This window comes from Bufo gargarizans, chromosome 8 (assembly GCF_014858855.1).
Source record: "Bufo gargarizans isolate SCDJY-AF-19 chromosome 8, ASM1485885v1, whole genome shotgun sequence".
Lineage (NCBI taxonomy): Eukaryota > Metazoa > Chordata > Amphibia > Anura > Bufonidae > Bufo > Bufo gargarizans.
Window position 1 is genome coordinate 131310222 of NC_058087.1, and position 144179 is coordinate 131454400.

General features: G+C 42.8%; 1 protein-coding gene across 1 annotated transcript; it reads right to left on the bottom strand.

Annotated features, from left to right (window-relative positions):
• Positions 1–9881: 9881 nt before the first annotated feature.
• Positions 9882–120347, bottom strand: CARD11 (caspase recruitment domain family member 11). The gene is made up of 24 exons (XM_044303368.1): positions 120199–120347; positions 77174–77383; positions 76067–76204; positions 73897–74222; positions 71826–72005; positions 69806–69958; positions 68895–69020; positions 67305–67502; positions 64767–64931; positions 64046–64094; positions 63216–63328; positions 44357–44460; positions 44222–44259; positions 42297–42429; positions 40543–40744; positions 38753–38879; positions 37722–37962; positions 30405–30498; positions 17796–17888; positions 15069–15186; positions 13264–13443; positions 12643–12767; positions 11003–11118; positions 9882–10409 (listed from the first exon to the last, which is right to left on the bottom strand). The coding sequence occupies exons 2-24, from the start codon at positions 77370–77372 to the stop codon at positions 10208–10210; spliced, it is 3420 nt and encodes a 1139-aa protein (XP_044159303.1). The 5' UTR covers positions 77373–77383; positions 120199–120347; the 3' UTR covers positions 9882–10207.
• Positions 120348–144179: the final 23832 nt, after the last annotated feature.

Below are 144179 nucleotides of genomic sequence, written 5' to 3' on the forward strand. Positions count from 1 at the left end.
AGGGAATGATTTAGGATTGGGACCATTAGCAGGGGTGGTGGGAACGTGGTGTAAAGGTAGCTGTTACTGAAGGGGGAAGATGAAGAGGGAGAACACTCAGAGGGGATCAGAAGCACTAGCTTTCTAGACTTTTGTTTAGTCCGTCTGGTTCCAGGGTTTGTAATTTGAAGATCCAGAACATTTCCCTTTTTTGTAGTGTTCTGAATCTATCCGAGGCGGTTTCAGTGATGTATTCAATTGGTAAAATTGTGAATTTGGATGGGTCCTTATAATGGGTGGAAAGAAAATGTTGGGAGACGCTTTGCTTGATATCCCCGCATAATGTTCCAGTGGTGCTTGTTCAATCTCTCCCTCAAAGACTGTATCGTACGACCCACATATTGCAATCCACATTCACATTCCATCAGATACACTCTATAGGAATATGAACAGTTCAAAAAACTTTTTATGGTAAATTCTTCTGTCACATTGCTCCTGAACTTTTGCACGCTATTTGTAATATTGATGCAACATTTGCATAGCTTGTGGTTGCATTTATAGCTGCCAGCGTGCGTGTTTGGGAAGACCCATCATATCGGTTGGGGCTATAGCAGTATTCTTCCTTTTTAGTTTGCTTGGTGCAAGTATGTGCTCTCTTTAGGTGGTATGATGTCTTTGAGGTGTGGATCATGTTTGAGTATATGCCAGTGTTTTATTAAAATGGTTCTTAGAGCCTTGTGGTTGTGATTATAAGTGGTGATGAATAAAGTTTTGTATTTTTTGTACTTGTTTTAGCGTTTTTTTTCTTCTGTCACCAAGTTTTGGGCTATAGAGCTGCGGACATGCACAGCTAGATTGCCGCTAGCATGTCCACAATATATCTGTCCTATAGGGCTGTGTGGTTTTAATTTCTTTAAAATAGGATTTTATAGATATGTAAATTAGTCTTGTATGTGTCCAAGGGGCTGTACTACCAGCCACGCCCACCTGTGAAGGAGTCCAGCACCGCCTATGTCCTCCGAATCTCCTCCTTTCATCAACTATAGATTTCCGTAATCTCGCTATGCGCGAGCTTGCTCATGCCCATGGGATTAAGAACTGGGGAGTTTCCAGGCCATGGACCCAAAATGTCAATGTTTTGGTCCCCGAGCCACTTAGTTATCACTTTTGCCTTATGCCACGGTGCTCCATCATGCTGGAAAATGCATTGTTCTTCACCAAACTGTTGTTGGATTGTTGGAAGAAGTTGCTGTTGGAGGGTGTTTTGGTACCATTCTTTATTCATGGCTGTTTTTTTGGGCAAAATTGTGAGTGAGCCCACTCCCTTGGATGAGAAGCAACCCCACACATGAATGGTCTCAGGATGCTTTACTGTTGGCATGACACAGGATTGTTTCCTGATGCCCCAAACAATTGGAAAGAGGCTTCATCGAAGAATATGACTTTGCCCCAGTCCTCGGCAGTCCATTCACCATACTTTCTGCAGAAGATCAATCTGTCCCTGATGTTTTTTTTGAGAGAAGTGGCTTCTTTGCTGCCCTTCTTGACACCAGGCCATCTTCCAAAAGTCTTCGTCTCACTAGGCATGCAGATGCGCTCACACCTGCCTGCTGCCATTCCTGAGCAAGCTCTGCACTGGTGGTACTCCGATCCCGCAGCAGATGGCTCTTTAGGAGACCATCCTGGCGCTTCCTGGACTTTCTTGGACGCCCTGAAGCCTTCTTAGCAAGAATTGAACCTCTTTCCTTGAAGTTCTTGATGATCCTATAAATTGTTGATTCAGGTGCAATCTTAGTAGCCACAATATCCTTGCCTGTGAAGCCATTTTTATGCAACGCAATGATGGCTGCACGCTTTTCTTTGCAGGTCACCATGGTTAACAATGGAAGAACCATGATTTCAAGCATCACCCTCCTTTTAACAGGTCAAGTCTGCCATTTTAATCCCAATCAGCCTGACATAATGATCTCCAGCCTTGTGCTCGTCAACATTCTCACCTGAGTTAACAAGCAGATCTCAGCATGTCCTTTAATGACAGCAATGAAATGCAGTGGAAAGTTTTTTTGGGGATTAAGTAAATTTTTATGGCAAAGAAGGACTATGCAATTCATCTGATCACTCTTCATAACATTCTGGAGTATATGCACATTGCTATTTTAAAAACTTAAGCAGCAACTTTTCCAATTTCCAATATTTATGTAATTCTCAAAACTTTTGGCCACGACTGTAGATGTTCTCTTTCCTTATCTTTTCCTTTCAGACCAGACCACCATTTTTCAGCCATTTGTCATCTCTGCAGTTTGACAAGCAAAATCTTAGTTTACTACTTTTCCATCATCCTCCCATCTTCTGGACAAATCATCCTACCACCCCTAAAACTGTGCCGCTGTGCTCCCCAATACTATACTGCAGAAACAGATAAACCCCCTGATAATAGTAGTACCATGCAGGTAGTGCCCGTCAATACTTATTGGCACACAGTGCCCTAAAATAACTGTGCCCAGCAAATAGTGCCCCTGACACTAATAGTGTAAACATAATGTCCCCCAAAAATTCTCTGCTAGAGCACACATGGTAGTAATAGTGCTCCTACAGTGCCCCCAACATGTCCGCACTGTGCCCCAGAAGTAATAATGCTCCCATAGTGCCCATACTAGTAATCATGTTCCCCATAGACCCCCAGTAGTAATAAAGCCCATCATAATGCCCCCAGTAGTAATAAGTCTCCTTATAATGTGCCATTGCAAACAATACACCCATTTAATGCCCCCAGTTGAGCTAATGTTCCCATAGTACCCCCATAATGTGCCAGTATAAAATACCCCTATATAGTGCCCCCAGTAAATGCCCCATAGTGTTCTTCTCCCCCTTCTTCCTAGTGCCCCATAATGTACCAGTATAAAATGCCTCATATGTAGTGCCCCAGTAGATGCCCTCAGTGTCATCCATAATTTTCAAGTATAAAATACCCCTTCTTAGTGCCCCGATAGATGAGCCAATAGTACTCCTCTCCCCTTCCCCATAGTAGTACCCACCATCATTTGCCCCAGTATAAAATACCCCAATACAGAGCCCCCCATATAAAATACCCCTTCTTTGTGGCCTCAGTAGAAGCCCCCTTAGTGTTCCTCTCTCCTCTTCTCCCATATAAAATACCCCTTTGTGGCCTCAGTAGATGCCCCCATAGTCCCCCCAATAACGTGCCAGTAAGATGTGTCCCCATAGTGCCACCCAATAATGTGCCAGTAAGAAGTGCCTGCACAGTGCCCCCAATAATGTGCCACTAAGATGTGCCCTCATAGATGCCCCCCAATAATGTGCCAGTAACAGGTGCCGCCATAGATGCCCCCAATCATTTGCCAGTAGTAGTACCATATAAAAAAATAAACACTTATACTTAGGCTGGCATCCTGAGGACGGCGAAACAGATGACTATGGAGATGAGCGCTTCCACAATGGAAACGATTATCTCCCTGTGCCCTGTCGCCGCCCCCATGTCACCAGTGGCCAGCAGGGCTCAAGAGGCAGCTGCCTTGGGGCCCCCCCCCCCGGAGCAACTGGGCCTGGGGCAGCTGCCCCTTTTGCCCCGCGTTAAAGATAGCCCTGCCCCCTGCTCTCACCGCCACAAGCAGCAGGAGCCGCGGCAGCAGCCAATTTAGTCTCCTCTACATAATGAAGCAGTTTTTCCATGTGCCACACCAGGCTGAGGCTAGTCAGCAAGCCAACAGCTCCCCCATCTATGACCAGGTTCAGGCATACCTACACTCTGGTCAATTTCTGGCACATGCCCTATTCCCTGACCCCATGGTTTTCTGGGCAGGCAGACTGGAATAGTGGTCCAAATTGACTCTCTCTTTTATTTTGCCCAGCCTCCAGTCTCATCTTGGAGAGGGTTTTCAGCGCCGCAGGGGTGGGGAGCGTGGTGACACCCAAATAGACCAAAATATCCTTCACCAGTGTTCAAAACATCACTTTTGCGAAAATGAACCAAGCCTAGACTGAGCAGGATTTCCACACTCCTCTGGCTGAAGCCAATAAAGACATCTGGCCTTGATGGCGGTGCCCCATCTTGCCCCTGTTGCTGCCTGCCTGTCTGCCTCCATGATGTCACAGCCGCTATCATGCCACTGCTGCAACATATCAACCATCATGTTCTATATGGCATCTGCTGCTGTTTCCATAATGCCACCACGCCATCATGCCGTTGCGGTAACCTGCCAACTATCATCTTCCATGAGGCTTCTGCCTCTATCGTGCTGCTGACTGCCAACATGTACCATATGCTTGCTTCTGCAGCGGCTTCTGCCTCAGCTGCTAATCAATACTACCACCACTATTAATGCAAAACAACTGCCACTGCTACAACTACCACCACTACTACTACTACTACTCATAGACAGCCCTCTACTGCCTTGTATGTTCCATGCTATGCTGCTTCTGCCGATGCTACTATTTTGGCCGCATCCCACTATATCTATACCCTTTCCACATCCACACTGCAGTGCTGGTGCTTCCAGTTAAAAAGGAGAATTTTTTTTGTCTTGTTCACAATGAGCCACTTTTTCTTCTGACAATCAACTGACCCTGTCAAGACGTAATTTTTGGACACTTGGTCCGCCAAGCCACGATTTTTTTTTTTTTCCATGAAACTATGTGTGTTTAAACATCAGGTTTTCCTAAAAATTCTAATTCCTATGAGTCTAGAAGGTGTTATATATATTTTCTGGTCAACTTCGGCTCAGTCCAAACCGAACTTTTTAAAAAATTTGGCAAACCTGAACCAAACTGAATCTTGAGTGGTTTTATCATCTCTAATGCCACGCCTTAGGGTGGGGTTTTTCCAACAGAGCTTCAAGCAGGCTTGGATCTGTGATGTTCAAGCTGGAAGGGGACGGAAAGGCAGAGACCTGATACTACAGACACTCCTTAGGATGTGAACATAGGGTGAGGGTTGCAGATTGTAATTATGCTGGAGGATTCAAAATATACTCAGAACTTCAACTGACTTGTTTAATGCAGTTGACTGCTGAAAACCCCTTTAATATGCCCTACTATGTAAGGGCAGCATATTGAAACTACAGGTCTAATCTACTGATAAAATACACCACTCTCTTAATATGAGTCCAGCTGTGTTCACGGGGCAGAGAATCCTGTGGAGCAAAGAATACCGGTAGTTACCTACTCCCTGCTGGCCCCATCCATTCACTGTGCTCCGTGAACTTCCAGCATAGACGAGGGTCACGTGTGCCACTGCAGCACATCTCTGGTGGTAGGGGACATCAGCTGGAACCAAGCAGCAGGTAAGTATGCTTCTCTCCACAAGTTAGGATGGGGGGAGGGGGCAAATTTGTTCAAAAGGTGGAAAATCTCTAAGACAAAGGACAATGTCATGTTTTTATATACATAGACATATGTCTACAGTATACGCTCTGTGACTGGATGCCCAAAGTGCAATATAAGTATGAAGAACAGCTCTGCATCACAAACTGACAAGTGAGATATCCCTAGTGCTTAGTGTGCCTAATAGCGGTGTGCCCTGTACATCCATATCCTACTTTTGATATACTTTTTGATCCAAGACAGAAATTATATATACTGACTCCAAGCAAAAGAATATTATTTATTGTTGTTATTTTTGCAAGTGTGTAACTACAGTATTTTACATATTATTATTGTATTCCACTTAGTAGTATCAAATATGCTGAAAATGTATGGAATAAATCCTGGATGGTCATACATGGCCATTGGGCCTTATAAAATATAAAAACTCTCACACCAACTCTTTGGTTACTGTGGGGGAAAATGCCATCCTTTTTCCCCTGTCATTTTTGGTAGACGAGGCCCATTGCTTTCTAACTAAACTAACTAAAGACAACCATTGCACATAAAATATGTAGAAATATTATAGCTCTTGTGATGTTCACCCAAGAACAGCCTCTCTCTATGACCAGAGATAGAACAATTAGAAGTATATCAAAGTGTATAGCTACAAACACAAATGAGCTCTACCTGCTGGAAATTGAGAATTATATTTAAGTCATTTATGAAAATATATATGCCACTTTTGTGGTGTATATCTGGTACATATTCTATCATACATTATGTTGAGAATCTGTGACTTCTTCGACTTTGACTCGAAACGTCGCGTTGCTTGATGCTTGTTGGTGAATAAAATAATGCTTGCTTGAAGTGGATGAGTTCTGCAGATCTTCTATGGAAGCCTGTGTGCTTCCGGGTCTGTGCCTCCACACAGCAAAAGATAGAACATGTTCTTTTGCTGCATCTGGTGGATCGTGGACCAATTGAAGTCAGTGGATCCACACCACGATGCGTGGGGGGTACACATGGCTGGTGTCTGTGTTTTGCAGACTCGCAGTATGCGGTCCACAACAAAGGCACGGCTGTCCCACTGTCATGCGAATGGGGCCTTATTGAGTGTGCTGTCGTGCGAAAAACCACAATATTTTAATATTCATAATAAATATGTATAAATATGATTACAAGAAAAAACACTTTTGCAACCAATTTTTTGTTGTTGCTCCAAAGTATCCAAATTAAAGCAGCTTAATGTTAGAAAACACTTGTTTTATGTATACAGCCCCCATCTAGACCTTTGTGTCTCAATGGATATCTTGTATGTGGTCTGATTTTGCAATATTCTGCACAATCTTCTGTAAGTTAGGAAGAGTGGCCTGAGAGCTTACATCCATTTTTTTGTAAAAATAAATAAATGCATGATATATTCACATATAGGCCGTATATATATATATATATATATATATATACATACAGTCAGGTCCGTAAATATTGGGACATCGACACAATTCTAACATTTTTGGCTCTGTACACCACCACAATGGATTTGAAATGAATCGCACAAGATGTGCTTTAACTGCAGACTGTCAGCTTTAATTTGAGGGTATTTACATTTCAAATCCATTGTGGTGGTGCATAGAGCCAAAAATGTTAGAATTGTGTCGATGTCCCAATATTTACGGACCTGACTGTGTATATATATATAGAGAGAGAGAGAGATATACACACAGATTTTTTTAAATTGTAGTACATCTTTAAAATTTGGTTCCAAATGTGTATATATCCTGTAAGTTCCCACACCCTTTCATTTGTGTAAAGAAAAAAGAAACGTGGCAGAGAAAGGAAAGAACCTAGCAAGTTTTTCTGCACTCTTTAGGCTACTTTCACACTTGCGAGAGTGTGATCCGGCGGGCAGTTCCGTCGTCGGAACTGGCCGCCGGATCTGCCGATCTGCCGCTGACTGAAAGCATTTGTGAGACGGATCGGGATCCGTCTCACAAATGCATTGCAAGGACGGATCCGTCTCTCCGCTTGTCATGCGGACCGACGGATCAGTCTTGTACATTTTTTCACATATTTACCGGTCTGCGCATGCGCAGGCCGGAAGGACGGATCCGGCATTCCAGTATTCTGAATGCCGGATCCGGAGCTAATACATTCCTATGGGAAAAAATTGCGGATCCGGCGTTCAGGCAAGTCTTCAGTTTTTTTTCGCCGGAGAGAAAACCGTAGTATGCTGTGGATCCTGATGCAAACTGAACGGATTACTCTCCATTCAGAATGCATGGGGATAAAACTGATCAGTTCTTTTCCGGTATAGAGCCCCTGTGACGGAACTCTATGCCGGAAAATAAAAACGCAAGTGTGAAAGTAGCCTAAGATATATTTTTTTAAACAAAATTTGTAATTCAAAATGTAACAGAGATCAACATTTGTATTAGACTGGAGAGGCTAGCAACCTGTCCCCCCATTGCTAAATTACCACAAGACTTTGAGACTACGCTGCCTCTAAGAGCTTATTCAGATGATGTATATTTGTGTCCGCATCTGTTCCGCAGTTTTGCGGAACAGGTGCAGACCCATTCATTTCAATGTGGCCTCAAAAGATGTGGACAGCACACCGCGTGCAGTCCTCATCTGTACTTCTGTTCTGTGGCCCCTCAAAAAATATAGAACATGTCCTCGGCATTTCTGTCATAGGACTGGCCGTTCCGTTCCACAAAATGCGGTACGCACATGGCCGGTATCCCTGTTTTGCAGATACGCAAATTGTGTACCACAAAAAACGGATATGGTCGTCTGAATAAACCCTAAGGCAGTATTACCGAATGTTGTGCAGAATGTTAAAGAAGTCTTCTAGAATCAGCATATTTATGGCATATATTTAGGACACCTCTATCACCTCTCAGCACCCCCACCAACCAGTTGTTAAAGGGGCATCTGGATATAAAACATACTAGGCCTCTGTAAGCAATATATTAAGATACATTGAATGTGACAGGCTCCCCTTGAAAGGAATACATGAAAAAGGAGCATAACATCACTAGTGTCAAAGATCTGTAATGTTAAAGGGGACCTATCACAGACACTGAAACAACAGTCAGTTATCTGGCTTATTCCGGAGCTCCCTCTCTACCCACCGATGGTTGACAGTTTTCGCCTAGGGAGAAAACTAAAGAGAGACCTGGCATGTACACAGTGTGAAGGCCTTCTGGTGGCTCAGGGGTTCCTGTAGACTGGAGAGGCTAGCAACCTGTCCCCCATTCCTAAATGACCACAAGACTTTGAGACTACGTGGCCTCTAATGGCTCTAAAGGCCTGTATAGCTTCATCCTGCAGAGTAGTACGAATTCTGTGTGCTGCCATACAATGTTCTGTCGTGCAATAAAGTATGGCAGAACAATGCAGTGTGTGTAGCATACAATACAATATATCATTTTTTTTCTTTTGCAAAACTCAGCATGTCTTCATGTAAAATCCATAAAGTGGTACAGAAATGGACAAATTCACCACTATGGGTTGACAACAACTTCTCTCCGCAAAACTCTAGATTAATGACCTCTTATAATTATTTGTGCCAAATGAGACTCAAAACTATGGAGACAAGATGCCACTTCAGTCACTGGCATACATTAAAAAAGTGTTGCCGATTGGATATAATTTTAACTTAAAAGAATAATAAAATCTTGATTTTCTACTATTGTACACAATGAGGTAAACTATGCACCCTGTCTGCAGCAGACCACCAGCACCCCTTGTCACAGCCTGCTGTAATGCAGTAATGTACGTATAGCCAGAACATCCATTTTCAGGTCCACTAAACTCCATAGTAGTTACTCATGCACTTTATATGGTTTCTTTACTCACATTTCAAAATAATATGTATGCAACATTCATCTCTTGACTATATATATTAATGCATATTATTTCCAGGATACATTCTGTGGCCATATGGATGTAAAAATGTGCAAATGTACAAAATATTTTTGAGACCCCTAAACCCTCCCTTTATTGTGATGCAGACAAAGGCAACCTCAGCCTCTATAATGGATCCGATGGGCTGTCCAGTAATGACACCTATTAGTGCATACCCTATGTATGCCTCAGCAGATGCTAGTGCATGTTATAAATTAAACAATAACTTATATTTACCCCAGAATGGAACCTAATATCTAACAACTATTCACACTAAAACATATCCTCAAATAGCTACACAGACATAAAAATAAGGGTGACAGTAGGTCATTAGGCAAAAATGATAAAAGTTCCCTCTGTCCTTATGGGTTTAATAAGCCATTCCAAGAGTCCCCCATAGATTGCAGCCTTCTGGGCTCCATTACTTACTAATAATATTCATGTTGTATGTAAATATATATACAGGTGAAACTCCAAAAATTAGAATATCGTGCAAAGTTAATTTATTTCAGTAATCCAACTTAAAAGATGAAACTAACATGAGATAGACTCATTACATGCAAAGCGAGATATTTCAAGCCTTTATCTGTTATAATTTGGATGATTATGGCTTTCAGCTTATGAAACCTCAAAGTCACAATTTTGAGGTACCCTTTGCTCAGGGGTATGGATTAATTAGCTGACTAGAGTGTGACACTTTGAGCCTAGAATATTGAACCTTTTCACAAAATTCAAATTTTAAGCCGCTTTACTGCAATTCCTTTTAATTTGCATTACTGAAATAAATGGACTTTTTCACGATATTCTAATGTTTCTTTTGCTATTCAGTGACACTATTGTAGCTGGTATTAGTGGTTGTCACCTCTGGTAATCCAGCATCTTCTACCCAGGTAGTAGAGCAACAAAGGTCAGGCACTATAGACAGTTAAAAACCATCATGTAAAGAGGTCGACTTATGGATTTACACCCTCAGCTAATTATGTTAGACAATGTTTCATTAAAAAAGTTCATCTATCCAAATGGTCTTCCTTTGTTCCTCAGCAATTCTTTCCTTGATAACACGAATCAGGTCATCGATGGTGTTCCAGGCATCTGACTCTATTGTTGCATAGAGACAAGGAAGGGCCTCTAACTCCTTCTCTTTCTGGCGACAAATACGTAAAAACTCCTCTTCATTCTCCTGCTTTGACAACAGCCTTCTGCAATAAAACATAATGCATAATGTTCAGTTTTTAAAGCTTGCCAATAGCAGTTGTCATGTTTTCTAATTGCCGACACTAATAGAATATGCCTATTCTTGTCAGCAATTACGGACAAGAATAGGCCATGTTCTATTTTTTTCAGGAACGGAAATGCGGACCCGGAAGTGCGGGTCCGCATTTCCGGACCGAGGCAGCACATCATGCAGCCCCATAGAAATGAATGGGTCCGCAATTCCGTTCCGCAAAATGTGGAACGGAATTGCGGATGTGTGAATAGAGCTGTGTCACAAATCCTGGAGAAAAATTGCACGGCACGTTGAGCTGATTTATCTGGTAAAATGACAGACATCATGAGGGAACTTGATGGAACCCATTATTTTCAACAGGATCCACCTGCTTCATTGGTATCCATCTTTTTTGTTGTTCTGCTCCTATAATGGAGCAGAAAAACTGAAATAAAAACCACTGATGTGGACGCAGCCCAAAACATAAAACACTGGATATTTAGGACATATTGTAGGTGCAGTATAAAAACATCACAGCTAGGAATGACACCAAGTTCAGCTAGGAAAGACACCAAATAATAATACCTGAACTTTTTCATGTTCTTCTCAGGCATTTTGAGGAAAAGGATGATGGGGAAGATATTTGCTTTGATTAAGTTTTTTGTACATTGCAATCCAACATCAAGCAAACAGTGTGAATTCTAAAAACAAAAACAAAAAAAAACAACATAATGATAATAATGAATTAAGTTACATGTACCGGTGGATATAATTGCTTAAAGACAACGGTTAACTGTCACAGATCATGTCATAGATCAGCAATCCGTCTCTATTTCATGCTGCACGTGGCTAAGGCACTGTGAACCTGCATCCATTTCATCTCTGCCTAATGCATTGGGATTTTAATACCTAACACGTTCACATGGTTGTCTGCTTTAGGGTACTTTCACACTAGCGTTTTTCTTTTCCGGCATAGAGTTCCGTCACAGGGGCTCTATACCGGAAAAGAACTGATCAGGCATATCCCCATGCATTCTGAATGGAGAGTAATCCGTTCAGTTTGCATCAGGATGTCTTCAGTTCAGTCGTTTTGACTGATCAGGCAAAAGAGAAAACCGCAGCATGCTACGGTTTTCTCTCCGGCCAAAAAAACTGAAGACATGCCTGAACGCCGGATCCGGCATTTTTCCCCATAGGAATGTATTAGCGCCGGATCCGGCATTCAGAATACCGGAATGCCGGATCCGGCGTTCCGGCATGCGCATGCGCAGATCGGTAAAAATGAGAAAAATGTACAAGACGGATCCGTCGGTCCGCATGACAAGCGGAGAGACGGATCCGTCCTTGCAATGCATTTGTGAGACGGATCCGCATCCGGATCCGTCTCACAAATGCTTTCAGGCAGCAGCAGATTGGCGGATCCGGCGGCCAGTTCCGACGACGGAACTGCCCGCCGGATCACACTGCCGCAAGTGTGAAAGTAGCCTTAGCCAGTGAAGTAACAGTGGATGGAGGTGTATTCCTTGGACCCGTTCTCTATTAGCATGTGAATAGCATACAGGAGTAGAACTATAGGGCCAATCTCAGCATTGACCTCTGTAGACACACTTCTACCGGACTGTTCTGATCTAAGCAGATCTTTCATTCTATACCCTATCTAAGGTCATCATTGAAGGGCATGGAGGCAATTAGCTCACAGATGGATAAATAGGTCCGATAGATAGATGTCACCTGGGCTAATCATCAGTATAGAGCTGGGTACTCGTTGGCACCTCATCCAGCCAACCTATATCCTGCAACAACCTCAAAACAGCTGTGTATGGATGGACCACCCTGCCTTTTGAAAGAGTCTGCAATTTGGCTGACATAAGCTACTTTGACATATTTGTTTTAAAGCAAAATGAAGCAGGCAGCAAGGAGGGACTTCTTTCTGCACGCGACCCAGCATTCATGCCTGATGTAGAGGGGAGAAGTTGGGGTGGGATTTGGTTCCATGTTGTTCAAGTATAGTAAGCATTTGATGTGTTATGTGTATGAGCAATAAGTGCACTGTGAAGTTGTATACACACATGCCACAGAAGGCCAGCCCAAAACCATTTTCTGGAGACAAGCAATATATGGTATACTAAATATTCTTTTAGAGACAGATCTGTATGGCACGTGATCTGTATGGCAAGTTTCAGCAGAATGGCAATTTTACCAGTCTCTATTTTATGTTAGCATACCTTAGAAATAACAGACTCAATATTAGATGGAGTAATCCACTCATATGAGTTCAGCTTCTTTTCTCTTGAATCAATAATTATTTCTGTTTTCTGTTTCTTCTGAAACACTTCCTTTGCTCCACTTTCTAGGAATAATAGGTATGTGTAGATATGTCAAAATCCTTTGATAAATATTTTCAAGCATGTTAAATATAATGAAATCTCTGAGATGGTCAGATGCATTGAAAAGTGGTCTTCTTAACGAAGATAGCCAACATGTGTAATACTGTATATAGAGGAAATGAAAATCTCTCATGGGAAATCCAGTTTGGATAAGGGGTGGTTTTCTCAAAAGGGTGGTTTTCTCAAAGAGGTTTCACTGTATAATGCCAACTATCAAAATACATCTGCCCAGGAGAAGTCATGCCTATGCACAGAAGTGTGCCCAGCCAAGTTTTTCTTTTACACAATTACATGGCAGGCCATTCAAGAGGTTGAAGACCCACATGTTGGCAACCACGGCTTCACGCAACCCACACACCTCAGTTAAAACTATTCAACTTTTTCACATTACCACAAACAAATTTGATACATGTGTCATGCAGTGAAATATTTGCATTTCGGTATTTACAAGACACTTACCTGGCTTGCAAATATTGAACTCTAGAGCACCAGAAGAGTTAAGCAGTTTTTGAATAATGGTTTTGGCCAGCATGCTAGGAGCAAAGAGGACAGGTCTCCTCCTCTCTACATGGATTGGGTGAACCAAACTGTAAGGTACCAGGTTCAGGCTGTTTTTAATGTCATTATCTTGTTCCAAGTCTAGTGGAGATCACATATAAATGGTTAGTGACATATAAATGTATTTTATGCATTAAGGTTTTCTCCCCTTTGATTGGTCTTAGATATTTAAATGGGAAAATGACACTAAAGTCATAGATAGAAAACCTACAATTATATACAGCAACTATATACAAATGGTAACCTATAGGATGAAGAATAAGTGAGATGTTCATGGACCCATACAGCTTGCTAGTATCTCCTCCGCATGCAACTTAGCCCCCCTGTAACTTTCATTTATGCCGCTGGCAATGTTCCCTTTAAGCCTCTGTACTCTTGGTGGTTTAGGTCAGTAAGGGTGTTAGTGTTAGAATCCCAGAAGTGAAAGGTTACTGAAATGCCAGAATCCCTGGCGGTCTAGGGCAGTAAATGGGTTAATACTAATACCTGGTGGTTTAGGACAGTGATAGGGTTACTTCCAATATACATGGTAATCAGAGGAAGTGATGGGGCTAATGTAAGAATCCCAGGTGGTCTAGGATAGTGAAGAAATTAATGTGAGGATCCCTTGTTGTCTAGGGTATTGAAAGGGTTAATGCCAGTATAACTGATGGTTTAGGTCAGTGAGAGGCTTAATATCAGTATACCCGGCAGACTTTGTGTCTGCACAGTTTTCTCTAAGATCAGAGGGATCTATGAGCACTCTTCCAGATAATTATAGGAAACCTGTCACGTTGAACATGGTGTTTGAGCTGCAGGCAGCATGTTATAGAGCAGGATAAGCTGAGCAGATTGATGTATAGGGAAATAGTTCAGTAAAACGTTCATTCATGTAAATTCATGCTTATTCTGGGCTATGAAGTCCAGGAGGTGGTCCTATCAGTGATTGACAGCTATCTCTGGATACACTGTCATAGAGGGAAGGCTGTCAATCACTGATAGGACCTCCTCCTGGACCTCATAGCCCAGAATAAGCATGAATGTACATGAATGAAATATACGTTTTACTGAACTATTTCCCTATACATCAATCTGCTCAGCTTATCCTGCTCTATAACATGCTGCCTGCAGCTCAAACACCATGTTCAACGTGACAGGTTTCCTATAATTATCTGGAAGAGTGCTCATAGATCCCTCTGATCTTAGAGAAAACTGTGCAGACACAAAGTCTGCCAAGTATACTATAACATGCTGCCTGCAGCTCAAACACCATGTGAAATTAAAATGTATAAATGAATTTTACTGAATCTTTTCCCATAGACTATATATCAGTCTGCTCAGCTCCTCCTGCTCTATATACTGCTGCCTGTAGCTTACATTGCATTTTCATGGTGGCAGGTTCCCTGAGAGTTAGCCTGTGGTGATGGAAGTCCTGGTGCCCTCTTAGCTTAGGGGCCAGGTCGCATAAGTAACCTCTATAGATACACTACTGCTGGCTCCTGTCCCAGAGACACTGGGATTATACATGGTAGGTGTGGGGCTCTTACAGACATCATATTACTCCTCTGGCATAGAATATGGCAAATTATGAGATTAGTTTTGTTTTCTTTCCATGACTTGTTTATAACCCTGAATTGCCCTACATACTTAAGCAGCAATGGTTAGCAGTCAATCTATTCGTCAAGTGAATATAATTCATGTTATAATATATTTTGAAAAGATCATACCATCTTGCTTTTCTAATAACTGTTTTACACTTTCAATGGAGGTTGAAATAGTTGACACCACGCGCACTCGTTCATTGCTGTTCATCCTTTTGTATTTATTCTCATATCCTTTGACAAACTGAAAATAGAAATGTACTTTCTAAGTAATGGAGACTGTCATATAGAGGAACATATTAGTGATCTCCATATTACTGAACCCTTCCACTGCTAAGACTATTTTTGCACTTTTGAAAAACGCAAAAAAAAAACCTTAAAGAAAACTTGCACAATATGCACCACACCCTAACATCTTCTGAAAGTAGAAACCTGCCACCCAGCACGTTACACTCACAGGCGCCTTTATACGATTTGTTTTTATTAATGTGTAATGTCTTATAAAATAAAAATTATGCTTGTGACAAAATATATTTTCCCAGCATTGCCTGAGGCAGAGCACCTCCAATAAATAATATGCACAAATAATCCAACATTCACCGCAACTCAATAGGTCAAAAATTATATTCTGTGATCCAGATACATTTTTGGTACGTGTCCAATTCGCATGCATTGCAGTTCGAACGTTCCATTCAATTCTATGGGACTGCAAGAAATGCAGACAGCACACAGAAATGATAGAACATGCCCTATTCTTCACCATTTTGCGAACAAAAATAGACATTTCTAGTATTGGTCCTAAGAAAAATGTGGCATGCACACAGTCGGTATCTATATGCTGCGGACCACATAATACATATGGTGGCATTCATGAGGTCTTAGAGCAGGAGTTGTATAGATATCTAGCCTCTGATACCTCCATTAGTAAAAAAGGAGTCACTGGAGGCTGTAGTGGAGGCTGGGACCATGAGAGTGCGTATAAGCTGGCGCTTTTTTCTATAGTGAGCAAACGCGACCACCACTGTTGGATTACAGGGTGGTCCTAACTAGGGATGAGCGAATCGACTTCAGATGAAACATCCAAAGTCGATTTGCAGAAAACTTAGTTTCAATACTGTACGGTGAGAGCGATCCGTACTGTATTAGAATGTATTGGCTCCGATGAGCCGAAGTGATTACTTTGCGAAGTCTCGCGAGACTTAGCAAAATAACTTCATAAATTGATTTCTACTGTAAAAAAAATAATTTCCCGAACTTGGGTTTCGTTCCAAGGTACCACTTGGAACCGAACCCAAGTTCAGGAAATGTTTTTTTACAGTAGAAATCAATTTATGAAGTTATTATTCTAAGTCTCGCGAGTAAGTAATCACTTAGGCTCATCGGAGCCACTATATTCTAACACCGTATGGAACGCTTGCTTCGTACAGTATTGAAACCAAGTTTTATGCAAATTGACTTTGGATGTTTCATCTAAAGTCGATTTGCTCTTCCCTAGTCCTAATCCCTGTAAACAAGCAGTGTATAATGTGATGGAAAAATCAATCCAGCAATGGAGGCAATATGGACAATCACAATATATTAGTAAGTGGCTTGTATTAAAGAGGACCTTTCATGGGTCCAAAGAATATGAACTAAGTAGCAGGCTGCGTAAAGCGGCGCCCAGGGATCTTACTATTATTCCTGGGGGCCGCTCCGTTCGCCCGCTATGTCCTCCGGTATCTTCGCTGAATTGGTTCTACTAGGCGGAGTCTGCCCTGTTTCACCCTGAATGTTCCTTCTCCAAGGCTGTAGCGCTGTCCAATCGCAGCGCAGAGCTCACAGGTTGGGAGAAAAAAAACCTCCCTGGCTCTGAGCTCTGCGCTGTGATTGGACAGAGCTGCGGTCAGGGAGAAGGAGAGACACTGGCGTCTCCTCCTACTTGGACCGAATGCTGAGAAATTACCGGGGGCTACAGCAGGCAAACGGAGCGGCACCCAGGAATAATAATAAGTGCACTTAGATCCCTGGGCGCCACTCTATGTAGCCTGCTACTTAGTTCATATTCTTTGGACCCATGAAAGGTCCTGTTTAACTTTCTCTACATGATAAATGCCATTTACTGAAGTGAGACAACCTCTTTAAGGTGGCCACACACATTAGACCAACGTTTATGCAAACTGTCATAGTCTGAAAGACGTCAGCTGTGAAATTTCCATCAAGTAGTCATCAGTAATCAATACTGTATGGATCAATTAGCTGATACACAAACAATTGCCTGTAATAAAACTTCATTGTTCTATAACAAAATTCACTACCAGTGATTTCCAGTACATAGGCTGTGTAGAACTGTGTCAGCAAATGCTTGTAGAGCCAGCTTCTATCTAATGCGTATGACCACCTTTAGGTGTCCAGGGGAACCAGATAGGAGCCTCACTACTAGATATGGTTTGTACAGGATACATTTCCTCTTCAGCATATTGCTCTCTCCAGGGCAGGAAGCTGAAGTGCATTAAAGCTGTGGATAATATGTGCATAATTCCTAGCACGTGGCTTTCTGTTTCTAGGGGACTGCATGGCTGAGCATATATTATGTGCATTCTGTGCAGCCAATTTCTTGTTGTTTTCTGTGGCAGTCATTTGCCCAGGAGATATTACTAGGCTTATAGTGTTATTCACCATATACTGTATAAGACATATAAAATCTAACATTTTACTGCTGATAGGTCCACTTGTTTTAATGTCTTCTTCACCTTACAAATGTATGAATTGTACAGTTTACTTATATCCCTTGTACTCCAGGATCCCAATACAATGTAATTCAGGAGTACAAACATGTACAACATAAAATAATGATAAAATAACCAAAGAGAGTACCTGAAAAATTTGTCCAAAAAGAAAGCTTGCTCTTGAAAGCCGAGGACTGCTCTTGGGATCACTCTGTGCATATTCTTCAGGTTGAAGGGCATTCTAGGATCATTGAGATCAGAGATCAGAGATGAAAGCATATTTTTATTTTGCAGTCATTGTACATGCAGGCTTGTAAGTACAGTGCGGTGTGTGTGGCTGCACATGGTCCCTGACCGACTGGATGTTGTTTCAGGGCTTGGGGGAATTGTTTTTACATGTATATTAATATTAGAATATGTAGACTTTTTAAAAAAAATGATACTTGTTACTTTGGTCGCACATGCATATTCCCTCCAATAATTACTGCCAATTGTTATACATGTGTCACCACTTCTGCACCTAGCTACTATCTCTAATGGTCTAAATTCATGTCATCTTATGTATTTATTCCAGGATCACCACAAAGTGCATTCCTAATAATGTTTGTAACCGGTATGTTCATGTAATGTGCCAGGTTCACCAGCAGGTGGCAGCAAACACGGCAGAGCTACAGTTAGATAAAATGGAACCATACATTCCATTCTAACCCCCCCTCTGTGGAGAGGTGGAATAGTCCCACTTCCTGCAGGAAGGGTGGGGACCAGTTCTAGTTAGTCTAGCTTACTCCATGCTTGGGGAAAGTGTGCAGGGCATGTCTCTGCTGGACGTGCCCAAGCCAGCCAGAGCACCTTAAGCTCTGCTGGCCATGGATGCTGAACCCTTAAAGCCTCAGAAGCCAGGAGCATAGTTCCCTGGCCTAATTTAGAGACATAAAATAAAGAAATAAAGTGCACCATACAGCAGAAGCAGAGTTATACAGCCAGCCTATCAGTACTGCAAAGTCAGAGAGAAATAGATAGCAGAGTGGAGTTTGTCTGCCGTTGCAATTTTGGCGTCACGAAACAGGATCTACTTTTGCGCCTGGAAGGCCCCCTCTATCTGCAAAACCCCCTACAAGAGACTTTATTGCATTTGCTTACTGCTGGAGAGTGTGAATCTACATCAATTGCAGCACTGTGGTAGAACAGGGGTTAATCGGCCATCTTGAATTTGGGCATCCTGGGTTGCGAGGAAGACATCCACCCAGCAGAGGGGAGGGAACCAAACAGCCCGACTCCACAAAGAAACCATTCTTGCAGCAGAAGGAACTAAAGTGCTCAGTACAAGTTCCCAGGAGGACAAAGAAACCAATTGTACCCCATTACAGGAAGTGGAAGCGGTGGCCATCTTGGAAAAGGGAAAATACAGTTCCTTCTTCCCTCGATCCTGAGAAGCAATGTCCAGAAGTCTCAGTGAGTACTGCTGGTGAAAATAACCTTGCTAGAGACTGTTAGGAGCTATAATCTGCTTGCCAGAGCATCATACTACCCAAAATTGCGCAGTTGCAGCCACTCTTAAAAGAGCCACGCACCAATTCTACTGCCATCACCCATAGCAATGTGCACTTAAATAGCATTTTAGCTGACACTGACCCCTCTAGACTGGTACAGGGTACTAAGAGCTATGTCTGACTGCGACGTCCGGCCCTAGAGAAAGAAGAAACTGACTCATCTAGAATTCTGGACTCTACCACTGGTTAAGATGGGCGGAAGTCTGAGTGGCATGTTACTTTGGCCGCCTAATGTGTACCACCCTGCTGAAGATTTAATCCAGTGTGGATACCTTGGAGGATGGGAGACCGCAGAATTGTCTCCTATATTAAATACACAACAGTGCCTTCCCCAGCCACGAATCAAGTCTGGGTGCCGGTCATTTACACTCCTACCCCCCTGGAGACTCAATTCGGCAAGGGTGATAACCCTGCACCACTAGTACCGCTGCAAAGTCTACAGGTGCTCAGTGGCACCATAGTTACTCCTGTTGCCCCTGAGCGTCCAAATATAGTTGAAGCACCACCTGAGCCTGCCAAATGTGATCACTGCCCTAATGTGTGCGGGGAAAAAAAGGAGTCCACTGATACTGCTCCATGCACTTTGAAACCACCACCAAATCCAGAGCTCCTGGCTAGGAAAGACCAAGAGTCTATCCTTTCTTGCTGTCTGGAGAATCTGTAACCTACCAGGAAAAAGCCAAGGCTTGCAGAGGATCCTCCAGAAGAGGGTGATCCGGCAATTAAACGTCCTACCACAGACTGCCACCAGGAGATCGCAGATGAAGTTTTTGCCAGAGTTATGAAGTGTCCCACTCAGTGATGGTCGTGGGCACTTCAAATTTTTGATATGTGTATCTAATGTATTTCTGTATATCCATGTAATTCCTATTAACAGGCCGTTAGAGGTCATTACATCTATTCGCCCCTGGGTGGTGCTGGCACTACATATACACATACAAACCGGATTCCAAAAACTTTGGGACACTAAACAAATTGTGAATAAAATCTGAATGCAATGATGTGGAGATGGCAAATGTCAATATTTTATTTGTAATAGAACGTAGATGACAGATCAAACGTTTAATCCGAGTAAATGTATCATTTTAAAGGAAAAATACGTTGATTCAAATTTTCACGGTGTCAACAAATCCCCCAAAAGTTGGGACAAGTAGCAATAAGAGGCTGGAAAAAGTACATTTGAGCATAACGAAGAGCTGGAAGACCAATTAACACTAATTAGGTCAATTGGCAACATGATTGGGTATAAAAAGAGCTTCTCAGAGTGGCAGTGTCTCTCAGAAGCCAAGATGGGTAGAGGATCACCAATTCCCACAATGTTGCGCAGAAAGATAGTGGAGCAATATCAGAAAGGTGTTACCCAGCGAAAAATTGCAAAGACTTTGCATCTATCATCATCAACTGTGCATAACATCATCCGAAGATTCAGATAATCTGGAATAATCTCTGTGCGTAAGGGTCAAGGCCGTAAAACCATACTGGATGCCCGTGATCTCTGGGCCCTTAAACGACACTGCACCAAAAACAGGAATGCTACTGTGAAGGAAATCACAGAATGGGCTCAGGAATACTTCCAGAAACCATTGTCAGTGAACACAATCCACCGTGCCATCCGCCGTTGCCAGCTGAAACTCTACAGTGCAAAGAAGAAGCCATTTCTAAGCAAGATCCACAAGCTCAGGTGTTTTCACTGGGCCAGGGATCATTTAAAATGGAGTGTGGCAAAATGGAAGACTGTTCTGTGGTCAGACGAGTCACGGTTCGAAGTTCTTTTTGGAAATCTGGGACGCCATGTCATCCGGACCAAAGAGGACAAGGACAACCCAAGTTGTTATCAACGCTCAGTTCAGAAGCCTGCATCTCTGATGGTATGGGGTTGCATGAGTGCGTGTGGCATGGACAGCTTGCATGTCTGGAAAGGCACCATCAATGCAGAAAAATATATTCAGGTTCTAGAACAACATATGCTCCCATCCAGACGTAATCTGTTTCAGGGAAGACCCTGCATTTTTTAACAAGATAATGCAAGACCACATTCTGCATCAATCACAACATCATGGCTGCGTAGGAGAAGGATCCAGGTACTGAAATGGCCAGTCTGCAGTCCAGATCTTTCACCTATAGAGAACAATTGGCGCATCATAAAGAGGAAGGTACAACAAAGAAGGCCCAAGACGATTGAACAGTTAGAGGCCTGTATTAGACAAGAATGGGAGAGCATTCCTATTTCTAAACTTGAGAAACTGGTCTCCTCGGTCCCCAGACGTCTATTGAGTGTTGTAAGAAGAAGGGGAGATGCCACACAGTGGTGAAAATGGCCTTGTCCCAACTTTTTGGGGATTTGTTGACAGCATGAAATTCTGATTCAACATATTTTTCCCTTAAAATGGTATATTTTCTCAGTTTAAACTTTTGTTCCGTGATTTATGTTCTATTCTGAATAAAATATTAGAAGTTGGTACCTCTAAATCATTGCATTCAGTTTTTATTCACGATTTGTATAGTGTCTCAACTTTTTTGGAATCTGGTTTGTATATATATACAGGGAGTGCAGAATTATTAGGCAAATTTGTATTTTGACCACATCATCCTCTTTATGCATGTTGTCTTACTCCAAGCTGTATAGGCTCGAAAGCCTACTACCAATTAAGCATATTAGGTGATGTGCATCTCTGTAATGAGAAGGGGTGTGGTCTAATGACATCAACACCCTATATCAGGTGTGCATAATTATTAGGCAACTTCCTTTCCTTTGGCAAAATGGGTCAAAAGAAGGACTTGACAGGCTCAGAAAAGTCAAAAATAGTGAGATATCTTGCAGAGGGATGCAGCACTCTTAAAATTGCAAAGCTTCTGAAGTGTGATCATCGAACAATCAAGCGTTTCATTCAAAATAGTCAACAGGGTCGCAAGAAGCGTGTGGAAAAACCAAGGTGCAAAATAACTGCCCATGAACTGAGAAAAGTCAAGCGTGCAGCTGCCAAGATGCCACTTGCCACCAGTTTGGCCATATTTCAGAGCTGCAACATCACTGGAGTGCCCAAAAGCACAAGGTGTGCAATACTCAGAGACATGGCCAAGGTAAGAAAGGCTGAAAGACGACCACCACTGAACAAGACACACAAGCTGAAACGTCAAGACTGGGCCAAGAAATATCTCAAGACTGATTTTTCTAAGGTTTTATGGACTGATGAAATGAGAGTGAGTCTTGATGGGCCAGATGGATGGGCCCGTGGCTGGATTGGTAAAGGGCAGAGAGCTCCAGTCCGACTCAGACGCCAGCAAGGTGGAGGTGGAGTACTGGTTTGGGCTGGTATCATCAAAGATGAGCTTGTGGGGCCTTTTCGGGTTGAGGATGGAGTCAAGCTCAACTCCCAGTCCTACTGCCAGTTTCTGGAAGACACCTTCTTCAAGCAGTGGTACAGGAAGAAGTCTGCATCCTTCAAGAAAAACATGATTTTCATGCAGGACAATGCTCTATCACACGCGTCCAAGTACTCCACAGCGTGGCTGGCAAGAAAGGGTATAAAAGAAGAAAATCTAATGACATGGCCACCTTGTTCACCTGATCTGAACCCCATTGAGAACCTGTGGTCCATCATAAAATGTGAGATTTACAAGGAGGGAAAACAGTACACCTCTCTGAACAGTGTCTGGGAGGCTGTGGTTGCTGCTGCACGCAATGTTGATGGTGAACAGATCAAAACACTGACAGAATCCATGGATGGCAGGCTTTTGAGTGTCCTGAGTGTTTTGAATGTCAGAAATTTATATTTGTGAATGTTGAGATGTTATATTGGTTTCACTGGTAAAAATAAATAATTGAAATGGGTATATATTTTTTTTTGTTAAGTTGCCTAATAATTATGCACAGTAATAGTCACCTGCACACACAGATATCCCCCTAAAATAGCTAAAACTAAAAACAAACTAAAAACTACTTCCAAAAATATTCAGCTTTGATATTAATGAGTTTTTTGGGTTCATTGAGAACATGGTTGTTGTTCAATAATAAAATTAATCCTCAAAAATACAACTTGCCTAATAATTCTGCACTCCCTGTATATATATATATATATATATATATATATATAAGAGAAGAAATAGGACTGCACTCCGGATATTCATGAAAAAAATCAAGTGGTTTTATTCACCCATATTTGACAAATCTTGCGACGTTTCAGCTCTTGCGAGCCTTTCTCAAGCTTGAGAAAGGCTCGCAAGAGCTGAAACGTCGCAAGATTTGTCAAATATGGGTGAATAAAACCACTTGATTTTTTTCATGAATATCCGGAGTGCAGTCCTATTTCTTCTCTTACATATTGGGGACTGCCGTCATCCCCCTTGGATTTTGCACCCACCCTTCAGGCTGGTGCTCCCGCTGGACTTTCTTTTTCCATATATATATATATATATATATATATATATATATATATATTAATATATATAAAAGAAGGAAGAAGTCAGCAGCACACCATTAAGATCAAAAACACATGTGGTTTATTCACCCAGTGTCATGTAGCAGCGACGTTTCAACCGCTTGTTGCGGTCTTTCCCAAGCTATGACCGCAACAAGCGGTTGAAACGTCGCTGCTACATGACACTGGGTGAATAAACCACACGTGTTTTTGATCTTAATGGTGTGCTGCTGGCTTCTTCCTTCTTATTGAATATATATATATATATATATATATATATATATATATATATATGGGGTATGCTAATAGGAAGAAAAATTCAGTAGGAAGAGAGAGGAAGTTGGTGGTGGTAGAGAAGAGTTGAGAGGAGCAGGACAAGTCTATTCCACCATGTAGCTGCCTGATTAGCCTCTTGGCTCTGGCCAAGCCAAGGGAGCAAATAGAACTAGAACTACATTTCAGCAGCATAGCACAGACCAGTGAGTCTGCGTCTGGTATAGAGAAAGTCTAGTGGAGATTAGAGCTAAACTAGCCAAGGACTTCACAAGCAACAGTGACCAGGAGGAACCTAAAAGTACCTGGACACAGCCGGATGAATAATGCACAAAATTATCTTTTATCACATGTCTCTATGGACATAGTGGACCGTAATTCTTCAGTGAGCATCCTTTCCAAAGAATAGAGCAGAAGACTGATGCCTGCCATTAGGGAGCTGCCCTGTGGATTTCTACTGACTAGTAAGAACTACAAAGTATAGACAGATATAGAGACAAGGACAACTGCTCAAATTACAATCCTCAAGCCTGTTACTAGGAATGCAGCTGAACCCTTATTTATATTATTGCTTCACCATATCAATGGACTGTATTGACTACTTGAAGATAACTAATTGATCAAGTAAAGTTATAATGACTCCTCATCCTTTCCCACCATCCATCTTTGCACCTAACAGTGCTGGCTTCACGAACAACTTGGGGTCCCAGCCTCGAAAGCACCCTAAACACCTATACCATCTGGCTGGTGATCCCTGTACCAGACAGTGCCCTGGAGGATTTAGTGCAGTCTTCCCCTCCACTGCAGACCTGCCCAGGGAGGCTCTGCTAACTGTGAGTAAACAATTACTACCCCCATCGGCCCACTGTGCCTCACGTGTTGCCCCTGCAGACCTGGTCGCTCTAGTTACAGCTGCAGAGAGTACAAGAGCTAGCAGTCACAGTAATGAGGATGTTGTGCAGCTTAATGAAGGACTTTTGCACCCTCAACTATGGGACCCAGGAGGGAGACTTCCAGCCCCTCTTGTAAGTGACCTCGTGCTGTGAGGAGAACCATCCATTGGACAATTGGAGCCACATCTTGGACTGGACTTGACGGGTGAGGACGTGTTGGCTTGTTTTATGTTTTGTTGCCACCGTTTATTCCTCACCCAGATAGCCATGTTTGTCAGGATTCTCCTAGTTCTAGTTAGTCTAACTGACCACCTGCTGCGGAAGGTGTGCAGGGCACGTCTCTGCTGGACATGCCCAAGCCAGCCAGAGCACCTTAAGCTCTACTGGCCATGGAGGCAGAACCTTTAAAGTCTCAGAAGCCAGGAGAATAGTTCCCTGGCCTAATCTAGAGACTAAAGAAAGAAAGTGCAGCATACAGCAGAAGAGTCAGAGAGAAACAGATATAGCATAGTGGAGTTTGCCTGCCAGTTTCATGCTAAAGCCTGCTTGGACCAAGACAAAGTTTGAAGACTGTTTCTGATGAACATTTATTCAAGTAAAGCTACTGTTCAACTACATACAAAGTCTGGACTCAATCTTTCTTTCAAATTCCTCCATTATTCTGCCTATTTATTGCTTCTGAGCCAAAGCCTAGGGTCCAGCCATATCCAGGTAGGAGCACCGTGACACACATAAAGGGACATTTTAGGCCGCACTATACCACTCGGCATTCCTACACCTGGGGCGCATTATATAGCGGGCACTAGGGGGACGCACCCTTGTACATGTCCAGGGGCGGATTGGAAATTTAAAGTGGCCCTGGAAAAAATACCTAAAAGTGGCCCCATATTGTAGAAGGGTCTAAATTGACAGGAGGCTGGGCATACAAAAGTAACAAAAATACCATAGCGCGAAATACCACAATGCCACACAATATTTTGCCCCAAAAGATGTCCTTCTGAGTTGGCCATCAATAGAGGCCATTTTCTCTCCTCCTCTTCCAGTTGTCTCAGATTAAGATATGGAGCAGGGTGCTTTGGAGGGAAGGTGCGGGACATTGTTTAATTCAGAAGGGCATGTCATTGGCTAGGTACATGAGTACCGGAATCTCTCAGAGTTAACTTCCACTGATAGCTTATTATTAGAGATGAATGAATCGAATCCCATGAAGTGGAATTCAACCTAGTCTAGAAGCCGAATTTCCTTGTGCTTCGTGTCAGTGAATCAATTAACCTGAAATAGTATAAAAAACTTAAAAATGTAAACTTACCTCCTCCATTTGCTCGTGACGTGCTGCAAGCCTTCATCTTGCTTGAAGATCTCACCACGCCAGTTGGCGTTAGGATGTAATCTCGAGCCGCACAGAATTTTGTCCGAGATCTTCAAGCAAGATGGCACCGACCGGCCCGTCACGAGTAAATGGAGGCGGTAAGTTTGATTAAAAAAAAAATGTTATTGTTCATTTTATACTCAGATGCCGCGATCATGTATAAACGCGGCATCGCTGCTCCCTGTCATTGGACCCGCTGCTTACAAAAAAATTAACAAAGTAATTAGTCACAATGCTAATTTTTTCGTGAAATTCGGCGAATCAGCCAAATCAAACTTTTAAGAAATTCGCTCATCTCTACTTATTATGAACCCATCCAGCTGCAGAGATAGGGGTTTGGGCGCACCCCAGGCACTGGCCCAGTGAGAAATTTCCCTGTAAGGTCTATGGCCAATCCACCCCTGTACATGTCTGACTATAATCACCATCATATCTAACAGCAGTGATGCAGCACAAAGTTATGGTGGGTTTAGATGGGACAAGGAGCAGCTGATTATTGAGAAGAAAGCGTTCCTTCCTTGGCTGCTCATTCAGAGGTGAAGTGATGCATTTACAGGTGAAACTCGAAAAATTTGAATATCGTGCAAAAGTCCATTTATTTCAGTAATGCAAATTAAAAGTAATTGCATTAATGAAGCTTAAAATTTGAATTTTGTGAAAAGGTTCAATATTCTAGGCTCAAAGTGTCACACACTAGTCAGCTAACTAGTCCATATCTCCTAAAGACAATATCGTTTCAGCCCACAGAAGTCCAGGTTTCTCGTTCACGATACCACTACACATTTTTGGAAGTGCCCGAAAATTGTCTACGCAGAAACGGGTGTCTAATGAAGATGCCACCTGTGTTTGGATGGTAGACAACAAACCTGTATGAGCTGCTGATTATTGTCGGTGGATAAAATTATCTTCTGTACTGGAGGTCTGTCTGGGCCATCCAGAATCTGTTTGACGTTTGTGCATGCCCGCACATACCCATTGCTCCCAACAACTCCTAACAGCTAGGTCAGAACAGCCTAGACGATGGTCAGTTAGTCAAAATGGCCATCCTGCTTCTCTCAGTCAAATGATGCCCCCCCTCTCAAAGTCTGTCAAGTGGGAAAAATGTTTTCTAGTGCATCGTTGAGGCATGTCTGGCAATCAACAATCTCTCACCAAGAAGAACAGTACCCAAAAGTAGTCTCAGAGTCTTTTTAAGGGGAGAAGGGGAAGAACTTTTACACCTGTGGCAAGACCCAGTGTCTAATCAGACCACATCTGTGATCATTTACATATCTGCCTGAGACATACTGCATGTTGAGTTTTACAGCAATCCAACATTTCTCTCTGGGAGCATTATTTTTTCTCAATGAGTGTATATCGTTATGGGTAAACGGATGTTAGCCAGCAGTAACAAACAGCATGTGGAAATACACACCGCACTGTGGTATTTTTTTAATGAAAAAAACACTCCAAAATGATCCATTTCGATAGAAGATACCTTCTTCTCTGTTTTCTGAACTGTGAATTAACAGCTGTCATTTTGTGCAATTCATTTGGGACAAATCACCAAATAATTGGATTTATTGAACTTTATGGGAAATTTGTAATGAATTTGATTCGCTCATCCCTAATTGTAATTTCTGCATATCAGACATATTTGCTCTGGAGAATATATTTTTCAAAAACAGATGAAAGAACTATCCAGGAGGTTCCAGGATAGGGGTTACCGTAATAGGACTATTAAAAAGGCCCAGGGTCATGCAATATCAGCCAATCGTGGTGACCTGCTGCATAAAAGAAAATCTCAAAAAAGTTCAGAAGTCGTAAGATTTATCTCTACTTTTAATTCTAGATCCGAACATGTTCGTGAAATATTGAGGAAGTACTGGCCGATTCTGCTAACTGATAAGGTTTTAAGTAAAAATCTACTATCAGAAGCATCTATTGCCTTCAGAAGATCCAAGAGTCTGAGGAACATATTGGTCCATAGCTATCACAAAGGTGAGCAACTTGGGAAAGCCTTTGGTTCAGGGGACCAAGATGGGGCTGTTCTCCATGTGGGAGGTGTAAAGCATGTCCTAATGTAGTGAGGTGTGATTCTTTTCAGAATCCGACTGGAAAAACATCATATAAGATTACCCATAGGATTGACTGCACCTCAATTGGAGTGATATATCATGCAACATGTCCGTGTGGAAAGATATCTATTGGGATGACTACTAAAGAATTCAAGAGACGGGTACGTGCGCACGTCCTGGATATCATCTCATCAACAGACATAGAGTTTATTTCAAATCTCAAACCAATACCAAGACATTTCAAGTTGAAACATAACAGTGATCCGAGCCTTCTGAGAGTGAGGGCCATAGACTGGGTGCACCCAACCATCCGGCGTGGAAATTGGAAGAAAGCATTGGCACAGAGAGAAATAATGTGCATTTATAACTTAGGTACATGTCCCCTCGGGGATTAAATAAATGCAATACTTTTGCCCCATTTTTGCAATTGAACACTCAGATATATAGTTGGAAAATATTAGTTGTTTTTAATCATGTTGGTTTTATCTCTTTTTTTCTTGTCTTTTTAGTTTGCATAGCTCCTTCTAGACTATATCCAAGTTAGGATGCAGTATCATGCGGACTGATAGGAAGTTTTCTGAAGGACTGTTGCCTCTACTGTCAAGATATAGCCTATCATCTTACTACCTCCTTATTATATCCTTGGGAGGGAAATTAAATTTATTTAGTGTATAAGTGCATCATATAGACTCTTACTCTTGAATATCCTTATTATTTACATGATTATTGATTGTGGTATACAATGTGAATAATTCTTACATTACACCGTTCTATATATAAGATATTGTAATCTTTTTATGAATTATCTTTTTTTTTTTTATGTATGAAATGCGCACATCAATTTTCACTTTTTATTTTTCCCTTTTTCTTTTTTTGACTTTTTGTCACCATACTCACCTTCTAGTATTTGCACAGATTTTTCACTCACTATTGATGTGCACATGGATATATTTATATACATACACTTATATACATATGTATATATGCAAGGTCCAGTCTTTGGCATTTGATTCACAACACATTATAATCATGTAATTGTAGTTTTGATTTTGAGTTTTTGCAATTATGTGTTTTATCAATCACTTTATTATGTTTTATCTATCACGTAATTTTTTTTTAATTTGTGTTTATCTTGGTGTTATAATCTCATATAAATATGTATTCTATTGAATGATAATCAAGTATATATAAGGGTTCAGGGTTTTTAGGTTATGAGATAGGAACCACTGAGTAACGGTGTAGATGGAGATTGGTAGTAGGCTAAACTTTCTTTCTAGTTGGGGTGTATAGAATTTTAATTATATGTGGGAGTCTGTGTCTCTGTATTCCTTTTGGGTTCACCATGGTGTGTCCAAGCGGAGTTGGTTGCAAAATGTTGGTTTTTATAGTTATACTTTTACCTGTTCTGACAATCACATGATGATGTGACTTCATATGCTGATGCAAAATTAGGGACGTTGCTCTGATCTGACTTGCATCCAGCGGATCTGACAGTGCTGCCCATAATTATTCATACCCCTCTCACTGTCCCTCACTTTCCCTGATGAAGCCGTCTGGCAAAATGCGTTGGGTAACTGAGGGACAATGGTATGGCAGGAATATTTTTGGGCGGTACATGGTTCATAATTTATTTTCATTAGTATATTTAGATCTTCATTCATAGATATTAATTTGCTAACAAAACCATTGTTTTTTATGATGTACTAATGCACTACTATGGCACTGATTTGCCTTGATATAGAGCCCTATAGCTAGCCTCCTCCAGCGTTCCCTCATTTATGTAACTTAACCTTGTAATGCGGACTCTTATGTATGTTTTAAGTCTGGTATTTAATAAAGTATTTGATAATTCATGATTGTTTGGACTCCAAATGGTCTGGGTACACATGTGTTTATTGTAGGAGTTATATGAATATATATGTGGCCCTGGTAGGTCAGGTTTTATAGGTTTTCTGTATTTAAAAAAGTTGACTTTCAATGCATAGGAATCCAGTAAATATATTACTAAATAATTATTTTTTATGGAAGCTTATGGAAACGTACTACATGTACCTATATGGCATAGATAGCTTACCAAGATGTTTTATATTTACCATATAAGTAGGGAGATATACTTGGGATATATGTGCTGAACACAAAGGATAAATATGACAAGAACAGAGCATTGTGATGGCAAACAGAATAGAAATTACTTTACCTTCATAGCTCGCAATGTGTTGCTGGAACCTTCACTTTCTTCCTTACTTCTTTGTATTACTCTTTGAAGCCTAACCAGAAATAACTGCTGGGCCCTGTTAAATAGAAAAAAGGAAACCACCAAACCAGTGAGTTTGCAAAAATGTAGAAAATCTGTGGCCGTAAGATCATTTTAAGCAATGCCAATATTGTAAGACTTGTATTGGTATTAACAAATAGGTTTTCAAGCGGCAATTTGAGTTTTCTCAAATTATATTAACCCAAAAGAATCAACCAAAGTCCCAAAATATCAATAATAATAACCTAGAATAAACCTACAAAATATTAACATGTACAGTGGATATAAAAAGTTACACACACCTTTAATGTGACCTATAAACTGTACAACTCAATTGAAAAACAAACTGAAATATGGTTGCATAAGTGTGCACACCCTTAACCCGTAGAGGACCCGTGACTTAAGGACCAGCGCCGTACATGTATGGCGCTGTGATTGGGCGGGTGCAGGGGTCCGGCAGTCACTGATAGCCAAACCCTTGCTGCATGCACCGGCATCGGTGAAAATGGCAGCTTAAAATTATCCCAGTAAATTCTGCTTTTCAAAAACCATATGGCATTCCTTTCCTTCTGCGCAATACCGTGTGCCCGTACAGCAGTTTACGACCACATAGGGGGTGTTGTTTACAACCACATAGGGGGCGTTGTAAACTACAGAATCAGGGCCATAAATATTGAGTTTTGTGTGGCTGTTAATCCTTGCTTTGTTAGCTGAAAAAAATGGATTAAAATGGAAAATCTGCCAAAAAGTGAAATTCTGAAATCTAATCTCTATTTTCCATCAATTCTTGTGGAACACCTAAAGGGTTAACAAAGTTTGTAGAATCAGTTTTGTATAGCTTGAGGGGTGTAGTTTCTAAAATAGGGTAACTTTTTGGAGTTTCTACTCTAGGGGTGCATCAGGGAGTCTTCAAATGTGACATGGCAACTTAAAATTATCCCACTGAAATCTGCTTTCCAAAAACCATATGGCGTTCCTTTCCTTCTGCGCAATACCGTGTGCCCGTACAGCAGTTTACGACCACATAGGGGGTGTTGTAAACTACAGAATCAGGGCCATAAATATTGAGTTTTGTGTGGCTGTTAATCCTTGCTTTGTTAGCGGAAAAAAATTGATTAACCACCTCAGCCCCCCTAGCTGAAACACCCTTAATGACCAGGACACTTTTTACACTTCTGCACTACACTACTTTCACCGTTTATTGCTCGGTCATGCAACTTACCACCCAAATGAATTTTACCTCCTTTTCTTCTCACTAATAGAGCTTTTATTTAGTGGTATTTCATTGCTGCTGACATTTTTACTTTTTTTGTTATTAATCGAAATTTAACGATTTTTTTGCAAAAAAATGACATTTTTCACTTTCAGTTGTAAAAAAAAGTTTGGGTAAAAAAAAAAAATGGTTTGGGTAAAAGTTATAGCGTTTACAAACTATGGTACAAAAATGTGAATTTCCGCTTTTTGAAGCAGCTCTGACTTTCTGAGCACCTGTCATGTTTCCTGAGGTTCTACAATGCCCAGACAGTACAAACATCCCACAAATGACCCCATTTCGGAAAGTAGACACCCTAAGGTATTTACTGATGGGCATAGTGAGTTCATAGAACTTTTTATTTTTTGTCACAAGTTAGCGGAAAATGATTATTTCTTTTTTCTTTTTTTTTTCTTATAAAGTCTCATATTCCACTAACTTGTGACAAAAAATAAAAACTTCCATGAACTCACTATGCCCATCACAAAATACCTTGGGGTGTCTTCTTTCCAAAATGGGGTCACTTGTGGGGTAGTTATACTGCCCTGGCATTTTAGGGGCCCTAATGTGTGGTAAGTAGTTTGAAATCAAAATATGTAAAAAATGACCTGTGAAATCCTAAAGGTGCTCTTTGGAATCTGTGCCCCTTTGCCCACCTAGGCAGCAAAAAAGTGTCACACATCTGGTATCGCCGTACTCAGGAGAAGTTGGGGAATGTGTTTTGGGGTGTCATTTTACATATACCCATGCTGGATGAGAGAAATATCTTGGCAAAAGACAACTTTTCCCATTTTTTTATACAAAGTTGGCATTTGACTAAGATATTTATCTCACCCAGCATGGGTATATGTAAAATGACACCCCAAAACACATTCCCCAACTTCTCCTGAGTACGGCGATACCACATGTGTGACACTTTTTTGCAGCCTAGATGCGCAAAGCGGCCCAAATTCCTTTTAGGAGGGCATTTTTAGACATTTGGATCCCAGACTTCTTCTCATGCTTTCGGGCCCCTAAAATGCCAGGGCAGTATAAATACCCCACATGTGACCCCATTTTGGAAAGAAGACACCCCAAGGTATTCAATGAGGAGCATGGCAAGTTCATAGAATTTTTTTTTTTTTGGCACAAGTTAGCGGAAATTGATTTTTATTGTATTTTCTCACAAAGTCTCCCTTTCCGCTAACTTGGGACAAAAATTTCAATCTTTCATGGACTCAATATGTCCCTCAGCAAATACCTTGGGGTGTCTTCTTTCCGAAATGGGGTCACATGTGGGGTATTTATACTGCCCTGGCATTTTAGGGGCCCTAAAGCATGAGAAGAAGTCTGGAATATAAATGTCTAAAAAATTTTACGCATTTGGATTCCGTGAGGGGTATGGTGAGTTCATGTGAGATTTTATTTTTTGATCAATGACAGGGGATGATCAGGGAGTGTATATGAGGTGATCACCCCCCTGTCATTGATCACCCCCCTGTAAGGCTCCATTCAGACGTCCGTATGTGTTTTGCGGATCCGATCCATGTATCTGTGGATCCGTAAAAAACATACGGACGTCTGAATGGAGCCTTACAGGGGGGTGATCAATGACAGGGGGGTGATCAGGGAGTCTATATGGGTGATCACCCCCCTGTAAGGCTCCATTCAGACATCCGTATGTGTTTTGCGGATCCGATCCATGTCTCCATGGATCCGTAAAAATCATACAGACGTCTGAATGGAGCCTTACAGGGGGGTGATCAATGACAGGGGGGGTGATCAATGACAGGGGGGTGATCAATGACAGGGGGTGATTAGGGAGTCTATATGGGGTGATCAGGGGTGAATAAGGGGTTAATAAGTGACAGGGGGGGGTGTAGTGTAGTGGTGGTTGGTGCTACTTTACACAGCTGCCTGTGTCCTCTGGTGGTCGATCCAAACAAAAGGGACCACCAGAGGACCAGGTAGCAGGTATATTAGACGCTGTTATCAAAACAGCGTCTAATATACCTGTTAAGGGTTAAAAAAATCGCATCTCCAGCCTGCCAGCGAACGATCGCCGCTGGCAGGCTGGAGATCCACTCGCTTACCTTCCGATCCTGTGAACGCGCGCGCCTGTGTGCGCGTTCACAGGAAATCTCGCCTCTCGCGAGAGGACGCGTATATGCGTCCACCCAGAATAGCAGGGCCGCCGCCAGGACGCAATCCTGCGTACGGCGGTCCTGAGGAGGTTAAAATGGAAAATTTGCCAAAAAGTGAAATTCTGAAATCTAATCTCTATTTTCCATCAATTCTTGTGGAACACCTAAAGGGTTAGCAAAGTTTGTAAAATCTGTTTTGTATACCTTGAGGGGTGTAGTTTCTAAAATAGGGTAACTTTTTGGAATTTCTACTTTAGGGGTGCATCAGGGGGTCTTTCAAATGTGACATGGCAACTTAAAATTATCCCACTGAAATCTGCTTTCCTAAAACCATATGGCGTTCCTTTCCTTCTGCGCAATACCGTGTGCCTGTACAGCAGTTTACGACCACATATGGAGTGTTTCTGTAAACTACAGAATAAGGGCCATAAATATTGAGTTTTGTTTGGCTGTTAACCCTTGCTTTGTAACTGGAAAAAATGGATTTAAATGGAAAATCTGCCCAAAAAGTTAAATATTGAATTGTTATCTCTATTTTCCACTAATTCTTGTGGAAGACCTAAAGAGTTAACAAAGTTTGTAAAATCTGTTTTGAATACCTTGAGGGGTGTAGTTTCTAAAATTGGGTCATTTTTGGGTGTTTTCTATTATGTAAGGCTCACAAAGTGACTTCAGACTTGAACTGATCCTTAAAAAGTGGGTTTTGGAAAGATTTACTGCTAAACTTCTAAGCCTTCTAACGTCCCCAAAAAATAAAATGGCATTCACAAAATGATCCAAACATGAAGTAGACAAATGGGGAATGTAAAGTAATAACTATTTTTGGAGTTATTACTATCTATTATAAAAGTAGAGAAATTGAAATTAGGAAATTTGCTAATTTTTCCAAATTGTTGGTAAATTTGGAATTTTTTATAAATAAAAATAAAAATTTTCAATCAATTTTACCACTGTCATGAAGTACAATATGTGACGAGAAAACAGTCTCAGAATGGCCTAGATAAGTATAAGTGCTTTAAAGTTATCACCACATAAAGTGACACATGTCAGATTTGCAAAAAATGGTCTGGTCCTTAAGTTGAAGAACGGCAGGGTCCTGAAGGGGTTAAACTAATACTTTGTTTAAGCACCTTTTGATTTTATTACAGCATTCAGTCTTTTGGGGTATTAGTCTATTAGCTTGGCACATTTTAACTTGGCAAGACTTGCCCACTCTTCTTTGCAAAAACACTAAAAATCTGTCAGATTGCGAGGGCATCTCCTGTTCATAGCCCTCTTCAGATCACCCCGCAGATATTCAATTGGATTCAGGTCTGGCCTCTGGCTGGGCCATTCTAAAACTTTAATCTTCTTCTGGTGAAGCCATTCCTTTGTTGATTTGGATGTATGCTTTGGGTCGTTGTCATGCTGAAAGATGAAGTTCCTCTTCATGTTCTGCTTTCTAGCAGAAGCCTGAAGGTTTTGTGCCAATATTGACTGGTATTTGGAACTGTTCATAATTCCTTCTAGCTTAACTAAGGCACCAGTTCCAGCTGAAGACAAACAGCCCCAAAGCATGATGCTGCCACCACCATGCTTCACTGTGGGTATGGTGTTCTTTTAATGATGTGCAGTGTTGTTTTTGCGGCAAACATATCTTTTGGAATTATGGCCAAAAAGTTAAACCTTGGTTTCATCAGACCAGAACACCTTTTCCCACATGCTTTTGGGAGACTTCAGATGTGTTTTTGAAAAATTTAGCCTGACTTGTATGTTTTTCTTCGTAAGAAAAGGATTTTGTCTTGCCACTCTACCCCATAGCCCAGACATATGAAGAATACGGGAGATTGTTGTCACATGTACCACACAGCCAGTACTTGCCATATATTCGTGCAGCTCCTTAAATGTTGCTGTAGGTCTCTTGGTAGCCTCTCAGACCAGGAGGGATGTCCAGTTCTTGGTAATGTTACTGTTGTGCCATATTTTCTCCACTTCACTGTGTTGCATGGTATATCTAATGCCTTGGAAATTCTTTTGTACCCTTCTCCTGACTGATACCTTTTAACAATGAGATCCCTCTGATGCTTTGAAAGCTCTCTGTGGACCATGGCTTTTGCTGTGGGATGCAACTAAGAATATTTTAGGAAAGACCAACTAGAGCAGCTGAACTTTATTTGGGGTTAATCAGAAGTACTTTAAATGATGGCAGGTGTATGCTGACTCCTATTTAACATGATTTTGAATGTGATTGCTTAATTCTGAACACAGCTACATTCCCAGTTATAAGAAGGTGTGTACACTTATGCAACCAATATGCAACTTATGCAATTTTTTTTTTTACTTTTTTTGTTTTCTTCCCTCCACCTAAAAGATTTCAGTTTGTTTTTCACTTGAGTGGTCACATTAAAGGTGGAAAAAGTTCTGAAATTATTTATCTTTGTCTAATTTTTGTACATCACAGAAACCTGACATTTTAACAGGGGTGTGTAGACTTTTTATATCCACTGTATTATGTGCTATGCAATTATTTTAACTATCTAGAGGCTTTCTTATGAATCATGTTTCTTATTAATAAAAAAAATATGTTTCAAGTTACAAATATTAACATGTCATCAGCATATAGGCTGATTGTCTCTTCTTTGTCTCCCATTTTAAAACCTTCTGTAGCCAGAATATTTTCAAAATGAGTAAGAAAATAATGATACAATAAAGGTTCACTGGGGCAGATTTTAATGTGCCACAATTCTGGCACACATGCCTTATAAAATAAATTTATTAAGAATTTTAGATATTTCTCAGTCGAGCTCGATTAGCTGTGGCTGAAGATGCAAGAATGTGCGCCAACATTGTGCCAGAATTGTAATGCAAAATTCTACTGCAAAATGAGCCAATAGGTGGTACAAAACTAGGCAAGACAAGACAGTCTAAAGGTGCACCATATTTATCATCCAGCATCAGCCACTGTAATAAATCTGGAGATTTTAGACCATGTAGTCCAAGTCTGCACAGTCTACATCTTAGACAGTATTAGTAAATCTGCATGTGATGAAAGATAAATTAAAACATCAACTCGAAAAGACAACTTCTATTAGCCACTCTGGAGCACCAATGACATGGGTACAAGCACATGAACTGTCAGCTGTGATAAAAGCAGAGCTCATTATCAACATACTGTCAGAGATGTGAACAGATGGATTTCATTTACCCATGCAAAACTGTGAACAGCACTAGATAGTGGCTTGAGTGAGCACTATATGCAGTATATGCTTTTACCATCAGTATTAGTGAGAATATGTACTTTTATTCTGCTAGATTCTGCTGCTGAAAGTGCTCAGTGTGGGTTTTGCTGTGAATTGCTCTCTGCGTTGAGCTGGTTCATAGCCCCTCTTGTGACAGTTGTAATATCCAATCAGAAGACCACTACAGCTGTCACTCAGAGCATAGGGGAGGGGCTGTGAAGCATCTCAATGCAGAGCGCACTTCACAGTGAAGCTCCATCCTGCTTGCAGAATCTGGCAGGAGAAAAGTTCATATACTCAGTACTCCTCATGAGAAAAGCTCCTAAAAGGTCTGTTTGTGCAGTTCTCCACAGCCCATACTAAATTCTGCTGTTAAGTATGGCCAAAATTGCTGAAGATACCCTTAATGTAAGTATACCAATGCATCTGTTTATGACTCTTAACTTGTTCTCATATCCTCTCTCTAGCTTATTTCTTATATGCGGTACCCATCCAAAAATGTGTTTTTGTCTAGTTGTTTTTTTTTGTCATACATTACCATTTTTATTTAATTGATTTCTTTATGAAGTTAAGTAACACATTTGCACATTTAAGTGAATCCAGCCTATCTTACCACTGGCAAGAAGCAGGAAATTGTGCAAATTGGAATTAATACGAAATAACGCACCTGCTGTAGCTAGGAATTGTTCCAAATTCCAGGTTTCTGTCTGTAAATGGATCCATTTTGGCACACAGCCACTCATATCTTCCCTGGTGCATGGTATCAAGAACATGGACAATTTCATCACATTGTACAGTCATTGTACAACTGTCCAAGTGGTTAGAAATGTTTAGATTTAAACGCATGTAAAAAGAATCTCCAGACCGAATTTTCCCTTCGTCAAGATCTTTCAGCAGTTTATTGTAACCTGAAAAAAGTCACAACACAAGAATATTCTGATGGATCAAGGTCTATAGAGGTCCCCTATAAATGTCTATATATGTCCCATATATAAAACAATCACCCCTTCTGCTCATGCTATAATCCAGCCTTATAACGGTATGATATATAATCAAAGGTTCATGCAATCTCTAAAGACATATTATCATTTATAATGAATGGCATTTCATCATTTGATTCATTCATTTTGTATTGTTCTAGTTATTAGTCTATCTAGTTAGTAAAATACATTTATTCAGAAAAGAATGCACTTGGCATAAACAGAGACACAGAATAAAAATAATAGAATACGTATTCGATAATTGTGGAATTCTCATCCCTTTATTCCTAGAAATATGTAGGCGGATAATTAAGTTAAGTTTATTTGTATACTCCTTAACATTTTTTTTCTTACATGCATGTTGGAGGGTGTAAAACCTGCCCCAGTAACGTAGTACATAGTACACATAAGCAAAATTTGTACTGGCGAGGCCATCTGGAAGTCAGCATTATATACGGTTCTGTGTACCTTGGAAATTCAGTATACTCAAACATAAGTATGAATTGTGTCTGGAGATGGATCTTATCCATTCAGTGAAGAACACCTCTGCATGCCAATGTGAAAAACATCATTATGAATTTTGAACTTCTATGTGCAGAGTTAAAACTCTATAATGTATTATTAACCAATTAATTTGCCTCCAGTTGTTAAGTCCTTTTAATTAATAGATAAAGTAGCATAAAAATAGGCAGAAAAATATAGCATGAATTTTCTCTACCTTCATCATTTGTTTTATAGTGCACAGTAATTGGTCCTTTACATCTTTGTATAGTCCAATGAGCTTCTTCTTTAGTACATGCATCCATAGGAACTGATTGTTTTCTTCCTTTAATACATCCATCCAGCTGCAAGAATAAAGACTATAATGTCAGATCAGATAAACCTCACATTTCCTCTTTTATTTGAAGGGAGAACTTCTGTCAAACCGGCTGCAGAAAAGTGCAGAATGCAGATTATTAATAAGATAACGAGTGTCTTACAACCTACCTGTCTCATGTTTCAGTAGAGCTGTGAACGAATAGCTAACAACACATTGCTGATCCAGTCTCATGTGTGACTCTAATTACCAATGGCGATACTTATTTAGATCTAGACACCACTAACCTCTGGTGTCACAAAGGCAGGAAGCTGCAGATGTGGCCATCAGGCATAATCATATCAATAACCACTTCTTATGTTGTGCACTTCACAAAATATTATGCAAAAGCAGGCATTCTCTATTTCTTTCCATACTTTTTCTCTGAAATTCTTACAGACTGCAATAACTTTAATGGGCATATTTGCCCAAATAATAAAGCTTTATTTTGATAGTTTCTATTCTCTTTATCTGTGCAATATTTCACTTTTCTGAAGCTCAAATTGCGGCTCTGAACTCTATTAAAGGGGTTATCCAAAGTCTAAAACATGCCTCCCTCATATATAGATTATGCTCACCCCGTTTCCGGACACCTATGACGCTCCTGATCCCCACACGGCCACCAATGCATCTCCTCGCCACATGGATCAAAACATCCGGCGACGGGGGAGCAGCCAATAGCAGGCCACGATGGGGAAGAGCCTCCCTAGCGTCACCCGCGATGCTAGGTAAGCTCGAGATGGAGATGGAGTGGCTGCCCTGCGGGTACCAGGAGTGACGCGGGTGATGGAGAGCAGGGTAAGTATAATCTATATGAGGGGCCCGGGTACTGGGGGGCATGTTTTAGATTTTGGATAACCCCTTTAAGATGAGTACATTGGTGACCCATAGACCAACCTGCACACAAATATACACATTACTGCACTCAGCTCCAGGTTAGCCTATCATGTGTATTTTAATCCAATAACAGTGTTTTTGTGCTTTTATTATACCTTCAATAAAGTATGCAGTCCAAAATAGAAAGCATTCCTCATGAAGCTAACAATATAAACTCTAACAACATAAACTCTCCCTTCTCAGAGTTTCTATTCATTTTATTGGAGGTCGGAGACTAATAAACAATAACTATACAGTGATCCCTCAAGTTACAATATTAATCAGTTACAGGATGACCATTGTAAGTTGAAAATATTGTAACTTAATTCCATAACCAACAGCCAAGGTAGTAATAGGTTCCAAAGTCCCAAAATGTGATCCCAAAATAAGAGAAAATGAAGATAACAGAAAAATAAGCAGATAAAGTCCTTATATGTAACAATGTGAAAGATATAAATCACTTTCTATGGTGAGGACAGGAGCTTCTTCAGGGTCCTGTACAACACACAGTGGACCAGAAAAACAAAATGGAACAACCCTCAACTGGTGTCCAGAGGGTAAACTCATCCTGGTACAGATATATGGCAGTGCAGGACACACAGTACTTCACTATACTGTAAAGAGAAGCTACTGTGTGTATTTTACCAGAGAAATGGATATGTTGATTGGTTGGTTCGTCCAGTCAATCAAATGTACCCACATATATACTACATGTACTTTGTCTTGACTTTTTTAAGCTGTAGAATAATTTAAAATGAATGATTTGCTGAGATCACCATTATAAGCTGCTGTCCCTCCTTTAGACAAGCCTTTTCTGCTCTGGATCCTGGCTTCACCGAGCTGATAAAAATGCCCCTTTCATTACCACCAATTAGTGTTATTTCGCCCATGAGATTATCTCCATCCAATGTTGTGTGATTGACTGGGTGATTGATGGTTCTGATTCGTGCTGTTGAAGTTACAGATGGTCGGAAGGGTCTGCAACAACAGAAACATGCCTAGAATTTAGATATGAGAGCAAGTAATATTAATCTCAAAATAACTAGCTTGTCTATTTGAAATATTATTTTCCCAGTTTAATTGATTTATTTGAAGGCTATAATTGATCAGGATTAACATAAATTTGACATGTATTTGCATACAGTTGCAAGATAAAGTCTCCTTCACACTGCTCAATTGAGAAGATGATTGTCGGAAAGGAAGCGTCCCTTCTCAAGAATCGCCTGCTCGTCAGTGAAGAAGACAGCAGCTATTACAGCAATCTCTTCCACATTATGGGTCGGAGTGACTGTTAATCGATTGCCATTGATTGTCCCCACACAGAATCACTGGTTGCCGACAGCAGAGGCGGTTTAGAACAAATGATGATTTAGGTGTCCACACAAAGGATTCTATTAACCGATGAACGAACATTCGTATGAACACTCATTAGTGATAATCTGCCCAAATATCGGGCAGTCTAAAGGGGCCTTTAGTGAACTCTTTGGTTTGGAAGGATTCTTTCACAGTACTGTTATTTGCTCCGGAAGGCTGTTTCGGCAGAGGACAACCTGCTGCAGCTCTCTGGCTTGGGCACTGCCGTATGTTACAGCAATGCCCATCGGCCCCTTTGACACAGATTCGCCCACTAACTGGCAAATATGCCAGGATTCAGCCAGACAAAAAGCACTGCTTGTAAAACTAGCCTAATATAATGTAGTCTGTTATCTAAATCACAATTATAGACAAACACAACAAAACCATGACAAAACACAAAACCATGTGATGTCTTTGACTGAGCACATTGAGAACAAGGATAAGAGTAAGTAATCCTTTGAATTTAATAACTGTAGATCCCTCTTTAGCAACAATCCCATCACCTTTCCTGTAGCTTTAAAGGGCAAGATGAGACACAGTTCCAACCACTTCCGGCTGGGAAACAGCATTGCGCTCCAGTGCTCTGCTGTTTCAGTAGCTCTTGTTGCTGTGCATGAGAGATACAGAAACAGCGTAGCACAACAAGCTATGGTGATTCCCTAACTCAGAAAAACTGTCAGTGGGGGACAGATCAGTTTTCTATTGTGTCAGAGTTAAACAGACCCGTCCTCATTGACTTGCATTGTGCTTTTTGCAGTATTCTGTTCTGTTCAGTTACATTTTGTCCCCATTGACAATGAATGGGGACAAAACGGAAGTGTTTTTTTCCCGTTATTGAGACCCTATGATGGATCTCAATACCGGAAAATAGAAACGCTAGTGTGAAAGTAGCCTAAATCATCAATTCAGTAAAGACTTTTATTTGATCAAGCACGGGTTCCAGTGATCTTTTTTGTTGACTTTTTATCCATTGACAACTAGACTCAAATCTACAGACGCACCAAGCTAAATCATTAAATATGATTGTGCAAAATCCAAAATGCAACTTGCAATACAACTTACAAGTGCACTGTAGAAATGAAACACTAGCGTAACTGAAAAAGGCAGGTGCTCAATGAATTCAGCAATTCACCGTATCCATGACATGCATCGACTGTATAGCTTCTGGCATTACCTTTCCAGGGAAAACTTTCTAAAAATAGAATTAACTTGGTCAAGGTCATAGATGTCGAGACTTTCTGACTGGTGCGAAGAAGATGATGAATGAATAGATGGTGGTCCACAGGAGAAGTGATCATGAAATTCATCTGCACATATATACAAGTACATCATTATTAATAAAATATATATAGACAGTGGAAGCATTTGGAAGCTCTTCAGACCCTTTCGCTTTTTTTCCATTTTTTTATGTTGAAGCCTTGTGCCAAAATTAAAAAATGCTAGTTTTTCCCCATCATTCTGCTGTCAATAAACCCATAATGAGAAAGTGAAAATTGAATGTTTGAAATCTTTCAAATTTATTATAAAGTAAAAACTAAAATATTTAATTGGCTTTAGTATTCAGACCCTTTACTCAGGACTTAAAGGGGTATTCCAAATTATCCCCTATCCTCGGACATAGCTGAGTGCTGTACTCTGCTATCTCAAGCACTTCCATAGAAATGGATGGAGTGCCAGCATGCTTTTCTGACCAGCCATTCCATCCATTTCAGGGGGCTCCATGGGGGTACGGGGCCTCCGTTCTCATGATTGGTGGGGATCCCAGCAGTAGAACCCCCATGATCTCATAACTTGCATTGAAGGGAGCGAGCACTGTGCGGGAAAGAGAGACTACTTACCATGCGATCCTCCCAGGAGCAACTCTCCTCTGCTGTGTGTGAAGCAGCTGGCATGTCAGTCCACGCGGAAGTGGAGGCGCCGGTTTACTTTTTCTTGCAGCTGTATGCATGTATTGGAAGTATTGCAAGGTAAGTATTCTGTCCTTCCCAAACAGTGCTCACCCCCTTAAAGGGGTTGTTCGGGTTCAGTGCTGAACCCGGACATACCCATAATTTCACCCAGGCAGCCCCCTGATGTTAGCATTGGAGCAATTCATGCTCCAATGTTCTCCTTTGCCCTGCGCTAGATCGTGCAGGGCAAGGGCTCTTTTATTTACAATAACACACTGCCGGGCGTAGACTTCCGCCCAGCAGTGTGTTCGATGACGTCACCGGCTCTGATGGGTGGGCTTTAGCGCTGTCCTAGCCGTTTTACAGGCTAGGGCAGCGCTAAAGCCTGCCCATCAGTGCCGGTGACTTCACCGGGCTCACTGCTGGGCGGAAGCCTCTGCCTAGCAGCCATAAGGAGAGCCCGGTTCATCACCGGAACTCCAGAAAATGCTTTTGCCCAGCGCGATTCAGCGCAGGGCAAAGGAGAGCATCAGAGCATGAAATGCTCCGATGCTAACATCAGGGGGCTGCCTGGGTGAAATTATGGGTATGTCCGGGTTCAGCTCTGAACCTGGACAACCCCTTTAAATGCCTACATATCAGACCATACTTTTAGTCAATGCCTACATATTGGCCACAGCATATTAGCAAAATCATGCATTCCTAGGGGAATGCGTGATACTGCCGCCAGTAAATGTTTTTACACCATAAATAATGCTGGACCGCCAATGATTATTAGTGAGCCACAGTGCAGGCACCATTACACAGGGCTAGTAGCGCTGTCAATCAAAGGGGAGGGGGGAATGTACTGAGCACTGAGGGGCGTAGTAAGCCTCCAAGAGCTATATCGGTACCTCGGTGCTCAAACTGCCTAATTTGCATAATTATAAAAGCAATGATATCTCCATAACTCTGCAAGCTACATAAAAAAGAAAGATATCGGTTTTATCAGCTTGATCAACCAGACTAGTTCCAGTAGAATCCTGCCAAATTCTAAACACATCTCTGGGCTGCAGGACATGAATCAACTTGAATTATATTTTCAGACAACAGCCCAAACTTTCTTCCCCTTCTTCCATTATTTGATCAGTTTGAGATTAATTACCATGTGGCTTTTCCTTGTAGGACCTCCATTTTAACACTATTGGGTGCACTGTTGCATGATACTTACCATCTGGTTCTAAGCTGTCATCATCTCCGTCAGCAGGGCTGTTATAGTATCAAGAAGATATAGGCCAGTTAGATTTTTTTATTTATATGGTTGACATACAGTACATTTTCTCTGATAACACAACTGTCCTCTCACCTGTAAGCAGGTACATCTTCTTTGCTCCTTCTTACTATGGAGTCATTTCCAGGGGGTTCTGGTGTTGTAGACATAATACTATAACTTCGGTTTTTTAGTGGGTGCTGCAAAAAAATATACATACACTTATGATTTTGAATGTCCTATACATTCTGTGGTAAAATAGCTGAAGTATAAAGTATGATCAGAAATTCTAGTTTTTGTAAGGCAAATAGTGGCTTCCTGGTGACAAGGGTGAAATGGGAACTAGTTGAAGAACATATCTATGCTTTTTGCAGATACTGTACATTCGTACAATAATGACTCATGAAAGGGTTTCTGTATAGCCCTTTTAAGGTAGGCTCAAATACCCTTTTATTACAAGTGTGTTGATGTGTAAAATGAGTTTTAAGAGATTTGGGTATATTTTAGAAATCTCCTTTACTAGAACTAGTCATACACATGTGATTTGCATCCTCCCAACTTAGAGTGGCTTATCTCCTATAGGAACAAAGGATTTGGCATGCTGAAATACAACTTACCTGATCTATTTCCCCCCAACATCAGCCATGGAAGAAAAGTAGGGGGGCCCTTGTTGAGGAAGGGTGGCGCGTATTGTGTGGGTGTGTGTGTATGTATATGTATTGGCGGTGCAGAGGACGATGTGCGCAGATGTGCCCAGCACCTGCGCCCATCCGCCTCCGATATTCCCCAGGGGCTCATCCATGCCCCTGTGGGAATTCATATAGTGTGGCCCGCGAATGCATATACATATACACGTGCCCATTTAATATGTTGTGGGCCCCTTTAATATGTTGTGGGCCCCTTTAATATATATGTGGGCCCCTTTAATATATATGTGGGCCCCTTTAATCAAAATATATATATGGTGCAATCTCTATATATAGATATATATGTCCCCCTTCATGCCCCCTGAAGTAACTGCCACACACAGCCCCACATACATTAAACCCCCCCCCCTACATGGACCCAGATGCATCAATGTGAATGTGGCCCAAGCATTCACCTTGATGCATTCTGAGTAAAGGCGCCAGGATGACCGGATAAGGTCCGGTCATTCTGGTGACCTCAAAAGGATTCAAATTCTAATGAATTTGAATCCTTTTGTTCCAATTATCTCCAGCCCGGCTGGAGATAATTGGAGCATAATAGAGAAAGAGGAGACACCTCCGCTCCCTCTATTATGCGCATTCCGGCATCGCAATTACCATTGCGATGTCCAGAATGCTAAGAGCTGCAGACGGGAGATCAAAGGATCTCCCGCCTGTCAGCCAGTACACGCGGCCCTGCGGCGCGCGTGCAGGGATGCGCGGGCAGGCGCGGTGACGTCATCTCACCGCGCCGGCCCACGTGTTCCTCACAGTGGTGCGCGCTCGCGCGCCGCTGTGTGGGCGGTACGGAGTGCGGGCGGCTGGACATATAAGTCCGGCTGGCCCGACACTAGGGAGAAGAGAGCCGGCCGCCCACCTTACCTGGAGGATCATCCCCTGGACTGACGAGCCCCCCTGGACAACAAGCAGGACCCTAAGTATCTTTATTAACCCCCCCACTATCCCACTAACGAAACCCCATTAACCCCCACTATCCCACCAACGCTATTATCCCCTCCACTATTCCCTCCACTCTATTTACCCCCCCCCCCACTATCCCACCAACGCTATTATCCCCTCCACTATCCCACCGACGCTAAGCCCCCCACAATACCCCCATTATAATACCCCTTCAATACCCCCATTATAATGCCCCTTGCCCCTGGTTATTATATTAACCCTTGCCACCCCCTGATAGTAACCCTTGCCATACCCTCATTCCCCTGGTAACCCCTGCCATACCCTCATTCCCTTGCCCCTGGTTATTATATTAACCCTTGCCATCCACTGATAATATTAACCCTTGCCATACCCTCATTCCCTTAGTTATCACCCCTGCATTGGTTTGTGGTCTGCTTTACCCCAGCACGACCACCGTCAACCCTCGTCGTGCCCCCTAGGGATAGAATATTAGTCAGGTGGGTGGGTTGTTATACCTGTATGTGTGTATTGTATAGTTAGTTTGTGGGTGGAATCCGCAGTGGTAGACACTAGGGGACATGTGGAGCGGTCACTACGATTCACCCCGACACCCGGGGAGAATAGGAGTAGCAACCGTTACCAGGAACAGGACAACGGTTGGGGAGAGGAGAGTGGAGGAGTATATTCCGCTTCCAATCCACCAACACGTCCGGAAAAACAGGAAGAGATGTATCCTAACCATTCAAGTATGGAAAGGATAAACTTCCTGTTACGGATCTGCAAGGAGATCCCGAAATATGATCCCCATGTAGATCCGTTCGCTTCATGCGATATTTTCGAAGGTCACTGCAACAAATATTCAGTGGCTCCGGAATATCGCATGTAGCTGTTCAGATTATGGTTACCAACACACCTTAATCAAAGGTATGAGGTAATGGGGAGGATGCAACCCACGAATGGCCAGTTTCATGATAAGGAAGAACGTCTCTCCATACTCACGAGACTGGCCACGGGTCACTGGGATGTCACTCCAGAGGTTCTGTCAAAATTCAAGCCTACTATACATGATGAACCCTTGTCATTGTGTAGTCGGTTTGAAGCAATGTACAGGAGGGTTACCAAAGATCAGGGTATTGGGATTCCACAAGGCATGGTGCGCATGTTTGTGGAAAAATTCCCATATCTTGATACTGCAATCCGGCTGAGTGCAGCTAGGGAGCCATCCCTCACTGACGCAGCCATGATTATTGAGCAGTGTAGACAAGACATACTGCTCAGTAAGAAGTCTGTGAAAGTGAGGGAGCGTGTGCCTGTATACGGTAGGTCACAAGACGACCGGGTACAACACACGAGGTATACATCCACCGTTCGCCCCACGGCCCCACCGTTGGAAAGGGCAGGAAACTTTCGTTGTTTCCTGTGCTTACAAGAGGGGCATATAAAAAGAAATTGTCAACAGTGGTTAAACATTAACCGGACAAATTCGGATAAAAATGGCAATAATAACGGTTTCAGGATGAAACCCAATTTTGCCAGGCCTGTGGGGGGACAGGGTGATATGAATCTGGGACATTCATCAGGGCAAGCACCAAAATGCGTGGCGGTCATGAATGTCCCAGGGGGCGTGGAATCAAGAGATTCCACACCTAAGGATCAGGAACAGAGCGCAAGAGTGGCAGTATGTACCACACAAGTACCTACTGGGAGTCTGGTGGATATCGAATGAGGATTAGGGGTCCCTAAAGAGTTGGCACCAGTATGTCCAATCATACTGGATCCTTCAGGGAGACCCCATATAAAAGCCACGATAAAAGATAAAGAAACGGAAATCATGCTTGATACTGGGGCGGAAATTTCCATTACCAATATCAAGCATGATCTACTCCCCAACAGCCCTCAGTGTGTGGTGATCGGATTTGATCACCAACAAGGGGGGGTGAAGGCCCACAGAATTGATGAGGTAATCATTCAGATTACCAGGTGCACTACCCTCAGGATACCCATGTGGTATTACCCCGGTTCTGATAACATTATCGGAACCGATGTAATGACACAAAATGGGTGGATCCTGGATCTGGCAAATTGCATTGTGTGGAGAGGTCCCAGACGAGCCAAGGTGTTTGTCATTCAACGCCAGTATCTGGGACCACCTTTGCCAGCAGTAGATAACTCTACTGATGTGCTGGAACACAAGTGGCCTGAGGTCTCACACAATCCAGACCTTGAGCCTATTGTGTACAAGCACCCTGATCTGTGGGCCCAAAGTAAGAATGACTGTGGCAGACTGATTGGCGTTTTGGTAGACATAGAGGGTCCTGACCCTCCACCTCAACGCCAATATCGATTTCCACCAGAGGCCACCCATTCAATCATGGACACAATCCTTGAATTGAAGACTAGGGGTGTGGTCATTGAGGGCAACTCAAAGTGCAACAATGCCCTCTGGCCAGTTAAGAAAAAGAACACAAATGCATGGAGGCTGACCATAGACCTCCGTGTCCTTAACAAATACACCCCAATGTCAGCCCCAGTGGTGGCCCAAACTCCCGACATCATGGCCAGAATAAGTGGCAAAAGCCGCGTATTCTCGACTATCGATGTTGCCAACGGGTTCTTCTCCATCGAACTCACGGAGTCGTGTCGGTACAAATTTGCTTTCACGTTGGGGGACAAACAGTTCATGTTTGCGGTACTGCCCCAGGGGTTCCATAGCAGCCCCACGTATTTCCATCAGGCATTGGCGGCTGTGCTGAGTGTATTCTCACGACCGGAATGCCTTTTACAATACGTGGACGACTTGCTTTTGCATACAGAAACCATGGAGGAACACTTGGTTCTGTTGAAAGAGCTGCTAGGACTCCTGGCAAAGTCAGGACTCAAACTGAGTCCCCATAAGGCAAATCTGGCTAAAGCAGAGGTAACTTTCCTTGGGGTCCAAATTTCCTGTGGAACCAAAGGTATCATGACGGCCCGTGTCGAAGCCATGGTAAAGTTACCCAGGCCTGGCACCCTTCAGGATTTGAGAAAATTCCTGGGGGTTGCCAACTTCATGAGGGAGTTCATAGAGGATTTCGCGGCCAAAGCGAAACCTCTCTACGAACTCCTTCGGGGAGAGGAACCCTCAATCAAAGGATGGTCTGATGCGCAGGAAGAGGCCTTTTCAACCCTGAAAAGGGACCTCTCCTCGGCGCCTGTGTTGGCCACTCCACATTCAGATGGGGAACTGGCCATACAGGCGCATGCAGGGATCGAGTCTATCGCAGCGGTCCTAGTACAGAAAGTAGGCTACGAGACCAGACCGCTGGGATACTTCTCCAGACTGCTTTCGCCCGTCGAACGAGGGTTCGATGAATGCGCCAAGCAATTGGCAGCCATACACTATGCTGTTAAGACCACTGAGCATATTGTTGGCTTCCGGCCCCTCACTTTGCAGACTCCACATTCACCGTTGACCCTTTTACTCCGTGATACTCTGCCTGGAGTCTCCCAACAGAGATTCGGGAGATGGATCATGGATCTCAGCGGCCGGAATCTGCAGGTGGACCACAAGGCCAAGTATGTTCTGTCCCAGTTGCTTAACCTGACTGGAACTGAACATGACTGTGGCCAACCGGTAATGGACGACTCTCCACAGATGTTCAGGACTGACAAGCATCCAGATGACAGAGTCATCTTTGTTGATGGCTCTCGGTTCTATCTGGATGGGGAATATGTCACAGGTTTTGCTGTGCTGGATGAGACCACTGGTACCCAGAGTCTTGTCCGGTTACCGGGTCACATGTCAGCACAGCGGGCAGAGTTGGAGGCTGTTAAAGAGGCTCTGCTTCTTCACCCTCCAGGGAAACGAACTATATATAGCGACAGCTCATATGTAGTTCGCTCCCTCACATTGCACCTGGACGTTTGGAAGAGAAGAGTATTTGTGGACAGCCAAAACAAACCTCTGGCTCATGTGTCAGTCCTGAAGGAACTGTGGGAGTGGGGTATGGCACACGTGGCGGAAGCAGCAATCATAAAAATCCCGGCGCATCAAAAAGGGGATGAACCGTTGACAATGGGTAACAACCAGGCAGACGAACTGGCAAAACTAGCAGCAGTATCTGGGACCTTTAGGGAACCAGGCACTGAGCCACTGCCTGCATTCCGGATTGCAGCACATACCCATCTGAGTGACAGCCCGGTGTCATTCGAGGAGGAACAAGCTAAGGATCCTCTTCTAATGACACACATCCAAGTACCACAGCATCCCTGGTCCTTACAACAGGGGATCCTGTGTTACGACACCGGTACACAGTCGCTTCCTCTCCCGGTGGTTCCTCAGCATCTGCAAGCAGAGCTGACATGGTTGAACCACCAAATGTTTGGACATCTTGGCCGGAATAAGCTCTTGCCTCTCCTGAGAGACAAATTGTATTGGCCCGGAATGTCCAACACAGTAGAGGAGGTTACGCAACAGTGCCTGGTGTGTGCTCAGGTTAACCCAAGGGCATCTGCCTTGAAGCCAGTGTTACAGCGGGTTCCTCCTGCTGATGGTCCATGGTCCGCTATCCAAATTGATTTCATCGGACCTTTGCCAACTGGGAGTCGTAACTGTCGTTACGCCCTGGTGGTAGTGGATGTCTTCTCGAAGTGGGTAGAAGCCATCCCTACGGTCAATGATTCGGCCTCCACCACTGCCCGTGTTCTCTGGGAACAAGTTCTGTCACGATGGGGGATCCCCAGATTGATAGAATCTGACAGAGGGACCCATTTCACAGGTAAGGTCATGAAAGCGCTTTGTGGTCTCCTAGACATAAAGCAAAGGTTTCATGTCCCTTATCACCCTCAGTCAGCGGGCATCGTGGAGCGGATGAACCGGACCATCAAAACCCGGCTTTCAAAGGCATTGCTGGAGAAAGGTTCCTCTTGGGTAACCTCCCTTCCAGCTGTGCTAATGGGTATCCGAGCCACAGAGGCCTCTACTACCGGTATCTCCCCATTTGAACTCATGACCGGACGTAAGATGCCCCTATGTCTACCAAACGAACCCCAAGTGTCGGAGCCCACGAAGAACGCCATCGCCAGGGACTTGTTTCTTCAACAGGTACAGCAGAACCTGAAGGAGTTACTGCCTCATGCAGCTATACGGTTACACAAACCGTATCTACAGGGGGAAACACCTATGCCCTCTGTAGGAGAAATGGTAATGGTGAAAGTCTTTCGTCGGGTCGGCCCTTGGGACGCAAACTGGGAAGGACCGTACAAGGTCCTTGAAGTGATGGGGGACACCATGCTGAAGGTACAAAGGCATATCACGAGCAAGAAGAAATCCCGTAGACGCCAGGAAGTTTTTTGGATTCACATCGACCAGGCCAAAGCCACCCGAGCCTCCCCAACTCAATAACGAAGACCGTTCCGAGTTGGGTGAGGGGGGGGGGGGGAGAAAAGGGCTTGGTGGGTCGAAGGTGAATCCAATACACTTATACACATTCCATCTCATTGCAGAACACAAGAGGGAGACACTCCATGGGACCTCACTACCAGGGAAGAGCTAGGCATCCTCTGAATGGGATACGTATCCAGCTTGTGACACTGGTGGTAAGCATGTTGGTGGCAGGCTCAGCCTCTTCAGGGGAGGACCTGGGGACTAATATTGGTATGGCCAGCATATCACTTGATGGACCCAGCCTTTTAATGGTGGAATGTTTGGGTGGCAAAATCCTGGAACCATACAAGCACGTTACCTTTACACCAGGTCAGTGGTATCTGTATGGTTTCCAGAGAGAGGGTTTTGCCAATGGTGTAATTCAGCATTATACCCCGGTGGAGAATGTGTCTGCCATACAACATGACTTGCACGCCCTCTGTCTCAAGGAATACAGGCATTTTCAGGACTTGGACCCTGTACCTATCAAATCCTTAAGATGGGTGTCTAGGAATCCACACCTGCACCCTTACCAGCAAGTGAGAGCCAACACTACCTCAGTGTTGTGTACAAAGGAGGGTTTGCTGAGTCCTGAAGATGTCACTGGGGCAGAGTACAGCGGTTGGTATATCCTGAAAGCTACCTTCCTAGGGAAGGATAGCAGAAACGGGTTGAGGGTTAGGACATATTTCGATAGGCCCATTCCGGTAAAAGGCACCCTGAAGGCTTATTGTATGTTGAGGGATTCCCAGATGATTATCACCAGGGAATCCAGTTATGTACAGGGACATGTATCCACAGATTACTTGCGAACCAGCATAATGATGTTAAAGTTAAATTGCAGTGACTCTGATCAGGCCATCTGGAATGATCAGAGTGGTCCGGTAAAACTGGAGGGTTTGTATCGAGCCACAGTTTTAAAGGTACGGACCGATGCCAAGGACCCAAGGTATACGCAGTTAAAGGGGTCTCCATCCATACGGTCTTTCATGATTACGATCATGAGAGACAACTGCGTTCCTGAGGTGACGGGATACTATTTCGTCACCTATGCCCACTGGGAACAGGATACCCAGATGGTGATGTTAGACACTAATCCCTGGAGGTGGGATTTAGTGTGTAATGGGGTGGACACCCCTACAGTGGATGTATGGATGGATGGTACCCCTATGACTGAGGAATACCGGGGTAGGTATGTGTCTTCCGATTGGACAGACCCCAGAGGCAGGGACATTAACTTTGACATCAATATAGATGGTTCATTCAAGTGGCCTTTTTGTGAGGCAGCCGACGAAGGGTGCTGGACCTTTACTCAATGGGTCTATCTATCTCAAACCAAACCCGTAGGGAAACTAGTGTTACAAGCTGGAGAAGACGAACAATGGTATCCATTCAAAGGACGGGGACAGGTCTGTGTTACGGTAGTAAGGGTCCCTTACGAAACAGAAGGTCTCCAACCAGTACGACCACATTCGGACTCTTGCACCACCCCTATCCATCAATTGGCAGACCCTGTATCTCCTCAACTGTCATCCCCCTGGAAGATCATCACGGATGCAAAATTCATCCTGTTTACCTGGAGAATTTCCGTGGATGACTTCAGAGTGGATCACTGGGATCACAGGTGTGAGGAGTTCGTTAGGAACCAAATTGACATGGTAAGAGGTTGGATAGAGGCGGGGCAAGAGGTCAGGAAAGACGACTCTCGACTCAGGAAGAACAGGGGGAGGAGAGACCTGGTGGCTATGGGACTTGGCGGAGGTGCTTTGGGAGTGGGTGCCCTGAACACTATGGATATGGAAGTCCTGAGAAGTAAGCTTGGGGAGGTTGCGCGACACGCCGGGGAGGGATTCAAGACCCAGATTGATGTAGACCACGTCTTAGAGGGTTTACAACACTCGCACATTGATGCCACTACCTCTCTATCTTCCGCTATACGTGAGAAGTTTAGGAGGTTAGTTGTGGGTCTTTTGGAGGAGCAGGATCGGGCTCAGCTTGCTCTGGCGTGTACGCAGGTCCAGAGTGAACTCTCGGACAACCTTAAACATATTGTCACGGCACTTCATAACGGCCACTTCCCATTCAACCTCCGTCAGCGAATAAGCCCACTAATTTCTCCTTTTGCCATTAATCACACCAACTGGTGGGTGGTTCAGTGGCATGGATGTCAAAATTTAACCTGCACTGCTTCGTCCCTGGCACCTGTATCCGGTCGCATCAGACAAGGATACAGTGTCATCAATCTAGGAACAATGATTAACAACCAGACGGTGCTTCATCCCCAGCTCCCCTCGGGCGTTCTAACCTATGAGGAGGGCCATCCCTCTTTGTTTGATACAGAGGGATGTCGGATAAGGGAGAATGCCATCCTCTGTCAGGGTAGTCGGGAGCGGACGCTCAGACACCAGTGTTGGAACACCGAGGGGTCCTGTGAGATGAAGGCCAACCCAATGCCCTCATCCTCTTTGAAATATTTGGGGCAGGGGTATTGGTGTTGGTACCAAGGGAGTGATCCATCATATGCAATTTTTGGACTTAACTGCACCGAACGAGGAACACTCCGCCCCGGAGCATACTGCACCCTTAGTCCCGTTTTAGGTTTGAACGTCGCAGAGCAGCAGGGAAGAACCCCGATTACCCCAGAGAAAAGACTTGACATCCGCCCCGATGTTCCTGTAAGACTTCAGAAGATTCCTCTTGGTTTCGGCAAAGAACTTAGACATCTCCTAATGGATTTTAACCAAGAGGAAGAGATCGTACAACGTCTTCGGGAGACGGAGAAGCAAGCCACCATTCAACTCACCCATGACCGAACAAAGATTACCGCGGTTGCCACAGCATTGGACAAGGACTCAAAGGTTTCGTGGTGGGAGAGTCTTTTCGGATATAGTCCTAAGGCAACTTCATTTTTCAATTTATTGATACACCCGGTGATAGTGCTTCTGGCTCTGGTTGGACTCATGTACCTTGGACTATGGTGGATGTATCGGAGAGTCAAGAGACTAACGGACCAACTAAACCAGAACCAGACGGCACTGCACGAAGTCAACCGCCGAAGGCTCAGGACATGACTCCACAAGAAGTCCTGAGGCCTAATCACCCAAAAGACAGGACAATTGGACTGAACTCTTGGGTTTGGGGGGGTTGGGGGGTTATTGTGTAAATAGGTGGTGTGAATGGGGATAGAATAGGGCACGATAGGGACAGGCCCCCTCTGGTTGCCATTTGCCACTTTGACCCCTGAACGGTAAGGACCATGAGGGAAAACCTGGATGTGTAGTGTAACGGAGGTATTCCCGTTGTTAGAATTTAGGTACCGTGACATCACCTCTATTGAGGATATATATCTGACCTGCCTTGTAAAGACCGATTCAGCTGTCCATGGGAGAACCGCACCCATCCTTCAATCAAGATGGAACAAGACATGCTTAAGGAGAGTTGGCACAGAATGGAGACTGAGACTGCAAGGGTGGACCCACTCCAGATTCTTTGGGCGTGGACGACACCTGAAGATCGGCAGCAAGGCCAAGAGACGGCGAGGGTGTGGTCATTCTAAACTTCAGGAGTGACCAACACCGGAAGAAGTGAGAAGAAAGACCAGTCAAAGACTGCGAGGTTCAAGCCACTCCGGACAGTAGGAGGGGCTGACACCGTAACAATCAAGGTAGAAGAGAGTTCCTGGGAAAAGAAGATGACGGTCTATCCTGTGGATGGGGGAGTCGGTTACGGTGAAGGGCAGGTCGGAGGAAGTCATCGGGTTAGATGATGTCTAGGTACCTAAGAGACAGGGTGCACTCCGGTTTTCCTGGACCATTACCAAGGATGGGGTTGAGGGGGGCAAAGATGCCTCCACCCTTCCCCCCAAGAGATTGTCGCATTTCCGACAACAGGGGGATTGTTGAGGAAGGGTGGCGCGTATTGTGTGGGTGTGTGTGTATGTATATGTATTGGCGGTGCAGAGGACGATGTGCGCAGATGTGCCCAGCACCTGCGCCCATCCGCCTCCGATATTCCCCAGGGGCTCATCCATGCCCCTGTGGGAATTCATATAGTGTGGCCCGCGAATGCATATACATATACACGTGCCCATTTAATATGTTGTGGGCCCCTTTAATATGTTGTAGGCCCCTTTAATATGTTGTGGGCCCCTTTAATATGTTGTGGGCCCCTTTAATATATATGTGGGCCCCTTTAATATATATGTGGGCCCCTTTAATCAAAATATATATATGGTGCAATCTCTATATATAGATATATATGTCCCCCTTCATGCCCCCTGAAGTAACTGCCACACACAGCCCCACATACATTAAACCCCCCCCCTACATGGACCCAGATGCATGTTAACCCTTGCCATCCACTGATAATATTAACCCTTGCCATACCCTCATTCCCTTAGTTATCACCCCTGCATTGGTTTGTGGTCTGCTTTACCCCAGCACGACCACCGTCAACCCTCGTCGTGCCCCCTAGGGATAGAATATTAGTCAGGTGGGTGGGTTGTTATACCTGTATGTGTGTATTGTATAGTTAGTTTGTGGGTGGAATTTGGGAACGTGTAGTGTAGTTGAGTATTGTATATTTAGTGCTGTATTGTTACTGTATTGTGTGCGTAGTGTCAGGTGTTAATAAATACTGTGTTACTTGTACCCTTTGTAGTGTGTACTTGTTAGCGGTAGTAAGTAAGGCACATGCAGCTAGTATAGTGATTAGTGTAAGGCATAGCGAAGATATTGTGTATTGTTATATAAAGGCATAAATAGGCGGAGTCTTCACTAGACGGTTCCTCCTATTTAGGAATATTAATTATCGATATTCGCATAATATTGGTGATTAATATTCCCCCTTTACATCCCTTATACAAATTATGTAGTGTGATATCTAATGTGTATGACCAGTTTAAAGGGGTTGTTCAGTGCAGAGGATATTGATGGCCTATCTTCAGGATAGATCATTGATATCAGATCAGTGGTAGTCGTAGTCAGACACATGACACTCCCACAAATCAGCAGTTTGAAGAGGCTGCAGCGCTTGTGCGAGTGATGCATGCAGTCTAGATCATAGTGGTGGTGCAGTGTATTTACAACTGGTTGTCCCATTCAAGTGAATGGGATGAGTAGTTTCAGGTACACTGCTCTGCAGCTACAAGTTAGACAGAGTGCAATGAGTAAAGAAGCCACAGCGCCATTATTTCTGCAATGATCAAAACATGCCACTCCCAGGCATTCTAAACCGAGGACCACTGGTAAGCAGTCTACTTTTAAGACTGTAAGCACAGTGCCATGCAAAAGTATTTATCCTCCTTGATGTTTTCCTGGTTTGATGCATTACAACCTGGAATTAAAATGGATTATACGGGGGGGGGGGGGGGGGTACTATTTGATTTGTAAAACATGTTTACCACTTTAAAAGTGCAAAATATTTTTTCAACATAAAAAACTGCTTTAAAAAGTGTATAAATATTCACCCCCAGGAAGTTAATACTTAGTGAAGCCAACTATTTGAGGCAATTATAGATTGGGTTATGTCTCTTTTAGCTTAGCACATCTAACCCATTCTTTCAGGCAAAACTACTTCATCTTAGATGGGATGCTTTAGTTTACACCAGTCTTCAAGGCATGTCACAGATACTCCATTGTATTGAAGTCTGGGTGACATTGAAATAGTTCCCCTTACACCACTCCAATGTAGCTTTAGCAGTATATTTAGGGTGATTGTCCTGTCTGAAGTTTAAAGTCTCTTAAAGTTTCAAGTCTCTGGCAGAGTGAAACGTTTTCCTAAAACATCGCCCCATATATATTGCCATTAGAGATGAGCGAATCAAAGTTGATGAAGTGGAATTTGATCCGAATTTCAGGAAAAATTTGATTCGCACCGAATCCGAATTTCCTGATGCTTCGTGGAAACGAATCAAATTTTTTCCTAAAATGCCTAATGCATGTGTTAGGACATGGAGCAAAGAACTCTGGGAACAAGGGATTACCCACAATGCCAAGTATGCAGCCAGCCAGCCCCTGTGATGTCACAGCCCTATATATAGCCTCAGCCATCTTTGATTCAGCCATTTTACAGTGTACTTAGTGCAGGGAGAGAGACGCCAGCTGGCGCTAGGGACAGCGGTAGAAAAGACTTTAAAACTTTTATTTTGCTGAATAGAAGTTCAGGGAAAGATCATTAGAAGTGTAGGGAAAGGATAGGGAGGAATTATTCCACACTATTAAAGGATAACAGGGTGCAATAGGGGAGTGTATAGCCTGGGTAATAGGAGCAGTCCTATTACACCTTGCTGCACTGACAGGGGATCCAAATTGCCTGCTTTAAGGTTTGCAATAGATGATGCCTCTGTAATTCCAGCAAACCTTTCTTGTTATGTGGATGCAAGTGTTGTGTGATGCAGCCATTAACAGTGTGTAATACTAGGAAATATTTCTACGTCTTATTAGCTCTTGTGTGGTGCAGTTATATGTTCTAAAGCACCCCCCCCCCCCCAACATAGCCTAATATGCAACATTTACACCCGTTGTAATTTTACCCTCTGTATGTTGAACCGACTATATGAACAGAGAAAGGCCATATTTCTTGATGATCCAAGCGGACAGGAGTACTCCCCTGTGTAACTTGAATGTCAGCCAGTGGCAGCTCATGCGTGACACCTGCTGTTTTCTCAGGCCCTTTGAAGAGGCCTTGTTATTTGTCAGTCGCCAGAACTACGGGATGAACAACGTCATTCCACTGCTTCATATCCTGGAACAGATGCTGGTAAATATGGCTGGTCAGGGGACTGGAGACGTGGCACCTACATCTCATGGCTACATGAGTCATGTGGGGGCTGAACTGAAGGAGGAGGAGGACATTGGAGCACAAGCAATGTGTAGCGAAATAGGTGGTTTTTCTACACAGGTGACAGGAGAGGAGGAGCAGGAGCAGCCAGAGGAGCAAGAGGGAGCTGAGGAAGACGAGACAGATGACCCAGGCACACCGTGGCAGTATGCAGTGGAGATAGAGGCATGGAGTCCCTCCGAGTCACTTACGCAAATGGCCCGATGCATGCTCACTTGCTTGGGTAGTGGCAGCCGAATGGTCACCATTCGGCAAAGGGATGCCTTCTGGCTCTCCACCTTATTGGACCCTCGCTACCGGTCCAAAATGGGGGCCTTTTTTTACACGTGCTGGAAGGGAGGACAAGCTGAATTACTATAGAGACATCCTATGTAGTCAGATGGCCTCTGCCTATCTGCGCCATCGTCCATCCTCTCGCAGGTGTGACCGGGGGGCCCTCTGTGCTCTCATTCAACTGCCATGTCTGCTGTGGCAGGGTGAGGGCTAGGAGCAGTATCAGCTCCATCTGCAGCAGCTTAAGTCTAGAGTCGATGATGAGCAGCTTTCTTAACCCACTTAGTGAAGAAACTACTCACCAGCAGCAGCAGATAGACCTGGAGCAGAACCTGAACCAGCAGGTGGTGGCATACTTGGACCGCACCCTGCCACCCACACATTGAAGATCCACTGGACTACTGGGCAGTCAAACTGGATTTGTGGCCGCAACTGGCCGAATTTGCCCTGGAAAAGCTGTCCTGCCCGGCCAGTAGTGTGGCAGCAGAGCGGGTGTTTATGGTGGCGGGGGCCATAGTTACCCAAAGGAAAACTCACCTGTCCACCCAAAATATGGAGAGAGACTGACCTTTGTTAAGATGAATCAGGCGTGGATCAGCCAGGATTTCCACCCACCAATGCCTGATGCATCAGATTAGATCATCCATGCTACCTCACCCAAACCTTGACAAAAGAGATCAGTTTCTTCTGGCTTCCTGCCTCAAGCTACTATTCTGATACTTTCACAAGCCTAATGCCACACATCTGATGCCAAGTGCTCCTTCTTACACCCACCTCCCCACTTTGTCACCGGGTCACTCTGTGGTCTCCTGATGCTGCTGCCACCTCACCACTCAGGTCTCTTCATGCTGCTGTTGCCACCTCCACACTATGTCATTGTACCACTCTGTGGTCTACTCATTCTGCTGCCAACTCACAACTCTGTCTCTGGGCCACTCTATGGTCTCCTTATGCTGCTGCTACCACCTCCACACTCTGTCATTGTGCCACTCTGTGGCCTCCTCATTCTGCTGCCACCTCCACACTATGTCACCTTGCCACTCTGTGGTCTCCTCATGCTGCTGCTGCCACCTCCACACTATGTCATTGTGCCACTCTATGGTCTCCTCATGCTGCTGCTGCCACCTCCACACTATGTCATTGTGCCACTCTATGGTCTCCTCATGCTGCTGCTGCCACCTCCACACTCTGTCATTGTGCTACTCTGTGGTCTCCTCATGCTGCTGCCACCTCCACACTATGTCACCTTGCCAGTCTGTGGCCTCCTCATGCTGCTGCTAACGCAACACTCTGTCATTGTGCCACTCTGTGGTCTCCTCATGCTGCTGCCACCTCCACACTATGTCACCTTGCCAGTCTGTGGCCTCCTTATGCTGCTGCTAACTCAACACTATGTGACTGAGCCACTCTGTGGCTTCCTCATGCTGCTGCCACCTCCCCACTATGTCACTGGGCCACTCTGTGGTCTCCTTGTGCTGATGCTACCTCAACACTATGTCATTGGGCCACTCTGTGGAATTCTCAAGCATTTCTCCCAGGTTGACATCATAATTTATTTGACCCTTCTTATGATCTGTCAGAAGGAAGGAAAAATGAGTTGCACAACGGATCCTGTCTGTGTAGCAGCTGTAAGGCCTGTATGGTCCCATCAGAATTAGCTTATGATTTGGTAGCCAAAAGCAGGAGTGGGTACAAAACACAGAAGACATACAAATATATCCATTCACATGTCATCTCTGTTTTGGATCCACTCCTGTTTTTTTGGCTTTAGCAATACTGATGGATTACTGATTACTGATGGAGTGAAGGCGGATGCTCAACAGACAGGATCTGTTTTTTGTGGGGTTATTGTTCTGACGGATTAGGTGAAGGCAAAATAATCAGTGACATCAACACAAACTTACTGCTGACACCCTATCCACTCTGTCAGGGGGCCTCTACTTGTATAAGCATTTCATAGAACAGGTTCTGTAGACAACTATGTCGGTGTAAAAGGACTGTGCTTTTTCACGCTACAGTAGGATCTTGGGCCTCTACATGGTTTCTTATATCTGGCGCTAACATCGACCTGTAAGGCTGAGTGGACACTTGAGTTATTTGGTCAGTTTTGGCTCTGTAACTGCCCGAATAAGTGAAGTGTGCAGTGGTTCTAAGAGTGACGCCTGTCATGTGCTTGTCATACTGACTCACAGTATTATTTCACTACCACAGCAGACTCCCTATGCTTGTTACTGCAAGGCACAGTGTTCTACACCACTATACAGGCTCTCTGCAGCCAGGAAATAGCAGTTTTTTTATGCGATTCACTGCAAATAAATTTGAATCAAATCAAATCTTTTTTGACATTTTTGAGAAATTCGCTCTTCTCTAATTGCCATCCATCTTTTTTTTTATGCTGACCAGTTTTCCAATTTCTGCCAATGAAAAACATTCCCACAGCATCATGCTACTACTTTCATACTTTGATCTTGAAATGGTGCTATTAGAGAAATGGGAAGTATTTGAGTTATACCACATATAACCTTTTCCATGATTACCCAAAAGTTCAATTTTAGTTTCATCTGACTAGAGAACCTTCTTCCATGTGCTTGGGGAGTCTGCCACATGCTGTTCTAAACCTGTTTTCTTATGTATTTTTCTAAATTCATTTTCTTCTGGCCACTATTCCAGCTTATAGTGGTCCTCTGGACAGATACTTTCCATCTATGCTGTGGAACATTTTTACTCCTGCTGGTATCTTGTTCAATCTCTGATTAATGCCCTCCTGCCCAGTAAGTGAATTTTGGTGGATTGCCTTGTCTTGTTGGGTTTGTACTTTACCATATTCTTTCCATTTTTTAATCATGGATTTAATGGTGCTCTGTGGGATGGTCAGTATGAGATATTCTTATAACGCATCCCTCATCTATATTTTGCCATAATGTTATCTCAGAACTGTTGGAGAGCTCCTTGGTCGTCTTGTTGCTTGCTTAGTAGTGTTGGAGACTCAGGTGTACGTATACTCACATCATGTGACACTTTGTACACAGGGAGATCTTATTAAACTAATTATGTGACTGAACTTAATTGGTTGGACCAGACCTTATTCAGACGTTTCATAGCAAAGGGGTGAATACAACTTTTCAGTTTTTTTTCATAAAAAAAAAAGGCATTTTTTCATTCCACTGTAACAATATGGACTATAACTTAAAATCAACATTCAAATCTATTTTAATTCCAGGCTCTTATGTAACAAAACAGGAAAAAACCAAGGGGTTGAATACTTTCACAGAGCACTGTATATTTGAGAGATTTGTATTTACCTACACAGGGTACAGTGAGATTCAGCAGAATCTCTGCCAAAGCACCTAGGCGCATACATAATGCCTGGTAAATATTAATTATGCATTAGTGAAAACAGGAGAAAAAAATCTAAACATCTAAAAGTAAAGGTGAATTGAAATGTGTCTTCACAGAACATTCATATTCTAAATATAATATATATATAATATTTAGAACGGGGTCGGCAGCCTGCGGCACATGTCAGAGGTGGCACGCAGGCCGCATTCTGTTGGCACACCATCTGTCGCCAATTGACAGCAAGGCTTTTTAGTCTTGTCACCATTTCTAACTTGCTTTGCCACCTTTTAATCGCAAAGACCTTCAGATGCATCGCACATGACACGCCTGAAAGGCCTGCCCCGCACACTTCCCACCCCAGCCAACAAAGAGGAGCGACAGCAAAGTGTGCGACTCTGCTACGCTGCTGCTTGCCTTCTACCTCGCTGCTGCAATGCTCCTCCTCAGGACTGCTACAGAAGGTGTCCTAATGGAATGGGGATGAGGAGAGCCTGGTGAGTTTGAGGAGATAGGGGAACAAGCTCTGTGACTACTTTGAGGTTGGGAGGGAGGATGGTGAATTTGGAGGAATGGGGGAACGAGCACTGTGACCAGTTTACGGGTAGGATGAGAATGGTGAAATGGGGGAATGAGCCTTGTGACAAGTTTGGGGGTTGGTGGCAGGATGGTGACCATGGGAAAATGGGAGAATGAGCACTTTGACTTGTTTGCAGTTGGAGAGAGGATGGTAGCCTTGCATGTAATTGCTAGGGGGATGATGAGGAGCCAACTTTCTGACTACTTTGGGGGGGGGGGTGATCTTGCATTTGATTGCTGGGGGATGATATGGAGCAATATTTCTGACTATTAGAGAGGTGGAGGAGATGGTGAGCCTGAATGTGATTCTTTGGAGGAAGGGGGTGGCGGGAAGATGGTGAGCCTGAATGTGATTGCTGGGGTGATTAGGGGATGGTTATGATGGGAAACCAGCTCACTACTTTGAGGGATTTGTGAGCCGGAAAATGATTGCTGGGAGGATAAAGAAGAAGCTGACTACTTTGTTGGGTGTGGTGGGGATGGTGAGTATAAATGTGATTACTGTGTGTGTGGGGGGGTGAGATCTGGATGTGAATGGTGCATGGGGTGAGCTCTGATTGTTATTATTGTGCGGGTGAACAATATATGGGTCACTAGTGTATGGCAGACAGTGATAGGGGAGGGCAGCCCTCAGTAAGTTAAATGAATGAGGGCTGCTTTCCCTCACCATCAGTAAGTGTATGGTTGGTGAGGTGGTCATACCAAGAGAGACATACATAGAACTGTGGCCACATATGAAAAACCAGTGAAAGTATAGCAACCTGAATGCAATTTTGCAAGTATAAGTTGCAGTTAGTTTCTTTTAGCCATGAAACCCAATGCCATTTTTACTCTGCAGTATTTTTTAAACTTTGCAAAAAGGTTTTCACAAGAAGCTAAATAAAGTATTGTATATGCCAAAATTCTGTGGCAATACCTTGGGAATATCAGAAGTACTGATGGGCATGTTGTTGTATGACCCAGATCTACGGAATGCTGTATCCGTCTGACCGTTCTTGTAGTCTGCCCGGATTTCAGGATCCTCAGCAGCTGTACAATATGAGGAAAATGTATTCAGGTTGGTAAAAAGCATTGTATTATATAAAACAAAGATGCATTACAGAAGCCAGTCAATATAAAATGCAAATAGTGAAATGAGGGAGAAAAAGTTAAATGTGTTTTACAAGATTGTAAAAAAAAAATGGTCAGAGGGAAAAAATGGCACAAAATAACAAAAGAACCAATATTCGCCTGTGGGCCCGCCAGTATTTGTTTACTTACAGTAGCTTAAGAAATGGCAAGCCCACCTACCAATGTGACTTCTGCAGCCAGTCACTGGCCTCAGGGCTCTTATGCTGTACACATAGGTAAATAGGCATGTCATTGCTGCAGCAATGTAAATAAAGACGTACGGAGACCACAAGAGTGACAGCACTGGAACAGTGAATTCAAAAGGTGAATATTCTTTTCTTATTTTATACCATTTTCTCCCATTTTTTTTTACTATCTTTGAAAACCTCATTTAAAAAAGAGGGCAACTTTATCCAGAGACATAGCTAGGCTTTCCTTTACTGCCCTTACCCGAACCCAGGCAGTGAACTTGGGGTCCTGTTCTATTAAATTTGAGTTCTCTAATAAGCGGCTTTTCTACACTAACCCCTTTAATGGTGTCTATAAAGAACAGAACGTCCTATGACTGGCAATCAACAATTATCAGGAGAACAAATATAGGTCTCAAGAATCACATGTTCAGAATACGCGTCTAACCTTGAAATTCATTCTGCTTATTGAAATTTGGAGACTTTGCTCTCAAGATCTGTGAAACAAAATGAGACAGACATTAGTAAAATGAAGTAGACATTAGTAGAGTGTTGTATAGTGTTAGCCATCTGTGCCCGAAGATATCTCGATAGTTTGCATTTGCAATCTACTCAGCCACTAAGGTATTATCATACAACTACAATTCATGACATAGACATTTACTGTTTGGTAAGTGGAACAATCTGCTCTATCAAACATTAGCATTCTGAAGAGATCCAACATAACCATCATCTATACATACAAGGTCCATCAATGGTCATTATAACCTGAAAACCTAACTGTAAAACTGAAAGTAACATCTTGTCCTGTGAAGTCCTATTCAACATTTAGTGCTCACTGAACTGGCCTCACTCACTATTTATATCACTATACAATCAGACCATGTCCCTGATGACAGACCACCAGCTATCCAATGGAAATGTATTGAATCTAGTGCAGATGTAGACACTGTCTATAGCGTATAAAATGTGTTAAAGTTACATACATTCCTATGTGTTTCAGCATAGCCAGAGAGTATTAATGCCAGATGATACCAGAGAAAAAATAGAAGTGCCCTTCATACAGGAAAGGATAACTCTCCTGCCAGTTCCTTACTCTCTATATGCGTATAGATGTATCATTTCAATTAGGTTTCTACAAGAATATATTTGCTTTGAATGCAACACACTTGTGGAATTCCCTTTATATTCATTCTTCTCTTTTTCTTTAATTCGTCATTGAAGAAGTATTTATCATCTGGAGATCCCATGGAATCTGACGAGTCCTGGTCAGCATCCTGACCATTTGTCTTTGAGCTCGGGGGCATGATGATGTGTAGATTTCTTGGCAAACTCTGTGAGAGAAAATTACAGTGGCAAATTCAAAGAAATACATTTAGGAAAATGACCTGTGGTATGACTAAAAGTCAACTCAACAACATCATCCTTCATCTTTGTCATCATCATCACCAGAGTAAAGCCTCATTCACACGTCAGTGTTTTGGTCAGTGATTTCCATGAGTGATTGTGAGCCAAAACCAGGATTGGAGTCTCCACAGACATAAGATATAAGGGAAACATCTGCACCTGTTCTGCGTTTAGATCCGCACCTGGTTTTGGCTCAAAATCACTGATGGAAATCACTGACCAAAATACTGACATGTGAATGAGGCATAAGGCAGTAACTATAGATGAGCGAAGTTTTGAGAAAGTTGATTTGGCAACAGCCCGCTGCTGCCTTTAATTTAATAATGAAGATCACACTGTATATTCCTCCTTCATTGTTAATGGCTGCAAGGCACCTTTAACGCCTTAAGGACCAGGCTTATTTTCACCTTCAGGACCAGGCCATTTTTTACAAATCTGACCAGTGATAACTTTAAAACGCTTTGACTTATCCAGGCCATTCTGAGATTGTTTTTTCATCACATATTGAACTTCATGACACTGGTAAAATGTAGTTTAAAAAAAGTTCATTTTTATTTATAAAAAATACCAAATTTGCCCCAAAATTTGGAAAATTTGCAAATTTCCAAGTTTCAATTTCTCTACTTCTATAATACATATTAATACCTACAAAAATAGTTATTACTTTACATTCCCCATATGTCTTCTTCATGTTAGGATCATTTTGGGAATGACATTTTATTTTTGGGGGATGTTACAAGGCTTAGAAGTTTAGAAGTAAATCTGGAAATTTCTCTGACATTTTCAAAAACCAACTTTTTAAAGGGCTGGATGTATTTCTGGATAATAAATAATAAATAATAATAATAATGTGGATAACAGGCCGAACTGGATGGACAAATGTCTTTTTTCGGCCTTGTATACTATGTTACTATGTTACACAAATACTGTATGTTTAGTTAAAAGACATTGGGGCGACATTTACTATTCCTGTGTCATATTAGGCAGTGTAAAGTTTGACCGGGTAGTCTAAAGATGCGCCAATGTATTACAGTGTAATATATGATAAATATTATATGGTAAATTTGATAAAGCTGTATGATAAATATGATATGATTAATCTGCATAGTAAATATAATATGGTAAATATGATAAATCTGTATAGTAAATATAAGGCTACTTTTACACTAGTGTTTTAAATTTCCTTTCCCTTTGGTTGCAAGCAGTGCTTTTCTGTCCGCGATGTGGTGCGGAGCAAGACGGATCTGTCCTGGCACACAATGTAAGTGAATGGGGACGGACACAATCTGGCACAATAGAAAACGGATCCGTCCCCCATTGACTTTCAATGGTGTTCAAGACGGATCCGTCATGGCTATAGAAACATAATACAACCAGATACGTTCATGATGGATGCACGCGGTTGTATTATTGTAACGGAAGCGTTTTTGCAGATCCATGACGGATCCGCCAAAAAACCCTAATGTTTAAGTAGCCTTAAATGGTAAATATGATATGATAAAGCTTTATGATAAATATGATAAATGTGTATAGTAGATGTAATATTATAAATATGACATTGTAAATATGATATGATAAAACTTTATGATAAATACGATATGATAAATGTGATAAAGCTTGTCTAAGGGCCCTATTAAACGGAACAATTTTCTGGCCACTTATCAGGAACGAGGGTTCATATGGACGCTCATTCCTGATAATTGGCCTGTATAATTGAGCAGCCGATCAGGTAAAGAATGAGCAATCAAGGATGAAGGATGCCCGATTATCGGCAGCACTTCTCCCTCTGTAATCAGGGATGTGTTGCTGATAATCAGAAGATCAGAATGAGGGAGGAACGACTGCGGAAGCAATAGTTCCTTCCATAATCAGTTTGCATCAACCTGTGCAATCAGGCCAATACAAATGAGCACCGCTGAATGTGTTATCATCCATGGACCCTGGCACTACCTGAACATTGCGCAGAATAATAGGGACCAAACTTTACAGTATCTATAGGTTGGCTTGTTTTGTGTTGAAGCTCTGGTGCAGTTTTAGTGCTCATTGTCAGATTTTAGGCCAAGGTCCCTTTTCTAGTGAGCTGCAAAAAGTGTCTCAAACACATAATAAATGTGCTGCAAAGCCAGTGTATAGATAGAGTTCTGAAGTAAATCTCCCGATTGTAGTTCCATGAATTAAATTCTGGCTATTTAGGACACATCGTATTCTTCAATTTAATACTGTGGTTCTATGTTATTTAAGAAGGTGAAAATTCTACTTCTATTCTGTACTACGTATATTTTTCTAAAAATGACATTCACCTGATCCAAAGCAACACCCTCCTTAAGTACTCTTCTCAGTTTACATTCCAGATTCACAATTTTTGCCTCTTTTCTGACCATCTCAATCCTAAGTTCATCGTTCTTCTCTTCTAGCTCTCGGATCTGCTTTCTGTACTTGTCTTTGTCAATTAGGCATTGGGAGCACTGTGTCTGGGCTTCATCACGGGCACGATATGCCTATTATTAAAGAAAAAACATGATGCTCATATAGATAACATAATATATACAACAAATATCTTAATACAAGACATTTAGAAATAAATAATGTATTTTCTGCCATGTGATAAAATGCAACATTGTTGAAATCAGTTAGCCAAGGCATCTGCTACACAATGAAGTCAGTCAAAACTATGATGCCTGTGTGGCAGGGGCAGATTGGCCTTAGATCTTACACAGAAATTTCCCGGTGGGCCAATGCCCAGGGGGCCGCCTGGGCCCTCTTCACGGCCAGCCAGTGGATGTTTTAGGGTATGTGCTTTGTGCTGCTGGCAGTATTTTGTGATGGACTGAGGTATTTGGTTCTGTTGGGGTGGTATAATGAGCCACAATATGGTATTGCTGGCCCTGCCTTTCATCAATTTGGAGCCAACTGCAAAACGGGGACACTTTTAGTATTTTTTCCAGGGCTACTTTAGGTTCCCAGTCCGTCCATGCTGTGCGGCAATAAAGCTTAGTGCAACTGCTTTATGATAGGAAAGAAAAACCTTAGGGTTGTATTACACCAACAGATTATGTGACCAATTTCTGTCCAATCAGACCAATAGTTGGTGTGTATAACAAAAGATCTGTGTGTGTAAACTGCCATCTGATTGGTCAGAAAATCTGTCAGATAATCTATTGGTGTAATACAGCCTGTAGGCAATGGGAGCCTGACTGTCTATCACAGTGGAAACATATTTTCTCATACCTAGTTTTGGGGCAACATTTGAAAAATCCAATCAAACCTAAGATTGAAAAACTAATTCGTAAACTGGAAACACAGACCACAAATACATGTGATGAGACTGGTTGTGAATGGATAAAGGGAGAGGAAAGGCATTAACCCAACTGACATGTATTAACAAATCTATAGAGGTTGTCCAGTTTGGACAATTACAAAAGTTCACTTTTCATGATGACTCAAATAATTGCACAAAATGCGATCTAGATATATCTGTGGGGAAGTGGAATGTAAATTTTAGTTTTTCACTGCAGATTGTTGCGGTGCTGCTAGCCAATAGATGCCTGTGCCCCCCCTACAACATTTAACAAGACATGATCTAAAACCTACAACTAATCTAGATTCACCCTGCAGAATACCAATGGATACCGAGGAAAAGGATAACTGCTCAATGGGACTCCTGAGACTGCACTTTCGCACTGTAGAGGGTGCGTTTTCCCAATTTGGCTTGCAAAACGAAATTATCTCATTATTCCTAAAATTAATACATTCTGACACTAGATAGAAGTTGTTGTATCAGACTATATAGTCATGGCACAAAATGCCAGTCTGTACTGTACCACTAATGGCACTCTGGTACAGTCTAAAATGACCACTTTTTTGCACTATAGAATAAATGACTAGATTACCTGATCCCGTTCCTTCTCTACTTCCTCTAATTGTACCATAACAGTGTTCATGCGGTGTTTGTACATCTCACAGTCTTTTGCTAGTGTAGAACATTTTAACTCCAAGTCTTCTTTTTCTTCCAAGTACTAGAGAATAAAGAATGAGTAAAGAATCCAAAAATCTACATTCTGTGCAGCAGTGACTGAAGCTTAGGTATATAAGAAGTATATGTTATATACACCAAAATTGAGAAGTAGTATTCTTCATTCCATGGATGAGATTGTCATAGGCATTGGGCAGACAACACACTGCAGGCAAACACTTGTGGTGACAGCCGTTTCGCGCCGCAGCGCTTCCTCTGGCCACAATTTCATCCGTGGAATAAAGAATACTACTTCTCAATTTTGGTGAGTGCTGCCCGATTTTTCTACTTATATGTTCATACTTAAAGAACTATTGTGGGCAGAGCACCACTTACAAGGGAAGTTGGGTTGCAATCCGGTCGCGGCTGATCCAGTGTGTGGGTTTGTGAAGGAGGCTGAGCAGTGCCACCCGGTCTGTGCTCTTCATTTTTATACATAATATTCTATTCCCAGGGGATTTATTCTTAGTGATTCATTAAGGGGAAGTAATTAAGAACATAGATGTTTTATCTTACAAATTATGAATGTAAGAATTCTAAACTTTTACGAGTGCTGTAAAAACTGTTCAAGGCTCTGTACCCATCTGGTTTCTATTGCTTTTTTAAGGCAAGAACAGCATAATCCGCTGCAAGATTCTTGCCTTAAAATAACCTAGAAACTCAACCCATAAGTGTTTGATGAGACCTGTCATAACATTCATGAGAGCATAGCCTAAATATACAACTTATTCTGTAATAGTATTAGACTTTGTTCATACAATGCTTAGTGAAAAGTTGTGAACCTTTTACCTTGTCCCTCAGATCTTCAGCTTGGCGTATTTCTTCCTGAAGATTAAATATTCTGTTTACCAGTTCATGGCGATCTTCAAGTGCCTCTTTGCGATCATGTTCAAGAATGTCAACTATGGCTTTGTCGGAATCAGGTAAACTATGGCCTCCATCCTATATGTTAAAAAGAAAAAAAGACCATCACTGTCCTGATGTGTGCAGCAAATCTTCAGACTCCAGAGACATACTGTATTGAGCACTCTTCTGCTCTGTTATCTCCAAGTCACAGCAAACACAATGGGCTTAGTTATAAGACAAAAGTACCTCAATAATTTTCACATCTCCTTAATGTCTCATAATTTTCAGCTTACAGCCCATGAGGAATCTCCTCTTCTGCTATAAAGGCATGCTACGTTTATGGTGAGGAGCATTCAAGATCTCTCTCCCTGCAGATTCTACTGTGGGTCCGCCTCTCTCTATAACTACACAGACTGTGTGATCTTTCCATTTGCAGACTTGGGGTCCTCTCTTGGTGCTCTCTGCCATGTCAACCTCATCCCCCTCCCCTCTGATATCTAACACTGACAAAAGAGGGAGGGGGTGAGAGAGGTCAGCCCTAAGCCAACAGAAGACAGGAGTGGCATGCTGTCTAATCTATGCCAGAAGCAGCCACACAGCCAGCTATGTAAAGGAGGTGCACAAACTGTACAGAAACAAAGTTGCACAACATTTTTTTATTAAAACTATCTAAAAAGTTGATTAATTGATTAATTTAACATTTAGGAAGCATATAGTATGAATAATTAAGAAACATTGCAAAGGTATCCATAGCCTTTAAAGGGGGTTTCTGAGATGTTTTCATTGATAACTTATCCTCTGGACTGTGGCTGATCAGTGGGGGTCACACACCCAGGACCCCAACTGATCAGCTGTTTGAGAAGACATCAGCGCTTGCGGTAGCACTGCGGCCTTCTCACAGCTTTGCCTAGGCTATGTGACGTAACATTCATCGTTCATTCATAGGCACAGCTCAGCCCCATTGAAGTGAATGGGGCTGAGCTGCAATACCAAGCACAACCACTATATAATGTATGGCGCTGTGCCTGGTGAGGTGAGAGTAGTATTGGTGCCTTCTCAAACAGCTGATCGTCGGGGATCCCAGGTGTCGGGTGACTGCCTATCAGATACTGATGACCTTTTCAGAGGATAGGTCAACAGTAAAAAAAAAAGGCTTGGAAGACACTTTAAAGAGGTATTCTGGTAAGATTAAGTCTGTAACTATTAGATCAATGGAGGTCCTACTGCTGAGACCCTCCACCGATCATGAAAACAGGGCCCCCCTTCCCCCCAGAAATTAGTAGAGCGGCTGTTCGGGCATGTGTGCTACCTTTCTGTTCTTTTCGATGGGAATTACAGAGATAGCAGACAAGTAGCTATAGTAACTGTTTCTGGAACTCCCATAGACATGAATGGAGCAGCCACGCTCATGTGCGACCGCCCACTCCATTCATTTCAGGGGGGCTGCAGAGGGTGCAGGGTACTTGTCATTGGTGAGGGTCAAAGTGGTAGGTCCCCATGGATCTAATAGGGAGCTTATCCTGTATAGAGGGGTTAACTCAGTAATGGCTAACCTCCGGCACTCCAGCTATGGTGAAACTACGACTCCCAGCATGCTCCAACATATCCACAAATCACAAATGACCCACAATTTTCATTCAACTTGCATTGAAATTCCAAAATAAATTATAATTTATAAAATAAAAAATAAACACATTAGCAGCATTTACCCCATAATGATAATTATTACAGTACAATCACAATAATCTGCACTAGCGGCTTCAGCTTTAAAATTTCACAAATGCGTCATTTTCATCATGAAGACGGAGGAGGGTTTATCTATCTATCTATCTATGCATTTAATTAAAATAATACATCAAAATGATAATAAATTACAGATTAAATATAATTTTAGCACAATAAATCCATTGTGAAGCATCCACAAAATATCACATGTTATGCAGTCCACTTCTAATCACATTACCTGAAGTAATGACTGAAACTCTTGTATTTTTGTCTTTAGCATTTCATTTTCGCGCTCAAGTTCCATCATTTGTTCTCTCTTAGGACGATTCTCAATATCATTTTTCAATTTAAGAGATTGGTTTCTTTCCAGTTTGCACTCTTCCTCTACTTTATTCAGATGATGTTTCAGGCGGTCAATCTGCATTGAATTGAAAATGGGGTGTAAAGACACAAGAGTATACGTTGTACTACTAAACACTGAATAAACAATATATCAAACATCGGGGTATAGTTTGACTGCCAATGTAAGGAATAAATAGAAAAGTAAAAAGGGTTGTCCAAGACATTTAAGACAGAACTTGAAAGCAGAATACAATAATAAAATAAGTATTTCTACCTTGTAAATCAACTACCTCTCTGTGGTGGTCCCACTGGTCTCTGGTTGCTGTCCTGCAGTGAGGACGTTGCAACTCCCGGCATATGACCACTGCAGCCAGTCACTGTTTGCTGTGTGAGTGGTCGCAACATCATTACTGCAGGACATCAACCAGAGATCCTTTTGAATCAGACAAATAAATGTCCAGGACAATCAATTAAATTAAAGGGAGAGAAATAAGAAACCTTGGGGGTCTACAATATTAATAAATTATGTAACTATAGTTACTAAGGTAAACATATAAGGCATCCAGTTCCATTCTATAAAGTGCAAACTGTTCTCCTGCAGGGCTCATGGACACAGCTGTAGTTTCGGTCTGGACTCATTCATCAAAATAGGGCTGCAAAAGATGTGGACAATAGACCCGTCTGCTGTCCGCATCCACACATCTGTTCCGCTACCCCACAAAAAATAGAACGTGTCCTATTTTTGTCCCTTTTGGTGGCTTGCACTCGGCCAGGATCTGTGTTTTGCGGATCCGCAATTTGCAGACCACAAAACCGCTTATGGACAGGGGAAAAATTATTTGAAACCCCAACTGTAATAACCCGAATTAATCCCTAGATCACCATGTCATATCTGTATAGTGTCTACTTTATGCCAACATGTAGAGGATAACAGACCACCTGGTAATATTAAGGGAACAACATTTCCAGCTCTGAAGGGATTTTTCAATGTTGTGGATCTTTTCTGAGAAACAGTGGGTTTGGCCGCCTGTTCACCTGCAGGATATGGGGCACATATGTTGGGCCACAGTGATAAACTGGCAGGTTTCTTTCCTCATTTGCAGGTAAGATAGCTGGTTCCATTTATCAGTTATGAAAGTAGAACTGACTTTAAGGAAAAGATATATAAATTCTATGTGTTATATTGTGTTACAGTATTGGTTTTTCATTACAATCAATCACGAAACAACTTCTATTTAGAAAAATGAAAACTGTGCTGTTTGGTTGCTACAGACAACAAAGACAGTCATTATTTTGGCGGGGTCACCGCAAGGTGGCCACAATATGGTGGTTGCAACCCTGTACCATCACCACAGCCAACAGAGTCACAAATTTGAAGTTAATGCCTTCATTAGCCCACAAATTCATGTAAGAGATGAGCGAATTTCTGCTTATGAAATTCGTTTACGCTTCGTTTGGTGGTAAAAGGTGAATTGCATTATGGATTCCGTTACCATGGACCATAACGCAATTCTATGACGGAATGTATAAAGGAATTCCTTTAGAGGCATTCCGTTATTCAATCCATCATAGAATCGTGTTATGGTCCGTGGTAACGGAATCCAAAACTCAATTCACCTTTTACCACCAAACGAAGCGTAAATGAATTTCAAAATATGAAATTCGTCCATCTCTAGTCTCTATGTGTGGAATAGGCTGTGGCCACAACATCACAACTGCCCTGTGGAAACCGAGCCTTAGAAATCTGTCCCATTCCCAATGAGTCAGCTACCATTGTACTCACAATCTGGATTCCATTGAATTCTCTTTGTTGTAACCTTATGGGGTCTATGGATTGTGTCTGATAAAAGAGCTCCGCCCCATTCAAGTGATTTAAATCTGGAATACCAGATACAACTCATTGGCAAGTGTTGCACTGTTCCTGAGTAAAATCACTTAATAACCCTAGAAAACACATATGAATTTACCTCAAGTTGTAAGTCACGACTTCTCATGACAGCCATGTTCTTCTCCTCACTAAGTTGAGCATATCTCATTGCCAAGTTATAATTATCATCCTTTACTTTGATTAACTCATCATTGCAGTTGTTTCGCTCCTCCTTCATTTTGTTGTAACGTTCCTGAAACGTCATCAGCTCTAGGTTCACCAGCTTTAGCTGTTTTCTCTCATCCTCCAGAAGTCTTGAGTTAGCCACAAGTTCACACTTCTGCACTTCTTTGGTCTTTAACTGTTGCTGCAGTTTTATGACTTCATTCATAAGGAACTGTGTGAGAGCTTCATGGCCTTCTTCCACTTAAAAAAGAATAGCACAGGTGTCGACAGCTACTACATTTAAATATTTCCATCTTTATACTAAATCTTCATTACTGATTTTGCTATTATCACTTATTTTTCAGTTCAGTTATAATCTTTGCTATGTGGACAATATATGTTGCTCCCTGGAAACTCAGTAGGCAAGCTGCTGTTGACTGATCTTACCATACTTTTAAAATAAGAAAGAAGCATTGCTCAGCTTCACTAATCCCTTCATTACAAGTAGTGCTTCTTTGTTAATTTTTAAAATAGTTGGGCTTGTTTTTTGTTTTGTTTAAAATTTTCCCTGGAAAACCTTTTTAATACATAATGACCAGATGATCAGAGCTGATCTAACCAAAGAGCAGAGTGCAGATGGTAATACAAGGGTTATCTCATATGGATCTCACAGAGGAGGGTCATCCACTTAAAGGAAATCTGCCACTAACAACCTCACTATACATCTGTTGCATAGAATATATAGTGTAGTTCGCCTGATTAAAGCGCTGTTTTTCTTTTGTTGATCCATAGCTTTGTTTCCAAGTTATGATACTTTTTCCTAATATGCAAATTTGTTTTTTGGCGCAATTAGGACGTCATCATTGCTCTTGCTGCACCCAAACTCTGCTCATTTCTGTGGCTAGCCCCTCCATTGCTGCTTTGATTGACAGGGCCATGCAGTTGCAAAGCAGTGAGGGAGGGGCTATCCATAGAAAGGAGTGGAACTTGGGTGCAATAAGAGGTGATGCTCTCACTGCACCAATGACCTAATTTACTTATTAAGAAAAAGTACCATAACTTTGGAACAGAGCCTTGCATCAACAGAAGAAAAGCAGGGCTTTAACCAGGAGAACCAGAGCTTCGTGTCTATACAGTCTCACAGGGAGGTACTGTGAAAGATTCTCTTTAAGACACTTTTTTTTTTTTGTTACACCAGAGAGCCAGTAACAAAGAACGTCTCCTGCTCTGATGGATACCTATTATATGGAATATTGTCTTTACCCTGAAGTGGCCGCAGCAGGGGAACTGTGGGGCTAACAGGGCCAGTTGTATTTAAAAAATGTGTTTATTTGATAAGGCAACCCCATTCAATTTTAATGAGACTATGAGACACACACATCCAAATAATACCACCATACACTACTAGAAAATACTGGGAGGTTTTAATTTTCTTCTCAAGTTCTGGTTCTAAATGGGGCCTAGACAATTTCTGTTTGCTAGCGCCTTAAACCAGCCCTGCATATTTATGCCAATAAAGATAATACGCTTTTTGTGCATGTGATGAGGCATTACATCAAAATATAATTATTAAAAGTAACTTGTGGCTCTTCAGCTATTCTATGGCCCGTGGGTGTCATATATTTGCAGATCTAGAGTCAAAAGTTAGAGACGTGTCTCTTCCTAATTATTGAAAATAACGAACACATATACTGAGAACACTACACCACATAATCCCTGACAGTTTACCAAAAATGACAGGCCAGTAGGATAAGCATTTCCTCATCTGATGTATGTCAATGCACAAGTTCCAGTATAGTGAAGCCAAATGTTGGCTGAAGCCTTTTTACCTAACTCAACCAAACAGGTACCCAACCATACTCAGTCTCAAGAGTGTATATTTATTACATTGGCTGTTGGCAGGAACGGCTTGTCTAGCATAAGATGAAATCAAACTTGTGCAAACCTTTTTCCCCCTGTTATCTGAGGTCAAGAAATCATCAAAGTGCCAGTGTACATTTAATCATTGCTGACCCCTGCTGAACTCTGGGAGTTAGGCCAACATTTTCAAAGGTGGCTAGTTTAAGACATAGGATTTATAGATTCTTATTACAAAAATCTCTCACCAACTATTGTGGAGAATCTTCTGGTTGGTTCTTTTCCTGTTACTAACTTGTAGAGCTCAGGGTAGTAAAATTCAAGACTTTCTAAAAAGACAACATAACCTCGTTGTCCTTTTGTATGAAGAATATCCAGGAGCCTCCCTGTAAATGGAAACATGACATGAAATTACACATATTATGTCAGATACTGGTCCATCTAAAATGTCATTGAATTACTTTTATACACAGCACTTTATATAATAACAAAAGGTTCCATACTGTAACTTCTGCTAAACACGGTCCATATTTCAGCATCTTATATGACTGTGTATGTTATACACATTGTCTTCCATACAGGCTTCTTTAAGAGGCTCTGGATGGTACTAGAACAAGAGGTAGTAACCTATCAAGTTGTCCTCCCTGCCTTTTGTAATTAATAAACGGCTTCTCTTAAGATTTGTGCCAATTATCAAGAAATAGAAGGCAACAATCTTTTATCAGAATAGGCTGAAGCTGTCAGAAAGTGTCCACACTATTCTTTGTGGCTGTTTTTCGTAATGTGTCAGAAAAGGTTAGTGACCTCCTTTATTACATGATTTGCTATGACAAAGATATGACCCACAACATATTTGGCATGAGGAACTGTTTTCATATAGTAATGAAGCTATTATTCAGTTATACACCAAGTAATAGGCTGAGTTTACATGGTCAGGTTTTTATGCAGTTCTTGAAGTCAAAGCCAGGAGTAGATAAAAAAAAAGGGTAAGACTCAGCCTATTATTTATATGTGTCCTTAGTTTATGATCTTTTTGTCTCTTTAGCTTCAAAAATTGCATTGAAAAGTATGTAAACCCAGCCATAGTGTTTTAATTTAAGTCTATATTGAGTGTATGGAGCACTGTAAACAATGAAGAGGCTGCAGCCTTCACTGGATCATTGCAGCCTTCTCAAACAGCTGATCTGTGCGGTTCCAAACCATTCCACACAGAATACTGCTCATAAAATTGTGGTCAGCTTGATGTGTGGCAGTAGTTATTCATGGCTCTAGGCTCCATTGCTTATAATTTTACATAGAATTATCCTTCTAGAGTAGACAGCAATATACTGTGAGCAAATGATAATAAACCTTACCTGAGCGGGTGGTCCTTGATACCAACAGCATAGAGTTGAGAACTTCTTCCTCATCTTGCTCATCTATTACCTTACATTGCCGTAAATAAGGGGTTAACTTTGCAGGATTAATGTAGCGACTAAGCATGTTCCTGTTGGTTTCAATGTTCTCCCATAGTTCATTTTCTTCGCTTTTTAATATTTCATTTTCATTATCCATTTTGTATTATTCTAGAGAAAAAAAGAGAAATCAGATTTTGTTAAATGACTCCAACTTTTTCTTATTCCTGTTAATTTATCCTAGTATTCTTTTAGACATCACAATACATTACTACTCATTATTATGCACTATATATTTAATATGGTTCAATAATTTTATTCGGTTCAGAGAATCTTGTAGACTGTATTTTCGACTGCGTCCGCTTTCTTCTGGGGACGAAAATCAAAAAGTGGGGATTATTATTTCTCTGCTGAAAGGTGATGCTCAGTCCTGAGCCTTTTCTCTACCAATCGGTTCCCAATCCCTCCGATCGGTGGATTAATTTTTCAGGGCCCTGGGCCTTATTTAAGATGACCCGGTCAGGGTTTCTCTGGCCGAATCTAAGCTGTGTAGTTTGAGTCAGGGAGAACGTTCTGCAGCGTCATATTGCTCTAAATTTAGGACATGGGCGACTGATTCGGAGTGGAATAGCCAAGCACTACGTAGTCAATTCTGTCAAGGGCTGTTTGAGAGACTAAAAGACGCCCTGGCATTCCACGAAAAACCCTGATTCTTTGGAGGCGGCTATGTCCCTGGCCATATGGATTGATAGATGCCTGAGAGCGAGGTGCAAGCTTCCCCTCACTCGGAATGCACTACCATATGGGGAAAGAGTCTCTTCTGTCCCGCGAGGTACAGAGACACTCGACCTCGTATCTGGTGATGAGCCTATGCAATTGGGACAGGTCTCTTTTGTCGCAGGGTCCTTCTCCTGGCAAATGGCGCCCTTGTGCTTTTTTTTTTTTTTTTTTAAACTGTCTTCTGCCGAAAGAAATTGTGATGTTGGTAATAGAGAGTTGCTGGCCATTAAATTGGCCTTTGAAGAATGGCTTCATTGGTTAGAAGGAGCGATTCATACCATTACGGTAATTACTGATCATAAGAATCTGTCTTACCTGCAATCGGGGAAGCGTCTGAACCCAAGGCACGCCAGATGGTCGTTGTTTTTTACCAGATTTAATTTTGTGGTTACTTATCGCCCTGGGGTCAAAAACGTCAAGGCGGATGCTTTGTCGCGTTGCTTTCCTGGGGGGGGGATTCGGAGGATCCTGCTACAATTTTTGCTGATGGGGTGGTGGTTTCCGCCCTGTATCCTGAACTTGAGGCGGAGGTGTTGGAAGCTCAAAGTGAGGCACCTGATTCCTGTCCTCCAGGGAGGTTGTTTGTTCCTTCTGGGCTTTGGCACAAGGTGTTCAAGGAACATCATGATACTGTCCTTGTGGGACACCATGGGAGCAGATCCACTGTGGATCTTATTCCCTGGAGATTCTGGTGGCCAGATTTACGTAAAGGTGTGGAGGGTTATGTGGCAGCCTGTGAGACCTGTGCACGTGCCAAGGTGACTCATACTTAGCCTTTAGGATCTCTTCTTCCGTTGTTCATCCCATCCCGTCCCTGAACACATTTGTCCATGGACTTCATCACTGATTTGCCTAGTTTCTCTGGGAAGACGGTTATTTTGGTGGTGGTGGACCACTTCAGTAAGATGGCGCACTTTATACCATTATCAAGTTTGCACAATGCCAAGACTCTCGCTCAAGAGTTTATTGATAACATTGTGAAATTACACGGCAGTCCCTCTAATATGGTGCCTTATAGGGGGACGCAATTTGTTTCCAGGTTCTGGAGGGCATTCCCAGGTACTCGTCTGGGAGTTCAGTTGTCCTCATCTTTGGCTTTCCACCCTCAGTCGAACTGACAAACTGAGCTCACTAACCAGAATCTGGAAACTTATTTGAGGTGTTTTATCTTCAAGAATGAGGAAGAGTGGTCTTCAATTTTGTTTTTGGCTGAGTTTGCCTTAAATAACTGTAGACAGTCCACTGATAAGTCAAAAATTTTTGGTGCATATGGGTTTCACCCTCAGTTTGGTAGCTTTTCTGGGTCTGAGTCCTCTGGCATACCTGAAGAGGAAAGATTCTCTTCCTCATTGTCATCTATCTGGCGGAAGATTCAAATCAATTTGAAAAAAATAAAATGGGCGAAAGATATAAACGTATGGCTGACAAGAGACGTATCACTGGTCTGGACCTGTGTGTGGGTGATTTGGTGTGGTTGTCCACTAAGAACATTAAGTTGAAGGTACCCTCTTGGAAGTTGGGCCCAAGATTTATTGGTCCTTACAAGATCTCTGCCATTATCAATCCGGTTGCGTTTTTGAACTTCCGCAGGCTTGGAAGATCCATAATGTGTTTCATAGGTCTTTGTTGAAAAACTATGTGAAACCTGCTGAACCATCTCCCTTGCCACCTTCTCCTGTCTTAGTAGATGGTAATTTGGAGTTTCAGATCTCCAGAATAATTAACTTGAGTATTCTTTGTGGTTCCCTTCAGTACCTTGTACATTGGAAGGGTTACGGTCCAGAAGAAAGATTGTGGGTTTCCGCGACTGATGTCAGTGCTAGTCGCCTTCTGAAGGCTTTTCACAGGGTGCTTTCGGATAAGGTTGGTCCTGGGTGCCCGGAGGGGGGTACTGTCACTGCCTGCCGTGTGAGAGATCTGAGAATATCAGATAGACTTGCAACACGTGAGTCTACCTGACAGGTCTTTCTGTGTTTCTCTTCTGTTTGTTGCTGTGGGCAGGATCCCACCCTCTTCACAGGTTCTGCTCGTTAGCTGTTTAAGAGGCTCTATTTAAGTCCACCTCTTACTGCTGAATTTGCGGTTGATATTTTCCTTCTGGAGTTCTATCCAGGTTGTGGATCCTCTACTTCCTGATCGTCTCAAGCTAAGTCCTCCTGTTCTCCCCTTTGTGCGTATGTTGCTTCTAGGTCTAAGGGAGACGCTGGTTCTTTCACGGTGGAAGATACTGGCTGTCTCATTTCCCACTCCCTAAGTTAGGGTTTGCTTCAGTGTCAGCAGGGCTCAGGGTTGGATTGGCCATAGACCTTACAGGGAAATTTCCCGGTGGGCCAATGCCCAGGGGGCCGTCTGAGCCCTCCTCATGGCTGGCCAGTGGAAGTTTTTGGGGATGTATTTTGTGCTGCTGGCAGTATTTTTGATGGACTATGGTATTTGGCTCAGTTGGAGTGGTATAATGTGCAGCAATGTAGTACAGCTGGCCTTGCCTTCCATTAATTTGTACGTGACTACAAAACGGGGCCACTTTTAGTATTTTTTCCAGGGCCACTTTAAGTTCCCAGTCCGCCCCTGGCAGGGTTTAGGTTCCAGCGTATGAGTTTGTTCACCATCAGGACTTGCTCATACTGTCAGCAGTCAGGGAGAGGCTCAGGAATTGTTAGGAAGTTACCATTCCCTCCTCCCTAGCTTTTGGGCCTAGTCTGTTTACCTGTTGCTGTTTGTTTACTTGGTATTCCTCTTATCCCAACTTGCCGTGACAACAGCTTGATGCTAATGTCTGTAAAGCTCTGCGGAATATAGCAGCTCTATATAACTGTTATATATATATATACAGGGAGTGCAGAATTATTAGGCAAATGAGTATTTTGACCACATCATCCTCTTTATGCATGTTGTCTTACTCCAAGCTGTATAGGCTCGAAAGCCTACTACCAATTAAGCATGTTAGGTGATGTGCATCTCTGTAATGAGAAGGGGTGTGGTATAATGACATCAACACCCTATATCAGGTGTGCATAATTATTAGGCAACTTCCTTTCCTTTGGCAAAATGGGTCAAAAGAAGGACTTGACAGGCTCAGAAAAGTCAAAAATAGTGAGATATCTTGCAGAGGGATACAGCACTCTTAAAATTGCAAAGCTTCTGAAGCGTGATCATTGAACAATCAAGCGTTTCATTCAAAATAGTCAACAGGGTCGCAAGAAGCGTGTGGAAAAACCAAGGCGCAAAATAACTGCCCATGAACTGAGAAAAGTCAAGCGTGCAGCTGCCAAGATGCCACTTGCCACCAGTTTGGCCATATTTCAGAGCTGCAACATCACTGGAGTGCCCAAAACACAAAGTGTGCAATACTCAGAGACATGGCCAAGGTAAGAAAGGCTGAAAGACGACCACCACTGAACAAGACACACAAGCTGAAACGTCAAGACTGGGCCAAGAAATATCTCAAGACTGATTTTTCTAAGGTTTTATGGACTGATGAAATGAGAGTGAGTCTTGATGGGCCAGATGGATGGGCCCGTGGCTGGATTGGTAAAGGGCAGAGAGCTCCAGTCCGACTCAGACGCCAGCAAGGTGGAGGTGGAGTACTGGTTTGGGCTGGTATCATCAAAGATGAGCTTGTGGGGCCTTTTCGGGTTGAGGATGGAGTCAAGCTCAACTCCCAGTCCTACTGCCAGTTTCTGGAAGACACCTTCTTCAAGCAGTGGTACAGGAAGAAGTCTGCATCCTTCAAGAAAAACCTGATTTTCATGCAGGACAAAGCTCCATCACACGCGTCCAAGTACTCCACAGCGTGGCTGGCAAGAAAGGGTATAAAAGAAGAAAATCTAATGACATGGCCTCCTTGTTCACCTGATCTGAACCCCATTAAGAAAGTGGTCCATCATCAAATGTGAGATTTACAAGGAGGGAAAACAGTACACCTCTCTGAACAGTGTCTGGGAGGCTGTGGTTGCTGCTGCACGCAATGTTGATGGTGAACAGATCAAAACACTGACAGAATCCATGGATGGCAGGCTTTTGAGTGTCCTTGCAAAGAAAGGTGGCTATATTGGTCACTGATTTGTTTTTGTTTTGTTTTTGAATGTCAGAAATGTATATTTGTGAATGTTGAGATGTTATATTGGTTTCACTGGTAAAAATAAATAATTGAAATGGGTATATATTAGTTTTTTGTTAAGTTGCCTAATAATTATGCACAGTAATAGTCACCTGCACACACAGATATCCCCCTAAAATAGCTACAACTAAAAACAAACTAAAAACTACTTCCAAAAATATTCAGCTTTGATATTAATGAGTTTTTTGGGTTCATTGAGAACATGGTTGTTGTTCAATAATAAAAATTAATCCTCAAAAATACAACTTGCCTAATAATTCTGCACTCCCTGTATATATATATATATATATATATATATATATACAGTACAGACCAAAAGTTTGGACACACCTTCTCGGTCAAAGACTTTTCTTTATTTTCATGACTATGAAAATTGTAGATTCACACTGAAGGCATCCAAACTATGAATTAACACATGTGGAATTGTATACATAACAAAAAAGTGTGAAACAACTGAAAATATGTCATATTCTAGGTTCTTCAAAGTAGCCACCTTTTGCTTTGATTTCTGCTTTGCACACTCTTGGCATTCTCTTGATGAGCTTCAAGAGGTAGTCACCAGAAATGGTTTTCACTTCACAGGTGTGCCCTGTCAGGTTTAATAAGTGGGATTTCTTGCCTTATAAATGGGGTTGGGACCATCAGTTGCGTTGTGGAGAAGTCAGGTGGATACACAGCTGATAGTCCTACTAAATAGACTGTTAGAATTTGTATTATGGCAAGAAAAAAGCAGCCAAGTAATGAAAAATGAGTGGCCATCATTACTTTAAGAAATGAAGGTCAGTCAGACCGAAAAATTGGGAAAACTTTGAAAGCGTCCCCAAGTGCAGTCACAAAAACCATCAAGCGCTACAAAGAAACTGGCTCACATGCGGACCGCCCCAGGAAAGGAAGACCAAGAGTCACCTCTGCTGCGGAGGATAAGTTCATCCGAGTCACCAGCCTCAGAAATCGCAGGTTAACAGCAGCTCAGATTAGAAACCAGGTCAATGCCACACAGAGTTCTAGCAGCAGACACATCTCTAGAACAACTGTTAAGAGGAGACTGTGAATCAGGCCTTCATGGCAGAATATCTGCTAGGAAACCACTGCTAAGGACAGGCAACAAGCAGAAGAGACTTGTTTGGGCTAAAGAACACAAGGAATGGACATTAGACCAGTGGAAATCTGTGCTTTGGTCTGATGAGTCCAAATCTGAGATCTTTGGTTCCAACCACCGTGTCTTTGTGCGACGCAGAAAAGGTGAACGGATGGACTCTACATGCCTGGTTCCTACCGTGAAGCATGGAGGAGGAGGTGTGATGGTGTGGGGGTTCTTTTCTGGTGACACTGTTGGGGACTTATTCAAAATTGAAGGCATAATGAACTAGCATGGCTACCACAGCATCTTGCAGCGGCATGCTATTCCATCTGGTTTGCGTTTAGTTGGACAATAATTTATTTTTCAACAGGACAATGACCCCAAACACACCTCCAGGCTGTGTAATGGCTATTTGACGATGAAGGAGAGTGATGGGGTGCTGCGCCAGATGACCTGGCCTCCACAGTCACCACACCTGAACCCAATCGAGATGGTTTGGGGTGAGTTGGACCGCATAGTGAAGGCAAAAGGGCCAACAAGTGCTAAGCATCTCTGGGAACTCCCGTATGGGTGGGGGGGGGGGGGGGAACCACTATCTGGCCCGCTTCGTAAGGGATTTTTGGGGGCCATGTGGGGACATCCTTTTTATTTTAGAGACTGGATATCTGATATCTGGGGGGGGGGGGGGGGAGAATTGCCTAATTAGTGCCACTTTAAATAAAGTTTGGAATAAAATAAAAAATATATTAGGTATAGCGCACTCTACTTACTTTACTCCTCTCTGCCACAACTCTAATTTAAAAGAATTTAGGCTTATTTCTGATTATGAATACTGGAATTCATGTGGTATCAATCGTTTAACTCACATTTCACTACACAGCAACATTATCTCTTTAGAAAATTTAATTAAGAATAATAAATGCACATTTATAGACAGAGTCAGGTATGCACAAATTTGACATGCACATATGAGTACCCAGGATAAACAGCTTCTGAATATTGAGGAAAACTCCTTCTTGGATTTTTGCTATAAATTTAAGGGAACTAAACTCACACTTTCTCAAATATATCACAGGTTTCGGGACTCTCTTGCTGAAATAATAAAATATAAAAGCGAAGGAAGCTGGGTAGACGAACTGGGCGATGGAAATATATTGGATTGGGGTAAAGTATATAAGAACATTAAGAAGGTATCAATCTCTCAGAAATATAGATTAATCCAATTTAAAATTGTGCATCGCCTATACTACTCTCCTGCCTTCCTCGCTAAAATATATAAAGAGAAAAAGAGTGAGTGCTGGAAATGCAAGGCAGAAAACACCGATTTGAGCCATATATTATGGCACTGTCCAAATATACGTAACTACTGGATTCAGATCTATGAGGAACTATCCAGACGACATAAGATCAAATTAGACCCCAGCTTTGCTAAGGCAATATTGGGAGTTTTTTTCCCCCTGAAGAGACTGAGGATGGAGTAGGAAGTGGAGAAGAAGAGGCAGGCCTGCATGCAATCCGTGGTGGTAACACCAAATCCACACGGGTGCCATGGGTTGCATGATTGATGGCCGTCAGAAGGTTCACCCAGTGGGCAGTAAAATTTATGTACCTTCCCTGCTTGTGTTTGCTAGACCACGTGTCTGTAGTCAGAAGTATCTTGGCACTGACATTGCGTGCCAGAGATACATTCACTTTCCGCTGAACATGGCCAAATATTTCCTTCCGGGGGCCTTCCATTGCGGGGTGCCAATGGCCACAAATTTTCTAAAGGCCTTGTAGTAGTTTGAAGGGCTAGAAGTTCCGACAAGCCAGCAGTCAGCCATTGGGCAAGAGGGTTATCTGGCGTCATCATCTTTTTACGCTCTAACATATGATCCACTGGAGCCTGCCTTTTGCCAGATGAACGCGACGATAGCGCAGTGGAAGGTGAAATGGAGGACAAATGGGAGGAGAAGAGGCAGGATGTGGAGCGCCGGGAGTGTGGCTTTGTGGGTTCTAACGGTTTTGCTCCCACTGGGCTCGGTGATGGGAGGCCAGGTGCCTTCTTAAGGCGGTGAGTGTTGGGCTTACTGCGACGTATGCGTTGACTGCACAGGCTGCAGATTGCAACACTATCAAATCGGCTTTTTTACACAATAAAAGAACACATAGGTATGGGGACTGGGCATTGCCATCTAGCAACCCATGCCCTCAGCTCTATACACAAAATCCCGGTGACAGGTTCCCTTTAAGTGGGGAAAATTGGATTCTACCTTACAGTTTTTTGTTTTTTTTGCCTTCCTCAGGATCAACTTGCAGGATAACAGGCTGAACTGGATAGAAAGATGTATTTTTTTCAGCCTTATAAACTATGTTACTGTGTTACTATACCTTGATTGACCGCTGCGATAATCCCGATATTCTTCCCTTCTTCATCATATAAGAAAAAACTGATGATAATACAAGGACAGAGAGAGAGAAAAAAACAGAATCCCTGACTTTCTGTTGCACATTTGGGACCAAAGCCACTTTAAGCATAAAGAATGAAGTCTGAAGCAGGTGGGCTGAGGTGCTGAAGCAGGAGGGGAAAATAAGTAGGTAAGAGAGAAGCTGAGGCTATAGCCATCAAATCTCTATATATTCCAAATCACAGATTTAAGAGTTGGTCAAAGAATAGGTTGATCACCATAACTTCCCTCTCCAGAAACCACGTAGTCAAAGAAAAATGAGTTTTTATTTTCAGTTTCAGAGAAGTTATTGGTCTTTTGTTCTTATTTGAATCAAACTTTCAATCCAATCCATGTGGAATAAATCAGCTAATTGCAAAGAGGGTGTCTAGGGGGTCATCCAGACCTTTAGAATTGTCTTTTTTGGAATAGTTTTGACTGCACATGTTGCATCAATGTGTAGAGGGATGCAACCACCCAAAAATTTCCCAAATAGAGCAGTGATCTACATTCCCCTCGGACAGAGAGACATATAATATCTGTGTACCTGATGGATGGCAACAATTTATATGCGTATTCTAGAGAATCAAGAAAAGTGGGTTTTTGAGAGAGGGTATGTTGTTCATCCAACATTTGAGTCCAGTGAGTGTAGTAGTATAAAGGAGATTGAAAATAGTATGTAGAATTGGGAAATATGACCTCAGGATGAGCTGGATTGAATAAGAGTGATACATAAAGCAAGGTTCTAGTCAATATGGGTTAAGTGTGATAATACTGAATTAATATAGCTATGGGCTTCATATGTGAAAGAATATGTTTAGGTCAGAATGATCAATGCAGAATTTCTGTACCAAGAGCAGGGGAGTAACTACCATAGCGGCAGACCACGCGACTGCTATGGGGCCCAGGGCAAGAGGGGGCCCAGTCTTAGTTGGGATCATCTCCTCCTCTACCGGAGGTGAAAACTTGGTCAGGAATCTATCCTCTAAAGCAGGGATGGCCAACCTGAGGCTCTCCAGCTGTTGCAAAACTACAACTCGCAGCATGCCCAGACTGCCTACAGCTAGCAGCCTACAGCAGTGCATGGTGGGAGCTGTAGTTTTACAACAGCTGGAGAGCCGCAGGTTGGCCATGCCTGCTCTAAAGGAACACTGTTTAGCAAATGAGGCAGTGAAAAAACGGTGCAAGGGTCATTGAAAAGGGTTTAGGCAGAAATCCTTCTGTCCTGTGTGGTCCTTGCTATGGGGCCCTTACTTCTCTATGTATGCCACTGACCAAGAGGGTTTGTTTGGTGCTCTTATTGACCATGTGATAAAGAAAACTAACATAATCTCTAGCCCATTGATAAAAGATAGAAGGTGCCTGCCCTAGCTGAAAAGTTGGGTTTTGTAGCAGGACATATAAAGAAAATGATGGGCCAGGTTTCTAAGTGTTTATTACAAATGGGTCAGGTATGATATTGTGCGGGTGCATAGCATAAGGCTGGTGCAACAGGTTAGAATGAGAGATGTTTGGGCAAATGATATATTTTATCTCCATAGGTTTGGTAATTAGATTTTTTTTAATTATTAATCTATATGTTTTTAAACACAAGTTTTTCCAAGTATGGCTCAATTAGAAGTACAACTACTAACAAAAATATTGCCAGTTCAGAAGGAAGTGAAATACAGAATATTATAAAAAAAAAAAAACTGTCCTATTATTTAAAAGTGCTGAGATAGGCAGTCTCAAATCAGGCTATGGTATGTTCACATCTGCATCAGAGGCTCCACATGCAGCTCAATTTTTCACATCAACATTATATGTCAATTGGGTTTGTCAGGTGCGGCTGGTTTCTGGCTTTTACAGATCTGGCACTGGGTCAGGATTTCTATTTATGACACGAAACCACAATGCAAATGTGAACATGAACATAAAGAAATTTTCCAACTCCATGATTTTTTTTTAGTAAATAGATGGCAATTTTATAAAGTATGAAAAGGAGCAACACTCACCTTGCCACTCGCCTGATGCTCCCATGCCGAAGCTTTCTTGGTCCTCTAATATTTCTTGTTTACTAGGCTACAGTTATGGCGTGTTGTTCCGACATGTGACTATGGCAGCCAATAACTGTAGTCAACATGAAGACAAGACAGCACCACTTGTTAACCTGTTTTAGTCCAGGTATAGCGGCGGTGCTCGCAGTTTCAGGCCCCGACCTGAGGGCACCCTTGGTAACCAAAAAAGATATGTAAAAACCACAGCACTCCCAGTCTTGAATCCAATCTTGTGTTTATTGACACCAAAAAAAAAATAGCAATAACTGGCTGTATTGGTAATGTTAGTGAGTGGCTGCAGTGGTTACATGTTAAGGCACCAGGTCATCGCTGGATCCAGGTAAAGAAATACTGCAACAGGACCAATGAAAGCAATGGTGTGAGATAGGAAGGAATTGTTGAAGTTAGTATTATTCCTTTTATCATTTCACACTGACAGTCATTTGCAAAAAAATCATGGGACTGTAAAACCCCTTGTAAGTACATGAGAACGGAATGGAAATATGGACATACGGAAATTGAATGCACACGGAATAACTTTTTTTTTTTTTACGGACCCATTGAAATGAATGGTTCCGCATACGGTCCGCAAAAAAAAAAAAAACGGAGCAGACACGGAAATAAAATTACATCCATGTGCATGAGCCCTTAGGTTTGGCCCAAAGTCAAACCAGTAGTTCCACACCTAGTGGTCATAATAAATGGACATAGCACGTGTCAGCTTCTTGTACGTATGTTAGGATACCTTGCACGGTTCCTGTTAAAGGGGTTGTCCAAGTTATATTTATTGATGACCTATCCTCAGGATAGGTCATCAATATCAGATCGGCGGGGGTACGACACCCGACACCCCCTCCGATCAGCTGTTTGAAGAGAAGGCGCACGCCTTCTCTTCAAACAGCTGATCGGTGGGGGTGCCGGGTGTCGGATCCCCGCCGATCTGATATTGATGACCTATCCTGAGGATAGGTCATCAATAAATATAACTTGGAAAACCCCTTTAAGGGAATAATATAAGGAAAGTGGTTGTTGTCATGAACTGCTTACATGTATTAGGCTGCATTCACACTTCTGTATTAATGGTTCATGTGAATGTAGACTATGAATGAACATATTGGGTCAGATTTATTAATAATGTCATCAAGTTAGACAACAAAAAATTAAAGCAAACAGGCTGAAACTGCTGAAGATTTATCACTTACTCAAAGAGTGCTAAAACTGTAGTAACACGTTAGACATGTTTGATACTTTTCATAATTCCATACTTTACACCAATATTTTGCACAAATGTGAAAAACTGTGTAGGTCACTTTGGCTACTTTTTAAATCTAAAAAAATTACTGGAAAAAAAAATGTTATTGGATGACTGTAGTTTAAGGGCTAATGTAGCGGTATATATTTTATGTATATTTGTAGACTTGTGTATCTTATTTTCCGTAAAATGAAATGTCACAGAAGATTTTGTTTTGCTATTAAAATACCATACTAACAGAACTATACCACCTTTCAGCTAAAAATTACAAGACACATCCAGGTCATTGTGAATTACAGAACATTGCACCAGCAGAGCTGAAAAGTATTCAGGTCCAGGAGCTAGTTTGAAAACTGTAGAATATTTTTCATGGGACAACTCCTTTAAAGAATATTGCAAACTCTAACCTCTCACGCCTCCTGATATAATTGTACATGAAAGGTTTGCGAGGGGTGTATGGATCACAAGGTGGTTCAGCTCCATACAGACAGGTGCTGGTGGTGCAATACAGCTGACACCAGAATCAAGGACTCCTCCAAAGCAATTTCTTTAACCCCACAGATGCTGCACTCAATAGCACCGGCGGCATCTAGGCAGTTAGACAGAGGAAGGGGGCTCCAGCAACAAGCGGTGTTCCTCTCATCTGGAGCATCATACACAGACTTGATAAAGGGGTCCCATGTACCCCAAAACGCGTTGTCATTTTGAATATTGCCAATTACAAATATTTTCATCCACATCCTTTGGATTGTGAATTTGTGCCAGTGATCATCTTGAAGTGGAACCCAATCAGTCCACGCTTTGTTCTTCACTGCATTATTGTAACTGGGGCAGCACTATTGGGGCACAGTGAGAGGTCATTATTAGACCTTGGGCATCACTGTTGGAGCACTATGGGGGAATCATTATTATACCTGAGGCAGCACTATGGGAGAACTTTAGGGGGGTCATTATTATAACTGGGGCAGCACTATTGGAGCACTATAGGGGACTCATTTTTATAACTTGGGCAGCACTGTTGAGGTGGGTCATTATTATAACTGGAGAAGCACTGTTAGACTATCATAGGGAATTATTATTATAAATGGGGCAGCACTATTGGGCCACTATAGGGGGAGTCATTATTATTACTATTGGGGCACTATAGGGGGGTCATATCCAAAACACATTGTTGCTTTTATGCTGATTTATCCACAATAAAGGAGATTCATCCATTACCCATGTTGTGCCGGCTTCATTGCGCCAAGCAGTAAACCTTCTGAAACTACATTGTTATTACTGAGGCAGTACTATTGGGGCACTATAGGGAGATCATTATTATAAGTGCACAGTGCTATTGGGGCACTATGGGGTCATTATGTTAACTGAGGAATTACTATAGGGACATTAGTACTGCAGATGGCACTATAAGGGGGCATTTTTACTACTGGGGCACCTGTAGGGGCGTAAATACAACCATGGGAACTATAAAGGGACTTTGTTTATTGGGACACATTATAGGGGCTTTTTTAATACTGGGGCCTCTATAGGTGGGTATGATTACTTCTGGGGCATACTATGGGTGCTATACTACTACTGGAGGGCACTGGTGAAATCATTACTACAACTACCACCATACAGAACTACATTACTATCAAGGGGCATATTTACTACTGGGGCACACTGTGGGGGCTATAACACTAATGAAGGCCATGTGGTATATTTTACTACTACTGGGGCACTAAAGGTAGGCATTATTACTAGTATGGTCACTACTGGGCAATTATTTCTTCTGGGCCACAATGGGGACATTGCTGCTACTAAGGCACTCTGGGAGAAAAGTATTACTATTCTTGGGACTTTTGAGGGCATTTGTGGGCACCATGGGACAGTATCAGCTCAGCACAATTATTTATGATGGACCCTATGGCACCATTACAGTCAAAGGCACTATTTGCTGGGTTTAATTATTTTTGAGGGCATTGTATGGGAATAATTATTGAAAGAGGCACTATCTGTGTGGTGCTGGCATTTTTACTCTTCTCTGACAGTGGAGCGCTGTCAGTCTCTGTGTGTTTGGGAACTGCAAACTTGTGCCGTACTCAAGGGCTGAGATAGTCCTGCTGGGAAACAGGCCCTAAAGCCTGCTGTGGACTGCGGGTAGAAAAACTGCTGACCAGGTGAAGGCTTTTGTTCTCTGGACTTTTTCTGGTGTGAACAAACACCAAGACTGCAAACTGTTACTGTTTGTTCTTCCCTATGTGTAAACAAAACACTGAACTGTTTATGTTAATGTCTTTGTGGTTGCCTCTGTACTGCGTCTGCTAGCCTGTCTAACAGAGAAAATCCCCACAATAGTTAGATAGAAATTGTTAGATAGATGGATAAAAATTGTAGATATATAGATAAATGGATAGGTGTTAGATATTAGAACATGCCCTGACATGTCTGCAGCGATAGATAGATAATAAGATAGATAATAATGGTGTAAAATGGATAGCTACATAGATAAAATTAGCATAGATAAAGATAAATAGATAGATATGTTGATAGAAATATAAACAGATAGACAGATACATAGATATATGGAGTGATACATAGTTGTTCTATATTTTTCTGCATTGATGGTGCCTTTCCAGACATGCAAGCTGCCCATGCCACACGCACTCATGCAACCCCATACCATCAGAGATGCAGGCTTCTGAACTGAGCGTTGATAACAACTTGGGTTGTCCTTGTCCTCTTTGGTCTGGATGACATGGCGTCCCAGATTTCCAAAAATAACTTTGAATCGTGACTCGTCTGACCACAGAACAGTCTTCCATTTTGCCACACTCCATTTTAAATGATCCCTGGCCCAGTGAAAACGCCTGAGCTTGTGGATCTTGCTTGGAAATGGCTTCTTCTTTGCACTGTAGAGTTTCAGCTGGCAACGGCGGATGGCACGGTGGATTGTGTTCACTGACAATGGTTTCTGGAAGTATTCCTGAGCCCATTCTGTGATTTCCTTTACAGTAGCATTCCTGTTTGTGGTGCAGTGTTGTTTAAGGGCCTGGAGATCACGGGCATCCAGTATGGTTTTACGGCCTTGACCCTTACGCACGGAGATTGTTCCAGATTCTCTGAATCTTCGGATGATGTTATGCACAGTTGATGATGTGCTTTCAACATGCTAAGGCTAAGGTAACTAGTGTATATGATATGTATATGTTATGATGCAGCACCACCCGCAACATGCTGGTGTCTAGCCCTGTCAATAAAGGGTAGGGTACTGTGCAGAGCACAAAGGTATTACAAAAGCAGTGCTCCAAGGGATGAGCTCCAACCCCTGGTGCTCCTTTGCATATGAATAAAAGGCAGCTATCTCAACTCAAGCCTTATACTGTCTTGCATTGTGATATTTTATAATATTCATATGTATGGATTATTTAAAAAATAAGGCAGATATCTCTTTAGCTCTTTAACACACAGACAAAAGAAAGTTATTGTTTTAGTCAGCGTGATGAGCCCTTCCAGGCAGCATGCCTGGTTTAATAGGGTTGATTATGCTGACAGAGGCTCTTTAATGACCCTTAGCCCTGAAAGGGTTAATGAAAATAACATTGGGGAGATTCTGAATCACATGTGCTCCTTATCCATGAGTTTAAGTAATAATAACAAGTCATGTATTTTTCATGGTTTTGATTTCTAAGAATAGCATGTGAATCTGCTGTGGACATACTAGTTCCTCATGTTTTCAGTTCATCGCAATTTTATGGGTACCATGAAAAAATCATGGCATATTTTGCTATATTTTAGGACTTTCTATAGCTTATCATGTGCACCTTCTTCAAGCTACTGACTAGTTGAGAAGTAACATCTATATCTATACGTAAGGATGCTGGCGCTTTATGTATTGATATTAAGTTTAATACAAGCTTGATATCATTTATGATTTTAGTTAAATTACTGTTATAAACTGTAAGAGAATTGCTGTTTCTGTGAAAATCACAGAAAGTCATCAGACCGGCTGTGGCTCTGAACAGCTGCGTATAAGGTATCGTAGCTATTTTAGGACCTGACCTAAGGTCACTGGAAACAGGTGTCACTGACTGAAAAGGGGGCGTGGAACCTGTCACTTCTGAGTTTGACGAATACTGTATCCCCATACTACTCACCCCTGTTCTCTACACACTGCCCTTCCCCGTGATTGCCAGGGCTAGACATCAGCATGCTGAGGGCAGAAGATTCTCCTGGGGTTTAAACCTGGGGCATCCAAGCGGTGCTCCAAGGATTCAACCCTGCCCCATGGTGCTCCAACGTGCTCATTCGCACATGAATGTAAACATGGATATCTCTGCAGCTGTTTAACACACAGACACAAGAAATATATAATTTTGATCAGCATTATCAGCCCTACCTAATGGATGAATACATTCTAAAGTTGATTTTTTTCATATCCCACCATTATTGTTTGTTCTTATGTTTTTGGGGGGCATACAGGCCTTATAGGGGGCCATACAGGATGAAAAAGGGAACCACCATTTATTATTTTACTTATGTGTGCTATATAGGGAAAATTAACACAAAATTGAAAAAAACACAACTTTTCACATTTCTTTCCCATTGTAATCTAACGTAGTTAGTATAACCAATTAAATTTACTACATAAAATAATCCTTTAGCTTTCCTAAAGGGGTTGTGCAGTTTGTTTAAACTGATATTCTATCCTCTGGATAGATCATCAGCTTCTGATCGGCAGGGGTCTGACACCCGGGACCCCCGCCGATCAGCTGTTTGAGAAGGCAGCGGCGCTCCAGGAGCGTTGCGGCCTTCTCGCTGTTTACCTCAGGCCCAGTGACGTCATAACTAGTATCACTGGCCTGGGCGGGGCTAAGCTCCATTTAAGTGAACAGAGTTTAGCCCCGCCCAGGCCAGTTGATACTAGTCGTGACGTCACTGGGCCTGCGGTAAACAGAGCTGCTGCCTTCTCAAACAGCTGATCGGCGGGGGTCCCGGGTGTCGGACCCCCACCAATCAGATGCTGATTATCTATCCAGAACTTCAGAACCCCTTTAAGTATAATGATACCAAATAGGTCCATGTTACATGCTGACTAATGCAGCTATTACCTCCCAAATTGCACGTTATACGTCTCCACTCTCATCTCTATATACTAACTCACTCATACAAAATTTGCTGCATGCCTTTTCTGAAACTGAAAATCAATTCCATACATCTGGTGGCAAGCATATTGATTTCTGCAAGAATGGAACTTGTACACCACCTCCTGTCTCGTCCCCTTTCTTTTGGTGTCCCTCAAGGCTCTGTCCTAGGACCCCTGCTATTCTCAATCTAAACTTTCAGCCTGGGACAGCTCACGGAGTCCCATGGCTTTCAGTAACACTTCTATGTTGATGACATGAAAATCTACCTCTCTGGTCCAGATATCACCACTCTGTTATCCAGAATCCTGCAATGTCTGTCTGCTATATCCTCCTTCTTCATCTCTCATTTTCTAAATGTTAACATGGATAAAACAGAATTTATCATCCTACCCCCATCTTACCCAACACCACAACAGACATATTTATCACGGTCAATGGCTACACACCGATGGTTCAGAAGAACAAAAATCGAAACGGTGATGTGAACCCGGCCTTATTTTTATAACTTTTTATGGATTGCATTAAAATATAAAATAATTTAGAAGGAAGTTGACTATGTAGTAATTAGGTTTCTTGGAAAGTAGGTGGCTCACAGTTTGAATTTTAGGCCATGTTAGCTATTTTAGGCCATGTTAGGCTATTTTCACACTTGCGTTCGGTGCGGATCCGTCTGGTATCTGCACAGACGGATCCGCACCTATAATGCAAACGATGGTATCCGTTCAGAACGGACCCGTCTGCATAACAGTTTTTTCAGATCTGAGTTTTCAAGATCGTGAAAACTCAGATCCGACAGTATATTCTAACACAGAGGCGTTCCCGTGGTGATGGGGACGCTTCAAGTTAGTATATACTAAGAACTGTGTACATAACTGCCCCCTGCTGCCTGGCACCACCCGATCTCTTACAGGGGGCTGTGATCCGCACAATTAACCCCTCAGGGACCTGAGGGGTTAATTGTGTGGATCTCAGCCCCCTGATCGGGTGCTGCCAGGCAGCAGGGGCCAGACCCCCCTCCCTCCCCAGTATTAAAAGCATTGGTGGCCAGTGCGGACCCCCCTCCTCCCCAGTATTAGCATTGGTGGCCAGTGCGGCCCCCCTTCCTCCCTCCCCAGTATTAACATTGGTGGCCAGTGCGGCCCCCCCTCCCTCCCTCCCTCCCCAGTATTAGCATTGGTGGCCAGTGCGCCCCCCCTCCCCAGTATTAGTATTGCACAGACCTGTCACTTACCAGTAGGAGGAGCGTCGGCCGGCCACAGACAGCGCAGGTAAGTATAAGCTAAGTAACCATGGCAGTCAGGATTGCAGTAGCGTCCTGGCTGCCATGGTAACCGATCGGAGCCCCAGCGATAACTGGGACTCCGATCGGAAATGCCGCTCTGCTGCCACCAATGATGGGGGGAGGGAGGTTGTTAGCCTGTGGCCACTGCCACCAGTGCTAATACTGGGGAGGGAGGGGGGCCGCACTGGCCACCAATGCTAATACTGGGGAGGGAGAGAGGGGGGGCCGCACAGGCCACCAATGCTAATACTGGGGAGGGAGGGAGTGGGGGCCACACTGGCCACCAATACTAATACTGGGGAGGGAGGGGGGCCGCACTGGCCACTAATGCTAATACTGGGGAGGGAGGGAGGGGGGCCGCACTGGCCACCAATGATAATACTGGGGAGGGAGGGAGGGGGGGCGCACTGGCCACCAATGCTTTTAATACTGGGGGGGGTCTGCCTGGCAGCACCCGATCAGGGGGCTGAGATCCGCAAAATTAACCCCTCAGGTGCGACACCTGAGAGGTTAATTGTGTGGATCACAGCCCCCTGTAAGAGATCGGGTGGTGCCAGGCAGCAGGGGGCAGTTATGTGCACAGTTTTTAGTATATTCTAACTTGAAGCGTCCCTATCACTATGGGAGCGCCTCTGTGTTAGAATATACTGTTGGATCTGAGTTTTCACAATCTAACTCAAATCCGATGGTATATTCTAACATAGAGGCGTTCCCATGGTGATGGGGATGCTTCAAGTTAAAATATACCATCGGATTGGAGAAAACTCCGATCCGATGGTATATTAATAGGGACTCCTGACTTTACATTGAAAGTCAATGGGGGACAGATCCGTTTGCAATTGCATCATATTGTGTCAACATCAAACGGATCCGTCCCCAAGGACTTGCATTGTAAGTCAGGACGGATCTGTTTGGCTCCGCACGGCCAGGCGGACACCAAAACACTGCAAGCAGCGTTCGGCTGTCCACCTGCTGAGCGGAATGGAGGCGGAACGGAGCCAAACTGATGCATTGTGAATGGACTCGCATCCATTCAGAAGGCATTGGGGATGTACGGATCCGTTCGGGGCCGCTTGTGAGAGCCTTCAAACGGAACTCACAAGCGGAGCCCCAAAACGCAAGTGTGAAAGTAGCCTTAGCTATTTTGTATCAATGTGTCTCAGTATAACCAATTAAATTTACCACATAAAATAATCCTTTAGCTTTCTTAAGTATAATGATACCAAATAGGTGCATGTTACATGCTGAATAATGCAGCCATTAACTCCCAAATTAAGGCCTTACATCTCTGTGGCAACTGTACATGTGGGTAAAGTAGTTGGATGGATTTTTTTGTGGTTAAAGGGGTTCACCACTTTCTAGCTACTGTTGATCAATGTGTATATGAGATGACTATGTGGCACTTACTAATATAGCCTTTGTTGAAATTCTGTACCATTTTCTATATTTCATAATCTATGCCTCCTTGTTTGCACAGTCTTTTGTGCTGTGCACACAGTGGTTATGTCCATAAGATGGCTGCTGATGGAGGGTCATGTGACCAGGCACATTTTCTGTGTGTGATGTCTCCTCAGGTTCACATACATTGCGTCTGCAATAAACTCCCAACAGAACAAGAGAACACGGAAGGTGCAATGTATTTGAATGGAGCAGACATCACGTGGACATGATTTGCTTGGTGCAGCCATTTTATGGACAGGACCTCTGTGTGGACAGCACAAAAGACTGTGTAATGGGGGCATAGCTTATGAAATATAGAAAATTGAATTGTACAGGATTTTAACAAAGGCTATATTAGTAAGTGCCACATAGTCATCTCACAAACGAATTGGTCATCAGTAACCAGAAAGTGGCCAACCCTTTTAACCACAAAAATCCAATCCAGGAAAATTGGCTTCTACCTCACAGGGTTTTTTTGCCTTCCTCTGAATCAACTTGCAGGATAACAAGAAGAACTGGATGGACAAATGTATTTTTTCGGCCTTATGTACTATGTTACTATGTAACTGCTTTACCCATATATACAGTTTATACCATTTTAGTAACAAACACAAAATTATTTCACTTGATTACAACTTTAGTCAACAAACTGAAATGACAGCCTGAATCTGAGATTTACAGTATTCTGTTAAATGTAATCTGCCATCAAACTATCTTGAATATATAGATTACAGACTCAAAGTCCATATAGAAACCAACACATTTCAGCTGAGACACAGTGATAAAGCAGCTAAGATTGGATCACTATGGCTTTAGGTTAAACCACCATTGGTACAATATTGTGACCACAAAAGTCACCCTGTAGCCCAAGCCTATTAATATTGTAGTGTGCACTGTGTTTCAACAGTTTGCTAATAAAATTGCCATCTGTCTTTTGTCCGGTCCTATCTATAGCATGAATCTCAAATGTAATCTTTTCAAAGCAAGCTTGTTCTGTTAAACTTATCTACTTCCTCTCCTAAACGGTATGTCACCATCTCTATCTACTAACCTACCTAGATACCAAAAAGGAAGTCTTGAAATCGTGCTGGCAATAATAATAATAATAATTTATATTTATATAGCGCCAACATATTCCGCATTGCCTTACAATTCAGGGGTTCATGTACAAACAGTCATAAATAACAAATGGGCTATGGGAGGTTAGATCAAGGGAGGTGATAGTCCACCCTGGAAAGATGTGTTTTTAGCGAACGCTTAGAACTATGCATGTTGTGATTAAGCCTGATTTCTTGGGGTAGGGCATTCCAGAGAATCTGTGCAGCTCTGGAGAAATCTTGGAGCTGGGAGAGAGGTTCGGATTTTTGTGGAAGTCAGTCGTAAGTCATTGGCTGAACGGAGAGCACGGGTAGGGTGGTAGAAAGAGATGAGGGAAAAGATGTAGGGTGGTGCAGCACTGTGGAGGGCTTTGTGGGTAAGGACGAGCAGTTTGAATTGGATTCTATAGTGTATGGGCAGCCAGTGCAATGACTGACACAGGGCGGAGGCATCAGAGTAGCGGTTGGACAGATAGGTGACCATGGCTGCTGCATTAAGAATAGATTGGAGAGGGGGGAGTCTTGTGAGGGGGAGGCCAATTAATAGTGAGCTGCAGTATTCAAGGCGGGAGTGGATCAGGGCAACAATGAGCGTTTTTGTTGTTTCCAAAGTGAGAAAGGGTCGGATACTAGAGATGCTTTTGAGGTGCAGGCGACATGAGCGGGAGAGAGATTGATATAGGGGGTGAAAGAAAGATCAATGTCAAAAGTCACCCCGAGACAGCGGGCGTGCTGCCTAGGAGTGATGACGGTGTTGTACACTGAGAAGCAGACATCAGGTTTAGGTAGGCTAGTAGATGGAGAGAACACAAGAAGTTCAGTTTTTGAAATATTTAGTTTCAGATAGAGAGAGGACATAATGTTAGAGACGGCAGAAAGACAGTCACTGGTGTTCTGTAATACAGCAGGTGTGATGTCAGGGGGTGAAGTGTATAGTTGTGTGTCATCAGCATAGAGATGGTACTGGAAACCAAATCTGCTGATGGTCTGTCCAATTGGTGCTGTGTACAGAGAGAAGAGGAGATGGCCTAGGACTGAACCCTGAGAAACTCCAACAGCGAGGGGGAGAGGTAAGGAAGTGGAGCCAGTGAATGATACACTTAAATACAATACAACTTAGTAGCTATCCCTCCTAACCCCCATATACAAGCATTTTTGTTTCCACTAGAATGCCGGTGTTTTGAATGGGGAGAGGGATTAGGCTACTTTCACACTAGCGGCACGGACCTCTGGCATCAGGTGAACAGCCTGTCGGATCTGTCCTGCCGCTAGTGACCCTGTGCCTCCAGACTGCTGCTCCGTCTCCATTGACTATAATGGTGGTGGGGGCAGAGTTCTGGCGAGGCACGGCGAGAGGCTGCCGGAATAAATGTCGGATATGTCGTAGGGTGACTTATCTATCCAAATAACAAAAAAATCAGGCATGTTGAAAAACAACAGTCTGATCCTTCTATCCCTTGACATCTACCATCAGGATAGAGTCAGGACACCGTCACCACCATACACATTAGATGGTTGGCGCATCCCTCAAGGAACTGAAGGGTTCAGCTGTCTAATGTGTTTGGCCACCTTTTACTTGATTCTACATTTCTCAGACCTGTCTCTACCCCACCATTAATACTGATAAAACACTATTTGAAGCCCTCATAATTTCTTACCTTGACTACTGTAACTCACTACTAACTAGTAAGTGCCATACTACTAAACTGGCTCCGCTTCAGTCCATTAAGAATGCAGTAGTCCTGTTGATCTTTCTGTCTAGTAGTTCTATTTACACTGGTTACTTGTATCTTCTAAGCTCAGAACTCTTCTACTAACTCTTCAAAGCTCTCCATAGTGCTGCACTGTCATACGTCTCCACTCTCATCTCTATATACTAACTCACTCATACACAATCTGCTGCATGCCTTTTCTGAAACTGAAAATCTATTCCATACATCTGTGAGGGTAGTAAGATTTTGTATTCAGAAATATGTAAGTGAGGAACCAAACTCAGATTTCTACAACAATAAATTTACTGGCAGCTCACAATCTGAGAAATAACTGCATGGGAAGAAAGGTACATAACAAGAGCTCTATAGCTGTTTCATACACAAACCAAGGGAAGATTTTCAAGTTTCGGGAAATATGATACTACTGAGCTCTTTGCAATTTCACAAAAGCAAAAATAAATCAATGAATCATTGATAAGAGTTTGCATTTTTTTTCCATTTGAATATTGTGTGCGTGTGTTTTACATATCAGTCACGTATCTTTTCCCAGAAAAAGAAAATACTGATTTCCATACACCGCTTCGAATTTGGAAATTGGTCTGATTTGCCTTTTCTTCCTCTTTTAGTCAAGTGACTGGTATATGATTAGCTTTCTTCTGCATTCTGCTCAAGTCTTAAAAGGAAGTGATACTTTAACATATATTTTTGTCTTTTTACTTTAGCATGTCAGAAGTAAAAAGAAAATTAAGAAAATGAATGACTTTTATAGGAATATTCTAAATATGTTTTTATTCTTAAACATGGATGCCGAAATATGAATATTAAAGAAGAGAAAAACACACAGACTGCACATCATTATTGAATCGAAATGTTATCCAACATGGGACTAAAGACTGCACCTCATTAATCAATTTTTTTTTATTATGTGACATCAAAAAATATATCCCAGAAAACAAGGACACAAGTTAAAAACAAAATCCATAGAAATGCATATAAATAGACACAAGTTAAAAACAAATGGTTAGAATACACCCACTTGGTGATCAAACAATTAGGGTTCAGCTACCCATCAATCTTTGTCACTGCTGGATTTTGTGTGATTCTGGGGTCACAGCAAACATGGCAGCCAAGCTGTGACCCCATTCATTTCTATGCTAGCACCACTACACGGCCATCATTGGGAGCAAGAGCTGTTGCAGGACCAAGATCACTGTGCAGCCGAACCCTTATGTCAACCCCACCCCTAAAAATAAATACAAAGGGTTGCTGTGCATAGATAGAAGGTAATATCAAAAATATCCAGTACAAAAAAATATTATATAAAGTGAGCAGAAAAATAGACAAAGAATTCAAATGCAAGTAGCATATTTCACAGTGTTCGCACATGCACCATTGTGGATAAGAACCACGCATGTATTATTGTCTGTCTGGCCTCCTCAAACAATTATATCAATCGCATGGTGAGGTTCATAGAATTGATGGTGATCACCAGGGTGGAGTGCTCTGACCATATTGGTGTTTGGGGATTGGTTGCCATGCAGTTCTGTGGATTTTAATTGTTTTAACTTGTGTCTTTGCATTTTCCAAAGGTCAACAAAAAATAATATACCATTTTGGATTCAATAAGGAGGTGCATTCATTGGTGTTTTTAATATTCTTATGTCTCAGTTGAACGTGCTGACTAGCACTTGTAGATACATGTACAGTGTCCATTCATTATAGAGTTTCCAGCCCGTGACTCCATCTCCGTGTGACATCACGACGGCAACGTGAGGACACAAAAGGCAGGGGAGGTCGGGAGAAAGTCAGGAGGGGGAGGAAGTAAGTTTTTCAACTCTTTCACTATGCGGCGCCGGCGATACCGCTCGCATTATGAAGGATCGGACAAGGGGCAAAAAATATATTTAGCATATTGTGTAACTATCACTAAGCAAACAAGACATTTTGCCGCCCCCTTTTCAAATGCCGCCCTAGGCAAATGCCTTGTTTGCCTTGTGATAGATACACCCCTGGATACATGTACAGTGTCCATTCATTATATTGAGAGGGATGCTAAAATATATCTGCTGCCCATAACTAAAAACACACTGTGTACCCTAGGTAGGTGAACATGTGGATTTCATTAGTCTTTTCAATCATATATGTGTCCTTATTTCATTTTGCAAGCCCCTAGAGGTTTATGTTTGGATGACCACATCTTTTATAAGCTGATCTTTCCCTGGGAGTGTTTACCTGGGATATTCAGTAGTGGACAAACCAAAAAAATAAAAAATTAATCTCAATGAATTCGGATTTGGATCCTTAGATTTGTTTCAGACTCAAATTTAGCAGGTATTGAGATCTAATTATAGTGTCAAAGTTAAAGGGAGTTTCCATTACTCTGATATTCATCCATAGGATAGGTAAATAAAATCAGATTTATGAGCGTCCAGCAACCACAGCAATCAGCCATTACCTGCAGCTGTGGTTCCTGGAAGTAAACAGTGTCCAAAAACAGCTCCATATGTAGTTTACTTCCTGGAACCACAGCTGCAGGTAGCAGCTGATCAGTGGGGGTGCTGGGTGTCACACTCCAACTGATCAGATATTGATGACCTATCCCATGGGCCCCCACAACTACCCATGAACAATCTGTAAATGTATTTTTCAAGGATGTTAAATGAGTGGCGCTCTTCCTTATACTGGTATCGCAAATGTAAGTGGTTTTTGGTATTGCTAAATAGGATGAAGTCCAAAAACTACACATATGGGGTCATTTATTAAGACCTTAATAACCCTGCGCTGGCACTTGACGCACCTATGTTATGTAGAGGCTCCGGCCATGCGACTTGCTTAAATCTATGCCAGCTCCCTTGCTTGCGTAGATTTAAATCATGTACAGGCGTAGAAAACGATAAATGAGACTGGTCGGCCCATCCCCTTCCATGACCACACCACACCCCCTTTTTCTGCCACCTTGGAAAAGTGGCAAATTTGGCCGCAAATCCACTTTGTGACTGAATCTGCGACAAAAGTACACCAAAAAGTGGCATACTTCTCATTGTAAAACATCCCATAGTGTTCTATTTATTTTTATTATTTTGGAAAAATAATTACAATATCCAAGTGTAAACTATAAAGGAGAATGAGGAAAAACCGCCTGGTATCTCTCTTCACCATTAAACTGGACCTGTTTATTCACAGGCGGAACTGCCTTATTTTCACAAGACTAGCATTCACCCTTCAGCTGGTGGTACCACCTTGCATTCGTTTCATCTATTTCACGTGGTGGCGGCAGTGGCCAACCTCTTTCATTTTTTCCCTTCCATTATTCTCTGTCACCTTCTTCTCTTTTTTTCATTAACTTCCTTTTTCATTTTCTTTGCAAACCCTGTTTACATTGCTTGTCAACTCTATAGTCACACAGTTACGGTGATATCAAATATATCAAACAAAAAAGGTAGCTCCAGCATCTTTAAAAATCCTCAATATTTTATTGATGCAAAAATAGCAAAACAGACATCGGGTGCTTGATAATAAAAAGTCCAAGAAATTGCTTGCGTGTTTTACACAGTTATGTGCTTATTTATAGCATGATATACAAAGGACATATGGGTGAATTCAAAAGAAATAATGGACCTGTCAGAAAGCAAACTTGGAGTGACGACATAACAAGCATTTAGTGAAGAACACCTGAATACAGAAACGAGACAATGTAATTTTATTAATTATTTATACCAGTATATCGTCTCGTCCTATGTACTTTATTAAATGCTTGTTATATCGGCACTTCCAGTATGCTGTTGTTTTTGTTGTTATTTTACAGTGGAATTAGTATAAAATGGGTTTTTATAGGAGCATATTCATTTCTGTCATACACACAATTATTTTGGTATGATTTATCAAGGATGTCAGTAAGAATGATTGGAATATTGGGGGTCATTAACCAAGCAGAAATACACATATAGTAGGCGTATTTCTGGCGCAGATTGCAGTCGCTTGTGTCGCAGTCTGCGCCTATTCCCCGCTCACCCAGGTCTTGGTGTGGGCAGGAAAGGGGTCTGGCCTTACCATTTTCTACACCTGGTTTAGGAATGCTAGGAAGCTGTCTCACATAAAGAAGCAGTGGCGGATCCGCTGTAGTTATGTAGAGGCCGGTGTTTCTACATAATTCAGGCAGATCCACCGCCAGATATAGAGGAAATTAAGACCAAAGTCTAAAACACTGGTCTTAATAAATAACTCCCATTGTCTTTAATTTTACTGGATGTTCACATTTTTTAAGTGAAGTTAAAATTGGGATAAAAACATATTTAAATTCCACTAATATGAAATTATTTATTGGAACCACAGGAAGTGTGGATACAAAAATGTTCATACTGTATAGAACAAATCCAACATGTTGAAAAAAATTCCATAGTCCAATGTATAAAACTGGAGGCCTTATTGTTCTATATCATATAATAAACCATGATTACAAATGTAAAGTGGTGCTCAAACAAGAAGCATCTAATGAAAAAACAAAAGTTGGTCATGTGTTCTCAAATGCAATTGCAATTATCCGGATACACACAGATATAAGTATGTAGTTACAATGAGGACCAATGCGTTCAGTCACATGGTGGAATGCATATGGTCACATTTTATAGTCAGACATGTCACATATTAATTTAAACTAAGATCATATTTAGTAAGGCCATGTGGACTAAATATTAAGCATAACAATTCTAAATGTTTTTCTATTCAATAATTAACATCTACCGTAGGATTTAGAGGGGGACAATGAGAAAAAAATATTTTTAATTCGAACTCAGGTCAGACCACCAATCAGTCCTGAGCTCAGACCCCAATGTGAATGACCCCCAGTCAGACCTCAGATAAGAGCCCCCATTGCCTCATATCAGCCCCCAGCAGCCCCCATTGCCTCTCATATTAGCCCCATTGCTTCAGATCAGCCCCCAGCAGTCCCATATTGCCGAAGATCAGCCCCATATTGCCTCACATCAGCCCCATATTGCCATGTTTTATAAAATAAAAAACCCACTTACCTCTCCTGTTCCTGGACGCCGCCGCTCCTCTCCGCCCACGATCTGCTTCCTCCTGCCGCCGGCTGTGCTGTGAACTGGCACGTACCTTCAGGCTGTGCGCAGCCACTGCACAGCTGACAGCCGAGAACCAGGAAGCGGTGAGTACACAGCCTTCACAGCTTCCGGGTCCTCCAGTACTAAATGAGCACTTCCATTTTGGGGGAAAAAATGCATCTTATGGGGTGAAAAATACGGTAATTACCATCAATACTCTTAAAGTGACTGTTAAACATTCAATACTTTGGACGCTAGAAGCTGAGGTGTCTCACCCATTTGCAAAAGCAAAATGAATAGAAAATGCAGATACATTCAAAGTCTTATTATATGACGTCTCCTGATATATGTCTTTAAGGAGAACCTGTCACAATGAAAATACAGTGCAATATGCAGGCGCCATGTTACAGAACCGAAGGAGCTAAGCAGATTGATATAGTTTCATAATTAGTTCAGTTGAAGAAAGACCAGGGGCTAAGATATATCGTTTCGGAGATTCAGTAACACTTGTAATTTTCTACATTTAAATCTCTGCTCTTTCTGAGCTCAAGAGCTGAATGGGCCTCTCTTATTGGTGATTGGTAGCATTCCCTTTAAAGGCCCCTTTGCACTGGCCAATGATTGGGGAAATTATCAGAAAGGAACAAGTCCTAGGAACGCTTGTTCCCGATAATCAGCCTGTGTAAAGGAGCCACCGATCAAACATGCAAATACTTGTTCATCAAGTGAAAGTATTTCTGATACGTTATTTTTAGCCAGAAGATCCTGCTGCAATCTGCTGCCCAGAAGCAATGTTTCTCTATGGAGAAGAGCAACCATATTTTTGATCTCACAATTCCCTACACTGGAGGTGATTTCTGCATGTAGATGCAGCTCTCACCTCCTCTCAGGAGTAGGCAATTATCAGGAATGAATGAGGGCCTTTGTAAAGGGGCTTTAAGAGTGTGTATCATGGGCGGATTGGCCATAGACCCTGCAGGGAAATTTCTAGATGGACCGATGCTCAGTGGGATGCCCGAGTCCTCTACAGGGCCACCAGTTGGGTACACAGCAATCTGATGCTCTCAGTGTTAATTAATGCTAGGAGCATCTGGTAGTTACGCACCTGGCCGGCAGAAGAAAGTGCCTTCCTGGATTCAACTGTATTGTTATCCACAGGACATTGATACAGTTGAATGCTGGGGCAGGGGCAGCAGTATTTTATGCTGCACTGTGTATTTGGTTCTCCAGGGGTAGTATTTTGAGCTTCACTACAGTATTGCTGGCCCTGTCTACTGTCAAATTGGACCTGCCTACAACATAGGGCCAAATTTATTTTTCCAGGGCTACTTAAAGATGCCAGTCTGCTCCTGGTGGGTAGTGATGGACGAACATTTGCGGCGGGTCCCATTCATTTTAATGGCAGGTGAACCTGAAAAACCTTCAGCTCATATTTGCAGAAATAATTACTAGAAGTGCACAAATAGTCCCACAACATGGACAGTGACATACCAGATGTATTATTCGAATTTGCGATCTCCATCCATTATTTTTTTTCAATGCGAAATATCGTCAATTTAATTTTCGCGTACGCGCATGCGCAAATGCACTATACAGTACCCAAATGCGCTATAAAGAAAGTATATTGGTATATAACACCACGCTTCAATCAGTTTTTGGGGGGGCGACTGGTATATCACACTAGTTATAATTATTTTTTCCAATACCGTTTGTCACTGTGCTGTAGCAGAGGGAACGCAGCAAAACAGCAAACAAATGCTGCTGTACCCAAATGCACTATATAGAAAGTATATTATTGGTATATAATACCCCGCTTCTATCAGTTTTTTGGGGGGGCGACTGGTATATCCCACCAGTTATAATTATTTTTTCTAATTGCGTTTGTCACTCTTTGTAGCTGCAGTATCGCCACCGAACTGCTCACCGCTGCTGCACAATACAAATCCACTATAATCTGCTTTCTATGTTAGAAAGTATATTATAAGTGTATTACACCCCTCTGTACTGCACATCTATCGATAGCACACCTCTACCAGTCCTTAAAAGGACTTTTGTGGACCTATTTGATAGCGTTTTTGTCCCTAACAGTCTGTCCCTGCTCCACACAGCAACCTTTCCATACACTGACAAAAGACTGAATGTAAAATGGCGGCCAGATCAGGTTTATTTATAGGGTAGGGAGTATGTCCATGTACTGAAACGTCTCGATTGGCTGCCCTGTACCACCTGATGGATGTGTCATGGGTCAAAGTTCTTCACAATGTAAAAGAATATGGCGGACGCGATGTTCACATGTTCGGCAAATCGCGATTGCTGGGCGAACCGCAAGGCCATCTCTACTAGTGGGTATACACAGATAGCTGTCAATCCGTGATAAGAGACTTAAATGCATTAAATTACGAATTTTACTGAATCTTTTCTCACAAACTATATATCAATCTGCACAGCTCCTTCTGCTCTATTACTCTGCATTCCATGGTTTTGACAGATCTAATTGGATCACGCTCACTGCCAGGGAGAAGGAGACGCCCACAGCAGAAGACTGTGTCTCCTCCCCGTTGCGAGTTTAATGCTCATTATAATACAGCACGCCAAATCATTGGGGGGCCACAGCGGATGAACGGGGGGAGGGGTTTGAAAAAAAAATACACCCATGGCATCAGTGGGGGCCGCCCTACAAGGTTATGCCATAATTACTCTATCTCAAAACTGATGAAAGGTCTCTTTAAACTACTGGTTGTATATACAGCATTTTGTAATCTGCAAATGGAACATGTGATCAGATATATAACATGAGACGTGTTGCAATTAATGTATTGTGAAGCTCCTCTACTGTAAAAATTTATAGGAGATGCTTTCTTTTTGCTAGCGGGAGCTCTTCTTGTGACAAATGTATTTCTAGTTTGCAGAACTTTTTCGAAAGCAGATTCATATCTTGAGGTTGGTAAGATTATGTAGACTTTGACATATTTGTTTGAATTGTAGACTGTACACTGTAGAAAACACAATGCTGATGTGAATTCCTATTTATATTGAATCTATGAAGTTGATCCCTATCTTTATTTAAAGCAATGACACTGGCTCTATCCAGGATACTGCCATTATTCATGCCCAGTGATGGCCAGTTCGCATTGTTCACCTGCGAACACATGCGGGCTGCCATCTTTTCTCACAAGTCCGGCGAGGCACAGGTAAGCCCTTACCTGTGCCTGTGCCGGGAACCGGTCTGAAATCAAATGCGGTCACTGGGAGCAAGGGATTACCTGTGCCTCACTGGACTTGTGAGAAAAGATGGCAGCCCGCATGTGTTTGCGGGCGAATAATGCGAACTGGCTATCACTGTTCATGCCTATTCTGCTATACGGTTTCCTCCTCAACAAAATTCTTCAAAATCAGATAGTTTCTCCGGGAATGTATCCTCTCACTTGCTGGTATATTTTTCAATACCAATCATGGACGACAAAATGGTGTTTCCTGTCATATTTTTCCTGAATGTAATGGTTACTATTTGCCCACTAGTCACATTTCCATAGAGAAATAGATCTAAAAACTTAAAGGAGTATTCTAGTTTTTATTTTTATTTGTGTATAGAAACCTTACAATTTTCTAATATATATTGTAAGGTGGTACAGGGAATAATCGTGGATGATAGGTGCATGTCACCGAAGTTCCTGGTCTCGGTGGAGTAAGAGCCGTTTTTTGTGTCAGCAGCAGTTGCTGTTTGACACCTTGATAATTAGTATAGCTGTAATAGCTATTTCTGGACGGCTCTTACTGGGTGGGTGACTACTCCTAATGTTCCAGGCCGGATTTTGCCAGGCATAAAAACCAGCCAGCACTGCCAGGTGGGGAGGATTACCTCTGTCTGACAGTGGAGCTCAAGAGGTCTCTGTGTTGGGATCTAAGGTTTTGTGCCGAACTGGAAGGGAAACAGGCCCCCTAAAGCCTGCTGTGGACTGCTGGAGGCAGAACAGCCAACAAGGTGACTTGTGCAAATTAAACTTTCCATTGTGTGTGAATTAACACCAAAGACTGCAAAGTGACATGTTGTTCTGTGCAAATTAAACTTTCCATTGTGTGTGAATTAACACCAAAGACTGCAAAGTGACGTGTTGTTTTATGCAACTGCCGCAAGTGTGAATAAACACTGAAGTTTGAGTTAAGAACTTGTATTTTGCCTCTGTACTGCGTTCGCTTACCCTATCTACCAGAGCAAAACCCCTCAATATATACATATATAATATCTATCTATATATATATATATATATATATATATACATATATATATATTGTGGTAAGGTGAACAGAAAAGTGTATGGTAGAGTCCTGGAAGGGGTGTATATCCCACCCAGCTTCCTCAACTGGGTGAGGTAAATAAAATTCAGAAGGTAAAAATGGTCTCAGCAATGTGTAGGTTGCTGAGACAGTTTTGTTAAGTTTATGGGATGGATTTTATTGGACTGGGGGAAGGTAGGATTGGTAGAGGCAGGGGTCAAGTCCTGGGAAAAAAAGTGTGGGAACTCACCCAAATACCTCCGCGTGACGTCACGGCGCACGGCGTACGCAAAGGGCAGGGGAGGTTGGGAGGAGGAGCAAGCAAGTACCGTATTTTTCGCCCTATAAGATGCACCCATGTCACATTTCTCCCCCTCCATTTGATTGCTCTAACACCTACAGAAAAAATAATAATTAAAAAAACCTGATGTTTCTCCAGATGATCTTATGCTAAAAGTAGTGGTAATAGAGTCTCAAAGGTCTATAGAAGCAGGTACACTATTTTTACAAACCTTTGAGACTCTATTAACACTACTATCAACATCAGGTCATTTAGAGAAACAGCATCTTTTTTAAATTATGTTTTTCCTTTAGGTGTTATAACATAACTTTCATTTAATTGCTGTAACACCTAAAGGAAATCCCAGGACAAACTTTTCTGAAAGGCATTCTAAATGATCTCGTAGCTATGTGTCAGCTGCGAATGCTCTGCCCTAAGTGACTGAACATACTCGCAGCGTATCTGGCCGACAGAATGAGATGATGTCAGTAGGGGGCGGGGCGCAGGCGGCGGCAGGGAGCTACTGCTTGGGATTCGGACTCCTGCCGGCGCCCCCAGGCAGAGTGCGCTCTACGCGGTGGCCTACTCTGCTTATGGGTGGCGCCGGCCCTGAGAACGGGAACGGCGTTCCTGATGTGAAAAAAGTGCAGGAACGCCGTTCCCACCCGTTCCCCCTCGACTCGACCCCTGACCCTGTACCATTCATAGCCCTTTAGACAGTCTGTGCCACCTATTATTCTCCATGTGCCACTGCTGGGCACCCTGTGCCAGTCAGAATCTATGGCCCCTAGTCAAGCAGCAGGTGTGCCCTGACCCCTGTACATAAGTGTGTGCCACCCTGCTGCCAGTCACTGTCCTGCAGGCTCTGACACCTCATTATTCATGTCCATTTTCTGCCCCTCATGATTCATGTCCATTTCTTGCCCCACCCCCCCATCATTTCACATTTCTGCCCCTCATGATTCATGTCCATTTCTTGCCCCCCCATGATTTCACATTTCTGCCCCTCATGATTCATGTCCATTTCTTGCCCCCCCCATGTGCTAATATCATAGTGCCATCCTCTCCCCCTGTCCCCTAATGTGCCAGTATCAAGTGCCTCTCTCCTACCCCCTTTTATGTGCCAGTATCATGGTGCCAATAGCCCCCCTCCCCCCTGGCAGTAAAGTAACAGTCCGGTATTTAAAAAAAAAAAAAACTTTTACAAAAGTTTGTCCTGGGATTCGAACTCATGACCTCTACACATCAGAGGCAAGGCATTTACCCTCATAGCCATGGAAGCTGTCTTGCTAGTTGTAGAGGTCTTGCTAGTTGTAGAGGTCTTGAGTTCAAATCCCTAGACAAACTTTTCTAAAAGTGTTTTTTTGTTATAAGACTTCTACTGATACCTAGTGTACTGATACCTAGTGTGCAACCATACACATGACAGCTGCCCCAACACACCCAGCTCTGCTACATCCATACACAGTAGGCAGCTGTCATGTGTATGGTTGTACACTAGGTATCAGTACACTAGGTATCAGTAGAAGTCTTATAACAAAAAAACACTTTTAGAAAAGTTTGTCTAGGGATTTGAACTCAAGACCTCTACACATCAAAGGCAAGGCATTTACCCTCATAGCCATGGAAGCTATCTAGCTAGTTGCTTAAAAAAATAAAATAAAATAAGACTTCTACTGATACCTAGTGTACTGATACCTAGTGTACAACCATACACATGACAGCTGCCCCAACACACCCATCTCTGCTACATCCATACACAGTAGGCAGCTGTCATGTGTATGGTTGTACACTAGGTATCAGTACACTAGGTATCAGTAGAAGTGTTATATTTTTATTATTTTTTTTATTTTTTTTTAAAGCAACTACCCAGACAGCTTTCATGGCTGTGATGGTAAATGCCTTGCCTCTGATGTGTAGAGTTCAAATCCCAGGACAAACTTTTCTGAAAGGCTTTCTAAATGATCTTGTAGCTATGTGTCAGCTGCGAATTCTCTGCCCGAAGTGACTGAACATACTCGCAGCGTATGAGAAGGAGATGATGTCAGTAGGGGATGGGGCGCAGGTGCTACTGCCTACTCTGCTTATGGGTGGTGCCGGCCCTGAGAACGGGAACGGCGTTCCTGCTGTGAAAAAAGTGCAGGAACGCTGTTCCCATCCGTTCCCCCTCGACTCGACCCCTGGGTAGAGGGACCTCCCCAGTCCACCCCATTCCGGGACAGGTTTTCGCCTAGCCTGAGGGATCCCCAGCTGAAGCCAGCTGGGATTGTCAAGGGGAAATAAAGCATAGTCCAGGCTGTCAGTCTAGGAGAGTGAGGCCTGGAGAAAGTCTGGGAAGCTGGCTGCCCTGCTGGCTAGAGAAGCCGAGTTCTCTATGTGAACTGTGTTCAATAGGTGAGTTAGGAACTTCACTGTATTAGCCAGAGCCCAGACGGGCAGGTGTTTATTTTGGTTTATGTTTTGTGGTGCTGGACCTTCAGCTTACCCAGTGAATTATAACTGGGGTTGCCTGTATTGCCGGAGTGTGATAAATAAAGCAACATTTGGACTTTAACCCTGCGGTCTGCAAGAGAATCTGTCATCGCCGCCCTACCTGAGAGTGTAACCCCTTACAATTGGCGTTGGATGCGGGCAGGTGTACCTGCTGAAAAAGGCAATAGCAGGTTGCTAAGGGCAACGGCATGACAGTTGATGATTTTTTGTCCTGGGTGAAAGCTGCAGCAGCTTTGCAAAGTTCACCAAATACCATGGAGGAAATCATGAAGATGTCTTTACAGGCCAATCTGGAGGAAAGAAAAAAGACATGCTGAGGATAAAAAGGGACACGAGGAATCCTTACATGTCCAGCAGCAGGCTCAGACGGAGGCCCAGCAGCAGGAAACCAATTGTTTACTGGTGGAGCAGATTGCTGTATTGAGAGAGACTGTTGTAGCTCCAACCTCACGTGAGGAGGTAAGCCCCCCCAGAGACTTTGAATGTGAGGAGGGCTGTGCAGCAGGCCTTACAAAAACTGACACAAAAACTTGCGCCCTTTTTGTCCGGTGAACCACAAAAGGCCTACTACTACCTTAGGGAGTAGGATGTCTGGGATGTCAAATTAAAAATGGAGATCCTGGCTCGGTTGGGCATTACCAGTGTGTGTGGCCTCCCCAGGACTAGAGACTGAGCCGCAGATGTGTACCCTGGTAATAAATGACTGCTCCATCAGGGCTCTGTTGGACTCCGGTAGTCTGGTCACCTTAGCACATACCAGTTTCGTGGCTGGGAATTATGTTCCGGACAAAAGAGTTAATGCGTTGTGCATCCATAGGGATGCAAAATCCTACCCGGTGGCTTGTGTTAAGGTGGAGACTCCAGCTGGGACTGTATCCTATGAAGTTGGGGTCGTCAAAAGACTTATGCATGATATAATATTGGGCCCGGACTTCACCTTGATTTGGAAGTTGTGGGAGAGGAGAAACACTCCTGCAGAATCTGGTGCCGATAAGGTGCAAAATGAAGATGTCCTGTTAACTGAAATGTCTGCAAATGTGGGGTTATGTGACGTACCTGATAATGACAATTTTCCATTCCAGGTGTTAGCTGGCGAAGATGAAGGTTCCCCAACTGGGGAAAATGTGTTGGATATAGGGGTGTCTCAGGGTAACTTTGGTACAGAGCAATTGAGAGACCCCACTCTCATGAGTGCTCATTGAAATATTACTGTGATAGATGGTGTACCACAGATACCCAGGCCCGTCGCTAAGGGACAGGCAAAACAAGCAATTGCTTGGGGCCCCGAGCTGGTTGGGGCCCCGAGCTGGATGGGGCCAAACAGAGTAACTCAGAAGAGTCGATGGTATATTCTAACCCCTTGCCTGGGGGTTAGAATATACCATCGGATCTGAGTTTTACGAGCTCAGTGAGATCGCAAAAACTCAAATCCAATGGTATATTCTAACCCCCAGGCGTTCCCATGGTGACGGGGACGCTTGCCTGGGGGTTAGAATATACAGACAGGGCCACGCCGCTCACAGCAGTATATTTTAAACCAATCAGTAACTACTTTAACTTTATTCATTGCTCATTGCTGAGCTCTTAACTTGGATTATTTGGATATCTCTTACTTTGTCTTCGCTCCGGTAACTAACAGCAGGCAGCGGGGGGCGGCGCTCACTCACTGTCACTGACGTCAGGCGCCTGCTCCTCCCACTAGGCGGCGCAGGCGCGTGACGTCAGTGAGTGAGCGCCGCCTGCACTGCCTGCTGTTAGTTACCGGAGCGAAGACAAAGTAAGAGATATCCAAATAATCCAAGTTAAGAGCTCAGCAATGAGCAATGAATAAAGTTAAAGTAGTTACTGATTAGTTTATAAATATACTGCTGTGAGCGTCGGGGAGGGGGATCTGTGGATGGCACTGTAGGGGGATCTGTGGATGGCAGTGCCATCCACAGATCCCCCTACAGTGCCATCCACAGATCCCCCCCCCCCTACCCTAAACAGTGCCATCCACAGATCCCCCTACAGTGCCATCCACAGATCCCCCTACAGTGCCATCCACAGATCCCCCCCTAAACAGTGCCATCCACAGATCTCCCCCCTAAACAGTGCCACCCACAGATCTCCCCCCTAAACAGTGCCATCCACAGATCTCCCCCTAAACAGTGCCACCCACAGATCTCCCCCCTAAACAGTGCCACCCACAGATCTCCCCCCTAAACAGTGCCATCCACAGATCCCCCCCTAAACAGTGCCATCCACAGATCCCCCCTAAACAGTGCCATCCACAGATCCCCCTACAGTGCCATCCACAGATCCCCCTCCCCTAAACAGTGCCATCCACAGATCCCCCTACAGTGCCATCCACAGATCCCCCCCCCTACCCTAAACAGTGCCATCCACAGATCCCCCTACAGTGCCATCCACAGATCCCCCTACAGTGCCATCCACAGATCCCCCCCCTAAACAGTGCCATCCACAGATCTCCCCCCTAAACAGTGCCACCCACAGATCTCCCCCCTAAACAGTGCCATCCACAGATCTCCCCCTAAACAGTGCCACCCACAGATCTCCCCCCTAAACAGTGCCATCCACAGATCCCCCCCTAAACAGTGCCATCCACAGATCCCCCCTAAACAGTGCCATCCACAGATCCCCCTACAGTGCCATCCACAGATCCCCCTCCCCTAAACAGTGCCATCCACAGATCCCCCTACAGTGCCATCCACAGATCCCCCCTCCCCTAAACAGTGCCACCCACAGATCTCCCCCCTAAACAGTGCCATCCACAGATCCCCCCTAAACAGTGCCATCCACAGATCCCCCCTAAACAGTGCCATCCACAGATCCCCCCTCCCCTAAACAGTGCCATCCACAGATCCCCCCTCCCCTAAACAGTGCCATCCACAGATCTCCCCTCCCCTAAACAGTGCCATCCACAGACCTCCCCTAAACAGTGCCATCCACAGATCTCCCCCCTAAACAGTGCCATCCACAGATCTCCCCCCTAAACAGTGCCATCCACAGATCCCCCCTAAACAGTGCCATCCACAGTATTTGCACTGTAAACCTCCTTTTTTATTTATATAAAGTGTGGGTGAACTTAAACTGTATGGCTATACTGTGGTTCCTGTAGGCTTTGCGTGCGTAAGGTGGGGAGGGCGTGGGGGGGGGGCCTCCATGTCTATTTTGCTTGGGGCCCCCAAATTCCTTCAAACGGCCCTGCAGATACCAGAAGCTGACCAGAAATTTCCGCATGTTGCCATGAAACCTGCTGCATCGAGTTAATAAATGCAACAATGAAATTGTGGAGCAGCTTCTGGTGCCAAAACATTATAGACGTATGGTACTAGATCTCGCACATAACCACGTACTTGGGGGTCATTTGGGTGTTATCAAAACACAGGAGAGGGTACTACAAAGATTTTTCTGGCCTGGAGTATACAAGGAAGTGGAAATATACTGCGAGTCCTGCCCCACCTGCCAGATAAGTGCCCCAACCTCACATTTCCGGAGTCCCTTGGTGCCTCTTCCCATCATTGAGGTACCATTTGAAAGAATGGCCATGGACTTGGTGGGCCCCATTGTTAAGTCAGCTAGGGGACACCAGTATATCTTGGTTGTGTTGGAATATGCCACACGATACCCGGAAGCGGTACCCTTGTGAAACATGGCGTCCAAAAATATTGCCCGGGAACTATTTTTTATGTTCTCCGGCACGGGGATCCCTAAATAAATTCTCACGGACCAGGGTACCCCCTTTATGTCGAAGGTCATGAAAGAGTTGTGCAAGTTGTTCAAAATCACCCAGATACGTACCTCGGTGTACCACCCACAGACAGATGGGTTGGTCAAAAGGTTTAACAAGACACTGAAACAGAAAAAGTGGTCGAAAAGGATGGTCGGGACTGGGACTGCCTCCTACCCTACCTTATGTTCTCTGTTAGGGAGGTGCCTCAGGCTTCTACAGGGTTCTCACCATTTGAGTTACTATATGGCCATCATCCAAGGGGTTTACTCGATGTAGCTAAAGAAATCTGGGAGACTGAGCCTACTCCCTATAAGAGCGTCATTGAACATGTGGCTGAAATGCAAGACAGGATAGCAACAGTGATGCCCATCGTTAAAGAACATCTGCAAAGAGCTCAGGAGTCTCAAAGCAGAATTTATAACAGGTCTGCCAAGGTAAGGGACTTTAATCCCGGAGACAGGGTTCTGATTCTAGTTCCCACTGTAGAAAGTAAGTTTCTGGCAAAGTGGCAGGGTCCCTACGAGGTTGTCGAAAAAGTGGGCGAGGTGAACTATAAGGTGCACCAACCAGGAAGGAGAAGACCCTACCAGATTTACCATGTAAATCTGATCAAGCCACGGAAAGATCAGGAGTCATTGGTGGCCGCACAGTAAGGATGTGTCACCACTAATTCCTCCGGTAAAAATTTGTAAGGCACTGTCAGTACCTCAGAAACAAGTGTTTCTGCAGAAAAATTGAGAAATATTTTCTGACCTACCAGGCCGTACCCACCTGATAAAACATTCCGTGAGAACTGAGCCCCACAGTAAGGTGAATCTAAAGCCCTACAGGATACAAGAAGCACGCAGAAAAGTGGTATCCTCTGAGGTCAGGCGCATGCTTGAGTTAGGGGTCATTGAGGAATCTACCAATGAGTGGTCAAGCCCTATTGTCTTAATCCCGAAGCCTAATGGGACTTGGAGATTTTGTAATGATTTCCGGAAGCTAAATGAGGTGTCAAAATTCGATGCGTACCCCATGCCCAGAGTAGATGAACTAATTGAGAGGCTTGGGAAAGCAAGGTACAGTTTTGTTAAGTTTATGGGCTGGATTTTATTGGACTGGGAGAAGGTAGGATTAGTAGAGGGACCTCCCCAGTCCACCCCATTCCGGGACAGGTTTTCCCCTAGCCTGAGGGATCCCCAGCTGAAGCCAGCTGGGATCGTCAAGGGGAAATAAAGCATAGTCCAGGCTGTCAGTCTAGGAGAGTGAAGCCTTGAGAAAGTCTGGGAAGCTGGCTGCCCTGCTGGCTAGAGAAGCCGAGTTCTCTATGTGAACTGTGTTCAACAGGTGAGTTAGGAACTTCACTGTATTAGCCAGAGCCCAGACAGGCAGGTGTTTATTTTGGTTTATGTTTTGTGGTGCTGGACCTTCAGCTTACCCAGTGAATTATAACTGGGGTTGCTTGTATTGCTGGAGTGTGATAAATAAAGCAACATTTGGACTTTAACCCTGCGGTCTGCAAGAGACTCTGTCATCGCCGCCCTGCCTAACGAGTGTAACCCCTTACAATTGGTGTCGGATGCGGGCAGGTGTACCTGCTGAAAAAGGCAATTGCTAAGGGCAACGGCATGACAGTTGATGATTTAATGTCCTGGGTGAAAGCTGCAGCAGCTTTGCAAAGTTCACCAAATACCATGGAGGAAATCATGAAGATGTTTTTACAGGCCAATCTGGAGGAAAGAAAAAGACATGCTGATGATTTGCCTGTATTGCCGGAGTGTGATAAATAAAGCAACATTTGGACTTTAACCCTGCGGTCTGCAAGAGAATCTGTCATCGCCGCCCTACCTGAGAGTGTAACCCCTTACAATATATATATTTTTATACAGTTAAAATTCTACATACATAGCTTTCTAATATCAGGCAGTTGACCCCTATATGCAGTAGAATGGTATAGCCCATGTATCAGTCCTGTGTAAGGTATCCATGACCTAACTGAAACATGGCATTGATCATGTGATCCCTGGCATTCAGTAAGCAAAAGAGTTACATGACATACATGTGCTTGGTCAGCAGACAGGACACATTCATGTGATAAGTAAATAGGACTAGTTGTTGAATCATGATTTTATTGTAATTATTACAGTCGCTAAATTGCCGCCTGCCTCTAGGTGATGTTGTAAAATGGCCTTCTGTCTGTAGGTGATGTCCTGGTTGTTAATAAAGCTTAGTTTTAAAAAACACACAGATCTGCTTCCACACAGACACTGACAGACATAATGAGATGCTGTAGGTAATAATATTGTATATACTGTACGTGTTCTGCTTGTCAATGCACTACTTTTCACCTGATGGATACCTGAGCAGTTAACTGAAATCCAAATCACAAGATACTTGGGAGGGTCACATGACAGCTCACATGACTGACACCATATGTAGTCCCCTCCAGCTCTCCTGTGGACACATTTTCTAGGACTAAAATCTTTTTTTTTTTTTTCTAGAGAGAGGCTAATGAATGAATATATGTATATTACAAAATTGTTCAAAATTCAATTCTTCACATAAATAAATCTAATCATTAAAAATGGAACACCTCATTCATTTTAATAGGATTATATACGAGAGTGAAAAACAGATCCAATAAATTGTTACGAAGGTGAACATTAATCCTGATATGATCTTAACATCAGTGCCTCCATAGGGGACTGTCAGCTGGGACTCCTCAGATCATGAGAATGGGAGTCACCGAGTCCCCAAGCAGTAGCATGCATGACCACTGCTCCTTATACTATCCTTATGTGGGACTGCTGAGATTGTCTATCCTTGGCAGTCCCTTAGAAGTGAATGGAGCGTTGATGGCAATCCATCTACACATGGCACTTGGAGAGCCCTGTTCTCAGACCCCCGATGAACATACATTTATCATTAATTCTCTGGATAGGTGATAAATCTTGTTCATGGGTCAGTACATGTAAGTTGTAAAGGATACAGTTGATAAAGAAAAACTGTTGAGGGGGTGACCCTGTAGCTAACATAAACCCAGATAAGACCTTCTAGAAATATATTCACTGTATGCCATCTTCTCAAGGTTAGAATATATAGAATTGGCATTTTGTGTAAAGAAACTGTCCAGGACATATAAAATTGTGTTGAATGCAGGGAATGTGCTAAAATAAGAAAATATTACTCAACTTGAAAATATATCACGAATCAAATGCTACCATGTATACCATGTGATAAAATAGCATATTTCAAGTAACCCCTTCAAATGTTGGAGATTCTTGGAGAGGGCTGTGTGTCAGCCCTACAGCTTCTGATTATACAACAAGGTAATATTAAGTAGGTCCTCTGAATACGGCAGATTTTACTATGGTAGCAAGCCTGCATGGGGGCTAAGGAATAAATAATAATAGCCTATATGAGCACTGAAAGTTACCGTAATTACATGCACATTCTACTTTTTTTACTTGTTAATATGACTTAAATAGTACATTTCTAAGGATTTTAGGATGAGTTGCAGGGATTTTTCACCATTTGGACATGGTAGAGCAGAAGCAGAACTTACAGAGTGTTTCTGGCATACTGGCCATCAAAAATACCAATCCCCTAGAGGACCATTTATAAATGCAATTTTGGGTGGTTATCTCAAAGAAGTATATATATATATATATATATACCTAAACCCATCCCAACTGTAATAAACATTATATACACAAGCATATATAAAGACTGCTGCTAGGACTTGTGCATGCAAATATACCAAACTGCTCAGTAGCACTACTTCAGGTTTCTCAAGTTAGGCACTGAATTTCAGCATGCTGCTTCCAAAGTATCAGCAGAATTTGTGTTGTTAAATATTTGTGCAGAAGTTAAATAAACAGAATTTATCAAGATAAGAAGTTAAAGCAGTTGTCTGGGCTACAGATATTGATGACCTATCCTCATGGCCGGTTCTCAATATCAGCTGTTTGAATGAGCGCGAGCACTGCATCCTCTCTCATGTTTACCTGCACACCATCTACATTGTAGCCATGTTGCAGTGTAATTAGAGCTTCCACCCCATTCACTTGAATAGGATCAACAGCTGTTATTATACTGCACCACCAATACAAAGTAGGTGGTGTGCAGGTAAACAAAAGAGGATGCAGTACTCACCCTTCAAACAGCTGATGGGTGGGTTGTCGCAAGTCATATCTCCACCAATCTGATACTCATGACCTGTCCTAAGGATAGGCCAACAATATCTGTATTAATAAAACTTAATAAAAAGAGGAAAAATACTACAGTCACAAAATCCCACCATAGGATCCATGCAGAACATTCTGTGCTACCTGAAATACACTTTAATTTTTTTCAATAGCACTTTACTTGATATTTTAATGTGGTAATGCAGAAAATGACAGCAAAAGTGTAAGTCATCAATACTGCATTATAATGTGCCATTTTTACTTCATGAAAAAAAAGAATGCAACAAAAAACAAACGCACTGTTCATTTCACATATGTAGACTCTGCACAACACACAGTCTGTGTAAACTCAGCTTACTACAAGTGAATGAACATGAAGAGAGACTGAAGTGCTACAGGCAGAAAGTCCCTCAAAAGCAATGTCTGTAAAACATTTGGTCAATAAGACCACAAATTTACATATCCCACTGAAACTAACAAAACTCCCCTGGTCAGGACTGAGAACCTTATATCAACAATGCAAATGTCTAGTATGTCAAGATCATTTTCCAACTAAATAATGAATAGAGTATCATCATCATTTTTAAGGAATCATTTTAGAGGAAGTAAAATTGACATTACCCTTGGCAGATTCTTAATTGATAGGAAATGTTGTAGCCAGCGTAAAAAGCCCAGCAGCGTGATGATAGCTAGGCATTGAAGAGCACCTGCCTGCGTTTCATTTTCATCTGTGCATGGAGAGATGGTATAATCGTCAATGAGAAATCACAACTCAGAGGATTATTAGCATAGATCTTTGAAACTAAAGGGAGGAGCATAAAAAGGGAAATGAGAAAACTTACAGGAAACCATAGACTCGTAACCTACAGGAAACCAAACACATACACAAAACTTGCTAATGTAACATACTGTACTTGTATCTGCTCCAGGTGTAACATGGAACTTTTTTAAGTTAGTTAATCCAAGCTGCAGTGTAGTTAGGTTGTATCTTGAGATCACCAATGATCAATAATCTTCTGATTACAGCTAGACATTTCATTAGTCAGAATAAGATGCAATCCATCCTCTCATAAATCTAAACTACACAAGAAGCTGAGATTTCTCAAACAGATAGGACGTCTCAAAATTAGCATCATGTTCAATGGTAACAAAATATGGCCAAATCGCTCCCTATCTCATTACACAACATCAGATTCTTCTCTTACACCCACTCATTCTCTTTTGTCTTGCTCATTGGTACACCCTACACCTACCATATCCTCTTATCCTCCTTCTTTCTATTGTTTTAGTTCTCTTTCCTTTCTTGCTGATGAGTATAATAACTCAGTGAGACAGTGTTGTATATGTCTCACGCACAAGTTCCATGGAGGTCATTTATTAAGACTGGCGTTTTAGATGCTGGTCTTAATAACCCCGTGCACTGGCGGTGGATCTGCCGAAGTTATGAAGAGGTGCCGGCCTCTATAAAACTTCAGCGCATCCACCGCCAGTCTAAATGTAAGCCATCTTCCCTGCTGGCTTAAATTAAGCCAATTTTCTATGCCTAAAACAGGTGTAGACAATTATAAATGAGATGGGCATGCTGTCCCCACCTCTTTTTTAGACCTGGCTTAAGTGGGGAAAAGTTGCCTATTGCTCTGAATTTAGGAGATGGTCTACGGATAAGGTGGAATGATCTTGCTCTCCGTAGCCAATTCTGTCAGGGTCTGTCAGAGAGGCTAAAAGACCTTGGCCTTTCATGAGAGTCCTGAGTCATTGGAAGCAGCTATGTCTCTTGCCTTACGTCTTTTTTTTAATTTTTTTTATTTATTTTTTTATATGTTTTATTTTCCAAAAAAGAAATAGGTATCAACAATCTTCCATTTCAATATCACCCAACAACAGAATAGAAATACAGTAATGAAATCATCTCATTTTATACTTAATTTCCCCCCCCCTATCCCTCCCTCCACCCCCCGTTTCTTTCCGCGGAGTCACTGTATCTACACCGGCTGTCATTGTTTCCATTTGCCCCAGATCCGCAGCCAAGCTGCCTTTTTTCCCGCGGTTTGAGCTAAAATATATTCATACTGCCTAACCCTATTCATCCGTTCCATCCACTCCTGAAAATTGGGGTGTTTTATGGTGCCCCAATATTTAACGATTATTATTTTGGCCAATGCGGTGCCCCGAAGCCAAAGTGTCTGCTCAATTTTATTTTTATCTGTCTCTGGGAATGTACCCAGGATAGCATAGTCAATGCAAGCTTGGAGCTATCCTGCAATTTCTGAAATATTCGGATCCAATATTCATTTATCCCTGGGCATTCCCAGAGCAGATGTTTATAATCTCCTCTATCTTTATTACATTTGTAGCAGTTCTGTTTCCTGTCTTTATAAATGATATGCAGTAATGCTGGTGTATAATAGAGACGATGTATGATTTTCATAAGAATCCATGCATGGGCGGGTGAAGCAGTTGATTTTTTTATATTTCTGTACACTATGTTCCACGGGATGGGTTCCCCCTTTTGTAGATCTCTTTCCCATTTAGCCTCACCCCTAAATGTGATCCTATTTGTGTGTTCATGTTTTAACTTAGCATAGATGTGTGATATAGAGGTATTAACAGTCATATCTTGACAAAAATCTAAAAAAGTGTTCTTTACAATATTCAAATAATTCTTATTCTCCGTATAGTGTATAGCGTGACGAAGTTGTTCATATCGAAATTTATCAATAAATCCTAATTCAATGTCTGGTAAAATTTCATTTAAGGGCTTAATCTGTCCTTTATGAAAAACTTGTGCAATTAAATATATCCCGTATTTTTCCCAATATTCAGCGTCACCCAGTTGCATAACTTGTGGTAAGTTTACATTCCCCCACAGTGGGGTGTAATGGACTGCTTCAGAGACGCCCACCATATCTCTAACTTGTTGCCAAATATATCCAAGCATTCTACTGAACGGGTTTATTATTGTTTTCTTCTTAAAAATACCAGTTTCGAGAATGTGAAATAGATCCTCCCGGGGTCTACATTGCTCCCCATAAAGAGACCGAATGCATTTATTCCTTCGATTCCTCACACACCATCTCAATTGGGCAGCTAGATAGTACCCTTTTAGAAAAGGGATGGATATTCCACCCTCCTCTTTATACAAATATTGTATCTTAATTCTAACTCGTTTGCGGCCCCATATCAATTCGTTAAAGAGGGTCTCTAATTTATTGAAGAATTTATCTTCTATCGTAATTGGGCTAGCATTGAATACATATAGTAACATTGGTAGCAATGTCATTTTTATGAGTGCTATACGGTTAATTTGTGATAGGGGAAGTTTTAGCCATATTCTAATTTTTTCCTTAACTCTGTCTATTATTGGGAGTATATTCAATTCTGTATAGTGTTCCAGTTTGGTCCCCATCTGAATGCCCAGATAAAGTAGGGAGTCTGCTGGGGTCAATATGCTAACCCGAAAATTATGGCCCAGTGGGACCGGACATCTTAATGGAAGGAATTTTGATTTCTCCCAGTTTATCTCATATCCAGATAGATATCCAAACTCATCCAGATTTTCCATGACCCTAGGCAATTTCTTGTACCCCTTCCCCAGAAAAAGCAGCATATCATCCGCATAGAGACTTATTTTGTCGGCTTCTCCCTCACACCCAAAGCCCGATATTTCCCCGTCTGCTCTAATTTTGCATGCAATTGGCTCCAGAAACAGCAAGAAGAGCAAGGGGGAGAGGGGGCAACCCTGGCGTGTTCCACGGGTCAGGGGGAAGGGGTCAGAGTATTCACCATTGATTCGGACCCTGGATACCGGGTTTTGATACAGAATGCGGACCCATCTGGAGAAATATTCCCCTATTTTCACCCGCGACATCACTCTCCAGAGGAAGGGCCACTCCACCCTGTCGAAAGCCTTAGCGGCATCCAAGGACAGGATGGAGCAGTCCCCCCCATCCCCCGTCTGGATATTCAAAAAAGCCCTCCTTACGTTATTCTGTATGTTCCTTTTGGGGATGAACCCAGTTTGATCTACATGAACGACTTTGTGGATAACTGTTTTTAATCTATTGGCTAACAATTTGGCAAGGATTTTATAATCTGTGTTCAACAGAGAGATGGGGCGATAGGATGTGACTGACAGCGGGTCTTTCCCTCTTTTGGGGATTAATGTGATGGTTGCTTCCATCCATGAGGGTGGTAGGGACCCTATTATCCAAGATTGATTTAGTACCTCCAACATTTGGGGAAGGATAGTTCCCTCATGTTTCCGGTATAGTTCAAATGGGAAACCGTCCACCCCTGGGGATGTATTACCCTTGATTGATTGCAGCGTGGTCTGTAGCTCAGTCAGTTGAATCGGCCTGTTCAGCCAGTCAATGTCTTGTTGGTCAAATTCGGGGATCTTAATATTATCTAAATATTGGTCCATTTTTTCTCCCTGGCTTTTAGGCCTTGGTATAACGTCGAGAAGTATCGGGTAAATTCCTTTAAAATATCATCTGGGTCTCGTAAGATATTTCCTGCCTCTGTCCTAATTCCAATGATGTTATTACTCCCTCTTTGGTTTTGTACTATCATGGATAACAGGCTGCTTGGTTTGCCGGACTCGCTGAAGCTTCTCAGCCCTGAAAAGAACATTTTGTTCTGTGCTTTATTATATAAATATTGTTTATATTCATCTTGTACTTTTTTAAGTTGAAGTTGTTTCTCTGGGGTGTTTACATTGGTAATCTCATTCATTATCTGGTTGAGCTTCCCTTCTATTTCTTTTTGAGTTTGGGCAAAGGCGTTTTTCTGTTTCCTAATTTCGTGTGAATATATACCCCGAAGGTATGCCTTAAGCGAGTCCCAGACCATATGGATGTGTGTTGAGTGAACATTGTTGCTCCAAAAGAACTTTATTTCTTCATTAATCTTATCCAGATCCCTTATTAATGTCATCCAGTGGGGGTTAAGTTTAAAAATTCTATTTAGATCTGGTTTATTAGGACTATCCAGTATTACCGTAACCGGGCTATGGTCAGACACCCCGTGACACTCATAATTCATTATTAATGAGCCCGGGGCTGGCGAGGGCCAGATCAACTCGAGACATGGCCCTATATGTGTTGCTGAAACATGAAAAAACTTGCTTATCTCCATAAAGAGATCGCCATATGTCAACCAATGCCATCTCTTTACATATTCTGGATAGTACAGTACTTGGACCAGAATTAAATTCATAATTAGTTATGGTGGAGATCCTATCTTTTTTTATGTCCATGACCGAGTTGAAGTCGCCCATCACCAGCACCGGGCACTCCTCTCGTGCTGCAATATATTCCATCAATTTACATAATACAGTTGTAAAAGGGGGTGGAATGTATATAAAAGCAATAATTCTCCTTTGCCCCTGCCAATTACAGTGCAAAAAAATATATACCGGCCCTCTTGATCAATTAACTGTTCTATTGGATCATAGTCTACCTGTCTATGAATATAGACACTGATTCCCCTAGAGTATGTGGAGTAACAAGAATGATATTCATGAGATGCCCATCTCCTTTCACCCAGCGCTGCCACTTTTTCACCTGTAAGGTGGGTTTCTAGCAAAGCCACTACTGCTGGTAAATGTCTAGAGACCAGATCGAACACTACGCGTCTCTTAATTTTATCCGCGGATATTCCAAGACATTTTTTAGTAGTGGGACAACACTGGGTGGAAGAGCAGGAGCCCCCCCAACTGTGTACACTCAAGACCCCGACAGTTCCCCGCGGAAAGAAACCCCCCCCACCCCCCCACACCCCAGTCCCGTTCTGACCTGCGAGTCGCAAACTGCGGCTCATAGGTCTCTAACTGTAGGCTATCCCCCCCCCTCCCCACCGACGACCCCCCCGGCTCCCCCCCACCGCAACCATGAACGGATTATTTAATGCCCTAAGCATCCATCCAGTCAGCTACATCACTTTGGTTAGAGAAGAATTGAACGGTTTCTTTGTAGATAACCCGTAGTTTCGCGGGGTACATCATGGAATATTTTTATTGAGCTTGTATCAGTCTCTTTTTAACATCTTTATATTCTCTTCTTTTATCTTGCGTGACTTTAGAAAAGTCCGGGTATATCTCTATATTGGCGTCATTGTATTTCACCGTTTGTATCTCTCTTTTCCACCTAAGGATATTATCCCGATACCGTGAAGAAGTCATTTTAATTAACATAGGCCTTGGTGCTAGCCCTGGTGGAGGTTTTCTTGTTGGGATGCGGTGTGCTCTCTCCACTATGGGTGTTACATCCACTCCTGTGCCTGTTACATTGTTTGACAGCCATTTTTGTATAAAACTTATGGGGTCATCTTTTTCTGCTCCTTCCGGGAATCCCACTAATTTAAGATTGTCTCTTCGGGATCTGTCCTCTAAATCCGCCATTTTTTCCTTCAGTGCCTTATTATCACTCTCTACTGCTGCCATCCTTTTTTTAATCTGCCTGGATTCTTTTTGCAATTCTGTAGTCAGAGTTTCATACTCTGCGTTGCCTCATTTTATTTAAATCGTCTCGGATTACCGAAATGTCGGACTGCACTGCTGCCACCGTTATCGTCAACGTACTTAATGATTGATTAGTTGTTTTAACGGCTTCCAGTATACCCGCTAGTTTGTGGTCTATATTACGCATCTGATTATCAGCTTCCGCTACCTGATTTCCTCCCGCCTTCTTTAGCGGGATTTCGCTCTCTTCATCGTCCCCCATCTGTGATATTTGTTTCTGATTTCCCCTTGTCTTGGTTAATGGAGGTGGGGATTTGAGGTATTTATCAAGCTGCGTCCTTACAGCTCCCCCTTTGGGTGAGGAGGTTCCGATAGACTTTCTGTTTTGTAGTTTAGGGGCCATTTTTTTATTTTTTTATTATTCCCTTCCCCTTTCCCCCTTTTACACGATTACTTCAGGATTAATATTGTACGAGACGCGGTATTTCTATACACAGAGTCAAGAGTATCTTATGGCACCCAGGCAGAGTAAATTAATCCGGGGATCTTGCGTATAAGGCCCCGGTATCCTGAATCACGGAAAGCTCCAGAAATGTGATTGCCCCGATTCTGGGGCTCATAGATTCCGGGCTCTGGGGCTCAGAGGAGTAATGGAGAGGTTTTCACCCCGGAGCAATGCAATGCAGTGTCCCGCGACGGGGTAAAGGCAGCGCTAATGTACACTGGTATAACTGATGTAGTACCCAAAGACTGCCGTTTAATCACAACTATTATCACAGCGGTCCTACAGAGGGATCAGATAGAACCGCTAGCAAATGAGGCAGCGTATGGAAAACCGGCCAATACCGCGTCAGCTGATAGGGAAGGGGGAGACAGCCTCTCCCAGCCGGACAGTGCCCCTCTCTTCAAGGCCCCCCAGAAAACAAGGCAGCAGGGCAGATAGGGCATCAGAGACAGCACTCATAAGGCACTCAAACAACCGCTCCTTGCGGGCAACACCAGGCGGATGGGGCTCCCCAGAATGGCAACACGCAGGGGGACATCTACTCACACTTCACCGCGCCGCAACTACCAGAATCCGGACACCGCGTGGAACCTCCAGCTCAGGGCAGGCACAGATGGGACAGCAAGGACCCCTGGTAAGGACCCCGGACATCCAGCCTCTGACGCCGGCACAGCGGAGAGAACAGCAGCGCTCTGAAGTGTGGATGAAGACCCCGGACATCCAGCCTCCGACGCCAGCTCAGCGGAGGGAACAGCAGCGCTCCAAAGTGTGGGGGAAGACCAGCTAGGCCAGCAGAGAACTCAGCAGGTCAGTCTCTCTCAACAGGGAGTCGGGTAGCTCACCAACGGCATCATCGCCCATGCCGCAGCGGGAGCCGGCGTTATGGGAGGGGGCGGACCGCCGCACACCCGTCTGTTCACGTCATGCCGCAGCGCCTCCCCATCCCTTGCCTTACGTCTTGATAGACGCTGGAGGGAGAGATCTGGGGTTCCTCACCCTCAGTACTTACTGTCTAATATTGTGGTGGCTTCCATTGACACTTATTGTGGAGAGTAACCTGTGGTTACGCCTCGCGATGAGCCTATGCAGCTAGGGGGAGCTACTCCCGGAACTTCTGGCAAGTTCATATGAAGGGAGTCTGTTTTTGTTGTGGAAAGAAGGGACATTTTGTGAATATTTGTCCGTACATTCAGCGTCAAGGTGGAAAAAAAATAAAAAATGTTTAATCCCCAAATTACTATTAGTGGTGAGGGTGGGGAGCCAGAAAACGTACTTTTGTCATTTACTGGTAGTACCCGATTTCCCCTGTCTGCCGAGATGACGCTAGAGTCCAAAACTGTGGAAATCAAGGTATTTATTGACAGTGGTGCAGGGGTTAACCTGATTCATGGACAGTTAGTTCATATTCATGGGTTGACTACTAGTGCAATAGAGAAAAGTATTTCTGTCTTTGCAATTGATTCAGCACCTCTTACCCAGAAATGCTTGTCACAGGTGGTGAATGACATCCATTTAAGAGTGGGCAATTTTCATCAGGAAGCCATTTCATGTTTTGTCTTGGAGGGTCTGCCTACTCCGTTGGTTTTTGGCTTACCATGGTTAAGCAAACATAACCCAACCATCGACTGGCAAGCGAGACAGATTCTCGATTGGAGTGAATTTTGCATAGACAACTGTCTTAATACATCTTTCTCTGTGGTTACCACTAAAACGGTACCCTCGTTCATTTCCGAATTTTCTGATGTATTTTCTGAGAGTGGTAGCAAGGAGTTACCTCCGCATCGGGAGTATGATTGTCCCGTCAATCTTATTCCCGAAGCTAAACTGCCCAAATCTCGGTTGTATGATCTTTCGGAACCCGAACGAAAGGCCATGCGAAAATATATCGCAGATAGTTTGTCGAAGGGATGTCAGACCATCCAAATCCCCAGTGGCTGCTGGGTTTTATTTTGTAAAAAAAAATAAGGATGGTACTCTTAGACCATGTCTGGACTTCCGTGAGCTCACCCCTATTAACGCCCGTGATCCTTACCCCCTTCCTTTGATTCCGGATTTGTTTAATCAGATTGTCGGTGCCAAGGTGTTTGCTAAATTGGATCTGAGGGGGGCATATAATTTGCTAAGGATCAAGGAGTGAGACGAATGGTAGATGGCTTTCAATACCCCTCAGGGTCATTTTGAGAATCTGGTCATGCCTTTTGGGTTAACCAATGCTCCTGCGGTTTTTCAACACTTTGTCAATGACATCTTTCATCATCCAGTGGGGAGGTTTCTTGTTGTATATCTGGACGACATACTACTTTATTCTCCTGACATGGAGACTCATCAGGATAACGTGAGACAGGTGTTACAGATCCTAAGAGAGAATAAGTTGTATGCTAAGATGGAGAAGTGTGTATTTGCTGTTCAGGATGTACAATTCCTGGGTTACTTACACTCACCTTCAAGTTTTCGTATGGATCCCGAGAAGTCCGTGCTGTGCTTGGATCGACCCAAAAATCTAAAAGCGCTTATGCGGTTTTTGGGGTTCACCAACTACTACCGTAATTTCACCTCAAATTATTCGATTGTGTTTAAACCTTTAACTAACATGACTAGAAAGGGTTCTAATATCTCTGTCTGGTCTGATGCAACATTACAAGCTTTTTCAGCGGTAAAGTAATGTTTTGCTTTGGCCCCTATACTGGTGCAACCAGACGTATCACAACCATTCATTGTAGAAGTTGACGCATCTGAGGTGGGGGTAGGAGCAGTCTTGTCACAGGGTCCTTCACCTGGTAAATAGCCCCATGTGCTTTCTTCTCTAAAAAACTCTCAGCTGCTAAAAGAAATTATGATGTGGGTAATAGAGAGTTGCTGACCATTAGGTTGGCTTTTGAGGAATGGCGTCATTGGTTGGAAGGAGCAATTCATCCTATCACGGTGATTACTGATCACAAAAATCTGGCTTACCTAGAGTCGGCTAAGCGATTGGACCCAAGGCAGGCCAGATGGTCATTGTTTTTCACCAGATTTAAACTTCATCGTCACTTAATGCCCTGTGGTTAAGAACGTCAAGGCGGATGCCTTGTCGCACAGCTTTCCTGGGGTGGAGGATTCTAAAGATCCTAGTCCTATTTTGTCTGAAGGGGTAGTTATATCTGACCTATATTCTGAGCTTGAGACAAAGGTGTTAGAAGCCCAGGAAGATGCACCAGACTCGTGCCCTCCGGGGAAGTTGTTTGTTCCTTTTAAATTATGTCACAAGGTATTTGAGGAACATCACTGTATGGTGCTTGCTGGACACCCTGGGAGCAGATCCACCGTCGATCTCATCTCTTGTAGATTTTGGTGGCTGGGGTTGTGTAAATATGTTGAGGACTATGTGTCAGCCTGTAGTAACTGTGCACTTGCTAAGGTGACACATACTCGGCCTTCCAGATCTCTTCTTCCGTTGCCCATCCCGTCCAGACATTGGACTCATTTGTCCATGGATTTTATCATGGATTTACTGAATTCTAGAAAAAACTTGATTCTGGTGGTAGTTCATAATTTTAGTAAAATGGCGCACTTTATAGCCTTACCTGCTCTACCTAATGCCAAAACTCAGGTGTTTGTCGATAACATTGTGAAACTACATGGCATTCCCTCTGATGAGTTGTCGGATCGGTCGATTTGTTTCCAGATTTCTTCGGCTTTTCATCCTCAGTCGAACCGACAGACTGAGCGCACTAATCAGAATCTGGAGACTTACTTGAGAAGTTTTCTTTCAGAGAACCAGGAGGAGTTGTCTTCATTTTTGTCGTTAGCTGAATTTGCCATTAATAACCGTAGACATGAGTCTACTGATTAGTCGCAGTTTTTTGGGGCATATGGGTTCCACAGTTTGGCACATTTTCCAGTTCTCAGTCTTCCGGTATAACTGAGGAGGAAAGATTTTTCTCTTCTTTGTCTTCTATTTGGCGGAAAATTCTAAATAAACCTGAAAAAGATGGGCAACAGGTATAAATGTGTGGCTGAAAGGAGACGCATAAATGGTCCGGACCTGAGAGTGGGTGATTCTGTGTGGCTGTCCACAAGAAACATTAAGCTTAAAGTACCTTCTTGGAAGTTGGGCCCAAGATTTATTGATCCATATAAAATCTTTGCCATTATTAACCCTGTAGCCCTCCGTCTTAAACTTCCTCAGGCTTTAAAAATTCATATTGTATTTCATAAGTCATTGTTGAAGAAATATGTTGAACCTGTTGAGCCATCCTCCTTACCTCGCACTCCTGTCATGGTGGACGGTAATTTAGAATTTCAGATCAGCATGATTGTGGACTCCCAAATTTTCCGTAGATCCCTCCAGTATCTCGTTCATTGTAGAGGTTACGGACCAGAGGAGATGATGTGGGTTCCAGAGGCCGATATGAATGCTAATCGTCTAGTGAAAGCCTTTCACAGAGCTCATCCTGATAAGGTCGGTCCTGGGTGCCCGGAGGTCACCCGTAAAAGGGGGGTACTGTCATGGTCCCTCCTGTGACAGATGTCAGGAGATCAAAGAGACTGGCTACATGTGAAGGAATCTAACAGCCTCTTTGGTTACTTGTTTGAGTTGTTGTTATTGCTCATGACCACACCCCTTGTTTCAGGTGTAGCTTAGTGATCATCACACCTTTCCTATATAGTCTGACCTCACCCTTCTGGCTATGCGGTTGATAGCTTCATTTGGATTTTGAAGGAGCTGGTGTGTTGTCCTCTCTGGAGTCCGTGCTCACCCATCTCTTCAGAAGTTGTGTCTTACTCCTTTGTGTTTTGTTGTCCCTCCCCGTGTCTGTTGCTACTAAGCCTCCTTATGCTGGCTCCTTCAACTGGGAAGAAGCAGGTCGCCTCAAGCCCAGCCTTCATCTGTAAGGATCCTTAGGGTCTCCAGGGTCTCAGGTTCCGGTGTATGGGCATTCCTACCTTCGGGCTGTGCCCATACGGATAGAAGTAAACTTATGGCCAAAGGGTGAGAGAGGCGCACATAGGGTAAATAAGTCAAGCTACAACAGCTTCCTTCAAAAAGCAGGTAGATATGATAGACTCACCTGTTTTGGTTGCACTGAGATTAGGTGCAACTGTATTGCAGGTAGGCTGTGAGATTTGTAGGTCACAGGTTGGTGCTGCCAGATGCGTCAGAGAACCCTTGTGGCGAAGGCCAGGTCACCACTCGGGTCAAAATTAAAAAAAGTATCTCAGCTTGTCACAATGGCGCGACCTTTCCACACGTGCAATACACAGGATTGTAGCGAGAGCACTGCGGTGAACAGCTACATTTATTCCAACTTCACAACTGTAAGAAGGCACTGACATGCACCATTTTTAGAAGGAACCAGGCAGTATACACCCAGCTGCACTTAAAACTTGGGTGACACAGACTTGATAAAGGGGTCGTCAAGACCTCGAAACGCGTTGTCTCGTAATAAACTTAGTTATATCCTGCATCGGTTGTGGTTGTCTACTAGCTGGATCACTCCATCGTGACAAGCTGAGATACATATGGATGGGAGACAGGGCAAGGAGTAGGGTTATTTAGGAGGTGACTCTTTCCCTTTTCCCTAGCATTGAGGCCTAGTGGCTTTTCCCTTTCCTCCTGTTGTCGGTGTGGTGTTCCCTCCCATACCTCACCCGTGACACCTGCCTTATAGGAGCCGCAGTACAGGACCTCACGCTGCAGGTCCAATTAGTTACTTTAGGAATTTTATAGAAGATGCTTCTGAACTGCATATGGACATGCTCTGTCTCATCTTCTACATGATATATCTTTGCCATGGACACAAACACTGTTCAGTCCATTGTGCCTTATTAAAGCAGTTGTTGGTGACCAAAACACTATATTAGATATACACTCACCTAAAGAATTATTAGGAACACCTGTTCTATTTCTCATTAATGCGATTATCTAGTCAACCAATCACATGGCAGTTGCTTCAATGCATGTAGGGTTGTGGTCCTGGTCAAGACAATCTCCTGAACTCCAAACTGAATGTCAGAATGGGAAAGAAAGGTGATTTACGCAATTTTGAGCGTGGCATGGTTGTTGGTGCCAGACGGGCCGGTCTGAGTATTTCACAGTCTGTTCAGTTACTGGGATTTTCACGCACAACCATTTCTAGGGTTTACAAAGAATGGTGTGAAAAGGGAAAAACATCCAGTATGCGTCAGTCCTGTGGGCGAAAATGCCTTGTTGATGCTAGAGGTCAGAGGAGAATGGGCCGACTGATTCAAGCTGATAGAAGAGCAACGTTGACTGAAATAACCACTCGTTACAACCGAGGTATGCAGCAAAGCATTTGTGAAGCCACAACACGCACAACCTTGAGGCGGATGGGCTACAACAGCAGAAGACCCCACCGGGTACCATTCATCTCCACTACAAATAGGAAAAAGAGGCTACAATTTGCACAAGCTCACCAAAATTGGACTGTTGAAGACTGGAAAAATGTTGCCTGGCCTGATGAGTCTCGATTTCTGTTGAGACATTCAAATGGTAGAGTCCGAATTTGGCGTAAACAGAATGAGAACATGTATCCATCATGCCTTGTTACCACTGTGCAGGCTGGTGGTGGTGGTGTAATGGTGTGGGGGATGTTTTCTGGGCACACTTTAGACCCCTTAGTGCCAATTGGCCATCGTTTAAATGCCACGAGCTACCTGAGCATTGTTTCTGACCATGTCCATCCCTTCATGACCACCATGTACCCATCCTCTGATGGCTACTTCCAGCCGGATAATGCACCATGTCACAAAGCTCGAATCATTTGAAATTGGTGTCTTGAACATGACAATGAGTTCACTATACTAAAATGGCCCCCACAGTCACCAGATCTCAACCCAATAGAGCATCTTTAGGATGTGGTGGAACGGGAGCTTCGTGCCCTGGATGTGCATCCCTCAAATCTCCATCAACTGCAAAATGCTATCCTATCAATATTGGCCCATCATTTCAAAAGAATGCTATCAGCACCTTGTTGAATCAATGCCATGTAGAATTAAGGCAGTTCTGAAGGCAAAAGGGGGTCCAACACCGTATTAGTATGGTGTTCCTAATAATTCCTTAGGTGAGTGTATATAAGAAAACCAAAGGGAATTGTCCAAGAAAAAAAAAAATCCACAACCTAGAAAATATATTTTTATAACTGAATGGGATCAACGTTGTATGCAGTGGCCACCATGTATATTGCTGTGATACAAAGAAAAGTGTGTTCATATCAAGACATATTCAGAGTGCTTACAACATAGGACATGCTGGGACTTAAAGTTCAACATGACTAATACTAAACTATGTGAATTATTTAAAGAGTAACTAGTTTTTGTTTTTTCTTAGGGCAATAGTACAAGTGAAGATAATAAACTTTGTAATATATTTAATTACAGAAGAAAAATGCCTCTTTCTCCAACTTCAGTGAACAGCAGCTCACTGAGAGATCAGATTACAGCTACATTCCATAGAAGTTTATGGAGAGGAGAGGGTTAAAATGAGAGGAACTGCTGAAGAGAAACAGTAGTAGAGAGACACACAAAGATGCTACTGCAACATTTAGAATGCTTTATACATTGCCCCAGTGCTTGATTCACAACTACACTGCTTCTGTGGGTGTGCTACAGAGAGATAGGGGAACTAGAGATTCTCTTCTGTGTGTGTGATGTGCCTGAGAGACATCATAGCAATCTCCATCTACTTTGGAGCTGGACTGTCAATTACAAGTCATTTAATGGCCATACATACAGTAAGTGCTGATCAAATGGAATCTATCTTAATTTGAGAGTAAATTGCAACTTTCCGGTCATTTTACAATCACTGAGTACCAGGATATTATAGCAGACTGTCGCTATTTCAAAACATATATCACTGAGGGTGACTTCTAAAAGTTAACCTTTATTCTACATATAGAAAATAAAAAAAATATATACTTGGTCCAAACAGGACCCTTATAACTATAGTACAAAAAGCTGTCAAAACAATGGACGGTTAGCAAACATACCAACAATATTATACAGGCAAGTACAGAAGATTGAGGTATATCTATCCATATTCTTGCCCTCACAGAAACTGCTCAGCCCAGAGATACACCTTAAAGGTAGGTGCACTCTGTTCACGTTCCTGGGCTAGCCTTTCCTTAAATAGCACTATCACTTTCTGACACGGTATACAATGTAAAAAACTAATCATAGGTACAGTGGGCGATTTAACAGAAATACGGACAGCATTATGCGAATGGAGACAGAGGATTAGAATATATCTGTCCCTATTCTTGCCCTAAAGAAACTGCTCAGCCCAGAGATGCACCTTGAAGGTAGGTGCACTCTGTCCTGTCCTTGTTCCTGGGCTAACCTGTCCCTACAACGCCCTATCACCTTCTGACATGACAAACAATGTCCCAACACATTTACCCTTACAGGTAATCAAAGGTTCATCAGGGGACCAAATGGATCAGTTTGGTAATAGGTTGCAAACATCAGAGTAAATAGAAATAAACATAGCAAGACTGGAGCACCCCAGACCAGAAAGCATCTGTGACAAGGTAAGTGGCAAAAAGTCTCTAAATTGGAGTTATTCACAGTGTGTGAACACTAAAATGCGCTAGATATCAGTCCACCACATACTAAATAGTCACAGCACTTTTTGAAAATACAAGGCAACTTAGCTAATACAGAAGGATAGTGTGTTGGTCCAGTCCTCTCACAGATGCAGGATACTCGGCTGGGGGGGGGGCTCCAGATGGGCACAATAACAGCTCCATTTTGCCTAAGGAATGGACTTACATTTAAATGGTGGAATCACGGGCGTACTTAGACCGGATTCGTCTACTCCATATATGGATCCACCCCCTTAAAACACATGGTCGCACATCGCCACTCTCATTGAGTGGCTGCGTGTTGTTAACCTCCCCTATTCACCCCAGCCAATTAACCAGAGACTCCATGTGTCACAGGCCTCACCTAGAGGCGCGTCTCCCCACACCCACTATCCTCCACGCCTCTTTCTAAAAGACGCCGCAAATGAAATATGGCGGCGAGTTCCACCTATCTCCACTGTGGAACGCATCGTCATGTGGGATAACCCAAAATGGCTGTGCGTTCCACACACCGCAATCGTGGTACGCATAGGTCCGAGGCCAGCTGGAAAAAAGGCGCATGTGATGAGTGCACTGCCCTCATCTTCGGAGGCTTACATGGAGGATTCACTTGTGTCCTCGCTATAGACTACACTCCCCCACCACACATTGTAGAGGGTAAAAACTGTAAAGATGAGGTGGACACGATATTGGAATCTGTTTATAAAAGAGGGCGGAGAATTAGTTTCAGTTTTATTGCCATTCATTACAATTGGCATGAGTGAGGACATGATATATCGGGAAGATTTAGCAAACAAAATACTGAAAGTCCAATACATGAGAGAGCTCTCCCCTTTGGCAAAACGCATCACTACACAATTATAATAAATATGATACTTCCTTTACCATCAGATAGAGGACAGTTTTTATATAATAAAAAATATGACGCTTCCTGCATCAATGTCCATTTCTGTCAAAAACAAGAGGTGAAGCTATTAAATACAAATAAGGGGCAACCCATCAGATATAACAGGAGAAAGTAAGTCTCTTATTCAATCCCCTGGGTGACTGAGACCTGAACCTATAAATCCACTCTGTTTCTTTTTGGAGGATTCTACGGTCCCAGTCACCTTTCCTGGGGGAGGATCTTATCAATTCCAATGCCGAGAAAGATAATGACCTAAGGTCTCCCTTATGACATTCCCACATGTGGTATTCCACAGAAGTATTGTTATTTTTTGCTAATGTCATTTACATGCTCAAGGATACGACTGTGAAATTCTCTGAATGTTTTCCCCACATAATCCAAGGGACAGGAGCACTGACAGAGGTACACTACCCCTTTGTTCCTGCAATTGATAAAATCCCTTATAGTATAACTATTTGTGGCTGAACTTACATTCACTTTTGAATTCCTAACATAACGACAGACCGAGCATGTCCCACACCAGAAAATACCGAATGTTTCCTGTCTAACCATGTCCCAGTTGGAAACTGCCGTGAGAAGTCACAGTGGACCAATCGGTCTCGTAAACATCTATTACGTCTGAATGTAATGCTCGGGAGGGGTAATAAGATGTCAGCCACGTCCGGATCCATTATTTCTCAAGTATCTCCCTCACCCTCCGATTCTCAACATCGAAAGTGGAGATAATCCTGATAAACTCCCCCCGCCCCCTTGGTGTCTAGTTCCTTAGGGACCAAAAGAGTATTCTGTTCCCGTGACTCAGCATTTAAGAAAGTATTGCTAAGGACCTGCTGAGGATACCCTCTTGCCCTAAAGCGGTCACAAAACTTTCTTGATTCGTGGTAAAAGCTCTCTGGGTCTGAACAATTTATTTTCATTCACAGATACTGACCACAGGGTATCCCTTTTTTTAAGTTCGTGGGATGATAGCTTTCCCTGTTAAGTAGATTGTTCGTGGCGGTGGTCTTCCTGAAGGTGGTTGTGACTAATCTGTCCATCACCTTGGTAACTCTGACATCTAAAAACGTAAATGTATCTGGATGAAACTCAAAGGTAAATGCCAGACCAATCTCATCCTGACAAATGATTTAAATTCATTTTTGTTTTTGTTCATTTTTGTTCCCATTCCAGATAACAAAGACGTCGTCTATATAAGGTGTCCAGAAGACAATTTTGTCACACCACCATGATTGAGTATCAGGAAAGACCACGTTAATCTCCCACTAGCGCAGGAGAAGATTAGCATAAGAGGAGGCACACAGGCTCCCCATAGCAGTTCTCCTGAGCTGGTGGAAGAAACGCAAGTCAAATAAAAATTGTTGTGTGTCAGGACAAATTCCAGGAGAGTCAACACAAATTGATTATGGGCATGATAACAGACTGCCCTTGTCTTTAAAGTCACTGCTACCGCCATTAATCCTTTCGAATGAGGAATTGAACTATATAGTGATTCTACATGAATGCTTGCAAGGCAGCATGAAGGTTCTAGATTAATAGTTTCAATTTTCCTTTGTGTCCCGTGTAAATGAGGGGAAGGCCGATTCGAAACCCTTTAAAATCTTATCAATATAAATATTACTATTCTGGATAATCGAGTCCACTGCAGACACAATAGGACGAACTCTCAAGGGAGATAACCCCTTGTGGACCTTTAGTATTCCATAAAATGTAGCTATCTGGTGTGAACTCAGCCTCAGGTAGTGGTATTCCACCTTGTTGATGATGCCTTTTTTGAGGCCCCAACACAAGTTGTTTAGAGAAAACATCCGTAGGGTCAGATGATAAAGTACAGTAGCAGTCACGATCACTAACCAGACGTTCACACATTCGTCTGTATTGACTACAATCCATAACTACAAGATTAACCCCTTTGTCAGCAGGTTTAATAACTATTGAGGGATCTTTTTCAAGACACATAAGGGCCTCAGTTTCAGGACCAGAGAGATTACGATATGATGGAACAGACCAGGGCAGTTTCTCTTTGTCCGCAGTTACCATCTCCAAAAAGATATCTATATGATCATAATTCATGGGGGGAAAGTGCACTGGTCTGTTCCAACATTCCCGTGGCAAACCACATGTGGAAATGTCATAATGGAGACCTTATGTCATTATGTTTCTTGGCATTGGAATTGATAAGACCCTCCCCCAGGAAAGGTGACTGGGACCGTAGAATTCTCCAAAAAGAAACAGAGTGGATTTGTAGGTTCAGGTCTCAGTCACCCAGGGGATTGAAAGAGAGACTTACTTTCTCCTGTTATATCTGATGGGTTGCCACTTATTTGTATTTAATAGCTTCACCTCTTGTTTTTGACAGAAATGGACATCGAGCGTCATATTTTTTATTATATAAAAACTGTCCTCTATCTGACGGTAAAGGAAGTATCATATTTATTATAATTGTGTAGTGATGCGTTTTGCCAAAGGGGAGAGCTCTCTCATGTGTTAGACCTTCAGTATTTTGTTTGCTAAATCTTCTCAATATATCATGTCCTCTCTCATGCCAATTGTGATGAATAGCAATAAAACTGACACTAATTCCCTGCCCTCTTTTATAAACAGATTCCAATATCGTGTCCACCTCATGGTGGGGGGTTATAGTCTATACCGAGGACACAAGTTAATCCTCCATGTAAGCCTCCGAAGATGCGGGCAGAGCATTTATCTCGTGTGCCTTTTTTCCAGCTGGCCTTGGACCTGTGCGTTCCACGATCGCGGTACGTGGAACATGGCCATTTTGGGTTAGCCCACATGATGATGCATTCCACAGTGGAGATAGGTGGAACACATCGCCATACTCCATTTGGGGCGGCTTTTAGAAAGAGGGGTGGAGGATAGTGGGGGCAGGGAGACGCGCCTCTAGGTGAGGCCTGGGACGCATGGCGTCTCTGGTTAATTGGCTGGAGTGAATAGGGGAGGTTAACAACACGCAGCCACCCAATGAGAGTGGCGATGTGCGACCATGTGTTTTAGAGGGGCGGATCCATATGTGAAGTAGATGAATCCGATCTAAGCCCGCCCGTGATTCCACCATTTAAATGTGAGTCCATTCCTTAGGCAAAATGGAGCTGTTATTGTGCCCCCTGGAGCCCCCCAGCCGAGTATGCTGTATCTGTGAGAGGACTGGACCAACACACTATCCTTCTGTATCAGCTAAGTTGCCTTGTATTTTGAAAAAGTGTTGTGACTATTTAATATGTGGTGAACTGATAACTAACGCATTTTAGTGTCCACACACTGTAAATAACTCCAATTTAGAGGCTTTTTGCCGCTTACCTTGTCACAGATGCTGGTCTGGGGTGCTCCAGTCTTGTTATGTTGTAAGGACAGGTTAGCTCAGGAACAAGAACAGAGTGCACCTACCTTCAAGGTGCATCTCTGGGCTGAGCAGTTTCTTTAGGGCAATAATAGGTACATATATATATATATTCTAATCCTCTGTCCCCATTCGAATAATACTGTCTGTATTTCTGTTAAATCACTGTACCTATGATTCGTTTTTGACATTGTATATCGTGTCAGAAAATGATAGTGCTATTCAAGGACATGCTAGCCCAGGAACATTGACAGAGTGCATCTACCTTTAAAGTGTATTCCTGGGCTGAGCAGTTCTGTGAGGGCAAGAATAAGGATAGATATACCTCGATCTTCTGTACTTACCTGTATAATATTGTTGGTATGTTTGCTAACCGTCCATTGTTTTGACAGCTTTTTGTACTATAGTTATCAGGGTCCTGTTTGGACCAAGTATATATATTTTTATTTTTCTATATTTAGAATAAAGGTTAAGTTTTAAAAGTTTCCTGTAATTTTATTTGTAAAACAAATTTATAAATAGCCAAACAGGCCTAAGTTATGTTCTGTTCCTGCGAAGTCAACTTCAGAAATCCCGCTGTTTATGGCTGTTTCTGTGGTTTTTGGCTTTAGTTATCAAAGGGGATTGTCTCAAGACATTTTCTCAGCTGCACTCCACTCCTGACCTGTTTTAACTGTGGCAGGTGAAAGTAAGTCAGAATGTGATAGTTTGGCTGTGCTAAATTCAACATGTGCTGTGCGCCATGTTCATAAATTTGGCATACAAACTGTTATATTTATACAAATAAACAAATTTGAAGACAAAGTTGTCACTGGTTGATAAATCAGATAGGAAAAATTACACTTTAAATTGACCGCAGTAAATCTTTCTGCGGTAGTGGAGAATGGCTAGACAAGGTCACCCATAAAGCTGTTTTCAACGGGCAACCATGCTAAAGTATGCTTATAAGAGCCATCTGCAGCATAATCCTATGAAGTTGCAAAACTGTGAAGCTTTACTTTAAGGTCATATTTTTTATATTTGAGACTTGCTTTTGGTTTTCACACCAGATAAACAAGGTGCAAAATACAACAGGAAACATAAAAAAAAAGAACCTAACAAAATTACTGTGGTGGAGTTGCAAAAAAAGAAGCAACAAACTAAAAGGAATCCTTAAGGCTACTTTCACACTTGCGGCAAAGTGATCTGGCAAGCAGTTCCATTGCCGGAACTGCTTGCCGGATCAGGCAATCTGCATGCAAACGGACAGCATTTGTAGATGGATCCGGATGCTGATCCGTCTCACAAATGCATTGCAAGAACGGATCCGTCTCTCTGTTTCTCATACATACATGTGCAGACTGGAAGGACGTATACAGTATTGCAGTATTTTTAATGCCGGATCTGGCACTAATACATTTCAATGTAAATGAATGCCGGATCCGGCATTCCGGCAACTGATCCAAAATTTTGGATGGAGATAATACCGCTGTTCAGCGACTGAACTGATCTGAACTGATTTCTCTCCATTCAGAATGCATGGGGATAAAACTGATCAGTTATTTTCCAGTATTGAGCCCCTATGACGGAACTCAGTGCCGGAAAAGAAAAATGCTAGTGTGAAACTATCCTAATCTGATATATGTACAGTTCTGCGGGACATGACTTAAGCCCCAGCACCGTACATGTACGACGCAACAGAAATCAGGTCGCTGGGGAACCGGAATGGGATTGCTGCTCTTACCAACTGTTCTGTCTTCATACACGTTCACACAGTGTGCAGTCTGACATTTAGCATAAACCATTCCTGTCTTCCAAATAAGAGGACTGTTCTTTGTAATCTAACTTGTTTATTGGTCAACAGGTTGCACTCTCTGCGCGATGCGCGTGAGTGAGAGATTGTACAAGTGTGCGGTAAAACTACAAGAATACAAATAAACATGTATAAGTATAACGTATAGAATAGCATGTACTGTAACATTTGCATAGCACAGAAGCACATGGTAAAATGGCTGCCTAACATAGGACTACATGTCTAACTAACAGTAGTAACAACTTGCAGAGTAACAATTACAACTGACTGAACAGCTCTGCATAACATAATATCCCTGAAACAAAGGTAGATCTTTCACCAGATATGATTTTACAAGGATGGTGGAGTTTGAGAAGGAGATATGCAAAAGGACAGCTCTGCTGATGCATCCTGGAGACTGGAGGCTTCTCTCTCCCAGGAGGCTTTCCACTCCCACAATGCAGTGCACCAACCACAATGCAGTAGTATTGTAACAGGAAAAAAAAAGTGTATAATAATTCTCTAACTCAGCTGGGCAGAACATTCCTCATCTGGCGTCAACAGACATCACTACTAGGTCCTTAATTCTTAGCAACCCATTTTGGCAAATGGTGGGATCAAGCCTCATCAAAGCGCTATTCTTGGAGACTATTTGACCTTTGCTGAGGTAGTCTATTTCCTTAGCATGACATTCACATTGTATAGTGCAAATTATTATGTTCTTAGACCTTTCCAAAATAGGAGCCATAAAGGCGTGTTTGCAGTGATGCCAACCTTTGCAGGGCTTCTGGCTCACAGGTAATGTCGACTTGTAAGTGTCACACCTGTGACAGGTGTTAGACGGTCTGAAAGACTGACTGCACATAAGTGATCTGACAGCCTCTTTTGGTTTAACTTTGTCTGTGTGTTGCTGGTATTTCCACACCTCCTGTTCAGGTGTAGATCATGTGACCTTTAACTCTCCCTATTTAGTCTGACTTTACCCTTGCTCTGGATAGCTTCATTTGGTTTTGGAAGAGCTGGAATGTGGTTCTTGTTGAAGTCCATCATCCTCAGAAGTTAAGTGTTCCGCTTGTTTTGTTTTGTATTCCCCCCACCCGGTTGTTTACTATACCCCAGCGAGACGCTGGTTCCTTCACCAGGGAATAAATGGGTTGTCTCTGCCCTGTCATTACCTTTAGGGAATCCAAGGGTAACCAGGGTTTTCCAGGTTCCTGTGTATGGGCATCTCTACCATCGAGAGGTGCCCATACAGACAGGTGTTAGGGCCAGGAGCAGGGTTTTATAGGTGGAGACCCTTTTCCTTCCCTAGCGGTGAGGCCTAGTGTTTTTCCTCTTCCTTCTTGTTGTCTTTTGCTGGTCTTCCCTACTACATCCATGACATTATCCAGAGTCCATACCCACATTTTTTGTTCTGATCTGTGCAGCTATGGATACTATGTCTGCACTGGTCTAACAGCTGCAGAATCTGACTTTGGAGTTAGCAGACCTCCGCGCAATGGTCTTGCAGATTCTGAGTCCACAGACGGCTGGTTCCACTAGTGGGTCCCAGGCCTGCCCTGAACCGAAGGTGGCTCTCCCGGACAGGTTTTCTGGGGGTAGTGACAATTTTATCCAGTTCAGGGAGTCATGTAAATTATCTACGATGACCCGGATCAGATCTCTCAGGCCGAGACCAAGTTACTGGGTTTGCGGAAGAGAAAACGTTCTAAATTTAGGAGATGGGCTACCGATACAGAGTGGAACGATCCTGCTCTCCGTAGCCAATTCTGTCATGGTCTCTCTGAGAGACTGCAGGACGCGTTGACTTTTCATGAAAATTATGAGTCATTGGAAGCAGCTATGTCCCTTGCTGTACGCCTTGATAGACACCTGAGGGAGAGATCTAGGGGTCCTCACCTTCAGGACGTACTGTCCAACAAGGGTACTGCATTCTTTGACACTTATGGTGGAGAGACACTGGTGCGCCTTGTGATGAGCCTATGCAGTTAGGAGGAGCTACTCCTGGAACTACTGGCAAAAGCTTGGGTCATGTGAAAAGAGTCTGCTTTTGTTGTGGCAAGAAGGGGCATTTTGTGAATATTTGTCCGTACTTGCAGCATCAAGTTGTAAAAAAAAGAAAAAGACGTTTAATCCTCAAATTACTATTGGTGGTTTGGGTGGGGAGCAAGAAAACCTACTTTTGTCTTTTACTAATAGTACCTGTTTTCTCCTGTCTGCTGAGGTGGCGTTAGAGTCCAAAACTGTGATTGATGATGGACAGTTTGATTGATGGACAGTTTGTTTGATGGACAGTTTGTTCACATTCACGGGTTGGCTACTAATGCATTAGAAAAAAGTGTTTCTGTCTTTCCAATTGACTCAGCACCTCTCACCCAAAAATTCCTGTCGCAGGTAGTGAATGACATTCATTTAAGAGTGGGTGATTTTCATCTGGAATCTATCTCCTGCATTTGTTGGAGGGTCTGCCTGCTCCTTGAGTCTACCAAGGTTAAGCAAACATAACCCTAACATCGACTGGCAAGCGAGACAGATTCTCGATTGGAGTGATTTTTGCATGGACAACTGTCTTAATTCATCGTTCTCTATGATTGCCACTAAAACTGTTCCCTCCTTCATTTCTGAATTTTCTGATGTGTTCCCTGAGTGGTAATCAGGAGTTGCCTCCGCATAGGGAGTATGACTGTCCCGTCAATCTTATTCCCGGGGGTAAATTGCCCAAATCTCGGTTGTATAGTCTTTCGGAACCAAAAGGAAGGCCATGTATATCACCGAGAGTCTGGCAAAGGGACATATTTTAGATCATCCAGGTCCCCAGTGGCTGCTGGATATTTCTTTGTAAAGAAAAAGGATGGTAACTAAGACCATGTCTGGGCTTCCGTGAGCTCAATCGTATTACCGTCTGTGATCCTTACCCGCTTCCTTTGATTCCGGATTTGTTTAGTCAGATTGTCGGTGCCAAGGTGTTCTCTAAATTGAATCTGAGGGGGGCATATAATTTAGTAAGGATCAAGGAGGGGGA

What these genes read in the sequence shown, in the direction of transcription:
- CARD11 (XM_044303368.1), bottom strand. Translation starts at nt 77,372, where the DNA reads ATGGATAATGAAAATGAAATATTAAAAAGCGAAGAAAATGAACTATGG. An exon ending in ATATAAAGGGAATTCCACAA is followed by an intron (nt 64,095 to 64,766) that starts GTGTGTTGCATT and finishes TTTGTTTCACAG; the next exon opens with ATCTTGAGAGCAAAGTCTCC. An exon ending in GTTCAATATTTGCAAGCCAG is followed by an intron (nt 12,768 to 13,263) that starts GTAAGTGTCTTG and finishes TATTATTCCTAG; the next exon opens with AAAGTGGAGCAAAGGAAGTG.